This window comes from Hydra vulgaris, chromosome 13, assembly GCF_038396675.1.
Source record: "Hydra vulgaris chromosome 13, alternate assembly HydraT2T_AEP".
In the NCBI taxonomy this organism is placed as follows: domain Eukaryota; kingdom Metazoa; phylum Cnidaria; class Hydrozoa; order Anthoathecata; family Hydridae; genus Hydra; species Hydra vulgaris.
The window spans coordinates 35,423,139-35,546,927 of NC_088932.1; the positions used below are offsets into that span (position 1 = coordinate 35,423,139).

The 123,789-nt window shown below is 27.3% G+C and overlaps 2 protein-coding genes across 4 annotated transcripts; one reads left to right on the plus strand and one right to left on the minus strand.

Annotated features, from left to right (window-relative positions):
* Positions 1–13,021: 13,021 nt before the first annotated feature.
* Positions 13,022–14,280, minus strand: LOC136089850 (SCAN domain-containing protein 3-like). The gene is made up of 3 exons (XM_065815939.1): positions 13,517–14,280; positions 13,193–13,264; positions 13,022–13,103 (listed from the first exon to the last, which is right to left on the minus strand). The coding sequence occupies exons 1-3, from the start codon at positions 14,278–14,280 to the stop codon at positions 13,022–13,024; spliced, it is 918 nt and encodes a 305-aa protein (XP_065672011.1).
* A 2,127-nt stretch (positions 14,281–16,407) lies between these two features.
* Positions 16,408–104,419, plus strand: LOC100202963 (uncharacterized). 3 transcript variants are annotated; one of them, XM_065814886.1, is made up of 27 exons: positions 16,408–16,489; positions 49,000–49,040; positions 53,677–53,729; positions 54,057–54,173; positions 57,850–57,913; positions 60,513–60,617; positions 66,248–66,285; positions 67,767–67,815; positions 68,586–68,608; positions 73,851–73,968; positions 78,343–78,438; positions 78,539–78,620; positions 81,243–81,393; positions 81,480–81,524; positions 81,726–81,812; positions 82,310–82,360; positions 82,929–82,990; positions 83,170–83,247; positions 88,967–89,038; positions 89,389–89,449; positions 93,049–93,118; positions 93,813–93,917; positions 94,348–94,422; positions 103,266–103,342; positions 103,417–103,452; positions 103,533–103,583; positions 103,851–104,419. In XM_065814886.1, the coding sequence occupies exons 1-27, from the start codon at positions 16,467–16,469 to the stop codon at positions 104,064–104,066; spliced, it is 2,046 nt and encodes a 681-aa protein (XP_065670958.1). In that variant the 5' UTR covers positions 16,408–16,466; the 3' UTR covers positions 104,067–104,419. The 3 variants fall into 3 exon arrangements, with proteins under 3 accessions (XP_065670958.1, XP_065670957.1, XP_065670959.1); XM_065814885.1 differs by lacking the exon at positions 16,408–16,489 and adding an exon at positions 18,905–19,041; XM_065814887.1 differs by lacking the exon at positions 16,408–16,489 and adding an exon at positions 46,133–46,187.
* The last annotated feature ends 19,370 nt before the right edge of the window (positions 104,420–123,789 follow it).

Below are 123,789 nucleotides of genomic sequence, written 5' to 3' on the forward strand. Positions count from 1 at the left end.
TTATTGTTATAATCTGAAGGGGCTCTACGAAAAGATAAGGTTGGTATTTTGCCATCTAAATCTTCTTTGAGCCCCTGTCTGTTTATTATTTATGTATTTGTAATTATATTTGATTTTTTGTAAAAGGGAATTGTAGTTTATATAAACAGCTAAATAAAAAAATAAACAAAAATAAAGTACTTTTTGCAATGATGGATAATAGTTTTTGCAAGGCTGTATTCTCAGACCACTACTATTTTTTATTTTATTACACCTTCCACTTATCATAAAGACCTGAATTTTATTTTCATAACATGATCCACCGAAAATTTTTAATATACTTTCATAAACTGCTACATCACTTGGATCCTAAAAAATAATTCATTATTTTTTTTCTCATTTTGCTGAGATTTTATTAAAGTTTTTTGTTGACACAGTATTCGCATGTTTAACTTATTTGGATAGGCCACTACTATATGCAATTTTCAGTTTTTTTCTTATATGTCCCGTTGCACAGTCGGAAATCACATAGCCAAAAATCAAAAGAAGTGACTTACTTCAAACATTAAGTCAGATAGTGGGTTTTGTTACTAATACCTTCACTAAAAGTTTCCCGATTTATAAAATTATAATATGTCAGGCTCAATGGTAGTGGCTTCTTGAAGTTAGATTTTTAAAGAATTTTTGATAAAAAATTCTCAAGAGGCTGGGTTTCAGTAATTATTATTTTTAGTATATCAAGTCACTCTGACGTCAACGAAAATAATCGTTTCGGCAGTCATGTTAAATGAAGTGATAACATTGCGAAAAATAAAAGGAAATCCTTATAGAATTTTTGATAATTAAGAATGTTATAAGAAATTTATTATGAAGACATGCCAAAAATGTAATGTAATTTTTATATCAGTAAAGAAATATGTACTAATATTTACGTCATGCATTACGACGGCATCGATTTATTTTTTTGGAATTAATAATTTATTTGAAATAGGCTGTGATTCAGTTAGGTTGCGAGAAAGTAATAAGGTTAGCTGTGTGAGAAAAAAAGATGTGGTTTTTGGTCAATTAGTGGGACCTTTAAAAACATCCATTAAAGTTACTGAAACAAAGACCAAAGTTGAACTACAAGTGCTTATATATCACGCTTCCAAGAAGCTTGTGAAACTACAGGAAAAGGATTGTCGTTTATGTCTAAAAAATTGTGCAATCATTTTATAGATTACTTGTTTTAATAATTTTGAAAACCATGGTAGTATGGAGGTTGGTTGATAGTATGGAGATTGATTGATTGTATGGAGATTGATTGGTAGTATGGAGATTGATTGGTAGTATGGAGATTGATTGATAGTATGGAGATTGATTGATAGTATTGAGATTGATTGATAGGATGGAGATTGATTGGTAGTATGGAGGTTGCTTTGTTGTTTGAAACATAGATTACATTACCCGATATTAAGATTCATATTATACTTGCAATTTCAAGTTTATTAGGAAAAAGTAATTGTTCTAAATAAAGACTAAATATATGCAAAAGCGTGGTTTTTAAATAAAGTATTAATTTTTTTATCATGTTATTGCTTCCCAGCCGGCACAGAACGTCCGCTGAACATCTAAAGGATGTCCTACAGACATGTGACGTTCACAAGACGTCGTGTAAACGTCCCACGAACGTCTGTGCCCGTTGGGTCACATTATTAACTAACTTATCTTTATTAAATTTTGATAAGTTTACTACATCAAATAGTTCTTTTTCAGTTAGTTTATTATTGTCCATTATAGAAATGTTAGAGCTTAGATATGACTTAAAGTATTGATGACAAATTTAGGTCTGATTTATTAAATGTATGATTTAATGAATCGGAAACTAAATTATTAGTAATTTCACAATTATCTATAATAAGGTTTTTGGGAAAACCGGTACTACCTATGCTTGTTTTTTTTTTTTTTTTTATCTACAACCTTCTTCCTTATGCGCCAAGTTTTTTGTACATTATTTTTGTATTTAAGCAATTTAGGACTTCACAACTGTCTCAAAGTGACATTTTTAGTTTTTGTATTTTATTTCATTTTCATATGTCCTATTTTTTATGACTTTTTTATATAAGCGTTGCTTTTATAATCCCGGTGAGTATTTATTAATCCATGGATTCAGCAGGGTTTTTGTTTAGATAAACTTAATAGTTTTTGGGAATGCTTTATTGTAGTGGCTGTAAAATATACAATGAAAACTATCGTATACTCTTTCAGAATTTTTATTTTTAAAATTGATTTCCAGTTTGTTGAGGATAAAAGACTGATGAAGTCATTAAGGAAGTAACAATAATTATACACCTTTCAATTTTTATTTTCCGATTTTTCTTTTGATCGAACAAGTCTAAATTAATATTGCCTACAAAATAAATACATTATATTCTAAATATACCTTTTTCGTGATACATTTAAAGTATTTGATAAATTATTTTGTATTACCTGAAGAAGGTATATATATTACGTGCAAAACTAAACTTTGATTGTGTTGTTTATTGCCCCATGTTAATAAATCAGAATCTTTTATTATTGAGCATTTTCTAGATACTTGTGATGCACTATTGCACACAAATATTGTGCTGCACAATTCTTTACGTAGTTTGAAATGGATGGGGTTTTAAATAAAAATGCACACTCCTCCCCCTGTTATTGTGAATGAAAACGCACACTCCTGCGCCTTCTTTTAAGAACCTCTAATTTAATGAGTAACTTTACAAACAAAAATTTCAACGATTTTTTAGCATTAAAGTTAGGTAATAAATTATTTTCCATTTTATAATGAAAATTTAAATAAGAGAAATAAAATAAAAAAATTAGTTTTTTTTTTAGGAGCCCAGTCACGAATGATAAGCGTGTCGCACAGTTTTACACGAAATTCACCTCGTTCTTGTTACTTTTTCAGGTGTTCTCGAAGTTCTTTTTTTTATATCTGTAGTTTTAACGCAAAAGTATTTTTTTTATGTAGATATTTTTTCATTCTAAATTTTTTTTTCTTTTTTGCATGTTTATTATTATAAACTCTCTACAGATTAACATCCATGCATCACTTTCAGATAATTTCTTTTAATAAAATAGAGTTCAAAGTTTTGCTTAATTTTAATAGAGAATTTCTGGCAGCCGGTAAAAAATCATTTTCTCATCTTAGGCTTCATCAACATTATTTATTATGGTATGATTGTGGTATCACTTATACTTTGCGTTGTTTTCATCATTTTCAGCGTCAATATCATTCATGCTTGAAAAGCTCACAAACAATCTTTCCACATTGCTGAACCATCTTTGATATTTTCATGCTATAAAAACAAGTTAGTACCATCTGCAAAAATTATGGATGTTATGTTTGAAATTTTTTTTTAAATCATTGATATACATATTTAAAAAAAAGAAGTATTTCGAGTAAGGATCCTCGTTAAACACCATATGTCATATTCATTAATATTTGAGAGACGGAGTTTTCGTTCTAAACATCTGATTTGCGATTAAATAAATAGCTTTTAACCAACTTAATGTTTTATTTTTTATACAATAAAAAGCTAATTTTTTAAATAAGATCTCATGATTGACAAAGTGTCAAAAGTCTTTAAAAAGCCTATAAGCTATTGTATAATTACAGTTTTTAAACAATACAGAGGTGTTGCGTATAATTTGCAAAAAAGGTGTGTGATCAGTTAAAATGTTTTTTTAAACCCGAATTGATTTTTATATAGTAATTTATTATGAATAAGGTTTGTATAAACTCGATGATAGTTCGTAATACCTATAATATTAGAGGACTCCACGGGAAGAAACGGCAGGGTCACATTTTGAAAATTTTGACATTTTACACTTTCCAACTTTATAAACAATATTACTATACTTTTTATTTGAATTCAAATCAAATAAACGATTGAATGTACTTTCAAAGTTTGATTGAACTAAATCCTTTTCTTTTATTATACAAGACTTATCTCCCCGAAAAGGCAAGTTTTTATGAACTCAAATAATATTCGCAACTTACTAATAGACATAAACCAAGTTTACCGTATTTATTTTTTGAATTATCAAGACTCATACATAACGTTTTAAGTCGTTGCTTTTTAAAACTATCGCTGGTGATTTGGTTAATGTAAATAAAATAATAAAAATGGCGACACTCTCTATCGAGCAAGGATGCTCAAGATTCGTATCTTGCTAGCTTAAAAACTTTAAATAACGTTTTAAGAAGAAGACCACGAAACATTAATTCAAAAGGTTACAATAGCAGTTACAAATATAAAATTTTTATTACAAATCTCGAAATACTTACGAGTAAGAGTTCGTTTGTTCATGTTTGCTTTTCTGCATTTATTTCAATTTTTGGCATAAAGAAGGGAAGACTTGAGACCATTAAAAGAAGCCTTTTGACTACAGGTAAAATTTATATTTTCATTGAATATAAAATAATTTTTTTATTGGAAGTTTTCATATATATAAAAGTTATCTTTTTTCTCATTACAGGTCACTCTCCCCAGGATAGTAGAGGTCAACACAAGAATCAGTATAATAATTTTACTCCTGAACTAAAAAATAAAATATGTGATCACATTTCTTCTTTCAGAGGTCGAGAGTCCCACTATTCTCAAAAAAAAACTAGACGACTATATCTTCCTCAAGAATTAAATATTACCAAGATGTACAACCTGTTTAAAATCAAATATGCGAATGATAAATTGTCATATGAATCTTATCGCAACATATTTAACACTAGTTTTAACATTTCATTTGGGTACCCAAGGACTGACACGTGTTTTAAATGTGATGAGTTTAAAATTAAAATTGATGCAATAAAAATTGAACTATCTTTTAATTCAGAATGTACAAAAAAAATCTTAACCTACCAAATCAATCAACCAACGACTTTTACTACAAACGAAAATTAGCATTTTTTTCGTTTAATATTCATGTGCTTTCAAGCAATGAGGTTTATTTGTATTGTAATGATGAAACTATAGCTAAAAAAGGGGCTGACGAGGCAACTTCCATGTTATATGATTTTTTTATAAAACATTTAGACAAAGACATTCGATCTGTAGAGCTATTTTGTGATTCATGCGCTGGGCAAAACAAAAATTATACATTAATTCGTTTTATGGATTTTCTTATTCATGAAAAAAAAAGGTTTGACTTTATTAAAGTTACATTTCCTGAATGTGGCCATTCTTATATGGAATGTGATAAAGACATGGAGTTAATTAATTGCAAAACACCCGCTAGTATGCCATCAGATTGGATTGAAACATTCAAAAATGCTCGTAAAAGACCAACTCCATTTCATGTTATAGAATTAATGCAAGAAATGGTTAAAAGTGTAACTGATTTTATGAGACCAATTTATAAGAATAAATGTCCAATTCCAACTTGTCCACTTCGTGAAATGTGTTTCAGAGGAGACTCCGGTGGCATTATATTTCATCGTGATTCATGGAATGGATTATTGTTAAAAACAAATTTAAAAAATAATAGGAAGTACACTATCAATAGTGAGATCCCTATTTTATATAATGCAAAACTTAGCATCTCTGAGGGGAAGTACAGAGACCTACAAGTATTAAAAAGATTTTCATCCAATACTCAGTTTTATGATTCTTTGTCATACAATGAGGCAGTTGTTGAGACATTCCATGAAAGTATTGATTCTGAAGATGAAGAATAAATAGACTTCTTATTTGATTTAAAGTTTGTTTTCAATTTGTTTTTTCTTATTGTTTCTTGAAAGATTTATAATCTTGTAATATGTTTCTTATTTCAAACTTAATTTACAACAATTTATATAATTAATGATCATAAGATATTGAATATATCTTGTGACTATTAGTCAAGATATGAGAATAAAATTTATAAAAAATTCTCTATTGTTTGTAATTCATTAAATTTTAAAGCCCCTTTATTGTCAGGTAAGAAACTTTGCATTAAATAACTGTTTTTGCTTACAGCTTTTTGTCACCTGTATACTGTGACGGATTAAGACTTTTCGGAACCCAAGGGTATATATATATATATATATATATATATATATATATATATATATATATATATATATATATATATATATATATATATATATATGTATATGTATATTATATATATATATATATATATATATATATATATATATATATATATATATATATATATATATATATATATATTAGAGGCCTTTTTTATGTTCCAGTACCTATAAGTGACTTCAAAAAAAAAGGCCCTCTATAATATATATGGGGGCTCTAAATTTGCGGGGCCCAAGGCTTTAGCCCCCCAGCACCCCTTAATCTAACACTGTCTGTATAGGTAAAGTTATATAGGTATTTTTTTAACCTTAGAATGAATAACAAATTGAACTTTGTCAACACTAAAAAATATTTTTAGTTTGATCCCAAAGACTATTACATTGTCAGTATTAGGTCACAGTGAGGAGGATGTTTGGTAAAAATAGCTTCATTGTATTTATAAGCTAATATAAAATAATTGATGTTTTAGCTTTTTAATATATCTAAAAACAAAAAAAATAATAAAACACATTTTACCGGGGAAAAAACGGCAGAGCCCATAAAAAACCTCGTTTAAAAAAGAAAGTCTGTGAAAAAAATTATTATTTTCAAATTAAAAATAGAACTTAAATTGCATAAAAAATTAGTTACTTTTGCAATAGATCTTAAAAATGTATATCTTTTTCTTTAAAATAAAAAAGTTATATAGGTTTAAAAGTTTAAAAATGATTTATCGCAAAATGAAAAAATGTGACCCTGCCGTTTCTTCCTGTGGAGTCTTCATTTGTATAAACTCGGTTGATAGTTAAAAACACCGGAATGATCACCGACCTTGAATATAGGAGTTATCTTTGCTATTTTTAGATGATCTGAAAAAAATCTTTGATTGATGTATGCACTAAATATTTTATAAAGAATGTCATTCATAACTTTGTAAAAGTCTATTAAAATGTTAATTATATTTCGCTTTAATGGTTTAAAAGCTTCAAGTATATTATAAATCAACTCAGTAAAATGTATGTTTGAGTTGCTTGGAATTTGTACATCTTTATCATATCGTTTATGTATGAAATATTATTAGATAACTTTGTTTAGTAGTTATAATTGGTTTTTTTGTTTGCAGTTTTAGTGGCAAATTGGTTCGATTCAATTGTGATATCATCTGATTGGTTATAATATACTTTTTCCAACTTTCAATGTATGTGGAATGAGATAGCGTTAGTTTTCCCTGTGAGTTCTTCCATCATTAAGTCAATGTATTATTTTTTTTTTAACATTTTTGCCAAGTTTTTTTTAAATAAGATTAAGTAGGTTTGGTTTTACGTTTTTTTTTAATGAAGATTTTAAGGGCTTAACATCTTGGATTTGATGACTTCTTTAGATCTTTAGAAATCCAACCTGATAATAAGCTTTTGGTTTTCATAACTATTTCACTTAAGGAAATAGTTATAAAAAATTTTGCTACATGACATCGTAGAACATTTTGAATAAAGGTGTTGTAGACAATGGTTATATCAAAATTAAAATTTGGGTGGTTCCAATCGGTTAGTGGAAATTGTTCTTTAAAGGAAAATAAATTTTTATTGTTTTTTTTTATTTTTATATATTGTTGTTTCTATTGGATTCTAATCCACGCGAAAAAAATGGTCGTTTATATTATTCCCTTTTTTTAGTGACATATTGAAAAATTCTGTAGTTTAGATATTGTTCATTAATGATAATGAAAGTAGTTCTAGTTTGCCAGTCGATTATTTATTTATTTTTTTAATATGCTTTTTTGTGAGAAATTGCAAAAGTTTTCAGCTCTTCCATTCGGTGGTTTATAGCAACATCTTATTAGCGGGTTTTTTGATTTTCATGATTATCAGTTTAATTGTTGAAATCTCATTATTTATATCAGAAACACTCCTATTAGGTTGAAATTTATGAAAAGATCATTTCTTTATTTTTTTAACAAAAAAGAACTCGTCCTCCACGCTTAATATTGTTCCACTTAAAAATAAAAAAACTGGGTAGTGTGAGGTTTGAATCATATTCAAAATCAGCAAAGTTTCAGTTACGGAAATAATGTTAAAAGACTCAGTTTCGCAAATAATATTTAAGAAGTTTTCATAATTCATTTATAAACTTTTAATATTGATATGGATTGCATTTAAATATTTATTATAGTTGTCACAAACTTTAAAAATAATATTCGTTTTAAATAAAAATGAACACTTTTTATATTATTGCTAAGAAACATCTTGTTAAAAGTTTTTCAGGAGTTTTAATCGTTTTTTCACAATATTTTTTTAATAAATTTTAAGTAAAAATATTTTTGATTTCCTAAGTCTCTATGAAAATATGCTTCTTTTGAGAGCGAAATTGACATACTTTTAAATAATTTTTTTTTTACAATATTTTACAATTTTTAATATTTTCATTTTATTCCAATTGCTTAAGATTTGAACCCAAATATCTTTCCAACTTGACGTGATGGTAAAAAATAAGTTGCATATTTAATACTCTAAAAAAATGTTTGCATTGCACCGGAAAAAAAATTTTGTTGACCTGTGTAATTTAAATCTAGGTCAGGTTTATCATTGTATTCAAATTATTAGTTTGAAAAGTTTAAATAGTTTTTAAAGATAATGATTATTTGATTCCATTATAGCGTTTAATAACTAAATATATATATATATATATATATATATATATATATATATATATATATATATATATATATATATATATATATATATATATATATATATATATATATATATATATATATATATATATATATATATATATATATATATATATATATATATATATATATATATATATATATAGATTTAAATCACATGAATATTTTTGTTGTTTGTTGTAGACAAACTTACCTTTTCATCGTAATATTTTTGTCTCTAAAAATAGTTTTTTTCTTAACACCAACATTCGTTTGCAAAAGGTTTTCTTTATGTAGATATTTTGCTTCCGCAATTTTATCTTGGTATAGTTTTCCAATTTCATATTTTCATCTTTGTAATTTAGATTTTAATAATAAGGGACCTCCATATGTGTTTTATTTTTTCCCAATCTTAACCCTAAACTTGTTCAATGGAGACATCATGCTTTGAACCAAATTTAAATTTAATAAATTCTTGTATTTTTTTTCACTTTCTTTTCAGTATTCATTGTTTCTTTCTTTTATGCCAATAAATCTTTAATTATTTCTCCGGCGAGTTTTTCTTTAACACAGAGATTGCTATTCAATTCTTTGTTACTAGCAATTTCATGGCGGTATATATTTTCTGTTTTTTTTTAATTCTAGCAAATTCTATTAAGATCCTTTCATATTTAATACTTATAAACTTAAACAATTTCTTTAATTCAGTGACTTCGTTTTTTAAATTTTTCTTCTTGCACAAAGCATAATTTTTTTCCTATTTTTTAATTTTGTTGTGAAAAACCTTATTAAATGTGCTCTCAAGCATTTCAAAAAGTTCTATAACACATACATACATACATACATACATACATACATACATACATACATACATACATACATACATACATACATACATTTTGGATTAAATTAACTGAAATTAAAACATATCAGATAAAAGCGAACAAAGCTAATATTATAGCTGTGTTGGAAAAAAAAAAAGGAGAATATAGGATCAAAGAAATAACGCTAAATTAAGAAAAAAAACTTCTAGATGATTTAAAAGTTGCTTTAAAAAAGATTTTTTTGTATTCAATTAAAGTCTATAATAAACTATCCAATTTTTTTATAATTTCAGTTTATATCTCAAGCTACAATCATTCATCTTGTAACTGCTACAATATCTCTAGTATTTATCTTCTCCCGCTGTACTCCAGTAGTTGGAAATATATCTGTCAATCGCGCTGCTTTTGCATACAATTCGCAAAAATCAACACTAAACGTTCCAATGATAAGATTTTTTGCACCAAGACGTCGGATTATAAGAACTTCTGTTGCTCAGCATTCTGTTCTTAAAAACATGATAAAGCTCAGTTAAAGGGTTCAATGTCCGGTTAAATGTTCAAAATAATTTTTAAATTATTAGGAGTTCAATTTTTTTAAACTAAAATTCTCGCTCAAAATACTGATTGTTGTACATTGTAGTGTATTGTAATTTTCTAAACGTATATGCTCAATCAATTTTAGATTTTATTTTAGCAATATCAAAATTTTATTTTACGAATAGCTAGATATTTTAAATTTTTAGAAAAATATTGTAAATATATGTTATATTGTTTATAATAATTATCTTGACCAACTGGGTATGTAATTAATTAAATCTATTATTATTTGTTATAACTAATATTATCTATTTTTTAATTAATCCCAGTGGGCACAGGACCTGAATAAGACGTCTTTTGAACGTTCAAAAGACGTCCAAAACGTTCAATAGACGTTTAAAAGACGTCTTTTTTACGTCCTGTGCCCACCGGGATGAGTTCTAATCTGTTATATATTTATATTGAATTTAATGCTGCTACTGCCGTTATTCATTTGTGCGTGCTTGACATCAAAATCATGACAGCCATTACACTCGAGTTAATAACGAGAAAGCACTTTTTTCATAAAAAAATGTAAACGAAATTGCATGCAAATATCTAACGTATGTAAATTTAAAATTAGTATCAAAACTATTTGCTTAGTATACCTAAGTGGCCGAAGTGGTTAGCTCGCTGCGCTTTTGATGTGCATCGCGAGGGTTTAAAATCTTTTCGCTTGGGCATCCAATTTTTTTTTTTTTTTAATATAGTTTTTTCAAATTTTCTAAAATACAATATAAAGGATTTTTAAATTTTTATAGATACTATATACATACCATATATAAAGATATCAAATACAATGGAAACGAAGATAATTTTTCAAAAAGCTTAAATTTTCTAAAAACATCAAAACATCGGGAGAAATTTGATAGAAAAATTTACCTTCAAATTTTTATTTTCTTCAAAATTATTTGAGGGGCATGGGTCCTATTAAGATGCAAATGGTGTGAAAAATATTTAATAAAAACGTTTTAGAAAGTTAAATTAGTTTTCTTAAGAATTCGGAAAATTTTTAATAATTAAGAAAACTCGTAATAATTAAAAAATTAAAAAATTTAGAAACTTAAACTAAGTCTTGATAAAGAAACTTTTAAAAAAAAAACGTTTTTATTTTATAGTTTACAGTTTTACAACAAGAAGCCACTGAACATTAATCGTTAACTCAAAACAAAGATTTTAAAGATTATTATTTTCTACCGCTTACTAAAAATTATTGAAATAAAACGCCAATATAAAGAATAAATATAAAAAAGGTCGGTGTGGAATAGTCTTACCATGATCCGTATTATACGGGTCGTGGTAAGTCCATTATTCTACATATTTTGAAATCTATTTCCACATGTTGGTTTAACTTTTTATACCGATTGTACTAAATCAACACATCTCAAGCAGGTATTCTAAATATTATTTAGACTGGTACTAATATCCGTACAAAAAATACTTTTATATATATGTGTATATATATATATATATATATATATATATATATATATATATATATATATATATATATATATATATATATATATATATATATATATATATATATATATATATATATATATGTAATACTTATGGTACTAAATAAGTGCCTCTGATAAACTTATCCACAAATCTAAAAGAAACAATCAATAAACAATAAGAGTTAAAGGTGAAACTTTTGACTAAAGCTAAAACATATGAGAAAAGTCGATTAATAAATATAAGCGTCATCTTGAACTTCAAACATGATTGACAGTTACTTTAACAAAAAACAATACGATGAAGCCAAAACTGATCACTTAAAAGCTTCACATATTTTTAACTGCGATGAAGATTTGAGCGATGAATAAAAAATAATATTAAAAAAAGGCTACGAAACGTAAAGTATACTATGCAGACGATACAAATATATCAGCGCTGGCCAGAATTTTAGACTCGACAGCCGCATATAAATAATGACGTGTACCGAAGAACCCCAATAAATATATTGCAATGCAACTTCATCTTTAAAAAAATAATCGCCGAATGTATATTTAGATTTTTTATACATCTATATTTTGATTTTTTAAATGGATATTGAAATTTTATAATTAATCTTAGTATGTACACAATTTATATTTAATATTTAGTTTTTTTTACAATAAAGAAAGTAAAAGCTACTCTTTAAATGTAAACTTGGCTACATAAAATCTGATTCTTTTTTATTCACACTAGAAAACCATTTGTAGAAAAAATTGAGAAAGCATCTTTAAATCATAAACCTTTTTTGTGAATTAACGCAATTACAACAACCATAAATATCCTTATAAAAATAATTGTAATCAAGGTATAAAAATCTAAAGATAAAGGTTTCTTTGAAAAAAAAATTATTTTAACGTATTTTAATTAAACTTGCTTTTATTCGAATTGAACTTGCTTATAACCACTTAATAACATAAGTTACTAAAATCTGCAAAATATCAAATAAATAAACGACTACAAAATAAATATAAAATTCAAAGAGACTTCAATTAAGTTCAAATTATTTTTATTTTTACAATTGAAAAATATCTTTTCATCATTTAGCAAAAAATTAGACATAACGAGGAGAATTCTTTTTATAACATCAATTATTTTTTGTAAAGGACCATTAGAAAATTTTTCTTGTATAATAACTTGCATAATTTACTATAAATTTATTAGGCACTAAGATTTTCAACACCACTGGTAAGTTTTTAAAAATCTGGTTTGGAGCTTGTAGTTGATATTCTAAGCAACTGTAACAAATGTTCACTAGTTAGATTGGCATGATACTTTGACTTAACAAATTTCATAGTTGAAAATAAAGATTCACGTGTATATGTTGAACCAAAATATGAAATAAGTTTTATACTAATCCTTTTTAGTAGAGGATGCTTAACTTCAGGAACCATTTTCCAAAAATCTAATAAAGCTAGTGTTTTATGCAGCATTTGAAGATTTTAATCTTTTTGGAGATCTAGCAATTCTATTTCCAATTGAGATAATTCTTCAAGTATATTTTCTGGTATTGGACAACCATCACTAATAATATCAATTAAAAAAAGGTTTACCAAAATTCAAATAAATTCTATAGTTTTTCCCGGTATGATTCAATCTTATGATCATCATACTGAATTGTAGGATTAGGATTATGAATTATCTCCTTTATTTGAGGAAAATGATTAAAAGTTTTCAAGATCTTTCTGAAATAGAGCAATTTTTTTTGAAAACTAAATATAGTCTGAACAAGATCAGATATATTTTTTTCTTTTCCCTGAAGCGACAAATTCAGATTTTGTAAATGTTGCATTACATCAGTTAAAAACAAAAAATCTTGCAAAAAATTCACATCGTCAAAGATTTCATGTCTTCTACTTTTCAAACAAAAAACATTTAATTGGTTCTAATAGTTCTACAAACCTATAAAGAATATCACTACTTGAAAGCCACCTTACAGCACAGTAAAAAACAAGTCACTTGGTTTGTCAGCAAGATCCAATTCACTAATGAAATTTTTAAACTGTCTGTGATTTTTTGCATTAGATCGAATATAATTTACAATCTCCAGCACTGATTTAAAAACAATTGGAAAATTAAAATGTTTTGCTGCTAAATATTCTCGATGAATCACACAATGAACTGGGATAAACTCTGGATACATAGGATCACTATTTAGTAAACCCATAAGCCCGATGTGTTTTCCAACCATTGCTGTTGCACCATCTGTAGCAACACTAACAAGCTTGTTCTTAGGAGCATTGGCTTTCACCAGAACAGTGTCAAGAGCTTCCTTTAAATCAATTCCACGAGTTGTGTCTTTTAGCTCCACTAAATCTAGCAACTCTTCTTTCACAAGTACATCTGATGTTACATATCTAACAAATACTGACTTTTGAGGTTTATCTTGAATACCTGTTGATTCATCCAATGCTAAACTGAATGTTTCACAATTTTTTAAGCCATTTAACAAATGCTGTTTAACTTCGACACTAATTTCAGATATTCTTCTTTCAGTTGTATGTCGAGAAACAGAAATATTTGAAATTAACCTTTGGATTTTGCTATTATTAGAATCTAAAACTGAGATCATATCAAAAAGATTTTGTTTTACAAACTCTCCATCGGTGTAAGGATGTTTACTTTTTGCAATGTTCCAAGCTATAAAAGAACTTGCTTCTGTTGTAATATTTGATTCTTTGCTGGAAGATGAAATATTCATTTGTTGATTTTTAAATATTGTTTTAAGCAACTCGATTTTATTTTTTCTATGACATGAATTTATTGGGTATTCTTTAGAAAAATACATATGTTTTGTTTCATAGTGACGTTTAACATTACATATCTTATTATGAGCAAGTTCAGTATTGCAAATTAAACGCATAGGTTTATTTTCTTTTTTAATAAATGTGTATTTTTCTGTCCAATCACCATGAAATGATCTGTTCTCATCCTCAATTTTTCTTTTCTTACTTTCATTGTGAAGTGCTTTATCGTCACCTTTTGCTATATCCATTTTTTAAACAATATGTCTTCCGGTTATATATAATTCAAGTTTTTATATTATCAGTAAATCAATAAAGCTTTTTTTGCAAAGAGCCGCAATGACGTTTAAGAGCCGCACGCGGTTCGCGAGCCGCTATTTGGCCATCCTTGAATTATATCAAATAAGCAGCAACAAGTATTTCAATCTAAAAATCAAGGCACATATTGATTCAATGGTTTGATGTGAAAACAACTTAATTCAATTGTGATTTTGCAATCAGATATGTACTTCAAAACGATATCAACTAGACACAAAGTTTTTATGCTCTAAAAAGTGTAAACTTTAGTGGTAATATTGAGTAATAGATAGATCTATTTTTTATTGTCATTAGTTTTCCTTTCATAAATTTTTTATTAGTTTTTATTTATAAATTGTTTTTCTTCTTTTTTTTCTTTTTTTTTTTCTCAGTATTTAAAACGGTGCTTTAATCGAAAAATATATAACAAAATAGCGGTGTAAAGTTAATTTTAAGAAATTAATATTACCTAAAACATCTCTTTTTTATATATATTATTATAGAAACGAAATTTTTCATTTATAATCCCATGAAAAAATGTTTATAATCAAAAATAATTTAAACTTTCTGAATGCTGACCGAAATTATGTTAACTTAATTACCCAAACTTGTTACAAGTATGTAAGTACTTATATAAAATAAGTAAGTACCTATATAAAAATGCTACTGTTAGGAGAAGTTTTGCTTTTGGTTACGATATTAGATGTTAATTTTGTAATATATCATATGTTAATTAGCACAACTTATTTACCGTAAGGGTTTAATTACATAAAATTAGTCTCTTTTGGAATTCTTTGTATAGATGGAGAATATCGATCGTAAAAGCTAATTTTGTTAAAACGTAAAGTTTTTATTTATTTTTAAATACAATTAATGATATTATTGGTAATAATATGTAAAAAAAAAATTTATCTGCGTGTATCTTTATAGTTTGAAATGGTTATGTAAAAAATTTATTATTTGTAGTTTGAAATGGTTATGTAAAAAATTTATTATTTGTAGTTTGAATAATTGTTGTGTTTAAAAATTTTTTGTGAAAATATTTTTCACTGCATAGTGAAAAATATTTTCAAAATGTCCGCATTAAGACCACAGAGGTATTAAAGTAATATCACAATCTTTTTTGAATTTTTTTTTTTTTTTTAACATCTTATAGGTATTATATATAGTGCCACATACTGCACATAGTGCACCTTATTTTGCTGACATCGATATACATAGTAAATACATTTTTATATAACAAAGTACTTGATTAACTTGGATTCTCAAACTATCGCAATTAAACAATTTATTTTAAGTCCATTGAGTCAGTTAGTTTAGTTCTAAAAGTATCTAAGTCAAAAAAGAAGATTTTTTAGTAAATACGTTTTCATCAGACATCGTATTTTAAGAAATGGAACAAAAGTTTCATTAAAATATATTTTTTAATAGTTTTTTTTAAAGTGACTTTGTTAATTTAAAGTAATTTACACTCTTCATTACTTTGCAGTAATTTTTATTATATTTAAAATGTTTCAAACTTATGAAGCATAACTAATTTCTAACGATTTTTATAACAAAAGAGTTTTGAATCTCTTTTTTAGGTACACTATTTTTTTAAGTCATTAGGTTAATTTTTAATTGAAACAATCTCTATGGTAAAAGTTTTACTAAAACAATTTCATTGGTTAAGAAGCTCTTTTGTAACACTCAATCACTTTGAGTATATAAAGATACTCAATCATATTGAGTATAAAAGGCCTATTATAATACTTTTATTCACGGACTGTTTTTTAAAATTCCGACACAATTTCCGACACAATATTTGCAGTTGGAATTGATTATGTTGAATTGAAAAAAATACTAAATGTCCGATAACAAAAGAAAAAGGTAAGTATTACACAATTTAATTTTTTTGTTTGGTGGTTGCTTAAATTTATATCATAACAACAATAATGAAAATATCTGGTTGCAGTTTATAGAAAATCAGATTAAACTATTCTGGTAAACAAAACATGTATCCAATACTAATTACATTCAATTTAATTAGGCAGTGCAAAAAAATATATATAATTTACGTGCCTTTTTAATATGAGATTTATCTGAAGGTAAAACTTACTTCTTGAATTACTTTTTTTATCATCCGCTGACGATAATCAAGTTGCAAAAATCTTTTTAAATCAAATTACTTTTATTATTGACGTACTTTATTCATCTTAAGTTTTTAACACGTTTATAATGAAGTCTAATAGAGGTAATAAAAACTTCATTAATTTTGAGCCATTGCATTGGACTAGGTTGTATTTGATATTTCATAAATGTAAAACATCTATAATTAAAAGAACATTAAAGATATGATAAAGAAAAAAATATGGCGACTTAAAAATTAGGGGAAATATATAGAGAACTACGTTATTAAATATAGCTATGTGGAGGTTCGAAGGAAACGAAATTCTGTGAAATTCTCGATTAGTTTATCCAAGAGAATTTGTTTGAAGGTTAAACTTTTTTTAATAAATTTAATTATTACAGAATTGGTAAAGATAGCGTTATTTAAAGAACCATTTTTTGTATTTAAAATTTCAAGCCTTAAAAGTTCAGTAAGAAACTTAAACGTATATTCAAACGAAAATTAATTAAATTTAACCAAAATATGCTTTTACAGTTTTCCGTAAATATAAACTTTACAAAACAATGAGGCTGTAAGCACCCCCCTTCCCTTATTTTGAAAAACCTTTTTGAAAGTTTTGTTGGTAAACAGTAATATTGCAAATTTAATTCAAAATATATTACTGTTAGTAAAATAGGATAGCGGTTCTAATTAAAAGATCGCTACACCTCTTCTCCAATTTTTCACTTTCGCTACGGGCATGGAAAAATAGTTACACGCGAATAAAGTACTGCATTACCCAACAGGCCAGCGTCGTCCGGGGAACGTCTGTCAGACTTCTCACGGACGTCCCCCGGACGAAGCTTTCCCACTGGGTAGTAGTTGCTAGTAGTCAGGTAAAAATGTATCTTAACTGAAAGCACTCCGTAACCTTTAAATATTTTTATTATTTTCATTATAAATTACTTATTAAACTTAAAACTATTTCAGAAACATTTCATTGATAAAAGTTTTTAAAAAAGAGTCCTAATAATAGTAATAATTGTAAATTATTTAGAATTAAATAAAATTAAATAAAACAAAAATGTTTTAATTTTTTCCCAACAAAATGTTGTTTATAGCCAAGTTTTGTGGCTCATTATTATAAGATATTTATTTTTAGTTGCTAAAAAAAGCTGTTGCTTCATCTACTTAAGCAAATAAATAAAGGAAAATAAATATATTTATGTAAAAATTTAATTTAAGTTAAAAATGTTACTACTTTTTACCATTTAACAAGTAATACTTTGGTTTGAAATTGTTGTTGTTGTTGTTTATTAAAATATAAAGAAGCAATCTTTTGTAAAATATAAAGTACATAAATATACATAAATGTTTTTAAAAAATAAAAGAATACGAGCACCTGTAAAAGGCCGTAGGGTCTTGTCGTCAAGAATCGCTAAAACATTTACGCTTTGAAACCTTATATAATAAAACATTTACAAAATAAATAAATAAATTCACAATGAGAAATAAAAAATAAAAAAATTCAAGCTGTCGAGCTAGTAGATAACAAATAATTTAAAATTAAAAGCATAAGCAAAATTTAAAATAAAAGAAATAAAAAAAATTCGATTGTGAATAAAAAAATCTTTATAGAGTTTTATATTTACCAAAAGTGTTATCAGTTACCAAATGTTAAATAAACAAGTTTTTTTATTTAAAAAACTTGTAATTTAACAATTTGTTAATTGTTACTTAAACAATTAACAATTTACAAAGTTGGGGGCAAGTTGGGGGCCCTGATAGTCAATTTTTTTTACAGAAAAAAAACTTAAAAAAAAGCTTGTGGGTTTGCATCCCCGGCGTCACCATGCAAGAAAGATAAAAAAATTTCAAAATTATTTTGTACAAGGCAAAACTCCCCAAACTAAAATAAGTTCTTAAAAATTAGTTTTATAAGCTGATTGACGTACGTCGTAATCATTTCGCAAATTGAATTTAGTTTTTTCTAATTTGGTATACAAGTTATGAAAAAGTACAGGTGATAGATTGTTTTTGGTTCAGCTTCGTTAAAGCAGAAGACGTAAGAGCAAAAACGTTACTGGTTTCTATCAGCATTAAATAACTATTATATATGTATAAAGAATAAAGAAAAAATTTGCATGTAAGCTTTTCACTTTAACGACCCGCTACCATTGTTTTTTTTATTAAACCATAAAGCAAATAACATTACAAATATTAGACTCATGTATATTATAAAGTTTCATATTAATTATAAAAAGCTTGGTAATGGGAAATCGATCCTTGAAATAAATAAACCGTGCAATATGTTTCTGTTGATGATAAAAAGGTTCAAGTTTATTTTTATTTGTACTACGCAACGCAATGATTGCATAGTTTATGTGATAATGAATGAGTGAATGAGTTTAAAGTGTACTTATTTCGAAAATTTCTTGTTTTATATAAGATTCCTTTGCGTTTTGATATTTTACTAATCAAATTTTTTATGGGAAATTTCCACGTCTTATTTTCATCAATATAAATATTAAGAAAGTTGGTAACTGTTACTATATGAATCTCGTAACATAAATCATTACATAACTTATATCAGACTTTGGAATCATAAAAAATAAGATTTAAGGTCGGCAAAAAATTGCAGGCATTAAACTAATTTTGCTGGACATCAAGTAGGCATAAAACATTTTTCCGACTCTAATTCTAAGGCTTGTACAATGATATATTATATAAATTATGTCTAACTTCGATCTGAAAAGTGAAGCTGCATTTACCCTTTTTACAAATGGCGGCTTAAATTTATAAACAAATATTATTTAACTTTTCTTTTCTTAAATGAAGTAAGTATATTTTAAATACAAATACTATTTATGTAAAAGTGTTAAGTGGAAATTAGAATACTTTAAAAACAAAATTTACAAATGGCGGACTATATTCATAAACAAAAAAAAAGTGACTTCATTTCTCGTTAGTTTATATAATATATCATTATGCTTGTGTTATGCTTGTACAATAAAGTTTACCGTAATATATTTGTATTATTTTTATTTTGTTATATTTACTTTTATCTTGTTACATTATATATATATATATAATATATATATATATATATATATATATATATATATATATATATATATATATATATATATATATATATATATATATATATATATATATATATATAGTAGAAAATCACTTAATTAAAATTTTTTCTATTTAATACCGTGTTTCATCAACATAGATTCATCAGAAATGATGAATCTTTGTTGATGAAACAAAGATTCATTTCTGATGAATCTTTGTTGATGAAACACGGTGTTAAATGGAAAAAATTTTTGTTAAGTGATTTTCTACTAATATATATATATATCTTTTCAAAAAAAGTAATGTAATGTCTTTATTAATGGTAATGTCCTGAGAACATATTTTAAAAATTAACATTAGGGGTCGCCCACAAATTACGTCGAGCAATTTTTGACCATTTTAGACCCCTGCCTACGTCCCTCGTCATAACATCTTTAGTAACAAGTTCCGTATGAGTCGTCACAAAACCACTAACCCCACCCTCCTCCTCCCTAAAGCGTGACGTAATTTATGAATGACTCCTTGGGATCGTCCATAAAGTACGTACGCTAGGAGAGGAAGAGGGGTCTGCAAATAGCGTATTTGAGATGGGGGGGGGGGCATGAGGTCAATTATAAAAGTATGGAGACACTAAATTAAAATAAATATCATAAAATGTTGGTTTGGTAGGTTAAAACCGTAGGTTCTTTTATGGAGATGGAGGGTACTTAAAAAAGCGTATGGCAAAATGCGGGGAAGGAGGGAGGGGGTGAGCGAAAAAAAAAGCGTAGGGTAGACCGGGGCGATTTCGCCACTTTTAATATTTCAAGAAAAAAATATTGTTCTGGCATAATACCTTATTAAGATGATATAAAATATTTTTTATTTTAAAATTATAACCTTATAACTGTTGATTGAACATAGTTGCCACCTAGTTTGATTGTTTGTTCTAAATTTTAAATGAGATTTGCTGTTTAATGTTATTAATTGACATTATCGTGTCACTCTTTCTCCAAGTGGTATTATTATTAATTTTGTGAAATTGATTGAAACTACATTTGAAAATAACAATTTGAAAAAATTTATTAAAACTATTTAACTATTTAAAATAACATTTGAAAAATTTATTAAAACTATTTAACTGGCGTTCGTGGAATATATTTTAAATAGGTTTTTGTCTAAGTAGATATTGTGGGGTAATTTTGCCACAGAATGATAGAATAGTCCCACACTTAAAAAAAATATATAATGCAAGATATTTTTGCTTTCTAAGCAATATTTTATTATTAATGTTTATTATTATATAAAACAACAATAAACAATTTTATAAAATCATTGGGAATTGAAAAAGATTATTAACCAATCGGTAATAATTATCTTGTTGCATTTTTACCCTAAGTGCCGAAATCCAAAACTCGCTGTATATTACCTATGTTTTAGATGGTACGCAAGTATCTCTTAAAGAAAAAGAAACCCTATAGTGATACCAAAATCCAACTGCCTATTCAAGCTGTTAAAGACGGCGGTAAAATATTAACGGCAGGTGATACTTTTGTAGTCCGAGATTAACGCTGAAATATAGGATAAATGGACGTCGACAAACAAGATCTGTGGGAGGAAAAACAGGGTAAACAAAGCAACGGGAACAAGCACTAGTAAACAGTCTTTTTTACATGGCAGATCGTGGATTCCCATTGACAAAAAAGCCTTTGAGGTATAATGCTTATTTATATGCTAAAAAACTACATCGTCGTCGATTACTTTATAAAGATTTGCCCACTACATAGCATAAATCTCACTTAGATGACTTATATAAAAAATAAAAAATCTCTGGATGTGTTTTCCAATCCAAGTAACTCAAAGAAGAAGCAAGTGGTTCAATAAAGAATAGGAATCTTTTGCCCAATCATATAAAAGCATATGGCTCAAAGAAGAGGAAATCCCATAGTTTAAACTCATTAATAAATCAAAAGCTACCGAGTACATCAAAAGCTTATAACAGAAACAGCAAAAAACAACTCACTGCTGTTTGTGCGGTTTTGCATGGGTGGATTCATCAGAAGACTGGCTCCAATGCGTTTCTTGTTTTATATGGGCATGTGAAGTATGCTTTTGCATCGACATGCGCATAGAATGTGCTTTATTCGATAAAATATAATAAAGCTTTAACTCTTTGGCGAAATCACCCCATAAAAGGCGAAATCGGCACATATAAGTGTGCAATACAAATAGGTGTTCATGAGTAAAAATAAATTACTTTTTTTGAATTTTTAAACGCAGTCAATTTAAATATAGTTTATTCAATATTATTTAGTTAATGGTATACGGAAAAAGAGTATCAGGTTGAACAGACAACATTAAAGCAGAAAAAGTGACAAAATCGCCCCGGTCTACCCTACATACTTTTTGGGCGACCCCTTATATATATTAACAATATAACAATATAAACATAAAACATTAAGTTGAAATTTAGCTCAATGTTAAATAGCGCAGATTAAAATTGATTATAATGTATATATATATATAAATATATATATATAAATATATATATATATATTTATATATGTATATATATATATATATATATATATATATATATATATATATATATATATATATATACATATATATATATATATATATATATATATATATATATATATATATATATATATATATATATATATATATATATATATATATATACATACACGTTTTTTAGATATAAAAATAACTCACACAAATAATTCCCATTATAAATAAAGTTTTATAGTTCACCATAAAGAAGCACTAGCAAACACACAAATAAAATCCTAATATCAAATCTGAAATTATTACTGTAGTTTTCAAAGGTTTCATATCACGACCCACCAAAATCTGCTCCGAAAAATACATTAACAGCGAGATTTAGTTTATAACAGATATGTTTGTTGTAAACGGTCATAAAAGATTAAATCTAGAAACAATTCCCGCAAATCACCTAGCAAGTAAAAACGATCCTCACAATAAAGTTGCAAAAAACTAAAAATAATGTTGCAATTATAAAATTACCTTGGCTTCACACTAAAAAAAACAGGTAGAAATATCTACCTTAGGGCAGGATATGCAATATACCGGTAGTAAGCCATATACTTCTACCTTTTAAGATAGAAAACTATATTAAAAACAATAATTTATCATACCATTTTCTACCTTAAAGATATAACTTTCTACCTTAAAAGGTAGAAAATTATACCTTAGTAAAAGTATATAACATATTCAACCCTTTTTTTTAGTGTGTACACTTTTTTAGTGTGTACACACTTGGACAAAAACAATATCTATAAATGAAAACTATTATGAAAGAAAAATAAGGGAATTGCTAGAAATTAATTATAAGCAAACATTTCAAGAGGTTAAACAATCCCTTGTAACTATTGAACAGGGATAAGGGAGTAAAAATTGCTTCAAATAGTTGGAGACCACTATTTAGAAAAATCATAAAAAAGCAAAAAAGTTGTTAAAGACGTCATTTTTATAATGACTCGATTGTTTTTATTATTTTATCTTGTAATGATCTTTAAATTAGCATTTTATGTCTGATGATGGTCTGTACAAGTCAGGCTGATATATCACTTAGTACGCTGCTGTTTTTATGTTTAATAACTTAATATATAGTATATATTAAAATACACTAAAAACTATCAACGTTTTTTACTTTAAATTGAAAACGTGTGACTATAAACTTATAATTAAGTATAATATAAGAAGAAACATAGGGGAGATTAGGCTAAAAAGAGCACCTGGTAATATGAGCATACCAAAAGATTTATAAGTTGTGAGTAAAGAGGTTCAGGTTGCTTTTATATTTTAAATTAACTTTATGTGGTGATAATAGAAAGCAGTATAACCAGAGTAAATTTATTCGCAGTGGTTCGCGGCTCTCAACTAATTAAAACGCTAGTCAAATTTTTGTGTTGTTGTAATGTTATTACTCAAGAAAAAATCTTTTGTGTAAAATTTTGTTTGATATTGATGTTTATTTGATGCTTTGATATTGATGTTTATTTTTTGATAAAAAGAAATATATAAGTTAGAAATCCATTTTTGCTTAAAAAAAATGAATAAAAACTTTAATTTTTCACTTCACCATTTTCATGTAATATAAACATGCTCAAATTACCCAGTGTTTTTGATAATTTCAATAAAAAAAGGTATTCTAGGTATTTTGAACATGCTCATGCTAAAAAAAAATCATTAAGTCAAATCAAAAAAATTCATTTAGTCATTTAAAAAGTCATTAATCAATTGCTTTTTGAATAAAAGCAAAATATACTAAAAACTATTATTTGTTTTTTAAAAACTATTATTATTATTTTTGTTAAAAACTATATTTTAACAATACTAAATATCTTGCTGTAACTTAAAACCCAAAATTTTGTATAATTATTGTTTAAAATTTTTAAGTAAAACTGAAAAAACAACGAACTAATTTTTTTTTTTTTTTTTGCATAAAACAAATTTGTATAGTTTAAATTAAAAGTAGCCTGACATTTTATCTTTTAATTATAAATTTCTTTAATGACGAATCGTTATGTTCCACAAATTAGTTCTAATAGTCAGGTTTGTAATTCTTTACTTAATTAATTTTATTTTTATAAAATAATTTAAAGTGCTCATACTATCATGTGGTCTGGGTGACATAAGCACTTTCGCTAATTTTTTAAAACCTTTGTGGTTTTAAGAAAAGATTTTTGGGGCCCAAATATCTTAGCGGATCATTATTCCTGAAAATATTCTAATTTTTGCTGAAGGTGCTAATAATACCCTAATCTACCCTAATACTTAAGAGGATTAAGTCGCTGGATAGATTTGGTACAGCTAAAGATTTTAATAAATGCACTTTGGTTGTTGGTTAAGAAAACCAAATTCTTGATTTTACAAGACCTTTGATTATAGACTGTAATCGTTAAACTTTTATTAGACTTGTTTATGAGCTGTGGAATATGACGGAGTTTATAACTGTTGTTAGTAATTGTGGGAGAGTTGCAAATTTCATTAAAGTTCTGGCTTAATTCATCTTTAATTCCTTTTCCATATTTTTTTTAGTAATAGTAAAAATGCGAGTGTTTGGATTGTACTCAATTGTTCTTACTGTTTCAAAACTTTTGAGGATTAGTTTTTTAAACGCAATTAGAACTTTTGATTCTATTTAAGAAAAACTTTTTTTTTCAAAAGGTAATTTTCCTCAACCAGGATGCAGGCTAAGGCGTTTTCTAAGGGTATTTTTGCCTCTATGCTCAAACTGCCGTACTTTTTGCATAATATTATCATCAGGGGCGCCGCCAGCATTTTTTGGACTTTTAGATATGTTTATACCTATGTCAAATAAGGATGCTTTGCAAAAAATTGCGATAATTGGAGCTTGGGAACAAAATTTTGTCCCCCCTGCCCCAAACGTGAGAGCAACAAGTTGATGAAATATTTTTTGTACTATTTTTAACTAGGCTTATATTTATCGATAAATTTCAAGTTGTTTTTTTTTTTATTATTATTATTCTATTTTATTTTGCCGTTTGACAAATTTGACAGTTTCCATAAATTTACAATTAAGTTAATGGCCGGAGCAAGAAGAAGGCATAATTTGCCTTATCGCCAAGCACCGTGTTACAATTTATAATTTTTACAAAGTTGCTTCAAGAATATATAACATAAAAGAAAAATTAAATGAATGTTTACAAAAGATATATAATAAATAAAGTAAAATATCGTTTAATACATAATATCATAAATAGATTGAGTAAAAGTAAAAGTTAATATATAAAACTTTATATATATTTAAAGTAAAATATATAAAAGATAAAGTAAAATATCATAACTAGATTAGGTAAAAGTAAAAGTGAATATATAATAACTTTATATATATAAATACGCACAAAAAATAAAATAAAAAGCGAGAAAATATGATTTTTGATAATGATTATTGTCAAAAAATTTTAACCTTTTTTTTTTTTTTTTTTTTCTTTCGAGTAATTACGAAAATACGAATAATTAACTTGTTTTTCAGTTTTTAAGTTATATATCTGATCTATTTTTAAAAGAAAGACTTATAATAATATAAGTCAAAATCTGCGTTTAAAAAAAACTGTTTTGAATCAGTTTTAAACTGATGAAGAGATTTTTTTTTTCCGGAAACAATGTTTGGAAATCTTTTCCACAAAAGTGGTCCGCGATTCTGAATTGAATAAGAAACTTGTTTAGAATAAGATTTTGGTATAACAAAGTTGTTAGGGGAAAATCTTGTAGCATATTTATGGTGTATTACTTTAAAATAAGTTTCAAATATTTTGGGGGACAGTCCATATTTTGTTTTATACATGAACAGTAGAACAAGATGGATATTAAGTTTGAAAATATTCAGGGCTCTACCAGATCCAAATATGATTCTAACAGCATGTTTTTGCTTGCTATAAAGTTTTTTTAGCTTAGTGTAATTAGTACTTGCCCACATGATGTTGCCGTAAGTTAAGTAACTATGTATAAAGGAAAAATAAAAACTTTTTAGAGACTTAAAATTTAAAAGTGGCTAAACTCTATAGATCATGCCAATGCTTTTTGAAATTTTTTTTTTCTATAGAATTTATATGCACTTCCAAGATAGCTTTTCATCAAAGTTCACACCTAAAAAATTTACAGATATTTGCCTTTTGATGTTAGTTTTACTCATCAAAAGATTGGGAAGAATAAATGGTATTTCCTTTGTTTTGCTTGGTTTGTGGAAAAGAGAAAATTTAGTTTTTTGAACATTCAAAGACAATTTGTTGCATATAAACCATTCATTTACTTTTTTTAATTCTTCATTTACTACTGTAAAAAGTGTTTCAATATTTTTGTGAGAATAAAAAAGATTTGAGTCATCTGCGAATAAAATAAAATTTAATAGGTTTGATGTTGAAGACAAATCATTTATGTATAGTAAAAAAAGTAAGGGTCCAAGTATAGAACCCTGTGGGACTCCGCAATTTACAGTTTTTTTGGTCGTTTCTAAATTTTCAAATTTTACATATTGTTTTCTGTTTGAAAGGTAACTTTCAAACCAGAGTAAGTTTGTCTCCTTTATTCCGTAATATTCCAGTTTTTTTATTAGAATGGAGTGATTCACCGTATCAAAAGCTTTCGACAGATTAATGAAAACTCCTTACGTATAATAGTCTTCTTTAAAAGCATTAGATAAGTGATTAACTAACTCTACTATTGCATGATCTGTTGAGTGTTGCTTTTTGAAACCAAATTGCTTACTGTACAACATGTTGTTTTCAGTTAAATGATTATACAGCCTATTGTACACTATACGTTCAAGCAATTTCGAGAAACAAGATAAAACAGATATAGGCCTGTAATTAGAGGGTTCTGACTCATCTCCAGACTTAAATAATGGAGGTACTCTAGCAATTTTTAATTTATCCGGAACTTTACCTGATTTAAGTGACTGATTGAATATATGAAACAAAGATGGTTCAATTATATCATAGACTAATTTTAATATATTAACGCTAACTTTATCCGATCCTGCACTTTAGTTACTTTTTAAACTTAGTAATGCAGTCCGCAACTCGCGTATATCTAGCTTTGACTCATTCATTTTTTTTATTAGAATTTGTTAGATAAGAATCAAATGTTGAAGAAGTTAAAGGAATACTTTGTGCTAAATTAGAACTAATATTTATGAAGAAACTGTTTAGTTCTTCAGCTATGAGTGCTTTATCGTATATTGTTTCACCGTCAATTAAAAGTTTTTTTGGCAGAACATTATTTTTATATTTGTTTTGTCCAATTATTTCTTTAATAGCATTCCAAGTTTGTTTAGTATTTCCATTTGCATTTTCTAGTAATTTCGAATAATATACTTTTTTAGAGTATTTTTTGATTTTTTCAAATATATTTTTATAGTTTTTATATTTTGCTTCGTTTGAATATGTTTTTTTTTTTTTAAGAAATTTTTCATAAAGTTTTTGTTTTTTCCTTGACGATTTTAGTAAGCCTTTTGTCATCCAAGGCGATAGAAGTGATTTTGAATTCACATAAAACTTTTTTACAGGAAACGCTTTATCGTATTGTTTACAAAATTGCGCTAGAAAAAGTTCATAAGCATTGTTAGCATCACGTGTTTGGAGAATAAGCTTCCAATCAACGAAATTAATTAGAAGGTTGCGAAATTGTTGTATGGAGTTTTCATTGATCTGTCGCTTGTAAATAATGTGTTTTGTGGAAATATTATCATGGGTTATGTTTTTTGTTATAAGAAATGTGGGAAAATGGTCTGTCAACTCAGTCATTATACCGGTACTAAAGCAGCTATTAGAAAAATTATTAGTAATTATGTTATCTAGTAGGGTAGAGGATCTTTTTGTGATTCTTGTTGACTTAGTTATTGTTGGAATGAGGTTATTTTATAGAAGAGTATTTACAAAATTTTTAACACTATTATTTGACGCATGATTCAAAAGATTAATATTCAGGTCACCGACTAAGTAAACATGCTTTTGTTTTTTATTAACTTTTGTTACAAATGTACGTAAAGATACTTTAAAATTTTTTAGATTACCCGCTGGTTGTCTCTAAATAACATTAACAATTACGTTTTTAGAATTTTAGTTAATTATTTCAATGCACAATGACTCGCAATCTTTTTCATTTACACTGGGGTCATTACGTGGTATAAATTTAATTGAGTTATGAATAAGAATGCATACACCTCCACCGGTACAGAAGTTTCGTGGTTGATGAATTGACGCGTAATTTGCCAATTCAAATTGAAAATTATGCTCGTCATACTTACACCAGGTCTCAGTAAGACGGATTATTTTAAAATCGTGATTTAATTCATGCATTAGAAATTTAAAATCATCAAAATTTTTGTTTAGGCTTCGAATATTAATGTTTAAGATTGAAAAAGTGTTTTTATTTTGTTGAAGATAGAAATTAGGTTCAGAAATTGAATAGTATTTGCTTTCTAACGATTTTAGGTTAAAATAATTAGTGACATCATTATCACAAAGTGTGACATTTTCATCACAAAGTTTAATTAATAAATTATCATCCATTTTAAAATATAAAATTAAGATTAGGGAAAAATTAATTAAAAAAATAAAAAATAAATGAATACTTATATAGATTCAGTGGAAACAGAATCTCATTTCTTCGCAGTCCAATCACGAATGACTAGTTTGTTGTATGATATAACCGCAAATTTGCCGGGTTCCCTTTCTTTCTTCATTCGTTCTCTTAAATCCTTCCTTATTTCTGTAGTCTCCGCACTAAAATCTTCATTTATATAGATGTTTTTTCCTTTGAGTTTAAACGATTTTTTAAGTATTTCAGTTTTGTCTTTATAATTTAATAACTTTAGGACTATCGGTCTGTGTTTATTAACATCTCTCGGCCCAGATCGATGAGCTCTTTCAATTTTTATATTTTTAATGTCAAGGCATTCCTCAAATAGTTTATGCACCTTACATTCAGATTCTACCCATGATTCATTTTCGCTTTCTTTTATCCCGTCTATTCTCAAGTTGTTCCTACGTGAACGATCTTCCATCACCCTTAGTTTGTTCCTGATTTTTAATATTTCACTTTTATCTTTAAGTTCCATGTTAATTTTTTTCGTTTTCTGTTTTACTGTTGATGAAATTATTTCATCTTGCGCAGAAATAAATTTCTTAATCTCATTGAATTCGGTTTCTAAAAATGCAACCTTTGTGCGTGTTGCGTTCAAATCATACGCAATGTCGTTGGTTTTTGTTATATTTTTGATTGTATCTTTTTCAAGTTTATCAAGTCACTCCGTTAAAATTTTCATGTTTGCAGAAGTAATAATAGCAAAGTTTTTTTCTTGATCTTTTAAAAGTTGCTCTGTTTTTTCCAAAATAATTTTACTTTGCTTTTCTAGCATACCAGCTACCATTTTCTCAATATTTTCGATTGATAATAATTTATCCATTATCTTATTTTATTATTTAAAGTGTTTTTATAAAGGGTTTTTTTTTTTTTTTTTTACTTCAAAACAACCACGCTGCAGAAACACGTCCGTTCACTTCGGTGTTCAATACGCAAAAAAAAAGTTTCATAGAATTATCTCTCAGCGTTAAAAAGTTATGACAATATAAAATTTGCAACCCCCTCAAGCTAAAATGTTTTACTATGAAATTTAAAATTTATCGATGAATATAAGTCTAGTTGAAAATAGTACCAAAAATATTTCATCAACTTGTTGCTCTCACGTTTGGGACGGGGGGGGGACAAAATTTTTGGGCTTTTTTGTTCCAAAGCTCCAACCATCGCAATTTTTCGCAAAGCATCCTTATTTGACATAAGTATAAACATGTAAGTGTTTGGAGTTTGCTCCATGTCTCGAAGTTAGCTATCTCAAAGACCAAAAAATGCTGGTGGCGCCCCTGATTATCATTTAAATTTTTTGGGAGTTTGGGACTTAATGATAAGACTAAATTTGTCTTCCTCTAGCCCCGGTCATGTAATTATTTTTTATAAGTTACGACTGTAATTTTTTTTTTATCGGTAAATGTGTAAATACATAAAACAAAACTTAAATGAATATTAGCGCAATAATAGTTACAATTGTCTTTTTGTCAAAAATCTATTAAGAATGCAAAAAAAATTTTTAATAATTTCGTCACTCAATTTCGTACCTAATAGATATGGATTAGTAAAGCATTTATAATATTGCACCTATATTAGAGGTTTGTTATCAAATTGGTGTTTTTCGAATTCATCAGCTAGAGGGACTTCGAGAGCGCCAATGGCACCCGGGTCAAAAATGGAGAACGGCGCCCAGGAAATTATAAAAATTAAAGTTTTGTGAACGCAGCAACTATCTATTTTTAATACAGCACGTTGTACTTCTGCCTTACTATTAATTATCTGGATTGAGAAACAGTTCTTTAATCAAAACTGACATATGAACTAAAATATTAGTTTTAAAAAAGATAAACAAAAAGTCAATCAACAAAATCTTCTAGAAAGGTAATTAAAACGCTAAAAATGAATTTTTCAAGCTTTTCTTACCGCCCAAATATCAATGACATCGCCGTAGCTCACCTTTTTAACCAAATCTTCCTCAATCGAAATAATCAAAAGATCAGTTACGTGATCCTGACCTATGGTCGAACGGAGAGAGTTTTTTACAATTTTTTAGTAAACTAAAGTAAAAGTTTTTTACTTTAGTTTACTAAAGGGTTGTTCAACCTCAGCAACTGACACAGAAATAGTGTTGAAAATCTAAAGCAAGATGCAGATGTACGGAAAAAGCTTCTTCTCGAAGATTTGATTGAGTATCTGTGGGTTTCCTTGCTTAAAAACTGTTGTGCGGGCATTTTTAAAGCGTCAAACTTCCTTAATAAGATCATCTTTGTTCACATCTCTCAATTAAAATTGTGCAAGTTTGCAAGCTTTATTTTTAACGGAAAGATCATCATTATCCAACCATATGAATGAAAACATTTTGTCAACCATCCTACTTGCCTCAAACCTTGAATCAATCTGCTTGATTAGACTAACTAACATTATCTAAACCAACATTAAAAATTTTTGCTTCCATTTCTTTTGTTCGGCTGTCGTAAAAATAGGCTGTGTTTGATGGTTCAAGCGCTTTGGCTTGCGTTTTTTCTTAGCAGTGTGTTCAGTTTTGAATTCTAGCGGTCCAGCTACAGCTAAAGCCTCTTGAAAAATTTGTTACCAAAAACCCTTAATCTGTTTAAGATCTTCCAGCAGTTGTGTAATCAAACGTAGCTCATCATCGATGGTAATGGCTTCAGATTGTAGAAGACGACTAACGTCGTTAACAGCAGTAAAGGTTTTGTACCAAATCATAATTAGCAGTACAAATTCAAAAATGATGACCATTTTTTTAAGACTCTTGCTTGGCTGAGCTGTTCACTGGTGAGATTCAGATTTTCCATTGCATGTTTAAGAGCTGCCAGTATTTCTCTCGGTCTTTTGGCAAGTGGTTTGACTGCGTTATGAGAGCTCCATCTCGTTATAAAAATTCTATGCAGTGAAACTCCTGTTGCTTCAGTGAGGATTCAACATTTCCGAAAAATAGTTTGATCTCAATGGCCGATTCAATTGCGTGCACACCAGCCAAGTTTAGAATGTGAGTGCAGCAGGGAACGTATAGAGCTTCTGAATAATTTTTCCTTATTAAGGCTTGAACTCCCTTGCAATCACCTGACATATTGGATTCATTATCGTATCCCTGACCGCGATAGTTTTGAATATCCAAACTTAGCCTTGCAATTATATAAGTGATAAGCTTGGTTATATCGAGCTTTTTCTTCTTCTCGAAAGCTTTAACACACAAAAATTGTTCTTTGATTTGCCAGCGATTAGATCTTCTTTCATAGAGAAGAAAACAAATGATAAAGGTTATCTGCTCAGTGTGAGAAGTATTGGGGGTACCATCGACTATGATGGTGAAGTAGATACCATTGTGGATTTCTTTGACAGCTGCATTTCGGATGATATCACCACATTCTCTGATGAACTCATTTTAAGACGACAGAGAGAGGTAATGGGCACTAATTCTTGTTGATTGCGTCTTACATCTTCCAAGTGGGATGCAATGACGGGGTTGTTGCGACCAATAAGCTCCATACTGGCAAGAAATTTCCTTTCCCATTCACTTGTGTTGTTTTACCTGCAAACATAGTTGTATATAGTAATTATAATTAAATTATTACAATAAATATATAAATAATTAAAACTGATATTGAGAGAGCCTTATGATAGTTACCTAGAAAAGCTAAATTCCTAGAAGCCAAGAAAAAAGTCACATCCAAAATTCCATAAAGAATTGTCCTGTCTCAAAATGATTTGGTTTTGAAGCTCAAAATATATACCAGTTGAGCTGGTAAGAAGAATGTATGTCTCTTTCTAATCAATATAGATTTTTTGGTGCCATGGGCTGGATTGATGCTGCTTCACACGATCTATGAGTTTCCTCAATTGATCCTTAGCTCCTCCATTTCAGCGAAGAAGCGGGAATTCTCCGTTTTTGTATACTGCTTTCGTGCCCGAGAGAGAGCAAGAAAAAAAGTAAAGAGCCTTGAGCTCCAAAATAAAAGTCTCTTTCTATATTTTCCTCACTAGGCAAATCCTGATAAAACACATTTAAAGGAAAGATTCTCATCTTAGAATCGCGGAGATATTGCTTATTGCTTCAAAGAATGTGAAGGAGGTCCCTTTAAAATGATTACATCCTGATCTTTTTGACACAAAAATACTGGTCACAAAGAGGGGTCAGCATTAGTTGTTACCAATTCAGGTTGAGCAACACATCCTCCTCTGTTGGATATAGTTTTTTCTGACTCTGATGAGTCACTTTGAAATTCTTTTAACTCATCTTCAGGTGAATTGTTTGAAACCCCCACATATCTGCAGTTCTTCGAATCACACATTTTGAGTGCAGCAGGTAATCTTGAAAGTGAAGGAGAGCTCATTGGTTCCTCTCGGCACTCATAGACTGGATGGGAGTCGTGGTCATTATAAAAGGGATCCTTAAAAAAAAAAAAGTAATAAGAACAAAGAATATAATACCAGAGGTTGCTAGAAGAAAAAAATGATTCAAAAAAACAGTTAACTTGCTGAAGAGCTTAATGGAGTTTTTGAAAAAAAGCATTCTCTTTGGTGTGTGTTATGATTTTAAATCCCATATCCTCTAAAGTCTGTCTACTTTTTGCTTCTTTTGCTGCTTTTTTAGTTGCTTTAGCATGGTTTTGAGCGCCGGAAGATTTCTTTCATGTCATTTTTAAGAAACACCTAAAAATTTTGTAATTTATAGTTAGTTTATAAACAAAGGTTTCAATATCATTTTTCCGCATTTATACAGATTAGAAGTTTTACTTGAAAAACAAAAAATATTTTTATTTCCAGCGAATTTGTTCTATTCAATAAATAAAATACGTCCGTAATGGACCGTTACATCAATATTTCCAAGAGACACTCCGTTGTAAACAAAATATTAGCTTGTTTTTTATTTTTTCCCTAACTTAGCAACCGCAAAAATAACAGTTTAAAGGAAAAATTATATATTTTTTTAATTTTTTTAAGTGTTCAAAAAGTCCTTACGGTCTTATCACAGAATACCTCATTCCTAATCTCGTAAAAGTTGCCCAGAGATGGCTTTAAACCGCCAATCTCATGCTTCAAAGGCAAGCGCACTACCATTATCTAATATATATATATACATATATAATTAATAAAAAACACTTATCTAACTTTTATCTTCGACTTGAAGTTTCACCATTGCTGGATCATCAGGAAGTTAGATAAGTGTTTTTTACTAATTAATTATTGCTCTGTTCTTTAAGAACATTGAGCACTCTATTTGTAAAATACACTAACATAATTTACATATATACATATATATATATATATATATATATATATATATATATATATATATATATATATATATATATATATATATATATATAAATTTATTTAAAACTTATTTAACCTTTAATTATTAACTATAAAACAAAATAAAACTCATTATTAATCAATCAACTTGTTTAACCAAATACTTATTTAATTAACATCAACAATTATCGTAACCGTAAACTAGAAACCTCACTTCAGCAAACGCATCGAATTGAAATTTCAACATTTCCGCCAAAAATTTGAGCAAAAATATAATTTTATTCTATTGGGGTTACAGTAGGCATTCCGTCTACTCTAAACCTGATGTAAAAGGAATATCGTGATTTATCATGATTTATCGATTAAGTAGCAATATCTGCTTTATTATTCCTAACACTGCATAATATGGAAGATCGTGATTTATCGATTCTTTGAAGTAATTAAGACGTGGAAATTTTGAACAGTTTTGTTGTTGTCGTTGTTATTGTTGTTGTTGCAAAGATGAAGATATTTTGTTTACCTATACCAAAAATTTGACAGCATTTTCAGTTACTTTTAGTTACTTTAGTTCTAGGCAGCAAATAGCACAATTGCAGTTGTCTTGTTCTTGTTTGATTCATGCCAACTTTTTAACTTAATCACAACCATTTATCCAGAAAGTCTCCACAACTTTACTGATAGCTTTAACTTTCTGTTTCATATACAAGTTTGTCTTGCAGCTTATGCATATTGCTGACGAATGAGACTTTAGGTTCAGACTGAATTCATATCCGTCTTTTATTTTCTGAGATCTTGCTTTTAGCAGACTCATTTTGTACCTAAACATTTTATTATTTTCTGTATTAAATTTTATAAACCAATACTCTAACGAATTGTTTAATTTAAACAAATTATCAGACGATTGACATTTTATTGAGACTAATTTGTCTAAATTTTGTCCTGTTTATGGCATTAGTTTGCTATCATGTGTTTGCTATTAGACCATTTGCAATTAATATCTATAAAAAATAAATTCAATTTGAGACACAACCACGTGATTTGCAAACGCCTTCTGCATCCCTCTGGTTGAGGAAAATTATATTTTGAAAGGAAAAAAATATTTATCTTGAATCCCATTATAAATTCTAATTTGGTTTTAAATTTCATCAAAATATATTTTGGCACTCAAAGGATATGGTCACATTTTAGTCAAAAGGTCAAAGTTAAGGACTCCCTAATTTTTTAAAGGTTTTTAAAATATTTAGAAAAACGAAAAAAGATGTTTTTAATTCGTTTTTAACGGTTCTATTTAAGTCAACCTGCTGGAAAAAGTGGTATAAAAAAATCTGAGGTAAAAATAATTTCAACTGAAAACCTCTAAAAAACCAGCGTTAGTTGTTCTGAACTTTCGAAAATATATTTCGAATATTTTTATATTTTTATTCGAATATTTTTATTTTTTTGAACAAATATATATTTTTAAGAAAATGACTACAAGTCGCCGACGTTTATGCATTTAATTGTGTAAATGATAATCAAATTAAGTTAAGAAAAATATTTTTTTAAGGAATCAAAGGTTGCACAAAATAAGGTAAGTTCAATTAAAAATACTCGCAATATGAAAGTTTAATTACAAGAATTTTTTCATCTTCTAGTATTACGTGAAGAGACAGTAATAAATTTTTACAAATTATAAAAGCATTTTCCCCAAAAGATATTCCGTATTCTTTTTTTCAATTAAATTTTCCGTATTCTTCTTTTTAATTAAAAAATAATTAACGCGTTGGAGCTGCTACATCATATATGCATTGCAATTATGATTAAATTATAATAAAACTAATGCATTGCAATTATAATAAAATAATAGTTTCAAAAGAACTAACCAAAATAATAGTGCAGTATGGGTTTAGATTTAAACTTTTATAATTGTATGTGCAAAAATTGAAACTTTTAAAAGTTTTTTAAATTTATTACGCTTTTAAAAAAGTCGATGTTTCACTTCAGATTGGTTTGAACCTTCAGATCAATCAAGTTTTTTTAGTAACCACGATATTGACGGTTTATTGTTAATATTTTGAGGTACCATTTCAGTTTCTAAAGTTTAACGAGAATTTCAAAACGGATTAACAATTGTGTTGTAGTTCCAGATTTTGGATTTTAAGACAATACGAATTTCATTATTTTTTTTAACGATACTTAATAAGATCGGTTATATTTATTTGTCCAGTTAGGATGTAGACAGATGTGACAACATATTTCTTTCCTTCATGTAACACAAACGAAAGATCATCTTTACCGAATATAAAAGATCTCGAATAATACGTCGTTCTGCAATTAGGTTAATTAGGTTTCTGCTTTTAGTAAATTGTTTTTAAAGATTTTCTTCGACTTTGATGTGTTTTGTGGGTATCAATGCGGGTATCAATGATACCCGCTACGGTTAAGTGTAGTTTTGTTTTATTTTGCATACGGTTTTAAGATAAAAAACGAAGGTTTTTTTTTTTTTTTTTTTTTTTTTTTTTTTTTTTTTTATCTTTACAATATTGTGATTCTATCTATATAACTGATACAAATTTACAATTTTTATAAAATATATGATGGTAGGAGAAAAAATAAAATCTCACAACTTTATAGAATACAAAGAATATAACTGCAGGGTATCATTATTATTAAAAGAACGCGGGAAACTTGCAGAAGACCAGATGGTCTTGTCATCAAGAAACCGCTTGTACTAGTAATATTTTTTGTATTTTTGTTTTTACATGTTTCTAGTTTCACAAAATATAATGGTAGTTCATTTTATATTGGATTCACATATAATAAAATGTAAGATAAAAAATAATTGATAAATGCTAGATTTTGCACACATAAATATATGATTAGGCATAAATAAAATTATTTTTGATTTATATATTTTTTATATTAATATTTGTTATTGAAGTTTTTTGGGATTTTCGCTTCAACGTTAATTTTGGCTCTAGTTTCAGTATTAGTTTAGTGTAAGTTCATATAATTGTTTATATTTAAAACGAATTTTTTTAGTATAATTTTCAAACAATTTTGGTTATCTAATTTTGTAATTATGGCATTTCTGGATATCAGTTTATTATAGAGATAGGGACCGCGATATGAAATTGTGAAACGCGATAGTTTTGTTTTTCTAAACGGTATATTAAAGTTTCCTACTTCTCGAGTGTCATATCTATTTCTATTGCTTTTAAAGAAATCATTTGAGAAATGTGATGGGACAAGCCCGAGTTTATATTTCAGCATAAACAATAAGTTTTGATAAATGTTTATTCTATAGACGATTAGTGCATTAAGGAGTTTTAACAAAGGTTCAGCATGAGTGAATTTGTCTTTTTTATAGACAATTCTAACGGCATGTTTTTGACGTCGATAAAGTGATTTCAAATTGGATTTATTGGTACTTTTTTTTTTTTTTTTTTTTTTTTTTTTTCGTAAGTTTTTGTTTACATTTGACGTAATATATATAAATTACATATTTTTTTCAAATACAAACAAGGCTTCTAAAAGAAGATCAAATGATCTTATCGTCAGGAGCCTTTTACAAAACAGAGTACATAAAGTATTATAAAAACGCCTTTTTACAATAAGAGAACGTAAAAAAATTAACATAAAAATATTAAAATAGTACTTAGATAAATAGAAACAAATTGTCAACAAGTATAAAACAAAGATTGAACATACATTTCAAAATTATTATATATCATAAGACAAATTAAAGATATTCTAAGATATTTTCAATAGAGAGAATGAGATCTTTTAATTTAATTTTAAAAACAGAATAGGTTAGGGGTAAGCCGAAGTTAGGCAAAATAATTTTGTTCCAGAGATGAGCTGCACGATAAGTGATACAGAATTGATTGAACTTTGTTCGACAGAGTGGTTTATTTAAATAGTTATTATTCCTCATGTTAAACTTGCTTAGAGGTTTCAAAATAAAAAGGTCTTTAAAAATTAAAGGAGATAAATCATACTTCCACATATAAACAAAAGATAAATTTTTATATACGTTTAGTTTATAAACATTGAGGATTTTCATTTGATTGAAAAATATTGAGGAATTTGAGAACCGATCCGCAAAATTAATTACACGGATCGCATGTTTCTGACGGCGATGGAGACATTGTAACTTACTTTGATCAGTACTACCCCAGGCAATAATTCCATAACTTATATAACTATGAATAAAAGAATAATAAAGTTTAGTTAAATTATTTTTATCTAAATGAGTACGCGCCTTATATAGAATTCCAATACTTTTTGAAACTTTCGAGCAGACATAGTTAATATGATGTTTCCATGTGATGTTCTCGTCAATGAAAACCCCCAGGTATTTAGTTACAGAATCTCTTTTTATTTCATTATGGTCAATAAAAATTTTTGGTAAATTTTGGGGTAGAGAACGTTTTTTGGAGAGCGGGTGGAAAAAAATCCATTTTGTTTTGTTTACATTTAATGTTAATTTGTTACTTTTAAACCATTTAGATATGTTTTGAAGTTCTTTGTTCATAACGGAGAATAGTAGGTAGATGTCACTGTTAGATAGAAATAAGTTTATGTCATCAGCAAACATAATACTTAGAAGATTTGATGCTTTATGCAAGTCGTTGATATATATTAAGAACAAAAGAGGGCCTAAGATGGAACCTTGCGGAACACCACAGGAAACATTTAAAAACTGTGTATGATTAAGATCATTACAAGAAACAAATTGTTTTCTGTTGGATAAATAACTTTGAAACCATTTACTAACTCTTTCATTTATTCCGTAATAATTAAGTTTATAAAGTAAAATATCATGATCCACAGTATCAAATGCTTTTGAAAGATCGATAAAAATTCCTAATGTAAATTGAGATTTTTCAAAAGAATTGGAAATCTCACGTACCAACTGAATAATTGCATGCTCGGTTGAGTTATTCTTCTTAAAGCCAAACTGATTGTTGTATAATAAATTATTTAAACTAAAATAATTAAATACTCTATTGAACATGATTCTTTCTAGTATTTTTGAAAATATAGATAAGATAGAAATAGGCCGGTAATTACTAATGTCAGATTTGTCACCACCTTTAAATAGTGGAATAACTTTAGCAATTTTCAATTGATCAGGAAAGACTCCTTGTTCGATTGATGATTTAAAGACTTTAAAAAGAATATATTTTAATTGTTCATAGCAATCTATAATTATGTTACCATTGATTTCGTCCGGTCCAACTGCTTTATTTTTTTTTAGTGTTTTGAAGGCTTTTTCGAACTCATCAAATAGTAACTCTTTAGATAACTCATCCGAGTGAATGCAATTATCCATCGGTACTAGAAAATCTTTAAATGATGTTTCAGTGTTAGGAATTAATTTAGATAATTTAGGGCCAATTTCAACAAAGAATTTGTTAAATTCGTGAGCTATTGTTTGAGAATTAATTATATTATTGTTATCTACTTTGATCATGTGTGGCAGGGAACCTGAGCACGGTTTTGATTTACCGATAATTTCTTTTATTATTTCCCAGGAGCGTTTACAAGTATTTTTGGCTTTATTGAGAATTTTAGAATAGTAATGTTTTTTTAAGTTTTTTCGAACTTTTTCAAAAAGATTTTTGTAGTCTTTGTATATTTTCTCATTGGCGAATGATTTGTTTTTTAGTACTTGCCCATGCTATATTACCATATGTATAATAGGTCTGTATAAATGAGAAATAAAGACGTTTTAGATTTTCTTGGGATAACATTGGTCTAGCTTTGTATAGCACGCCAATGTTTTTGGTTATTTTTGTATTTAAATAGTCAATGTGTGCTCTCCATGAAATATTTTCGTCAATTAGTAAACCTAGAAATTTTGTTATTGAGGTTCTTTCAATATTTTTGTTTTCTATTTTTAGCAATGGTAATATATTAGGTATTTTTTTTCTTTTTTGGTTGGGATGGAATAAAATGTAATTGGTTTTTTCTGTGTTTAAAGATAATTTATTAGATTTTAGCCAGATATTAAGTTTTTCAAGTTCGATATTCGTTGTTTCAAAGAGTTCTTCAATAGACTGAGATGAATAAAATAAATTAGTATCATCTGCAAACATTATTACATCAAGTTTGTTTAAGACTTTTGGAAGATCGTTAATGTATATTAATTGTATATTAATGTACTAATAATGTAATAATTGTATATTAATGTACTAATAATGTAATAATAATGTATATTAAAATTTTTGAATTCGAAACAATTTAAGTTTTTATGTTTAGGTATTTAAAGTAGCCGCAAGCTAGTGACACAGTTTAAAAATATATGTATTTTATTTTTTATAACTTTTGTGCTTGATTCCCTCTTTTGCGTTTGATTCCCATTTGATTCCCAAATTGAACCGTCCAAAAAAACAAATAATATAATAATTCTAATATAAAAACAAACTACATTAATATATTAAAACTATAACAATACTATAGTATAAAAATATAATATTTATTCTCCGATGTGATTAGCAAATTTTAGTTTTATGAGTTTGTAGCTGTTAAACATTGGGTCTATCACCTGTTGTAATATCTATTATATTATAATAGATGGAAGACACGTCTATTCTTAGAAAATTTTTACAGGTTAATTGTACTTAACTAATACAATAACAAATAACATAAAACGCAGAACTATTTTGCAATTCTTTTTTAAAAAAAATGCATCATAAAGATATATATCAATTTTACAAAAGAAAAGTATTTTTCTTCTGTATCCGATATTATTTGTGTTCTAAACAGTTAAAAATAAATAAAATGTAAACCCTAACGCCAAAGATGTCCAGCTGAAACTGAGGATAAAAAAATAACATAAAATCTCTTTAAATAAACACACAGAACAATAAATAAACAAGGTATTAAAAAAATTCTTTCTGAATAAACGTACAGAACAATATGAATATTGTTATTTAATATTAATGACTAGTACATAATTATGTTGCATAACTTAAATTTTACGTACGCATAGTTTTTTAAAACTAGTCAGCAAATTGCAAAAAACTAAGCCTTTTTGTTTTATTTTGCGAATATATATTTTGGCTAACACACGCATTTGTTTCATTTATTTACGCTGCTCATCATATACATAAACAACTTGAGCATTTGATACTAAATATACACAAACAACGCCTGAACGTGACATCAATTTAAGTGTTACTTACTAACCACTGACATTTTTATTATGTCCTCTATTTTTTTTTAATTTAGTTAAAATTACCGCCTGTACGTCAGAAGATTTAGGAGTCAAATTTAGTTGCGGGAAAATATTCAGGCCTTCATTGCTGATAAACATTACAACATTCAGATTGAATGGTTATTATGACGTCACTATGGATTACGTTTTAGTTTTTTCAAAACTCGGTTCTTGCACATAAAAACTAAAAAATTAAAAAAAACAACCGTAACCACTGAGTCAATGGTAACTGAGTCAAACTAGCTAATTAAATTAGCATCAAGGTTTTATAATAAGCAAATATTTTACTCAATATATAAAAGGGGAGACTGGAGGTTAGTTGGAATGTTTTTTTTTATTGATTTACAAACATTTTTTGAATTTTTTTTTTATTGCCTAAATACTACTTATTGAACAATAGTTTTCAAACTTTATTGACTAATAGTGATAAAGTTAAGTGAAAACGAAAAATTTCTAGAATTTTTATATCTTTGATTAGAGTGATTTGATTACTACAAGTAAATGTTCCAACAAACCCCGCTTTCGGAGCTAGCTGGAATAGATAATGGAGTTAATTGAAACATAATATGAAATTATAAAATGTTTTATGTTTAATAATAATAAATGCACTTTTACATAACACAAGTACACAAGGTAAAAGTATAATAAAATTTTAATTATATTTCATTAAACTTTTGGACATAAATATATTTATGCCCTAAAGAATTTCAAAAAATTACATTTTAGTCATCAGTACAAAAATTACAGTTAAATTCGGCTGTATGTGAATTCATACTTAAACTTGCCTCGTGAGCCCAAAGAGAAAGCACAGAGTATATGTTCCACTTTCTTCTATATTTTGACTTGTCAAACAGTTCTCAGCATATGCATACACGGAGGCTGTTCTCAGGTTCTGGAATTGGTTCAATTGCTCAGTATAGTATGGTATTGCTTTTATATAAAGGCAAATCTTCGTAATAAAAGTTTTCAAGTCGCCAAAGAAGGACTTTCTTAACTGTCAGCAGCTAAAGTAGGAACTCCATGACCATAGACACTGCTGATAGGCTGTACCATAGACACTGTTGATGCTAGGTTATCTGAAACTTTAGAAGGCATATCGTCAACATTTGAAAAAGGTTTCCAATCAAATGGACAGTTTGTGCTTGAAAACCTGTACATTTGTTTTTTGCTGTGATTGCCAGAGGTAATAATAGAGAGCGCACACTGCCTGGAATGTCATAAATTATTAATGTTTTTTCTTTATTTGCATTCATCCATATGCTGCATGCGGTGTTGAAGAACTTTTTGATAGAAAAATATAAATATTTTTTAAATGTTTGCAGCTTGTGTGTTAGCAGTAATTGCGTAAAGTCCAACCACTCCGTTGGTCTTTGCGAAATTTGGTGCTAAACTAGGCATCAAACGTAACATTGGGTGCTAAAAAGGGCATCAAACGTAAGTTATACATAAACTCGTAGTTCCGATGCATCCTGTCAGACCATCGCCACATAATTGTCGCAAAAATTTACTTGAGGAAAAACAACGATTTTTCTTTCTTGGATAATGTGACTCCTCCAGTTTGCTTCACTTCCTTTTTAGTTTTACAACCTTTTGCAAACACATTCCAAAAGTCAGTTGCGGTAAAGCGTTGTTTTGTTAGTGCAGAACTTAGGTAGACAAAAATTTAATTTACATACTTTATACGTATATGTAAACAAAATTTTGCATTTCTGCAGGATGAAGCTATAGCATACGCGTGAAGTTTCAAAAATACAACTCTAGGTTACCACAACAACTTAAATATTTCTACTACGAATGAAGAGAATGCGCTTCTCTTCTTTGGTAATGGAAATACTTAAGTTGTCGTTGTAAAACACGGTTAAACTGGTTTGGTTGCTTGGCTTTGCTTTGACTTGGATGCAGTGTCTTTTAAGGGTCACATTCTGGTTTAAATGCTCGACATTTTTTGCATTTTAACTACTTTCTAGACACGTTTAAAAAAAGATCATTTTGCTTGATATAGTGCTTTTTACATGTGCCTATCGTTTTTAATAACGCATCCTAAAAATAGTTTATTAATGCCTTTAACTCTTTCACTATCGCAGTTTTTTAACTCTTTCACTATCGCAGTTTTTTAACTCTTTCACTATCGCAGTTTTACAAAATTTCTCTTAGCTCTGACAGTAAATAATTTTTAAGAAAATTTAGCATAATATACAATTAAATAAAAAATAAATAAAAAATAATTAAAACTTAAATAACAAACCTATTTGAAAACAGAATAAACTATAAAGTAAAAAACCTAAATTTTAAATTTAAAACCTTTTTTTTTAATATTTAATATTTATTTTAAAATTTAATTTTTTTTAGTTTTTCACATAGTTTAATTAAAAAATTGGTTGGAGTTCAAAAAAATAGAACTTTTTATAAACATCTTCAAGGAGAATTCTCCTTGGAGATATTTATGTGACAAGCACAACCTCGCTTTGAAGTCTCCGTTCGAACGTAGACTTCAAAGCGAGGTTGTGCTAGTCACATTTAGAACAAGCGCTGAGTTTAGTTATTATTATAGATGTAGTATTTTCTTCATTTCTTTATCTTATTTAATAGAATTCTACTTTAAAGATTCACCCTCCACTTTCATTTAATTCCAAGAATAGCCCCAGTAAGTCATCATCTTTACACGATTACTCGACATCATCTTTGCAATCTTTTCCAAATTACATTAAGTATATGATCATTTATTTTAGTATTATTAATGTTATTATTAATATTATTTTTATTGTATACTGATATGTAATGTAATGATAGGAAAATAAACATCTTGTTGTTATTAAATTACATCAAAAGTTCCTCGCTACGATTTCATGCTATTTTGTTTGTTTGTATTTTCTTTTTCATTTTTCAGGTGTAGAACTAATATTTGTAAGAATTCTAATTCCTTCTTCAAAATTAGGACTATTTGGAGAACATTTATAAGCAACACATTTTAACACAGCTGATGTTATTATCTGATACTGCTCTCATTTGGGTTGTTTAATATCTTAGTTTAACGTTAACGTTATTATTTTAATTATAATTAACTGATTTAATGATAACTAATTTTATTTTATTTGTATTCTTATTATTTCTATTATTAATATTAAGATTGGTATTATTACAATTATTGTTATTATGGTTTTTATTACTATTGCAAATGAATATCAAAAAAAGTAAATAAAAAGGTCTGTTATTTGATTTTCGATTTTAATTACCGTTTTTTGTTTTTTTTTAATGTTTTGATTTTTAACAAGTACAGCCTGGTTTCATGGAGTGTTAAATGAAAAGCTCTATTGTATTTAGTATTTAAATAAATATTAAAAAGCCGCTACCAATGGCTTGTGATCAAAGTTAATAAATAACAAATGCCACTGTCAATGGATTGCGATAGCAATTGAGTTAAATGGCTGAAAACACTTGCAAAGTAATAAGATACTTGATTTAAATTCTAATTTAGCTTGTTGGTATAAATATTTAGTAAATAACCAAAAATATCAGCGAGAATAGGAAGAATACAAGCCTTAAACTGCGTGTTATTGCATCGGTTTCTGATCAGGAATAACAATTAAATAATGAAACCTAAAATCCGCTCAATTTTGACATTTTACGGGAAATGACATAAAATTCATTATGCATTAATATGTCATTAATAGTTTATACTACGAGTGATGACGCTGGTAATGCTGGCGCATCACCTACAAACAATAATAGGTTACATAAAATTATTTCTCTTGATTGATTTACTTTTTTAATTTAGAATAAACTAATTTTTACCACACAATATCACTTTTTTGTACTTCCTTTTTCTTTTTTCCCCAGTTACTAAGAGCGCAACTCTAGTGTTTACTTGTTACTATTGATTCACGGCTTCTTTTTTTTTTTTTTTGTACGTGTGTATGCATTCCATAGTTGTTTGATATAATGCAAATGAAAATAGCAACCACTAATACGTAACTATAATACAAATACCATTTTACCAATCTGTATAACTTAACCCTATTATTCTTTTCCACAAGTTCAATAATCCCTTTAAACATGTTAAGTGCTTTAATACTAAGTGCTTAGTACTTTTATAATAAGAACTTAGTATTTAGTACTTTTGTACTTATTTCTTAGTACTTTTATAATTAACAATTTAAACTTTGAGAGCCCACTTAAGTATCAAGTATATCAACGTATTATTTAAACGTTTTTTAACATTAATTATTCTAAATTCTAATAAATTTGTTTCTGCTTTAACTCTAAAGCTGCTAAAAACCTTTTTTTAGATTTTAAGTTACTAAAATAAATTAGTTATACATTTTTGCCATCGGATTTTCAAACAACATTCAATATTATATATTATAATATTAAAAAAATTAAATCAACTACTTTGAAAAGTTTAACTATACATGCAAATCGCTTTTTTGTTAAGAAGAATGAGATACCAATAGTTTTTCATGGCCTTTGCCCTTTCTGCTTTAACTTTTTTCAATTAAAGTTATCTATTTAAAACTAATTTTTGTTTGAAAATATATTAAAATTATTTTTTATATGGTAAAAATAAGCTATTTTTATAAACGTTTATTTAAATGTTAAAAGTAAACGGAAAATTGTAACCTCATATTCTGCATTTGGACACCTAACAATAAAACTTCAAAATAATCAAACCATATCAAGTATACAATGCAGATTCGATTGGTTAAATATATAAAATTTAAGGTTACATTCTTCACGCTGATTTCAAACTTCAATCAAACAACAATATTCTGTAAGCGGGCTAAAGGCATTTGCAAGTGGTGCGTTTTGTATTAAGGTGGTTCCTACATAATCAAAAAAAGTTTCTTTTTATTCATGAACCATTAATTTTTTCAAAAGTAGGTACAGAATGTGTAAAAAAATATATATTTTCGAACTCCTAAAATATATTGATGATCACATATAGGCCTATAAGAGTCAAAATAACCCCAAAAATAGAGTTTACTAGAAACACAATTACTCATGAGTAAAAGCTTATTTTACTTTCAAACTTGGTATACTTGTGCGTGCTACCTGTATCTAGTGCGTGCGTTTTTTTTATTAAAAGATCTTGTTTCTACTAAAAGTTATGCTTCAAAACAACTGTATTTTTGAAAAATCTGCTACTTGGCCTCCAATCTTAGTTGCATAACCACGACTTACAAATAATAAATTTATTTGAAAAAAACTCAGGCACTAGCAGTACACTGGATGATTAAGCCCTGAAAATTTCAAGTAGTTATCACTATTAATTTAAAAGTTATGATGTTTTTCGTGAGACAATTTTCTTGAAAAACTATATGGGAGAAAATCACAAAACAAGAAAAAAAATTTGTTTTTAAAACTAAAATCCTCCTTTTGAATAAGTTTCTCCTCCCTCTTTATGTAAGCCTTTATCTAATAAACCCTTCTTAATGGCTTTTAGTTTTTTTCTTTTTGCTTTAGTCTTATCTGATATTTTAATAAGTAAATTTTGGATGCTGCGTCGGTTCATTTTTTCAGATATATTATTAAAACAGACACCGGTCTGTATTCCAAGTTTTTTATACACTTTAACAAGTCTAAATTGACCTTCGTTAAATTGAAGAATAGCACTGTATACACCTATCTGTAGAGTTTATCTTTCTACAAAGATTTGCTTGGGACATTTCATCCAGATAATATTATTCAGGGGCTTGTTAGCATTTTGAGTTTCCCCGTGGATGCACTTGCAAAGAAGGTCATTATTTGAAAGGTCTTAGAAAATCTTTGACAAGATAGGAAACATCCACTTTGGTAAATTAATCCTCTCTTTGTGTTTTTTTAGTTTTTTATTCTTGTAACTACACCACGATTCTTCTCCTGGTGGACAAAACATGTGGCGCTTATCTAAGTTAGAAAAGTTGGTACAATGATGAAGGATAGCACCTATCCACTTTTTCATTGTATAAATTTTTTCATCGTCAGTGCAATTTAAATTTAGACTTCTTCGAATGGCAATACCATAATAATTTGTTATTGAATTGATGGAATTGTTTGTTAATTTTCCTTTTCCACCAAATGGTGTAGAGGTATTTTTATATTCTTGTACTAGTGTCCTAAGTCGAGAACCTATTCGTTTGTTTACATGTCCAATACATTCAAGTTTAACAGGTGTAATACCAAACTGTGCTTCGTAGGGTTTGGAGTTAACAACTTCTTTGTAAGAAGCTGTGTCTCCATCTCTAAGATACTCATTATAAACTAGTTTATTTCGACTTACAGATTGCTGAAATATATCAATAGCACCTGAGGATTCCATTGCTCCTGATGACTTTCGATGGTTAATTTTACAATTATGTGCAACTTTCCAATTTGTGTATTCTGTTGTCCCTTTTTTTCCACCCCATATTATACACTGTCTACAATGTTTTGATAAAACAATAACATCCAAACACTTTCCTTTGCTTAATGCTGTCACTACACCGTTCAACGAGGAGTGTCCTCTTTTTTGCCAAGTTCCATCAATCGATACACGACAAGTATGTATACTTCCATTTTCCACCAATTCCAGAATGTTCAGCTGGTTTAATGGTAAAAATTTTTTTAGTGATATTTTCAATATTTACATTTTTTTTATTGCCATTGATACCACATTTATTATTTACAATATTTACAGGTTTTTTACAACCACGACCACCAACACCCTTTCTTGATGACTTTCTTTTGTTATTTCGAAGGTTTCCCATATTTTATCTTTATTATTTTACTACAATCTAAGTAAAATGATAAATAATTTCAACAAGCACATTAGAAAACAGTAAAAAGTAAAAAAATTATTATAAAAAAGCCTGCCTGCTGTTTGCACTTTGCAACAGTATAACTTATGATTATAAGTTAATCATTAAATATTTAACAACTTGGACGTACAAGGCAACATTAGAATAGCAAAAGAGATGTACTAGTTTGAGTTTTAAGGTACATTTAAGATAATAACTAAAAAATAAATTGGTTGCTATGGCCGTTGCTAGGCACTAAAATTATACCTACCTGTATAAAATAGTAAATATTGTAAAAAGCATAAACAAACTTAAAAAAAAAAATATACCACGAGAAAGAACGTTAAATTTTACATTTGAATATCTAATTTGCCAAAAAATCAATTTTTGAAAAAATTTTGACTTTTGATTATGTAGGAACCACCTTAATATCAATTAATAATATGATATTACGTCATGAAAGAAAAATTTTGACAAAGCTATAAGTAATGTATTTCTTAAATATTATACTTTGTATTTATTTTGGATTTTAAAACCTGTCTCTTCAAATTCTCTTTACTTACCCCTCCCTTTCTCTGTCACTGTGCATTTAGGTAGCATTGGTACAGCTGCTACCGTTTTCATACAACACTATTTGTTGCATTTTACTGCGACTTTTTTGTCACTATTATAACAGCTGATGAAAATTTACTTTAGTGTTATTTTATTTTCCATTGTTGCAAATATTTACACAGTCTTTGTTGATAAATTTAAAAACTTATTGAATGGGCATTTTAAGAATTGATTTTTATATTTAAAACATTGAACTACCTTATAATCCAAGAGAGAGCACTAAAACAATATTAGTTTTTTTTAGAATGATGCTTGCATTGAAAATTTGGTTGGCGTTTTTAGGCGGTAAGTTCATTTTTTTAGTTTTTCTTTAATTAGTATATATTGATCTTCTTATTCAAAATACTTGTAAACTTTTTTAAAAAGGTTGTTTATCTAATTTAATTTTCTCGCCGAATTTTGAGTTTAAAAGTCCAACGTATTTCATTCTATAGTTTAAAAAAAATAATGATAATAAACGTTTTCTTCAAATAGTTAACTGGACCCGGAACGGGCTAAATAGGACTTTAAAACTTGTGTTTTTGTGTGTATATTGAATGTTTAATATACGGGTATATTTAAATATATTACATCATTTCCGGTGTAATTCTCGCAGCAATCTAATAAAATGGACTCTTAACAATTCAAAGTTTTGAAATATCCAACAAAAAGATCCCTAAAACTAGTTTTTGGTGAAAAATTAATTGTAAAAAATTGTTTTCAATTTCTTATTTAATCACTGTAAAGTATAAATATAAACTCATTTAAAAGGACAAACCCTGATCCGTAAAATAGAGTTATATAACTTAAAATACTTTTTCAAAAACAAAATTTCGAAAAAAATCAGGTCTTTCCCACTTATGGTTGTAACTTTTATAACTTAGAAGTTTTTTTTAGTAAAAAATTTTACAAGTATGGTCAGACATGTTGCAAGCTTTAAAAATTTCATTCAATTAATTCAAGTTTTACTTCTATTTATTAGAGTTTTAACGCAGCCGTGATGCAGTGGTTAGAGTTCTGGCTCAGAACCAAGGGATCCGAGGTTCGACGCCGGCTCCAGCCCAATAAGCAACATTGGTAAGAAATAAGGCGTAAACTTCCTTGTTAAATGCTCTTTCACGGTGCTTTGAGATAAGAGCGTAAGGGCTTTTGGGAGCACCTTATTAACCACAAAAAAATAATAATATATTAATTTTTACATTAAAAGTTTGGTGTTTAAAACTCAATTATCGAGAGATAAAATTTTTATTCTAATCGTCTTCAAATCGTTTAAATAATGTTTAAAAAAGTTAAAATACATTGAAATTGCGTTAAATCGAAAGAGAAAGTTTAATTAACTTGAGCCATTTTTAATATTCATTGTTTGTTGTTAATTTATATATATATATATATATATATATATATATATATATATATATATATATATATATATATATATATATATATATATATATATATATATATATATATATATATATATATATATAAATTAACAACAAACAATGAATATTAAAAATGGCTTTGTCTTTTTAAAAAGTTTTTTTTTTTAATTTTTATTTTTGTTTATATTATTATTTTTGTTATTACCATTTTATTTATAAATTCCGAAATAAGACAGACACCAAATTATAAAGTATTATAATTTTTGTTCTCTGTTCCAGGAATTTTTTTTTTTTTGCGAGTATTTGGTCGAACCAATTATTAAAAATACCGAACAATTATAAACAAAAAAAAAGTTCTAGGCCGTAATTTCAAATAAACGTACTTAAGCATGGCAATAAAATAAAATTGTCACTACGCAAATAGAAACTGCGAATAAAATATTTATCTGCTTACAAAACTTTAAGAAAGTAAATAAAAATAACAACTAATAACAAATTTTAAAAAAGATCAAAACAGCAAAACGTTTTACTGTTACAGTAAACAAATATGTATTTTATCACGCATATTTTTTTTAACATGTCATTATTTTTATAGCAAAAAAGACAAACTTATAAAGACATTCATTAAAAATTTTAAAATAACTTTTGAGCTACCAAATTAACATTTAGTTTTATTACTTATATTATTGTTAATAACATTATTTCATAATCAGTGACGGTCCAGGAATTTTTGGTGGTGGTTGTAGTGGTGGTGGGGTGGGGTGGGGTGGGGGTGGGGGTGGGAGGGGGTTGTTGAAATATTTTTGTATTATGTACCCTTTGCCTTTCGGATCTTTCGTACTTTTGCAGTGACGGATCCAGGGGACATACCCCCATCCCCCTTGGATCCGTCACTGTTCATAATTCATGATACTATTTCATTTTTTAATAACAGTATATAATATCGTGATTAATATTATTCAATAATAGTAGTAATTACATTATTAGTGTTATTAATTAGATATTACTATTACTCAATAAACATTTAGTAACTATAATTTAGGTTTTCAAAATGCGGATATACACCACACAGTTTATTTCCCACTTTTTATAAGTTGCTACCTACTTCACACAAGATTATTAATTACACCGCGTAGATTGTTATTTATTCTTCTTAACACAGATTACTACAATCCACAGATAATCAACTATAGGTGATTATCATAATTAAATAGCGTTAAATTGTACATTAGTAATACTTTAATTTAACGCTATTTAATGTTTTAATTGACAGTTACAAAAAGTTCAATTTACAAGTAAAATGTTTACGAGTTTTCTTTACAAGCCGATTCTTATTATATACCGATACTTCTTTACTTGAATTAAAAAAAAGGAAAAATAATGCTTCTGTGAAAGTGTTTTTACGTAATACTTTCATTTTAATTTTAAATAGTATAATTCTATTTTAATACTAAATAAGTATAAATTAAAAAAATATGAGTGTAAAAAGCTGGACTTGAAAACTTCATTGGACGAGGTAATAATTTTAACTAAAAAGACCAATTTTGAAAGAAACCTTCATTATTTAGCAAAATAATATTTGCACAATAATGCAGACTGTCACCAATGTTACCGACTGCTAAGTAGTATAACTATATATATATATATATATATATATATATATATATATATATATATATATATATATATATATATATATATATATATATATATATATTCTTTAATCTCGACATTCTTTCAATTAATTTTTTAATTGTTTCTTTCTGAATATTATTCCATTCCTGGTCTATAATGTTCCATAAATGAGATTATGATGTTGGACATACAGTTCTAATTTTTCTATCCAATTCATTCCATAGTAACTCAATGGGATTGAGGTCTGGGTTTTGAGGAGGCCAGGTCATTACACGTAATACATTTTCAGCTTTTTTGGTTCTAAATAATTTCTACATAGTTATGCAGTATGTTTAGGGTCATTATCATGCATCAGAATAAAATCTCCAATTAATCAAAGTCCCGAAGGGATCGCACTTGTTTTCAGGATATCTCTATAATGTTCTTTTCTCTTTATACCATCGATTTTACGCAAACCTCCCACTCCATCTAAAGAGAAACAACCCCAAACTATCACAGAGCCTCCATGTTTTACTGTCAGAACCAGACATCGAGTTAGCATTTTTTCTTTGGCGGATCTTCTAACGTAAACTCTTTGCTTATTTTCGAAAACTTAAAAAATGACCTTTAATATGTTTCTGGGTTCTCCGTTTATTAATTTAAAATGATAAGACTTTTACTTGCGTGTACAATTTATGTTTTTTTAATGTATTTACATTAAAATAACTTAATTTAGAATTTTTTTACACAAATTTTATTTAACTTGATTTATTTTTATATAAACAAATTTTACTAATATAAGTTAATAATTTTATAACGTAAAATCAATATCCAACAATATCCAAAACAATCGCACGGATAATTTCAATACAATAACCTCATAAAATACATTCTGAATTTCTTGACCTGAATCACTATTTTTTATTGCTTATAACGAGGCTGAGCTAATTCTTCATGGTAATCCCTTACTTTGAATATATGGATATATGCATAAATATTTGACAACTCTATGTCGCAGGAAAATAAAAAATTGGCCCGAACTAAAATATGATTTTTGAGAAATTAAAAAGGAAAGGCAGTGTCCTTTATTTTTTAAGTAATTAAATTATTTTTTGAAAAGGGCAAGTTAACATGCTTGGGATATGCTTTGAGGAGCTTCTCGTTAATATGAATGCTTAATTAACAAATTTGAGTTTAAAACCGGAATTTACTATTTGCAATTCGCGGTTTCTATTTAGTTTTCCAATAAGTTTCCATTTCCATTAATTTACTAAATTACTGTTTTCCCAGGAATTCTAACGTACCCACGTGCTCTGGACAAATCGAAACAACAAAATATTGAATGCACGAGAAAATTGTAAGATTTTAGATATTTAAAACCTAAAAAAATGAAGACAAATTTTCAGATTAAACAGCTTCAGAATAATCATTTGTAATTTTATAATAATTAATATTTATAATAATATTAAAGCATATATTTATAGTAATATAACAGTTGTCTTTTTATTTTGAATATATTTAAAATCTTTTTAATATATTCAAAATGTTCATTTCGAATATATTTAAAATCAACAGACTGCTAAAAGACATGTTAGCTAAAAAGAGCTATATCTTATATATCTTATCTTAACAATAATAATGTCTTGTATGCCATCATAACAATGGCATGCATGACAATGTATATGCTATTGTAACAATTGCATACTCATTGTCAATATGTATGTTTTTTCATTCAACCACTTAGCACACGTACAAAAATAAACAAATAAATATAAACAATATAATATAATTTTTATCTACTTATAAAGTAATTAGTTATAAAAGTCATGCTGTTTTAATAATTATTCTAAGCTTTTAATATTTTAAAGATATATTAGTATAACCAATTTTTTTGCATTCAGTGTGTTTATAATTGCATATTTTTGTTACATTATTTTACTTTTTAGTTTTTTATGAATTTTGCTCTTGTGAAAGGATTTGCAAAAATGGGCAACCTTTGGTAGTTTTTAAATTGTGTTTACTTTTTTTTAAGTATTGCTTTCATAAAATATAATTTTTTGAAATAAATTCCATAATCAAATTTTTTAAAATCATAACTCTCTCAATCCTTCATTTTTCATTATTCATGGCTTTCATTCTTTGCCTTTTATTCAATTTCACTTTTTTAAATTTTTATTTTATTTTTATTTTCATTTTCTTAGTTCTAGAAACTTCATGCTTTATTTATTCATCACTCTATAAACTTTTAATTCTTTGAGTTTTTGCTTTTCTTTTTTTTTATTCTTCCTACTTTTTAACATTGTTTAACTTTAAAACTTATTTTTAGGAAGTCCCCTATCCCCTAACGGTAAAAAATACAACCCAGTTGTTAATAGACTTGCGCAAACTTATGTCAGACAATGGTATTCATGGTTATATTGTGCCAAGCTCTGATGATCACCAGGTTTTATTATTATTATTATTATTGTTTTATTTTTTTTTACTTTTTTAATTTGATTTATGAACTTTTGAATACAAATATTTGTATGTAATATTGTTAGTATTTATGAATTATTGTTAGTATTTATGAAATATTAAATTTTTTTAGTACTATATGTAAAATATATAAGAATTAAAGAGAAGAGATGTAGTACTAAACCTCTGTACTAGCGATTCCATATTTTAAGCAAGCAGTTGTTTAATATGTTTTAAATAACTTTTGCTTAATCATATTTTTTTTTGTGATTGTATATTTAATTTTAAATTGAGTAGCATAGCAATAAAAAATATATTGTACCTTTAATTGCAAAGAACTAAGTAAACAGAAATTTCATAACAAAAATATTTTGTATTTTGCTAGTTGAAGTTAAATTAAGTTGTGCTAAATTAAAGCACACAATCAAAATTAAAGACAATTAAAACATTTTTGAATATTTTAAACCTAATTGAGATATAAGTTTTACTTTAAATTTAAATTTTAAGTTGATTTTTTTTAACAATTTGTTGCATTTGTATGATGCTTATATTTTTTACTTTTAATTGAGTTTTTTGACTTTGATAAACATTGTTTCAGCAAATATTCACACAAAAAAAAAAAAAAAAACTTCAAGACTGATTTACTAGAACATTCTATACATAATTTTTTAAATTATTTTTATAGCTGTAGCTTTTCCAAATCTAGTAGATTGTAGATTGTGTAGTTGCTTTATTTAATCTTTATAATCTGAATAATGTCAAATTTCTATTGAGTATTTTTACATTAAGATTTAAATTTTATTTTTATAAAAAACTTTTATTTGAATAGAGAGATATTATTTATTTGTTGGATGGATTTTCTTTACACAGAAAAATTAGCTCTGTTTCTTGATTTTATTCAATTTGATTTTTAAATATAGCTTTAAATTGTTATTTAACTTGTAACAATCTTTAGTTCTCAACAATACATTAAGTACTAATCAGTTCTGAAGTTCCTAACAATTGTTAGAGTTTATAATAATCATAAATTAAGATTGTATAGAAAATTATAAGTTGAGTAATTTTTTCATTTAACTATTTGCTAACGAATTATTATTGTTAAATAATATCATGTAAAAGTAGGTCAAAAAAAAAGTTTCAAAGTCAACAAAAGTTTTTTTGAAATTTAAAAAAAAAGGTATCTATCAATGAAACATTGAAAAAATGTAAATTTCCTAAATTCAAACGGTTTAAAGATATGGCGTTTTGAAATTCACCCTGAAATGCTCTATTTTTTGCCTAAACATATAATTATGGATTTTGTAGTAGGGCTTGGCAACTGGTGGAAACTGCAACCAATTAGCTGGTTATTTGTTCAACAAAAAACCCTAAAACTGGTCATTAATTATACATTACTAAATAGATAAATAGTTCAAAGATTTCTTGTTTCGACAAACTGACAAGTAATACGGAAAGCTCGTTTATGAAAATATATATAGTTCTAAAAATATTATATGATATTGTATTGTAAAATGATATTGCATTTGATTTTATTTATTTCAATATTTTTCTACCAATTATTATTAGAATACATACTGACAAAATCTTTCAGAAGTATTGAAATTATTTTTGTTTGTTGTTTCATTTTTTGTTATTATTGTTTAATTAATTTAATTTAAGATTGTTAAATAATAATCTCAAATTAAAATAATTAAACAACTAAAACAAAATAGTTGTTAACAAATATGTTTTTTTAATTTTGACTTTTCAATATTGTAAATCGTTGTATATTTTTTGAAATTAATGTTACTGTATATTGATAAAAATTAATGTTTTATAGTTAATAAAAAATAATAATTTTACCTTAAAATGAATTTTTTTTTTTAGTTTACATCAGTCTATTTCTAGAATATCAAATTCTGTAGATTATTTTGGATTTATACATCAATAATATTATTTAAATTAATATTTGATTTTATAATAGAAAAACTGGTGTAAAACTGGGTAACCAGTATTACAATTTAAAAAAACCTAAGCCCGGTTTTTTGAAATTTTCTGGTTTTTGCCAAGCCCTATTCTGTACTGATTCCATTTCATGTATAATTTAACTTCTAGTGGAAGAATCTGGGTAAAAATCAGTACCTGACCATTTTTGAGAGTTTTGAATTCAAAGATGAAAATAAAATCAGTTGAAAGGTTTAGATTAGTTTTTTTGGTTTTAAAATGATCAAGACAAAATTTTTGTTTTGTTACTTTGCACTTTGACCTACTCCCGATTTTCATGGATTTAAAGTTTTCTACAAATGAATAAAGAAATTTTGGGCATAATGCAAAATATGGTTTTGGGCTTTAAAAGTATACTAAAAATATGATATTTTGAAATTTTCACAAAAAAATCCCTATTTGAAATGTTCATTCTCACGGGCTCACGTTCTCCATTATTGATTTTATAGCTGTACTTTTTATGAAAAGTTTAGGTTTTAATGTGGGAAAATACTTGAAAACTGATACTTGACGTCTTTTATAAGCTGCTGAATTCAAAGATAAATAGAAAAATAACTAAGATGAAAATTTTTGATAAGAATTTTTGATTTTAAAATGATTAAAGCATTTGCTCTGTTGAAAATAAGTTAGAAAGTAAATGTCATCAGACAAGAATGGATCTTTTTTGGCTATGAAAAGTGTTATAAAGTACAATAATGAGTTTCTTTGCAGCCAACTTTTCCTAATTGTTGCAGTTTATTTTTAGCTTCTGAAAGTTAAAAATTTAGGTGTCCTTTAAAGTTCATTTATGTAAAACCTCTAACAAATCTTCACTTAGAAAGAGAAAGATAAAGGAAGTTGCAATTGTTCTAGTTGTCATCCAATCTTTTGTACTAAACAACATTGAAGTTTTAAAGGAGATTTTAAATAATGTTTATAATTTAGACTTTCATACTAAATGCATGAAAGAAAAACTTTAAAAGCAGCATATTCGAAGTTTGACATCCAACCTAAAACCTATCAGCAAAGCTATTGCTACCAAACCTAAAACCTATCGTTCTCAACATTTCTAAAGCTTTTGATAAAGTTTGGCATGTTGGTCTACTCCATAAGCTCTACTCTTATGGTGGATCAGGTAAAAACTTTAAGATTATTGAATTCTTCCTTACTAATCATAGTATAAAAGTTGTCCTCGATGGACAGCACTCTTCCTCATACCCTGTAACTTCTGGGGTTTCTCAAGGTTCTATCCTTGGCCCTATACTTTACAATGTAACTTTACTATACTAAAAATGACTGTCAAGTTTTCTTAATAGGCTTATCTTCCCTACATACTTGGATTTAGAAACCAATATGGTTAATTACCAAGTTTTATTCTTTCGATAGAACTTAATTTAATTATTTATTTAAAACCACTACAAAATCTATATTGTTAAATTACACCATTTTAGGCTAAATTTTACATCATCATTTTTGAACCGTTTGGAGTCAAGTTCCTAAATTTGGTAATTTTTGGGGGTTTGATGATAGATACCACTGGATAAAATTTAAAGAAAGTTTGAAGGGTGGGTGGTATAATTGTTTACTTTTTACATGGAATTAGATTATTTGGAATTTAATTATTCTAAAAAGTTGCATAATTTTGCTTTTTTATTTACTTTTTTAAAGGAAATTCTTTATAAATATTTGAATTGATTTTTAAGACGGAATATGTCGCACCCTGGTTTGAAAGACGAGAATTTATTTCAGGATTTTCTGGATCTGCTGGTGTGCATTTTTTGATTTTATTTGTATTTATATTTATTGTATTTGTATTTATTCAACTTGTATCATATTAAACTTTTGTTTTATCTAATTAATTGCAGTTGTAATCTTAATTGATTTATAAAAAAGCTCTCAAAATCCATGTCAACATTTAACAGTGCTAAAGAAAAAACTACCTGCCTTTACATTGGCATGACATACAAGTGCTAAACTCTATATTTCTGTGTCAGTCTAAGACAATTTAAACTTTATATTTTTATGCCAACATAAAATTCTATAATATCAAGTTTCCAAAAAAGATCTGATTTAAATGAAAACAATTAATTGGGCAATTAATTGTTTTGTGCAACAAGGCGTTGCTAAAAAAGTAAATGTCTTGTTCATACTATTATATACATTATTACATACTATAAATATATAATATCATTAAAATAAACATTGAATCATAAAAATAAAATTTTGAAATCAAAATTCAAGTTTATTATACTTCTTTGTTATATAATTGTTTTATTACTTATGCTATTGTACAGATGTATTATTTTTGTTTATCTGATAGTTCAAAGCATTAACCTGTTGCTGATTGAACTTTTAAGTATAAAATTTTGTATAATTTTGTGTGATAGAATCCAGAAAATATCTACCAAGTAAAAATGTTTGAGTAAATAGATTGCTTCATTATATTTACCAGGATATCTTGATTTTCTTATCAGCATATCAGGATATCTAGATATTTCCTAAATGTTGCTCAAAAATTATTTTGCATCGTTATTTCATGCTAAATTAATTCCTAGTATTTCTAATTTAAAATTTTTGCAACATAATATAGTTGCATCATTTCAAATGATTAAAAACTGTATTCCATTGATATTTTGTCGACACCAATCATACAATTTCTCAGGTGAGTTGATTTATTATTGATTGTAAACTTATCCTTATTACAAATTACTTACCAGAACCTCTAATGCCATCACAAGCACTTTTTCCGAGTGATGTAGCAAAAAATACTATTCTTCAGATATCTTATGATTTCGGTATTTGTGACATGTTAAATATGTTTTTTTTTATTTTTTAATGTTGTTTCTCCTCCTCAAGGTCGAGAAGGCCATTACAGTTGAGAAGACTACTTTACTTGTGGCTACAACTCTCTCTCTCTCAACTCTATAAGTTCGAAACATAAACCTTGAAGATCAAGGCTGCTGTGCGGAGAAACAAGTTGAGCGCAGTATCAAGAAGATGGTGGACGTCAAACTTAGAATTTCTTGCTTATGAAGCAAGCGCTCTACCACTACACCACTACCACATTTTTTTAATATTATTTTTGTATTGTGAATCTGCACCATCACTGAAATAAATGCAATCGTAAGTAAGGTATAAATTCGTTGCAGATTATCTTAGATGGCCCAAAAGTGTTTGCATTTTTTCACATTATTTTCCATAAAGTAAATAACAAAGGTTACAATGTTGCTTGACTGTTATTCCAATGTTAACTTTGCACTAAATCTTGAATTAAAAATCTTGAATTAAAAATTTTCAGATAAGTCCAGTATTATTAAAGTATGATTATATGGTAATTTGATTTTTTTATTTGTTTGTTTTGACAGTATGGATTTTATTTATTTTTCTTGACTTCTTTTCTTGACTATGTTTATCACTTTAAAACCTTTTTTTATTTATTATTAAATGCAATTATTTTTGACATTCTGTATAAAACAGATAACCAGTAGTTAGTGTTGCAACAGCTAACTACAAATGACCAATTTTAAAAAGTAATGAAGAGATAAAACATTAATAGGCTGATTTTTCATTTATAAATACTTTTAAACTTGATTTTGTATTTGTTAACAAAACTTCCATATTGTGAAATCTATCCACGTTTTATTTATCTTTTTATGGTGATTATAACAGTTATTTTGAATATGGTTTAATTTATATCTAAAATGTAAAACATTTCATTTGAACTCAATTCAACATCGAGTAAAATAATTCAGCATTGACTTGAATAATTCAAATTTGACTTGAATAATTCAAATTTGACTTGAATAATTCAAATTTGACTTGAATAATTCAAATTTGTCTTGAATAATTCAACATTGACTTAAATAATTTTTCAATAATTGAATAAATATTCCACTCTCATGTGAATTAAATCGTGAATAAACATTCTGATTGCTCTATAAAATATATTTCATTGAGTTGGGCTGTAACATTTGGAAAAAGTTTTTTTAAAAGTTTTCCTTTATTGTTAACATTTCAAATAAACCTTGACAATAAACAATTTGATAGAAAATATGATACATAGGAGGACTACTAAAAAATTTTTTGTTGATAATACTTATTAAGATAAATTAGGCTCCTTGATTAAGTATTATTTTAAGGAGGGTTTTCTATCAGTTTTATTTTATCCAAATTTTTTTAAATTCATGGAATAAAATTTAAGTTTTATTCCATGAATTTAATATGTCCGTGTAATATGCAAGGGTAATGTTCACCTAAAATAAGTCAAAATTTGGCAGTCATGCAGTCCAATGTTTTATAATTAAAATGTAATAATGATAAATAATTTAATAACTAACATTTAACTTAAATGTGTTTAATAATTTAGGAACAGCAGTCATTACATTAGACAAAAGTTCAATATGGGTTGATGGCAGATATTTTACGCAAGTGGAAATGCAAGTTGATTGCAACTGGGAAATTATGAAAACAGGTGAAAATTTGAGTTTCTATAATAATTGTTATATTAATACTTTATATATATATTAATATATATAAATATATTAATATATATAACATATATATTAATTTGATATTTTTTTTGAAAAAGTTAAAATAAATGTTTTTTATTTTTTAAATTATAGATCAGTTTACTTTTGAATTCAAAATTGCTATTGTTTCTGTTTTAAAACATTGTTTGTAGGTTCATAGAAATTTTTCCAAAATCAAAAATGTAACATTTAATTTAGTGAGCTTTATAAATTATAAAATTTCATAAATTTTTATGTATATTAATGCAATTTTATAATTATGTATCTATAGCTGGTATATTTATGTAGCTGGTCTCAGAGTAATTTTTTTTAATACTCAAATACTTTACTATTTTTTACTTTTATTTATAAATACTTTTTTTATTTATAAATACTTTATTATTATTTTTTTTTAAATCTGGAGAATTGAACTTAAAAAACTAGTCTTTATTCGACTTCATATTTACCCCTGCCTAAATATAGGGGAAAAGGGGTGGTTGCATTTTTTTTTAAAATCTTTTCAGTTTCTTTTAATTACTACTCTTCCAATAAAAAAATTCAAACACCCATCCTCCCTAACAATTAACTTCCGCCTCAAAAAAACAAAAAACTATGTATTCCAGTAGTAAACATTAGGATAGGTTCTTTTTACAGTTGCTTATATACAGACATAAGATTTGATTGCTGTGCAAATTTGTATTTTTATAATTGTTTTAGTTGCGTTATGTTTCTTAATAATTATGTTATTGAATAATGGCCGATAACTAAACTAAATAAAGTAAGCTAAGTACACAGTTCAATCTTAAGACAATCATTACCTATCTTAAGACAATCATTACCTATCTTAAGACAATCATTACCTATCTTAAGACAATCAATATATTCTGATTCGAAAATGGAAAGTAATTAAAAAGAATTAAAATAAAATATAAAAATTGCTCCATTTTTAAAGAAATGAAAAAGAATAATTTTTAAATTTTATTAAATTTGAAGAATATTTTTGTTGTTGTTGTTGTTGTTGTTGTTGTTTTGTTATGTGTGTATCTTTGCATGTGGGTAAGTATGTGTATATATCTTTATATTTATGTTTGTGTATGCATGTAGCAATATTAAATTTCTCATTTTTTAAATGCTTTTTTATTTTTCTTCATTTTATCTTTAATTTGTAACATGTTTTTGTTATATTTTTTGTTATAGTATTATTTCTTTTAATTTTAAATAATTATCGTAACCACTATTATTATTATTTTTAACTTTACTATTATTATTCTTATTTTCAATTTAAATAACTGTTTTATGTCCTTTTTAGTTGTTACGTTTTATCAGTCAACTGTTTGTAACTAACTTAAATGTATGTTTAGCTATTGTGTTTATAAAAACAAGTGACTTATTATTTTTATTATTATTGTTATTATAATTACTGTTATAATTGTTATTGTTAGTTTTTATTATTATTGCGGTTCTTATGGTTATTACTATAAATATTATTTTTATTATTATAATTACTATTCTTATAATTATTACTAATTATATATATATAAAGATCTATATTTTTGGTGTTTACTTAAGATTAGTAGAGTTACTATTTGTAAATATCCATGAAAATATTTTTCAGAATATATATATGATATGATAACATATATATCTAAAACATAAATCATTCACAAATGAAATAAATTACAAAAATTATAACAGTTTATTTGAAAAAAAAAAGAAACACTTTAAAAGAATTTATTATGCTAAGATGCTAAAAAAAACACAAGGAAACACTCAAAAAACTTGGAATGTGATTAACCAGATAATTGGTAAAAAAAGATGTTCTAACAATAATTTGCCACAAAAACTCATAATTGATGGGGAAATGATCAGTAATAAAGAAACCATCGTTGAAAAGCTCAACGACTATTTCCTTGAAGTTGGCCCAAATTTAGCAAGTAAAATCCCAAAAAACACCACAAATTTCAAATCCTATATAAAACCAACCAATATATCTATGAAAGAAGTTAGTTAAAATATAACTGAGGTGCGTAACGCGTACAATAGTCTGAAAAATAATAAATCTGCTGGCATTGATCAAATTAGTGTGAGCGTAGTTAAAGCAATCTTCGATATCATAGAACCATCTTTGTTTCATATTTTTAACCTTTCAATACAATCCGGTATTGTACCGGAGAAATTAAAAATTGCTAAAATATTACCTATTTTTAAAACTGGCAATAACACAATTATGTCAAATTATAGACCTATTTCTGTCTTACCATGCTTTTCAAAATTGTTAGAAGGTATTATGTATGATAGTCTTCATAAATATTTAACCAAAAACAAAATACTGTATAATAAACAATTTGGATTCAAAAAAAAATATTCAACGGATCATGCAGTAATCGATTTAATAAATTATATATCCGATGGGTTCAATAATGATTGTTATACACTAGGAGTTTTTATTGATCTGTCAAAAGCATTTGACACAGTTGACCATGACATACTTATAGAAAAACTAGAACTCTATGGAGTATTAAACAATAACCTACTCTGGTTTAAAAATTACCTATCAAACAGGAAACAATACATAGTGTATAAAGAAAATGAAACAGGAAACAAAGTTATAACTTGTGGTGTTCCCCAGGGATCCATCCTAGGACCACTATTATTCTTGTTGTACATTAATGATTTATATTTAGCTTTAAAGACTTTAAATCTTATTTTGTTTGCTGACGACTCTAATCTTTTTTACTCAAATGAAAATATAAAAGATCTTTTTAAAATATTTAATGAAGAACTAATAAAAGTTAATGATTGGATTATTTGTAATAAACTTTCATTAAATGTACTGAAAACTAAATTTTTGTTGTTTCATAAACCTAGTAAGAGTGATCACCTCCCTCTAAAATTACCCAATCTCTTTATGAATAATTCAGTTATTAAAAGAGAATCAAATGTAAACTTCCTGGGAATAATATTAGATGAAAATATGTCATGGAAACCTCATATTAAATCTATTGAAAATAAAATTTCCAAAAATATTTCTGTTCTATATAGAGTTAAACCATTTCTTAATATCAAGTCTTTAAAAATTATATATTTTTCATTTATCCATAGTTATCTATCCTATTGCAATATTGCATGGGGAAGTAGCAACTATGGAAAGCTTAAAAAAATTTATAGTAAACAAAAAATTGCATGCAAAATTATTTTTGGCGTTAAGAGAACTGCTCATGGAGAGCCTTTCTTAATGGAACTTAATGCACTCAATGTTTATAAACTTAATATATATCAAGTTATGCTGTTCATGTTTAAATCTAAACATGGTTTGTCGCCTAATATATTTCACTCTTACTTTACTAAAATTTCTCATAAGTACCCCACAAATTTTTCAAATGATAATTTTGTAGTTCCAAGATTCTATTTCAAACTCAGTTCATTCCAAATTCAATATCGTGGAGCATTTCTATGGAATGAATTTTTTCAAAAACTTAATAAAAATAACATTCTTCAAAACATATCTTTTGAACAATTCAAAATAGTATGCAAACGTTTCTTATTAGGAAAAAATTTCGATCTAAAATATTTATTTTAAAATTTGATTATAAAATAATAAAAAAATATATAAACTGAATAGGTTTTCATCTACTTTTTTTGTTTTTTTTTTGTGTGAAAAAGTCATAACTTATTTTTTTTTTGATCTTATGACTTTTATTTTTCATTTAAATATGTTGTTATTGAAAACTTATGCTATTTTAATATCTTATTATAAGTTTTATAATATCTTTGTAGAAATATATATATATATATATATATATATATATATATATATATATATATATATATATATATATATATATATATATATATATATATATATATATATATATATATACTTTTATGTTTTAAGTTTTTAAATTGTAATATAAACTGACGGCTTCAATGTTAACGGGGCTCGGTGATAAGACAGTATGTCTTCTTCTTGCTCCGGCCATTTATTATATATGTAAACAATTTTTCTCATTGTAAATAGTGTTATACGGCAAAATAAAATTTAAAAAAAAAAAAAAAAAAAAAAAATGATATGATTAAAGTTCTTAAAAGTTGAGGATATATAGAATTAGTAAATTAATATAATAATATAATTACAATAATAATAGTAATAGTAATAACAATAATAATAATAATAATGTTAATAATAGTTAAAATAAAAATGCATAAAATAAGCAATCAAGCTAGTATAATTACTTTGGGTATAACTTATGTTGCATTATTTTTTAATTATACATACATTCTTATAAGCTCTCAATATTTAATATTAAAAAGAAATTAAAAAATATATTCTTTTTAAGTAAATCTTAAAACTTATTTAACAGAGCTGGCATGATTTATACCTAAGTTCCATCCTACTTTTTGCACAATGAGAACACCCCATTCTATAAATATTTACCGTTGTCTGTTCCCCCTAACTATTTATCCTCTACAATTTGACAAGAGAGAGAACAGATGTGGCTAATAAGATAAACTCTAACTTCAAATTAGGCATTGAATAAAGCAGGGAGAAAGGGTTGATGCAGTTAAAAAAAAAAACAAGTGCCAGAATCAACTAAAAAATTAAGGCAGCTATCCAACAGAATTGTAAGATGCCACCAACTTAAATTTTTAAAGAAGAGAAACTACAAGCTTAAATTCTAGTGCAGGAAACGACTAAAGAAGTTTATACCTTTAGGAATGTCTTTATAAGTTTTACTTATAAAGACATTCCTAAAGGGTATCTCACTACACTGTGAATTCTTCATACATTTACTCAATTGAAAATCTATGGGAACTTGTCGAACCCAAAATCAGTGCTGACATAATAACAAGTAGACAGAAGCTCACAAAACAACTTGAATTACAATGTAAGGATCCAGATGTTAAGTCCTCACAGTGCATAAATGTTACATTATATCGAAGCTCTTTTGAAGTCAAAAGGAATGATCACTAAGTACTTCATAATATGCTTTGTATATTTAGATATATATATTATGTAGCAACAAAATTGATTTGTGAAAAAAGACATTAAATATTGAGTTTGAACCTAATAGTACGAGTGTTTAATAATAAACATTGTCTTACTATCGAAAAATGCTTGTTGTATTGTGAAAAAAAACTTAAAAGAGAATTTTAAAAGAAACGGAAGTAGAAAAACAAGTAATAACACAGAAAAAAGAAAAAATCAAAATTTATTTCGATGTTTTCTTTTTTCTGTGTTATTACTTGTGTTATTACTGTGTTTATTTAGGTGAGGCAATATTTGAGTAAATGAGGTAGCATTGTATAAGGAAATTGTTTTAAAACTTTTGTGATTTGTATATATTTAAAACTAAATTGAAAAAAATGACTCAGTCATTAGAATTATTATAAATAATTGATAAATAAGTATAAGATAAAATAATACAAAAAAGTTCATAAATAAAAAGTTGATAAAGTTAAAAAGTTATTAGAATGTTATATTATTGTTATATTGTATTAAATATTATACTTTATATTAAAAAGTATAGTTGTACAATATAAAAGGTTTTTATTTAGGTATAATAACAAGGTACATTAACCATTATGTTTTTAGGTTTTTCTAATTTGACTATGAGTGATTGGATTAAAAAGGTATTTACTTGTTTTCTTTTTTTTTTTTATCTTTTTTTTTAATGTTCGTGCCACCTACTCTAACCCCTATGTCTTAGCACAGAGAAGTAAATATTTATATTATTGTTAATATTGGTTAATATTTATTATCTAACTTTGCAACAAAGTTTTACAGAATTTACAGAGTTTTACTTTTAGAGTTACACCATACATTCATCTAATTAACATTATCTCTCTTCTATATGCAGGCTGGTCATAATTAACTTTCATTGAGCATGTTTCATGCTTCATAACACTGTAGGTGCATGTGGTGCATACCTTTGCTTTAATTTTTGATGATAGAGTTTTTGCTGTTAGAAGAGGAGATGAGTCTCTGAACTTGTGCATGTATATTGTACCCTTGCTCTTGATACCTCTTTTGATCCACCAGCTGATCCATTTGTAAGATATCAAAACTTACCAAAACATTACTTTTCCACCATTATTTATTTCAATTTTTATTTTGATCTTTCTGTATTCAAGAAAAGTAAATTTTCTGCACTCAAAATCAGTAATATTAGAAGCACCTTGTATGCCATTACATTTTTTGTGTACCAATAGCTTGCAAAATGCTCTTTTTTACAAACTATATTCAATGTGTATGTTTGTGCGTGACTACTTTCAAATATTTTTTAGTTGCTCATACTTGACTTTACAATTCGTAATTTTTGTCTTGTTTTTGTTACACACATATAATATATTATATTGTTTATATACATACATGTATAATATATATATATATATATATAAAATACATATGTTATATATGCATTAAATATATATTATATATGCATATTATATATATTAATATATATTTATATATAATATATATATGCATATTTATATATATACATATATATATACATATATACACATATATATATATATATATATAAATTATATATATACATATGTGTGTATATATATATATATATATATATATATATATATATATATATATATATATATATATATGTATATATATGTATATATGTGTATGTACATATATAAATATATATATATATATATATTTATATATATTTATATATATACATATATATATATATATATATATATATATATATATATATATATATATATATATATATTTATATATATATATATATATATTATGTTAATGCACCTCCCCAAGTCTGAGAAGGCCACTACAAGCAAGGAGGCTACTTAGTTGTGGTTATAACCCTCTCTCAACTCTACAACATTGAAATACTAACCTTAACAAACAAGGCCACTGCGCGAAGAAACAAGTTAATTGAATGCGGTACTACCAGGGATGTGGTGGGGCTCAAATTCGGAACCTCTCGCTTATGAAGCAAGCGCTCTACCACTACACCACTACCGTATTAATATATATTATATATATATATATATATATATTATTTATTTTATGTTATTGTAATGTTATTTATTATATACAATTAAATTGTTTGAAAAACTGTTAGGAACTTGCTGGGAAATATATTAGTGCTGATTCGAAAATCATTTCAATTAGTAAGACTTCTTTTCTTTTTTTAACTAAACATTAATTATAACATTTTTATGATATTATTATTAATAAACAATGTTTAATAATAAACAATGTTTATTATTAAACATTGTTTATTTTTTTAATTATAATTTTGGTTTTATATGTGATTTTACAAGAAATGCTTTTATTTAAATAAAAAGATTAAATAGTAAAACAGTAGTTAACAATAGTACTTCATTTATGCTTAGTAATAATAAAATTTGGACATATAAATTCACTAAATAGTCACTCACAAGCAGTTAATTCCTGAGGGAAAAATGAAATGGAATAAAATGATAAAGATAAGAGTAAATTAGTTTTTGAACAAAGCAAATTTAGTTAGTTGTCTTGATAAAAATAAAGACTTAATAATAAAGCAACAACTATATTACTTTAATGATAACAGATAGACAAATACTGCAGTAAATATGACTTCACTACAAAGCATTCAGTAAATAGGACTTCACTACAAATCATTCAGTAAATATAGAACTTCTCTACAAATCATACAAAATCATTTTAAAGCATTTTTTTTAAGCAATTTTTATTACAATTTATTTGAGATATTTCTGTTTCATTATTGAACATAACTAATTTATTGAATAAATAATTTGATGGCTTTTTATGTAATTTTATGTTAAATTTTTGTCATTTAAAAATAAATTTTTATGTTTAAGAAAAGCTTAAGTATGAAAACAAAATTTAACAATAAATTTATGTTTATTTATTTAAAATAATTTCACTATTTTTTTAGAACAATATGAGTCTTATATAAAGGTAAATTTTTTTACTTTTTTTAAATTCTTATTTATAATCAGTAGTATGCATTATGTCAATTTGTAGAATCTTTCAAACCATAAAGTTTTTTTTTGCATTTTTTTCATTGATTTTTTTTTGGCATTGAGAACTAACTCAGTAACTCTATATAAATATTAAATACGAAAGCATAAGACTAGCGGTATTTTATGGAGGCTTTTTTTTATGGATGAAATATTTTTGATCAAGACCTTATTTTATTGGGTGGCCTACAAAAAAAAAGACAGAACCCAAATAAATATTCAACAAAATAAAGTATTTTTTTAATCTTATGAATAATTGTATAAACAAATATATATTTGTTTATAAATTTATTTATAAGATTTAATATACAAGTTTAAATTTGATTTTTTTTTTTTTTGTATGAAACTGCCTTCCTATCACAACTATAGTTGCAGCCCTAATAAACATATGGTTGTTCATGGCAACATTCAAACGTTTATTGAAAATTGACCTTTAGTACAGTGTTTGGTTGTTGGTGAAATATTTTTGCTATGGTTGATTACATAATATTAGGGAACGTTACTCTTCCAATAATTTATAGTCAAGTATGCTTCAATACAATCAAATAAGTTGATATTTGGTTTTAATAAAGCTAAGCGTTCCTGAACCACAAAATACGAGTCTTGATAAGTCTACACCAACCATTTCTATATTTATTAACTTAAATATTTTTTACATAAAAGTATTTTAAACATAGATGACAGTTGTGTAACATTTCTTCCAGTGTTTTTAAAAACCTAAGGCTATGATAAAGTATAACTTTTTCATAAGGATTATTTTATTTAAAAAGCAAAAGTTATGTTAAATATGTTAGCTCTCTCTGTTTGGTATATCTTATAGGACCTTTTCTGTAACAAACTTTTTCAATTAAGCTGTTTTTAATACCGGCTTTAGCAAAATTTTAAATTATTGTAGCTGTTGTGTGATGAAAATTGGCACTAAAAAAGTATGTAATGGAAACCATCAGAATCATAATCGCCAAGGTAATAAAAGTATAAATAGTTTTAATCCATGCATAAAAATACAATGGGTATATATAAATAGCAAAAATGACTAATATACAAAATATCTATGTAAAATAATAATTTTAAATAAAAAAAGTACTGTTTTACGTAAGAAACAAAACATGCTTTTCTTTAGATAAAATAAAAACATTGATAAACTTTTGAAACAAAAATTACAATAATTCACAAAAAGCTGTCAGAACTCATACAATACGGTTAATGGTAATATGTTCCACACCCAAATATATCTCAACTTGTTCTTAATTTGGCCTCTTTACTTGAATAATTTACAGTAAACAGCAGAAAATTAATAGATTTAAAATTTTTGGTTTTCTGTAAACAATTTACAATACTAATTTCAATATTTTTTACATAACAAAAGTAGCTTTAACATAAATGACATTTGCGTAGCATTTCTCCCAGTGTTTTTAGAAACTTAAGGTTATATATTGAAATTTTTGATAAATTAATTTTTTTAAACCCTTTCTTGCAGAAAGGGACACAAAAAATGGGACACAGGTCCTAGTTATGTCAAATAAGTTAGCACTATCTGTTTGAAATTTTTTATAGAAACTTTTCTATAAAGTGCTTTTAAAAAAATCTGTTATTAATCTGTTTTTTTATCGATTTTGGTAATTAAATAATTATTATTATAGCTGTTGTTTGTGCTGAAAATCGATACTTATAGCAAATAGAAATCATCTGGATCGTAATCACCAAAGGTGATAAATATATAAATAGTTTCAATACATATAAGAAAATATAATGGAAATATTAAAAAAAAAAAAAATAGCCCATATATCCAAACAAAATAATAATTCCAAAGTTATAAACATTTATGTGAGAAACAAAAAACATTTTTCTTGAGATGAAATAAATATGACTAAATATAAGAAATAATACGTATCAAATAAGAAACTTTAGCAATGCAAATCCTTAGAGCCAATAAAAAAACAAAAATCTTACAAGTTTAGTCATGAAAGTTAAAAAAATTAAGTAAAGAAATAAAATTTCAGTAATTAAATGACCCAATAATCATTTTTAGCAATAGACACTGACAGAAAAAGCAAGGTTGTCTATTAACACAAAGCATTACAACAATAACATCCAAAATAGCATAACATATAGCATAATATATTACAGTAAACTCTCAAACCTCCAAAGGACCAAGAAATTAGCTTGCTAGAGAATGTTAGAGTTCCATAAATAAAGGCTTAAAACTGGAATTTCAAAATTAGTTTAAGTTTATCAAGGGTTATCAAGTTATCAAGGGTTATCAGAGTTTATTGTACATATTTTAACTACTAACAGCACACACATAGCAAACACCTATATAAATATTTACAAAATATAAATCCATATAACCTAATTTGACATATTGATATAATAAAAACACACATTACCTCATCATATGACAGACAACAATACTTAAAACTATAAAAAATATAACATTTAAAAAACAACATTATTTGTAATATTTGTTCAATGACATACCTTGAAATGCATGTTTATCAAACTTAAATAAACAAACTATCAAATGACTTCTGGAACATGCTACATTGAATTTGGTTGTGTGAAAACCAAGGCTTTTTAAAATTAACATCAACTTTATTAAATTTTATAACAATTTGTATACTAACTTTTATTAAAAAAACAACAATAAAACAGTTATTTTAAGTTAAACATATATAAAAAAAACAAAAATAAAGAACATCTGATCTACAAGTGTAATGTAGCTCAAAGAAACAATTGTTTAAAAAAGACTACAAAAACTGCAAGCTTATAAACAAAATTTCATTGAGAAAATTTTTTTTTTAAACCTCATACAAAATTTACAAAAACATTTAAAACAGTCTATTTCTATAAATCTATGGTATGGTATGGCCATATAAATCAATGGTATAGTGTGGCCACCCCCTGTGGCCCCTTATTCAATTTTCTAAATATTAAAATAAAAAGTAATGTTTAAAATTCTGAAGTTTTTTTTTTATAGCCTATAGAAACTACAAATCACATATTTATTTTAGCAGATGTTCAGGATCTGCTAAAATAAATCACATATTTATTTTAGCAGATCCTGTTACTGTTAGGGCAGCACTTGATTATATTGTTGCAACAACTGCACTGCCTATGAGAAGTATTTATTAAAATGTGTTATCTAATTAAAAATTACACATTTTATGACTACATTAACTACAAACAGATTTTATAATGTGTTTCATCATAACAGTACACCACTTTGCTGGCAAGGACAACATCTCATCAAAGTCAATTCACATTTTAACAAAGTACACCACTGGGCTAGCAAGGATAATACTTTTTTCTGTAAACTAAGCCAAGTCAAAATACTTTGAAACCACAGAAACAACATAACAACCAATTAAAAATATAAACACATGAAATTATAACACATAACACACATAGAAACACTTTATGTATAGCAGATAGACACACAACCTTCGGAATTAGGAAAAATGAGGTCCTAAATCTTTTAGAGGTCGCCAAAAAAAAAGTGATGCAAAGGTCTTACCATAAAACATTGAATTGGTTGGCAATTTTTTGCTGACCTTATTTTGAGTTTGGCAGTTAGGTTGGCATTGCTGAATGCCGATCATAATTCCCAGGGCTGGACACATGATCATATGAACAAATGATCAAATAAACAAATGTATACAATAAAACAAACAATGTTCACATCAAAGTAACGATCAAATGACCTGGTTTTTACATTATAAAAGCAAACAAATTTTCTTTGATTTCTCTAAAATAAGGTGTTAAACGATCTTGTTCTTGAACATGTAACATAGAGTTGACCGTGTAAGATGCAAGGGTTTTGGAGGTAAACACCAACTTTATCAAGAGTTTGACCTTTGAAAAGAGCATCTTCTTCAAAATTCATCATCGTCTTCTAATTTTTTAAAACAAAAATTATTGATAAGTACATAATAAATACAATTGACAAAGGACTTGAGTTGTGTTATTATTATTATATTCATTGTGTTATTTATTATTGTGTTATTATTGTGTTATTTATTGTGTTATTATTGTGTTATTTATTATTGTGTTATTATTATTATTATATTTGTTGTATATTCACTCAACTTAGTTTCTCCGCGCAGCGGCCTTGCTCGGAAAGGTTTGTGTTTCGGAGTTAAAGGGTTGAGAGAGGGTTGTACCACAAATAACAACTAAAAATAAAAATAAAAATAAAAACACAAAAAATTGAGTAGCCTCCTCGACTGTAGTGGCCCCCCTCGGGCCTTGGGGAGGTGAATAATCTAAAAAAAAAAAAAAAAAAATATTACTATTATAAATAAATAACTGACTTTAAAAGATACTATACTAGTTTAAAATTAACATTTATCCATTACTAAAGAAGTTAAAAATTAAATAGTTTCTTTACTGATTATTCTTATTACTGATTAAGCAGATATTACCAGATTATAAAGATTTAAGAATACCTTGTGTGGTCAAAAATATAAAGACAAATATTAAAAGGCCAAGCATATTAAAAACTCAGTGTTAAACAGGCCCGAATGGGTAACAGCAATGTTTAGTTCAGCAATAATATACAGTGATGCCTATGCAGATAAAACTTTGAGTTGAAAAAACTTATGAAAAAACTGAAAAATCTAGTGATGTTATAACAAATTTGTGATGTCATATAAAAACTAAAAGATCAACATTTTACGATTTTAATTTTTTAAATCAATAATGAATTCCTGAAGAAAGTATTTTCATTATTGATTTTCTTTTTAGGGACACTAAATCAGGATGATCAATCTCAAAAGATAATTTTAATTTATTTACTTTAAAAAAAAACAATGTCAATATGCAACTATTGATTCTTTACATTTATATTATCTTATCGTTATTTTTTCTCTATCTAAAATTGAAGCTAAAAAGAGCTGGAGGGATGTTTACAAAATGCGTAAGTTTATGAAAAAAGGAACAAAACTCAAACAACAAAGATGAAAACATTTTTTTTTAACATGTTAGAGAACTTTAATGAGAAACAAAAGATGTTTATAAAACAACTTTTTCCAATGAAATAGATTTTTCTGATTTTATAAGGTTACAATAGTTATTTTTTTAAAAAAACAGAAACCATTTATACTGACGCAGTTTTTTAAAATACTAAAAAAACTTCAATGACTAGAAATATAATTGTGCTATATTTTATATTTTTTATTTAGTCATTTGATAACTTGGTGAAATGGAAGAATCTTGATAAAAACCTAGTTGATGAAGTTTGGAAAAATCGACCCTCTCCAACAAATGAATCAATCTTCATTCATAACATCACCTATGCTGGTAAAAATTTATTATATTATTTCATAATCTTTTTTGGTAAAAAAATTTTTTTTACAAAAATATAAAGTTAACTAAATTAACTAATTTCTTTTTTCTATTGAATTTTCTTTATATATATATATATATATATTTTTTTTTATAAAAATAAGTAAAATATAATAAATATCTAAATTCAAAAGTTTTCAAAAAAGAATAAACAATTTATATATATAAGTATATGGCATTAAAAAAAAAAATATATATATATATATAACGTTAGGTAGTTAGTTATCCGCAATGCAACCTTATCATTTTGCATAGAGCGCCTTTCCGCGGCACTGTGGGGATTTTTTTGGAACATGCTCAACTGGTTCTTAAAGGCGTTTAGGCTTTCAACGTATACAATTTCATCTAATACGGGATTCCAGCTGTTGACAACTCAATTTGTGAAAAAGTTACTTCTATTATTATTGGGTTAATAATAATATTATTTCTTTGACTAGTTTATTTCTATGACCATGGCAAGGTGCAGAATAGATTGAAGTGTGGTGCCAATTAACAGTTTTTTTTTACCAGATTTGATTTTAAAAAGCTGTATTAAGTTTCCATGATGACGCCTTTCTTTGAGCATAGTCAGTTCAAAAATGCTTAGTCTGTTTTAAGGTAGATGCTTTATACTATGAGCTATTTTAGTGGCGCGTCTCTGGACTCTCTAAGATATTTATATCTTTAATTGTATGTGGGTTCCAATTTGAGGCAGAGAACTTGAGATGAGAATGCACATACAATATGAATAATTTTAACTATAATGCTACATTGTGCGAAACAAATGTTCTTTTAAGCATGCTAAACATCTTGTTGGCCTTAGAGACAGCAGCGCATACCTGGGCATTTTGTATGAGGTTGTAGCTAACTATGGTTCCTATATCGCGTTCAAATTAGGTAGATTCCAAATATAGTAGAGTCAATTTATCAACTTCAACCATTGTATAGGTACACTTTTTATTCAGGCGACCAATCTGAAGAACTTTGCATTTATAGATGTTTAGCCTCATATGTCATATTCTTGTCCACTCAGTTATAGCATCAATGTCATTTTGGAGTACATTACAATCATTCTGTTTTTCACCCAGTCGAATTGGGGCTAGCAGTTTTTTGTCATCTGCAGATATTTTACAGATTGACTTAATTCTATTCAGCAGGTCATTTATAAAGATCACAAAGAGTGTAGGTCCCAATATTGACCTTTGCTGCTAAAAACCGGCACCCAGGCCAATACTGTTTTCCCCATGATTACTCTTTGTTTACTGTCGCTTAGAAAGGATTTCACCCATTTCAGAATTTGACCATTGATCCCGTACCCTTCTAGTTTCAGGATTAGACTCATATGATGGCAAAGTCAAGGAAAAGCAAGTCAACAGACGATTTATTAGCTGATGCTTTTGTAACATAGTCCATAGTTTCAAGGTAGTTTGTAGAGCAAAACTTACGAAGAACAAAACCATGGTGTTCTTGCATAATCAAATTGCTGTCAACTAGGTGGGCTAGGATGGCTTGCCTAACTATATTTTCCAGTAGTTTGCATGTAACAGAGGTGAGACTGATAGGTTGATGATTAACCAGGTCAGTGGTCAAGCGTTTTTTGAATGTAGGAGTAATGTTTGCTATTTCATTCAGTATGAACCTCACCTTGATCAAGTTATTGCTGAAACAGTATGGCTAAAGGTTTTGCTCATTCAGATTGACAGCTGTGTAAAACTATTGTATGGATATTATCAGATCCTTGCGTTTTATTTGGATTCATTTCTCTAATAAGTTGCTCATCTTGATTAGTATTAATGCTAATATTACTGATTTTATTGTTAGTTTTGCTAAAAGGTTTGCTGAGCACCCGACTAGATGCTGAATTGAAGATTTTCAACTGTTTGTTGAGAATGTTTGCTTGTTATTGTTTGTCGGTTGTTATTAGACCAGACCTAATACCAACTTTAACTTTTGTTTTTGCTATTGATATGCGTGAACAGAAGTTTTTTTTATCATAAGCTAGGTTGAGTTCAAATTTATTTCCTGCTTTTTTGCTAGTTTTCTTCAAACTATTTTTTTACTTTGTTGTACCGCGTTTTTAAGTTGTTGGACTTCCATTTATATGCCATGTATGTATTAGCAATAAATGTGAAAACATTTTCAAGTCCTGACATATTTCATAGTTACATACTACATTTTCAAAAGATTTAATTTGTAAATAAAACTCTGGTATATAAAAATTAAAATTGAAGTCATTACAGAAAATTATTACTGGACAAATAAATTTGTTATAAATCATTAAAAGTTATGTTAAAAATTATGATAATAAAAATTATGATAATAAATAGCCAAAAAAAGCAACAACAACAATAAATTAAACAAATTTATAATTTAACGAGATTTTTATTTATTTAAAAAGGGATTTTTTCATTTTATATGAAGCACTTTTTATTTTATAATTTGTTTTTGGTAGGCGCAGCATCAAATATTTTACATATTTTACAATTAACAGATAAATTTAAATGCTTATAAACGCTAGATTGTAAAGTTATCCTTGTTGTCTTATTTTATATACCAGATGTATGATGTTCCGAGGGGTGCAGATGTTATATAAATGATAATCCAAACCAGATTATGTTTTGGTTTGAATAATCATGTTTGATTCTTAAGATATACAGTAAAAACGAATTTCTATGATTTGTTTTTGACATAAAGCAAGCAATTATTAGTAACTATTACATTATCAACTATCAGTATGATCATGGTGTGCAAAAAAAAGTTTGCATTTCACCAATTTGCGATTTGCACCCTACCTAGTACCCTAATATCTGGGTGTAATATAAGTCAAAATACCAAAGTTTGTTATTTATGATTGATTATAAATTATGAATACATTATGAATGATCTAGATATTTTGTCTCAATTGTTACAATGTGCTTTATTATGTTAAATATCTATTATTTTAAATTTTTTTCAAAATTTTGGTCTTTCTCAGGCATTCTTTTTCTTTATTTAGCTGACAACATTTTTATTAAATTTGAAGTTTGATCTGGCATTGCGACTTTTTACCTGATAGATAATTGCATTTACTTTTTTTTCTTAAGATATAATTATTGCAAATTTTATTTGCACATTCCTCACTAGAAGATATAACAAAAACTAAATTACTGCTGATTTTTATTTATATTTTTTTATTAGAGCTTTGTTAACAGTGACTCAATAGTCATAACTATCTTTAATTAAATATCATAACTTAATATCTTAAATAAGTCTAAAAATATTTAGAAATATTTGTAATTATGTAGAATAACATTAGAAATATTTGTAATTAACTATGTAGAAATTATGGCAATTTATTTATATATTAGTTTTTATTTTTATTAAAAAATTATATGAAAGTTTACTCCTTTGTTAATATAGAAAGACTTGTATAATAGCAAAAACAACTGTAATAAAAATAATAACGAAAAAATAAAATAAAATGTGTTTAATAAATATACTTTTATAAGTTTTAAATTTCAGTTTAAAACTCACACTTTTGGTGCTCTATTATACTTTAAAAAAAAAGTCAATTAAGTGATTATTGTATTACAAAGTTTACAATTGTAAATTTACATGTTCTACATTTAAAACACTAAATATTGTAACATTAAAGCTTATGTTTTAAACAATTATGTTATGAACACCAGAGAACACCAGATGAACACTTTGTGTTTCTATTATGTTTAAAGCTTTTTGGATAATTGAAATTTTAGTTTGCTTAAAAGGAAAGTATGTAAAAGTGCAAATTTGATGAAGTTTATCCGTTTTTGCATCTGGAGTTAAAACTTCATCTGATGCAATTTGAAGTATCATTTTATAGTTTTTACATAATGCAGTAGTCCTTGGGTCAAGTTAAATAAAAGTTGTCGAATCTTATTTAAAACAACATTATTAAACAGTATTGTTAAACATTTTGTGATTTGCACTGTTTAATATTAAGTCATTTATGTTTAATAATAAATAAGTCATTGATTTACTAAATAAATAATGATTTTTTACGAGAGAGTTTTTACGAGAAAGGAAAAATAAATAATTGAAGCAATTGTGCTTTTTTTGTTTTAACTTTGTGTTGATACTTTATCAAAAATTACCGAAATTGAAATATAAAACCTCTTATTTTTCTAATCACAAACCATAAGGTGGTTAAGTTATTTATTAAAGTGATTTAATTTATATTGGTGCCAAACTTATTTTGATTTATTTTGATGAAACTTAATTTGTTGTGTCAATTAATTTTAATTACTTTTTAATATCTTGGCTTTTTATATATAATTTTCTTAGGTATGTTAATAAACATAGTTATAATAACATCAATATTTAAAATTAAAGGAAAATCGTATCAGAATAAATTAACAGATCTACGCCAGGAATTGGATGCCAATAAAGTAAAAGCTATTGTTATTACAGCTCTAGATGATGTAGCTTGTAAGAAAATTTTTGTTTTTGTTTTTGTCTTTGTTTCTCTGATTTCCTTTCTTTTTCTTTTTAATATGTTTTAAATGCTTCATTTTAAAAAAAATTTCAGGGTTGTTCAATCTTCGAGGGAAAGATATACCTTATAATCCTATGTTCTATTCATATGCAGTTGTCACTCAAAGAAATGCAACGTAAGTTTATTTAGTAAAAGTTATTTATAAGTCATAATGAAATAAATTAGATATAAGTTTATAAAATTATAATAAAACCAAATTATTTAAAAAATTGATGATATTTGATGTTCCCTTTTTACAAAGTCAATTAACCAGCTAGACTATGGCTACTTTGCTGAAATTAAAATGAGGTGTGAGCTTCCTGGTTAAATGCTTCTCCACAATGCTCTGTGATAAGACCATTAGGTCTTATTGAAGCACCTTAATAACTAAAAAAATGTTTGGCATATGAAAATTGGCATATGGTACTAAAAGGAGCTTGTAAACCTGGAATAGTAACCTAACTGATATCACAATGTATAAAAAAATACTTAGTTCTGATTTACAAATTGGTTTGAAGTTCTCCTCAACTCTTTCATAATGTCAAAATATTGTTAAGTATTGAAACACATCTTTACAAGGTAGATAGACTTATCAGCCTTAACCTAACTATATCTATCTAATAATATAGAGAATATCTATCTATCTAATAATATGGAGAATATAATATCATAATTAATAATATAAGGAATCTAACTAACTAGTAAGGTTTGTTTTACAAAAATTATTTAAAGCATATGGCTTGTTAGTACATAATGTTGAATAGTCAATTGACCAGTTATGAAATTGACCAGTCAGAAAATTGACTAATTAATTAATAAAGTCTATGTCTACTCAACTGAAATTAAAAAATGCAAATTTTATTCATATATTTTTTTTTAATTCTAGTTTTTCCTAATTTTAACTTACTTAATTTTTAAAAATGATCATGTTTATATTAGTTCAATAAACTTTGAGAATCAAAAAAAGTTGAAAATATTTTACTGCTATAATTCATACATGTTCTCAAATAAGCTAGACAGGTATATTTTTGCAGGTTATTTTTTTCAGGATATAACAGGGTTTTTTCTTTGTTATTTGTTGGTAAACAAACGATTGCCTACATTTAATGACCTAAGCCTAAATAATATTACGATAACTTTAAGTAATAATATGAAGAATCTAACTAAATCTAGTAGAAAATAATAGTATAATATAGTAATATCTATCTAATATAGAGGTAATAGTAATATAGAGATAATAGTAATATAGAGATAATAGTATTATGGAGAATATCTAATAGTTATTGAACATAATGTTATAATTGATAAAATCTAACTAACTATGCTAAGTTTTTTTTCAATGAAAAATTTCAAAACTTTTTTCAACAGAAATTAACATATTGATAGAAAACCAAGTGCAATGTCACTCATGATATGCAATGTCACTAGTAATATTATATTTTGATTTTAACACAGAGTTAGCTTGCACAGAACAATAATTAGAAATTTAATTTTTGTAATTTTGTATACTAAAAATAAATGGCTATTCTTCCTGTCACTAAATGAATTTTATGACAAATAGGAATGTGCTTTTGTTATGCATTTTTTCAATATCTAAATGGCTAACAATACTTTAACTAGACTTTGATCTTTATTGTACATATCTAGTAACAACTCGATTCTAAAACAAGCGCACAATTTTTTGACTTAGTCATTAAATATTCAATCGATGAATTTTTTGTTTAGGTTAAATTTGGAGATAACAAGGTTTTGTTAACTAAATTGTTTATTTCAGAAATCCGTCTATTGCGCTTTTTTAATTTTTCGGAAAACTAAAAAAAACTTCCAAAATTTTATAAGAGTTTCTGGGATAGACAAATTTTTTGACAAAATATTACCCATTGAATGACCTAATAATTCACATGTTTCTGCATAAGATAATGCAACTAAACTAAACCATTCATAATTTATAATCATTTTTGAAAAAATTTCAGTTTCTGAAATAAATGATTCAATTAAATTTTTTATATTAAAATTTTAATTGCTTAAATGGAAACAATAAAAAATTGAAATTTTTTAATGTAGCTGCTCTGATAAAATTATTGACAAATTTGTTGAGAATTGATTTCAATTTTTAATTTAGCATTAACAGTCATTTTGTAACAGCAAAACTTTTTTTAAACTTAAAAAAGCTTTTTAAATTTACATCATAGGCTTTTTGTCACTTGGGCTGCAATGTTGTGATTTTTCTAATAATTGCTAGAAACACTTAGAAACAATCACGAGGTCAGAAACATGAAATGCACAATATGATACTTAGTTCCAGGATTATAGGTGCAGAATTTTTTTCTTTGAAACTGACAATGTTAGTAAAGGTTTAGATGTCTTGGGGATTAAGTGTCTAGTAAAATAGTGAAAAATACATTTTCTTTGCACAATTTCTTTTTATAAATGCATATCTCAATGAGGCTTTGCAAGGCATACAAAAACATTGCAATATTTATTTGGATTTAACAATAAAATATCGTGAACCATTTTCTATTCACATTCTTGATAAAAGCTCAACTATCTTAATCAATGACAAATGCTACCCTGATATGTACATAGACAAGTTAACCATTAACCTTGTCATGCTTTTAGATATTTCACAACAAACTTTTATGGTTAGACACATAAATACAGCTGTTTACAACACTATTATATATTTACATGTTAATATATTTAATATGTATTAATAGCTATTTGTACAAGGGTTTTTACTTTTTTGAAAAAACTTTAGGTTGTTTGTGGCTAATCAAAAAATGACCAGCAATATAAAACGTAATTTGTGCACAAATGCATCTCACTGTGTAACAACTGCTGATTATGATTATGCAGAAATATGTAAATATATAAACAAACTGGCAAGGGAAAACAATGAGAGCATATGGGTAAGTATGTGTGTTTTGTGGCCAAGTTCTAGCTTTTTACTTTTGATGTATTAATTTGTCTTAAGCTTTTATTTATAAAAATTTAGATCACTCCAGATACATCTGTGTTTATTGCTTCTAACATTCCTGGAGTAAGTTAACTATAAATTACTTTATTAATTTACTTTGTTAAATTATTAGTTTAACTATTGCATATGGACATTAATTAATACTGATAATTAAATTTATTTGTAAAAAACAATTAATATTAATAATAGTAATATGTATATCATTATTATTATTAGTTGTTTTTTTTTAAATACATTTAATTATCAATATTAAATAATGTCCAGGAACTTCAATTTGTTAAAGATTCACCTATTCAATTGCCTAAAGCAAAGAAAAATGCAGTTGAACTTGAAGGAATGAGGTCTGCTAATGTAAGTTCAATTGTTAAATATTCTCATTTCTTTTTTAAACATTCTTTACTTGATTTTTATTTTTTTTATTTTGGAATAATTAATTTCCCTCAGAAGAAACAAAAGTATATTTTTTAGATATAAAAGATCTAACAGTTAATTAAATTAATTAAAAGTTGTTTGATTATAAAGTTTGTCAAAAATTTTATCATAAAGTTGTCAGTGCTGTGGCACCCCAAAATTAGTTATTAATGCACATTTTATCTTTAAGTTTGTATTAATTATTTTGTGTAGTTTGAAGGGAAATGCTATTTAATTTGAGTTAAAAAGTGTACAAAATCCTTTATACACATATATATTTATACCTAGATAAATACATACAAACAAACAAACAAACAAACATACATACATACATACATACATACATACATACATACATACATACATACATACATACATACATACATACATACATACATACATACATACATACATACATTCATATGTGCTGTTTTTAGATAAAAGATGGCATTGCTATTATGGAGTACTTTGTTTGGCTGGAGAAACAGGTAATTCAATATTAAAGTTATATGTATTTTGTATTCATAATAAGGTTGCGAGTGAAATGCTCTGGAAATTGACTTAATTAAATTTTTAATTAAAACTAAAATGGTTGTATGAGCTTAAAAAAAAAGAAAACAAGACCTTACTACAGTGACTACAAATGTGCTTCTTTAAAGTATATTTTTTATTTAATAAAAGATTTTTCTAAAATAAAATAATGATTTTAAAGACATTCTGTTATTTTGTTCATAGTTGTATTAATGTGTCAATATCTTTCACTAATATCTTTTTAAAAATCACTGTATTAATTCAGATTCCTGAACTAGGAAAATGTGTTTTTAAAATTCCAGAATTTAATATATGGCACTAGATTCCTTGTTCTTAACTTTTAATAACCAACAGTTTTTACTTTCAAATTGTAGTTACCCAGCATGCAGTGTGGTGTAAAGTTGAATATTACTAACTTATTGTTCATTTTAACAATAAATTTTTTTAACTTTATTAATACATTCTAATTATATTGTTATGTTTTATATTGTTATTTATATCTCATTTAATAATTACTTTTTGTAGGTTTCAAAAGGGGAAGTTGTTACAGAAATGTCTGGTGCTGATCGACTTCGTTATTTTAAAAGGTGTTTTCATTTTTATTTTTATATATTTGTTCTTGTTTATTAAACTTTTATTTAGAAATCTTGTGTGTGTATTAGTTATTATGTGTGTATTATTATTAGTAAGTTATGACCTGTTTTTATGTGTTGCTAATTTGTATATTTGTGTAAATTATAAAATATGTAAATATTTGCATTGTTAGCAAACAAGATAAATACTATGATTTGAGCTTTGCCACTACTTCAGCTTACGGACCGCATGGAGCCATTATTCATTACAAGTAAATAGTTTATGTTTTATTTTAAATTTGTTAACAATGATTATTTTCAAGTTTTTTAATATACATACAAATCTCTCTCTCTCCTTCTCTATACATTCTATATCAACTTACTGTAAAATCATCCTCTTTAGTTATACCCTGGTTAGGATGGACCATTCGCTAACTCATACTGTTTTTTAAGGTCCCTGTGGCAAAAATTTTTGCTTCACTAAGATTTTTATTTTGAATTGCATACAAGTTCATATATTAACAAAACTTTCAATACTTCAATAAAAACTCCAAACTTTGAATTCTCAAAAATAAAATACCTTTGCGTCAAATATAATTAAACACAACTAAACATTTTCACTGATGTTTTCAATTTGGTCAAACTTTGAATAAATTCTATTTATTAATGACTATTATATTAAAAATTCAAAAACATTAATTAAAATTCAAAACTTAGAATGTTCCAAAATTACCTTTGCATCAAATGTAATTTAACAAATTAAACATTTTCACTGATATCTTCAATTTGGTTAATTTTTGATTAAATTTTATTTACTCAAAATGTCGAAGGTTGCTAAAAGAAAGCTAATAAGTAGAACTATTACAGAAAAATACATAATACTAATAGAACTCGATAAAGGAGAATTATCTATACCAAAGCAAATCTTGTCTGGATGATCAAAAGAAAAAAACACAATATATCATAATACTATGTTAAATACATAATATAGTTTCAATAAATCAGATATTTTTAAAAAGTCAGATAAAACGAGAGGTTTGCTTAATTCGGACATTTGCTAAGTTGTACAATTTATATATACCCCTTAAGAGTACGAGTTAAGGGGATTCTACTCTGTGTGTGTGTGTGTGTGTATATATATATATATATGTATATATATATATATGAATATATATATATATGTATATATATATATATATGTATATATATATATATATATATGTATATATATATGTATATATATATGTATATATATATATATATATATATATATATATATATATATATATATATATATATATATATATATATATATCGTCCCCTCAGTATTATCTTGTTCTATCTACAAATTTTTTTTTTTTGCAAAAACCAATTTTTATTGTTTAAAAAAGTATAATGTATTATTTCCACTTATCAATAAATTATTACCTTCTCTGCTTCGTCAAGATTTATTCAATTTGACTTTGTTCTAATTACAATTTTACGTATTTTGTTAGTTTTATCTTATTCTATTTCACTTTTTTAAAACATTTTAGTATTATAATGTTCTAATGCCCAAATCTGCAAATCAATGTTGTAGCGCAAGTCACGTGACTTTTTATTTTGATATTTTCAAAATGTCGTCAAGTAAGTTTATTGGTTTAGTTACAAAAGAAACAGTTGACTTTGAATTACTTAATACCGACTCGTAAGTAGTTTCTATTACTATGGTAATTTTAAAATTTGAAAATAAAAAGGAAAATTTTATTTTTCCGATAATTGGATTCCATTTTATGTTCTTTTAACGATAAAATAGTCAACTATTATATCGTGCATTATCAACTATTATATAAATATCGAGCATTAAAGGGTTAAAATAACTTAAGACTAGCTCTCATACACAGTACTAGTAGTTAACTAACTATAAATCTATATGTATAACTATATATATATAACTATATGTATAACTATATATATTGTGCCTTTAAATAACTATATATATATTGTGCAAAGTCTTTAAGTAAGACTAAATTCTTTATATTATTTATTTCCTAACTTTAAAAAAATAACTTGTATTACCCTGCTAATTACGATGCTTATGAATTCCAATTGTCATTAGTTTTTGATTTTTTTTTAATATTATGTTGTTTTTAAATGTAGCTAAAGTTTATACTTTTTATTTCTACAGTGTCGATTCAAGTTTCCACAATAAGCTACTACATACGGATTTAGAAATAGTTGTGCCAATAGAGCAACTCTCGACAAAAAAAAAAGTTGGACGTAAAAGAACCAGAAATCCAGATAGCTGGAAATACAATGTCAATAAAAAAAGGTGTCAAGCTGGCCAGGAGTAGAAAAGCAGGAATAAAGTGATAAGAAGAAAGAGAGAGATCAATAATGAGAAGGACTGTACTAACTGTAAATTTAAATGCCACATTTATTTTCCGCAAGAGCAACGGGAGTTATTATTTAACAAATTTTGGGGACTCAATGATGGCCTCAAAGCACACTTTTATAGTGAAAATACAACACGTATTGTGAAAAAAACTAAACGAACACTTGCAATTTCATCGAGGCGGCGATACTCATTTGCCTACTTTTTTCACCTGGCAGGGATTCCCATCAGAGTTTGCAAACCTTTCTTTTTAAACACTCTTGACATAAGCCAACAAAGAATTTGATATTTTTATAAACATTTCCAAACAGATACAAACACGCCTACCCCAAGAAAACAAGGTAAACATACAAAAAAGAAAATTCCTGACGCGGTCAGAGATGGCGTTAGGAAACACATATATGGTATTCCGGTAATAGACTCGCACTAATGCCGTGCTAATACAAATAGAAAATACTTTGAGTCTGAATTGTCTATTAGTCGACTGTATGAGCTTTACCAAGATTTTTGTCAGCAAAAACGATTTCAACCGGCTAAAAAGCACTTATACTCTGAAATTTTTTTAACTGAGTTCAATATTTCTTTCTAGCAAAGAAAAAAAGATAGGTGTGATAAGTGTGAAATTTTTAAAATCAAAAGTGCTGAAGGTATTTTAAGTGATTGTGAACGGGCTCAGCATCTAAGTCATATTGAACAAAAAGAAGATGCACGCGAAGAGCGCAAAAAAGACAGACAGTCAGGACATCCTGTTCTCTGTTTTGATTTACAAAATGTTTTAACAGTTCCCAAGGCTGAGATATCCAACTTCTTTTATCTTAGGAAGCTGTCTGTTTATAACATGACAGCACATCTTTCTTTAGATAAAGATGTTTATTGTTGTATCTGGTCTGAAAGCCAATCTGGCAGAGCCGGAAATGATTTGGCATCTGCAATCCTACGAATTTTAGAATCTGTGCTTACCACCCATCCACAACTTAAGAACCTCATTTTATGGTCAGATTCTTGCGTTCCGCAAAATAGAAACAGTATTATGAGCACAGCAATAAAGCATTTTTTAAATGCTCATCCTGATGTTGAATCTATCACTCAAAAGTTTTCTGCAAGCGGACATGGCTGTGTTCAAGAGGTTGATGCGGTTCATAGCAGCATTGACCAAAAATTAAAAAAAACTGAGGTATACAGTCCACTGGGTCTGATCAGAATACTAAAGTCTGTTAGGCGACAGAAACCTTTCAATATCCTGCAGATGAAAGATGTTGATTTTTTAAATATTCAAGCTGGAGCTAAAAGCTATAACTTTACCAAAGTGCCCTTTACTCAAGTAAAGCAATTAAAATACTATTCCAATCATCCTTTTACTATTTCATTTAAAACAAAACATGCAGACGGCTTCACCTCAGTTTTTGCAGGTGTCCAATCATTAAGAAAAAAGAAATCTACATCATATCCCATAACTGCACCAAAACTGTCAATTCAGACCAAAAAAAGCCACTTACTTTCAAAAGAAAAGAATGAAGATATTAAAAAAATGATGCCCTACATGCCTGAGATTGATAGAAATTATATGGCAACTCTTTGTGTTTAGTAATTCATATGCATCTCCCATGTACTTTTCTTAATTATTTTTATGTCTTAATATAGTTTCATGAAAAAAAAAATGTTTTACTTGAACACAACCAAATAATGTCTAAAACAGGGGTGGATCCAGGTCATTGTCCTAGGGGGGAGGGGGTTATATGACCAAAAAAAATGATTTTTTCAGCTAAAACCACTGTTTCATTTGATCATTTTTCCAACTAAGTTCAATAATTCTTTCCGGCAAAGAAAAAAAGATAGGTGTAATTAGTGTAAATTTTTTAAAATCAAAAGTGCTGAAGGTACTTTAAATGATTGTGAACGGGCTCAGCATCTAAGTCATATTGAACAAAAATAAGATGCACGCGAAGAGCGTAAAAAATGCTTATAAATTAGTTTACTAGTAAATATATTAAATGTGTATATAACTAACTTTTTTTTGCCAAAAATTCAAATGTTGCAAAATAATATTTTGTATTTTTATTTTTTTTTAATTTCTATCAATAATATTTTGAAGATTGATAATTCTTAAGATGGGGGGAGGGGGATACTCCCATCTTTGTATCCGTCCTTGGTAAGAAATACATTCAAAACATTCACCAAATAAGACATTTGTGCATGTTTGGACAAACTATAATTAAAAAAACCCAAAGAAATTGACATAGAACATTATACAATTTTTGTATTTTGTAAAGTTTGTCAGTAATTTGTTCTCAAAAAGTCAAAAATCATTTTTTTAAACACTAAATACACAATAATTTTCTAAAAATGGTTTATAAGGGTATTATATATTGACCTTGACAATTTTATAATAACAAAATTTGGTGCAAAGTTTATTTTGAACATTTTTAGGGCTTTTGAAAATTCAAATGCCTTTTTTTCAAAACCATAGTTTAGCGACATAGAACAAGATAATACTGAGGGGACGATATATATATATATATATATATATATATATATATATATATATATATATATATATATATATATATATATATATATATATATATATATATATATATATATATATATATATGTATATATAGTGAGGAGTAGGGCACAATGAAACAGTAATTGAAAAGGCATATTAAGAGTTGTAACAACCACTTTCTTATGGTGAAACAGTTACTACTAGGGCTATGTTCTGGCAAAAAAACTTATATCATTTGACATCATTAGGCCTGTGAGGGGTCAAAATTTGTGTTTTTTTGATGAAAAAGTAATTAATTAGTTTTTAAAGTTCATAAATTTTAAGGTATCTTATTCAACGTGTTTATCGGTAAGTAACATTATTTTGTAACCTAAAGTCTGTGGGCTCTTTACTTCATTAAATAAAATCATTAAAAACAAGTTGATACTAAAAATAAAGTTGTTTTGATTGTTTTCCATTAGCAAGTATAGGGTAACTTGACACTGCACTTGTAGCCCTAAAGCTGTAGAACAGTACTCCATTGTGTCATAAACAATTCTAAAAATCATTTTTAATATTTACAGTAAATTTATTTCTTTTTTATTGAGGCACCATGATACAAATGTGTATCATGGTGCCCAACTCTCCCTTATATGTATTGTTAATGTAATATTGTATTAAAATACGAAATTTTTAATTGTAAAAAAGTGCTCAATAGCTTAGAAATTTAATTTAAATTTTTAAAGTAGAGCTTTAAATAACTATAATGATAATAAACAACAATTTATGGAACTTGAAGTTTCATGCCAAATCATTGTTCATAAAATACAAATTTAAAAATAAAAAAAAGCATTTAAAAATATTACAAATATAATGGAACAAGTTCTGACATCTCTATAGCAATGTTAGATCTAACAAAAGAAAAAATTAGATATAATAATGGTTGCCTAATCACCAGTGTTGTAAGAAGACATGTATATATATTTATACCTACATATACATATATGTATATAATTTATTTTATTCTATTATTACATGTATGTATATATATTTATAGATATATATACATATATGTAATTTAATAGTTTAAATAATAAATTTAATTAAGTATTAAATAATTTTAATATTTTAGGTCAGAAGTTGAAACAAATATTCCAATTAAATCTGACTCTTTGTACCTACTTGACTCGGGAGCTCATTTTTAGTAAGTTTTATATGAATAAAAATATTTAATGAAAATTACTTTACAATAATTATAACATAACCTTAAATAGTACTTATATTTTGTATATATTGTATATAGATTTTTATATTTTTGTATTTATTTGAAGTTAGAGAGTGAATGCAGTAATTAAACTGTAACCACTCTCTAACCATAAACTTAGAGTGGTCAAAACCTAATTTCAGACATTTTTTTTAAGCGGTTTTTGTAGTTTGAAAAACTTTTACGTAACTTTTTTGTTAGCATATAATGATTAGAGTTATTATTCTTTTGTATTTATGTTTTTAATGGTTGATGTGAGTTATGTACTTTGTAAAATATTTAATTGTTAGTGATGGCTCGACAGATATAACAAGAACCATTCATCTGGGAACTCCAACCGAGAAGCATAAAGTGAGTAAATAACTTTTAAACTTGAAAACAAGTTGTGAATAAAAAATAAAAAATACTGCATAAAATAGTGTAATGCGTTTCTACTAACAAAATAACATTTTTAAACCTGAAACATAAGTTTTAATTGTCAGCAAATAATTCTATGTAATTTTACTGTATCTAGTCTAGTCTGCACATAAATGAATGTGCATAGGCAATTACTATAGTTAATATAATTACTATAATTATCAACAATACCCCAAAAAATGTACTGCTTTGTTTTTACAAAAAATGTTCAAAATGTTTTCAAAATTTTTGAAAAAATAAATAAAACTTTTCCATGGACAAGATCTCAAGTTATCTGAAAAGTTGCTCAGTTTTTCAGGTGAAATTGAAAACATTTTTTTATTTAGAGGGCAAGTATATTTTATCAAATTTTAAAAGTTTAATAAGTACAGTTACGGACTTAATTTTAGACTCAAAGTGATAAAATCAAAATTTTCATGATGAAAGTGTGAAAATAGCATAATAAGTATGATGCATGCATAAATAACTTGATGAATAAATTTGTTTCATGGATTTAAATATGATGATATAATATGCAAAAATAGCATCTGACGGATTTGGAATTCCAGTAAAAATGTTAATTATGTATAAATAAGGAAACGATTATTGTTATCAATTATTTATTAAAAAGTTGTGAATTTGTATAGCTGGCTAATTTTTTAACTTGTTTTATTTCAGTCATTTTAAAATATCATAATGGGGAAGAAGAAAACATTAAATGAATCGATTAGATCTTAAGTTATTTTATTATTTGAGGAAAATTATAACACAAGGGACATTCATCCAGGTTGGGAATATCACAATCTTCAGCATCGCGTGTTGTAAGGCAGTTTAGTTCTTCTGGTTCAATCAAACCTAAACATCATCCTGGTAGACCAAGGCTTATTTCAGCGCAGAAAGAACGTTTAATTCGACAAGAAGTAATGAAAACACCAATTATTACATCTTCAGCTATCAAAAGGAGTTTAAATTTGAATGTTTCCACTCATCATATTCGACGTATTTTATGCAACAGACTTTCTATGCGGGCGTCAAGGTCTTTAAAGAAGCCTTTTCTTTCTGATATCCAACGGAAGAAGAGAATATTGTTTTGTAAGAAGTACTATCATTGGACATCAGAAGATTGGGCAAAAGTCATGTTAAGTGACGAGAGTAATTTTCATTTGATGGCAAGCTATAAACAATGGGTTCGACGTCCTAAACATTCATCAGCAACTGACCCAAGGTTTACAGTTCCAACTGTTAAGCACCCTGCTCATGTGATGGTGTGGGGGTGCTTCTCAGCACATGGCCGTGGTTCCATTCGATTTATAAATCAAGGAGAAATTTTAATTTCAACAGCGTACATTAATATTTTGAATGACGGTTTGGAACGATTCATGGCGATTCACAATTGCACCGTGTTCCAGCAGGACTCAGCCCCCTGCCACATCTCAAAGCAAACTAAAAACTGATTTATATAAAAAAGAATTGAATTATTGGACTGGCCTTCAAACCCGTTCGAAAACCTATGGGTTTTAATTAAACGCCGAGCTGCCGAAGAAAAGCCTTCCTCCATCCCGGATTTAATTGAAAAAATTAAAGTTATCTGGTGCTCATTTTTAGCTGAGATCTGGTGGATTCAATGCCGCAGCGCATTAAAGAAGTACTAAAATTGAAAGGACAATGCAAGTATTAGCAGGCTGTAATAAATCATTATTTTTATTATCATTTTTAAATATATGGTTATGGAATTAAGTTTTTTGTTAAAATTGAAGTCTGAGTCTAAAATTAAGTCCGTAATTGTATATTTTATGAAATTTAAAAAATTACTAACTTAAAACTAAACTAAAGGGGTGGATTATTGTGCAACATTAACAAATATAGACAAACTGCAAAATTTAACCAAAAATACATGTGCACTTGTTTAAATGTGCTTTTCTATCAAAGAATTTTAAAACATTATTTTATCTTCAGCGACCTTTGAGTTAACCAAAAACAATGCATCCATGATAATTTACGGGAGATCATAATGTTTAAAAATACTTATTTAGGATTTACCGAGTCTCATTGCATTACACCTAAACAGTGAGTTAATTCTTTGAGGAAAACCAGTAAATATGTTCATTTATTTTTTATTGAACCATTAGTAATATACACTTATACACTTATAAAAGCCTCGAACCCCTTCTTCATCTATTATGCTGGCATAGATGTAAACCTGTGTTACATTGTTTACTGCCTAGGGTGATGAATGCTGGATTTTCCTGACTCTACTCATAGATTTTTGCTTGTGTCTCCTTGATAATGGTTATGCAACTCTTCCTGTTATTTTCTAATAACGTTACAGCTCTAAAACTTAGTTTAATAGTTCTGAGGATTGCTGGTAGTAAGGTTTACCAAACTCTGTAGTAGCTCTATTGGTGACTTTAATGCTCATTACACTGAGTGGCCCGGCTCTAATGCCACTGAAACTGCTGACACTAAAGCCTATAACTTCTGCATTTCTCAATCTCTTACTTATATAGTTAACTTTGTGACTCATTTTCTTGATGACCCTAATCATTTTCCTTCACTCCTTGATTTATGTCATGTCTCTCATCCTAGCTTGTGTTCAGTTTCTCCTTTTTCTCCTTTAGGTGGTTCTGACCATCCAATGGTCTCTTTAAATCTTTAATCTCGTACTTCCTTTTTGGACTCACCACACTACTCACTACTACCCTAAAGCTGACTAGGATTAGTTTTGTGCTATTTTCTTTGTGGCAGTTCTTGGGCTGATATCTTTTCTCTCTCAGCTTATAAATGTGTCTTCTACGTAACCTGGATTCAGCCAGGAATAAAAGCTTTTATTCCTTCTTATTGATTGCAAGTCAAGCTTTATTCTACTCCATGATTTTTACCTTCTTGTGTAGCTGCTATTTCTAATTGTAATCATTGTTTTTATCTTTTTCAAAATAACTCTCTTGAGAACAAACAGAATTACTGCAAGAAATCGGTGTTAAAAGGTACTGTCTGGTTCTAAGCCCCATTATTCTCAGTTCACTAAATCCCATACTTTATCTCAGAAGTTAGGCTTTAGAGACTTTTGGAAAATCTTCAACAGCGTCATTAACAAGGATAGATCTGACATTCCATCTCTCATTCATGGAACTGATCTTATTACCTCTACCAAGGATCTCTCTCTCTCTCTCTCTCTCTCTCTCTCTCTCTCTCTCTATATATATATATATATATATATATATATATATATAATTGTTAAAAAGCACTCATCTAAATATCAGTTACAGTCTGTTTACCTTTCAGCAGCTATATTTGGTTTGTATTATTTTTTAATTCATAAGTTTAATGCTCCCACACTTGTGTGGTTTGGATAGAACTTCATGATCTTATTAATTTCTAATTCAATATCTGTAGTTAATGTTTTCTTAAAAATAGTTTTTGCTGGACTTTCCTGGAATCTTGGCAAACTGTGAAAAAATATCCAGTTATCCTAAGAATGTTAAAAGTTTAGGAATTTTTTATTGGGTGAGAATATCAAATATGTATATATCTTTTTTTTTTTTTTTGAATTGTAGGAGATGTTTACACATGTTTTAAAAGGCGCAATTGGATTAGCATCTGCTGTTTTCCCAAAAACTACATATGGTAAAAAAAAAACATTTTTTTAAAAACAATACTAAAGGTTATATATATCTGTGTTGATATAAATTGATTATTATATAAAATGTATAAATCTAAAACTTATTTATCTATAAATTATAAAAATAAAAATTATATATATTATATCTATATATTCTAAAAATTTTATATTTCTTCTACACTTTTTAATGTTAACAATTATTTTACTGTTATATATTATTTTATGTTATATATGATATATTTATTATGTTGTATATTATTTTATTTAAAAGACTTATTTTGGAGCTTTAAGATTTACAGAGTCCAGCTAAAATTAAGAAAATATTTATTCTAAACATTATCATTTTTTCGAGATTTCCATCTTCACATTTTATTAAAACTGTTGTTTTTAATATGTTTGTATTGTGTATATATTTTTTAATAATTTTATCATAGGTAGTTTTATTTTTTTATTTTCACAAAGATTTTTTTTTTTTTAATTTACAAAAATCTCTTTTTTTCTTTTAATTTTTTCAAAAATTAAAAGAAAAAAAGGAGGAAACAACTTTACTAATGATCTAGTTCTATCTCTCTGTGCTTTGTTTTTATTAGATCCATCTCTCTTTATTTTTTGTATCAAACTTTTAGATATGGCTAATTTTAGTATTACTTTAATATACAAAGTAGAAATGTATAAATAGTTATATGTTATTTGAATTAGGTACTAACATTGAAGTATATGCTAGAGATAGTCTATGGAAACAAGGATTAGATTATACTCATGGAACAGGACATGGAATTGGTTCTTTCTTAAGTATTCATGAAGGTAAAATACATATTTAAAATAAATGTGTGTGTGTGTGTGTGTGTGTGTATATATATATATATATATATATATATATATATATATATATATATATATATATATATATATATATATATATATATATATATATATATATATATATATATTTATATAATACTATTACTGTTCAGCGTGGATTAAAATTAGTTTTAAAATGTTTCTAGATGTATTAGTGAAGTAACAATTCAATTCAATAAATCTTTATTTATAACAATTCAATTCTTTATTAGTTTTTAAAAAAAAATTAATTTGAACTTTATTGAAGATAAAATATTTTATAGATAAAATAAAATTTTTATAGATAAAATAAAATATTTTGACATTTTTAAAAAAGAGAGTTACAAAAAGTTACAGTATTAAGTTTAATTTACACTTGATTGTTTAAATTTAGGTCCTTCATCAATATCTGGTGGAAAAACTAGAGATGGTGAAGTACCTTTCTCAGAAGGAATGGTGTTTTCAGATGGTAAAATTTTAATTTTTAATAACCATGCCAACCACCAAAATGGAAGTCATTTTTGTTTAGTTTGTACACTACATTATGAAAACTTTGAAAAAATATAGGTAAAGTAAAAAAAACAATTTTTCAAAAAAAAGTAGCTTTTTTTTGTTATAATTGGGAAAAAGTAGGGTTCGGAACTTATGTGCATATCGGCGAATATATGCGCATACCATTCAAAAGTTATGTGCATAATTATGCGCATATTATGCTTATGATGTGCATATATGTTTAACAGATGAATGGTATGTAAAATTGATTAAATATTGTCAAATATAGAAGATGTTTTTTAAATCAAACGTAGGCAACTTTAAATTAAAGCAAATAATTTTTCATTTGATTTTCTGTAATTAATTTTATTAGTAAATATTTCAAAATATTTTCATGACTTTTAAACAAATTTCTAAACACAAAACTAAACAATTTAATTTATTTTTGTATTATACATTTGCTCATTTATAATATCTTCACACTCAAACTCGCTGAGGACTGTTCCTTCCTTTAAAATGTAGTCATTTTTGTTGTTTGTATCCATCAAAACACTATTGGTATATATAAAAACTAATTTTTTTGCGCGTTCGTTTTTCAAGCGATTTCTCAATCGTGAATAAATAATTTGAAAAGTCAACTATAAGTTGAAAAGTTTTCTCTGCTGTTGCTGACAAACAAATCATTTAACAATAAATTTTTCAACTTCAGAGACTGCTGGATATTTCTGACAACAAACAATGTTCCAATAATTTTTTGCGCTCATTTTGAAACTTGTCTCTTCTTTTTTCTATCGGTGTTGTCATTTCTCCAACAAATTTAATCATTTCACCAACAAATTTAATCATTTCACTTTGTTGGATTTGTTTTAGAGGCTAATTATGAAATCACCAAAATAATAGTACACCAAAGATAATGGGGCATCATTATTTTCAAGTTTTTCAATGATGTTAGATGGATATTCGATATCTTTCTCTAGTTTTGCCTAACTATCCCAGAAAGTATTTGATTTAATTAGTGTTAAAACAGTGGCGGAATTTGTTTTTGGAGCAATTTCTTTTAGTGATGCATTTTCTTCTTCCGCAAGTTCCAATCAAAACATACTTTGCCATACAAAGGTCATTCATTGAATTAAATTGACTGAGCCATTGAGTCGGAACAGCCATTGTGAGTGAGCAAGGAATATTAGCTGCGATTCTCTTTTCTTTGAACTTTGTTTTAACAATGTGATGATTTTTCACAAACTTGATGATTTTCTCAGCTTTTTTGATGGTCTTTGAACTTTCAGGAGTACTCAAAATGTCCTTAACAAAAAGATTCATGCCGTGTGCTACACAGCCATACGTCGAGATGTGTGGAAATTTTTCTTCAATTAATTTCCAAGCAGCTTTTATTACTGGAGTGTTATCAGTGATAATGCTTTTTAACTTTTGTGGGCAGAGAGTTTCAATTACTTCAATGATGACACCAGCAACAGCTGCAGCGTTTTCATTTATGCCCGATGTGTTAATTGTATAGAAGTATAGAATAACAGTTTTGTATTTGGTACCTTGATACAAAATTTCACTAATCATCGCCCTAAAATTTTTTATCCAACCATCACTGACGAACGTTAAATTTTCATATGATTCGAGAATTTCTTCCAATTTAGCAGAGCATTCTGCACACTTTTTATCAAGAAGCAAACCTGACAGCGTTTTCGTTCACGGTATTGATGATGCATACTATGGATTAAGTGCTTTGATCAAATCCTTAAAAGCTTCAGATTCAACAAGACGAAGAGATATTCCAGTTTGGAAAAAGTAACTTGCTTATTTCATATCAATTTCTTTTTTTGATTCTTCAGGATTTACCACATTGTCGACTACTTCGTATGTTTCAAGCTGAGATTATGATATTGTTGTTGAGGTTGATTGATGATTCGGCTTTTCGTTTTGCAAACAATTGTTTCTTATCTTCACTAGCGTTTGGACATGATGTTCGTTTATGGGGTGCGACGCGATCTTTTGCCCATTGAACTGTCTTTTAGCAGGCAATGTAAGTTCCAGTTCTCTTTATTGTATTAGGATTTTGCAAATATCTATTTATTTTAAATTTTTCCATAGTCTTTCTGTTTGAGAAAAAACGTCAAAAATTAACCTAAAAAATTTTCGGTTTTTTATTGTTTTACTTACTTATCTTTTTAATTGAAGCTTTTTTATGATAAATGACTTAAAGTTATTAATTATAAAAGTGCGTTAATTAAGGAGATTTAGTAGTGGAATTAAAAGTTCTTAACTTTTAATTCCACTTTTAAAACTGATAATTTTTTTGTTCCAAAAGCACATGAATTAAAAATTTCATGAAAACTAGAATTAAAATTTGTTTTTTGTCTGTCTAATCAAAAGAATTTAAAGGTTTTAATGATTTAAAAATGAAAAAAAGTTATGCGCGTAATTATGCGAATGTATGTGCACAATTTAACGGCGAATATCTGCGCATATAAATTTTTCTGAACCCTAGGAAAAAGTAAAAATGCATGGAATGGTGGAAAAATGGTATTGGTATGGCCAGCAATTCACACAATTAATTAAATCAACTATAATTAATTTTTTCATTGTTTCAATTTACGATTTTAAGCACCCTGTCTTCAAATTTTATTCTGTTTGTCTTGATTGCTTTAAAATTTAATTTTAGCAAAATTCCATAAATCACACGAAGTGTAATTGTTGCTATTTGGTTCAAGAAATTTTTATTAAAAGAAATTCTTTTGTTCAAGCAGAAGCCCTGAGAGACAAAATATTGCTTGCTGCTCTAACCTGTAATTGTACTTATGGCAAGCAATATTTAGTTGTGAAAAAAGAGTAGAATTTTTGTGATGTCATCATTTTTGACATCAGAAGTTTATATTCAAGAGTGTCTTCAAAAGCGACTTTGGCATTTAACTAGTAATAAATAAAAAATAAAAATTTATATTCTAATATTTGTATACTTTATATACTAAGATTTTATGTGTTAAAAAATAACCTAAACTTGCTAAAAAGTTCAGAGCGGGAGGTTGAATAAGCACGAATTTCATAAGTGTGAACTGGTATGAAGCAAAGCAGTTGCAAAAACTGACACAAGTGCGAATCGGCGTAAGTGCAAAGCAGTTACAAAAACTGGCATAAGTGCAAATTGGCACAAGTGCGCCGAATAAAATTTGCAAAAATTGGCATAAGTACCATGCTTGGTCAGTAAGCGGGAGCGATCACTCTCGATTACTGACGACGGGAATAATATTTAGTTGCAAAATACTGGCCAGATTTTTTAGTCGTTTTGAGAACTTTTAAGTTTATGTATGTTTCCATGTTTGTCCACAAAACAATAATGAAGTTAATTCTTTTGCGTGAATTTAAAAACTTTTTGTGGGATTTTTTTTTTCATGGAAACATACATACAAAGCCGTAAATCTTTTAAATTATTATTATTTGTTTACAAAAATAAATATTTTAAATTATCGATGTTTTGAAAGTTTATTATATATTATAGATTTTATTAGTATATCCTTATTTTTTATTTAAAAAGTATGTTTTTCTATGTAAATGTAATTTCGTGTATCTTTTCTTGTTTGTGTATGTATTCTAATGTAAATTTCAAGTATCTGTTTTTTATTCTATTGTTATACTTAAACCTAAAGTTACTTTTTTCTGTTTTAAATGCTAATTAAAATTAAAAAGCCCACTCACTAAACATCATCAGCGGTATTGTGAAGCAGTTCCACTTCTTCTTCATAAAGTATTTTCAACCTTTTTAGTTGGTTTCTATCTAGTTAATTTAATTTCTACAGTAACTCAATGATTTAATTATTTCATTTGTTCATCTTACTAAGAAGAATTGTTTCAAATATGTTAAAATTTTCAAACTACGCGAAGCATAAAATAGTTATTGAAAAAATTAACTTTTTTATTTGTAAAATAATTTAGCTTAAATAAAACTAAAACTAGTGTTAGTTTTATTAGAATCTTGTTGGGCTTTTCGGGACCCGGGGCTATTTTTATTTTGGAGGCCTTTTTTATGTGCTACAAAATTAAAATGACTAAAAAAAAATGTCTTCTTGATTATTTCAGGGCTTCTAACATTGCGGGGCCCAGGGCTATAGCTCCCTCTAACCCTTTAATCCACCACTGGAAATAAGACACGAGTATATAAATAAAAATTATATTATACTCTTTGATAAATAAAAGAACACTTGTTTCCTTAATATGCAATCGTAAGATGTTACTTTATATAAAAAATGTTGTTTAATTTTATAAAAAAATTATAAAAGAGCAATATTTCGAAAATATTTGTTCTAAACGTAATTTATTTTGCTTTAAGTTTTTTCGCGTTAAAAGTTATTTTCTTTTCCTTGTTTTTTTTTTGTTTTTTTTTTGTAATTGTCTCTCATTGGTTCAGTTAATCTTTTTTGTGCTTTTTTGAAATGCTCTCAAAACGACTAAAAAATCTGGCCAGTTTTTCGCAAATAAATATTATTTTCCTAGTCAATAATTGAGAGTGATCGCTCCAGCCTCTCGACAAAGCCTAAAGTGCACCAAATAAAATTGCAAATATTAACATAAGTGCAAATTAGCATTTCGCACGTATGCCAGTTCTTTTGGCACACTTATGCCAGTTCGCATTTATGCCAATTCCCACTTATGCCAGTTTTTTGCAACTGCTTCGCACTTACGCCGATTCGCACTTATGCCAATGTTTGCAAATTCTTTTGGCGCACATATGCCAGTTCGCACTTGTGACAGTTTTTACAACTGCTTTGCACTTATGCAAGTTTGCTCTTATTCAAGTTAGCACTTACGCCATTTGCACTTATGAAATTTGTGCATATTCAGTCGTCCTGACACAAGTGTGAACCAGCGTAACCGTTCAGAGGTTTAAAAGTTTATTAATACTATTTCGGCAATTGCCGAGATTAACTATATAGGAATCAATGTTTTTTAGAAAGGCGGATTTGCTGTAAAACTTCTTAACAAATTCGCCCTTTTAAAAAACACTGAATCATGATAACTTGTAAATAACTTGGGTTCAGAATAATAGAAATAAAGCTGTTGAAATAAAATTAAATTAAAGAAAATAAAAATAATAATATTTGAGCAGCCGTGGCGCAGTGGTAGCGCACTTGCCTCAGAAACAAAGGATCCATGGCTCAAACCCCACCTCTGGGCAAGTTTAGCAACATTGGTTAGGAAGGAGGCATGAAATTCCAATTAAATGCTCATCTGCGGTGCTCTGTGATAAGACCGTAAGGGCTTCTTGAGGCACCTAAATAAAATTAAGAAAATATATATTGAAAGAGGAAGTTTTTATTTTTTTTATCTTAATTGTTTACACTTTAATTTATTGTCATTTTTTATTATTTTTAGTTTGCTAGTTTTATTTACATTCGTCTTATCTCATTTTATTTTTAATTGATCAGTAACTATATTTATTTTCATTGTGATTTATTATTTTTAATGTGATTTTATCACTTTTATTATTGTTTATTTATTTTTGTTTATTACTGTTTAAGATGGTTTTGAACCAAAAGTTAGATAACTTGAGCTTTCTTTGTAGATGTCTAATTCCGTTTATCTTAAAGCATCACAAATATGGGCAATTCCATTTTTAACTTACGTTATACGCGCAACAACTTTATCAAATATTTGCCTATTTAAACTTTAAATTTAACATTTAGCTATTTTTTATGAAAGCTGTTAGTCTAAAGAATAAAATAGGCTAAAAAGTTTTGAGTCTGGCCAAAGGAGGGCGAACTTATTACTGAAAATGCCACTTAACTTACATTACACGGAAAACAAGGTAAGAAAATTGCTTCAATTTTTAGGTCAGATTTCTGCAGACCAGCTAAGGAAAATAAACTGGTTTTTTTGATACTATATATTTAACTTACGTTACCGAGCGATTATTATCGTGGAATTTTTATATCTAATATTAAGAGTTAGAGTTACGTAACAAAAGAATTGCAAAAGTATCATTAAAAGTAACTAACAAAGGAAATTTTAAAAAACTGGTGGCACTCTTCCTGAGTGATTTTTCATAGCTTTTATGAAAGCTATCAAACCGAAAACAGTTTTTCCGCAAAACCAAGACCAACTTTAAAAAATATTATTATTGTATTACAACTTATTTAAGTCGTTTAAATAAGAAAATCTTTGGTTTGTCGAAGTTTTTACTTACACTTCTTACGTTTATGCGTATTGCCTTATTTTCATTAGGTTGACTATTTAAAGGATTGCAAAGTTTTAAATTTAACTCTTTTAAAATATTTTTGATGTAAAAGCTGCTATCACAATTTAGGATGGAGAAGGGTTCAAGTATATGTGATCGTTTGTGATTGGAGGGAAGAGGTTATGAATTGACAAATATCGGGTGACATACTTATAGGTGACCCCACTTAATTGCATTTACAAACGATTTGTTTTATTAAAACAAAAATAAGAAAGGTTCTAACAGATTTTTTTTATATTAGCAAACAAATCTTTTTTTTTTTAATGTCTAAATAAAAATATAAATATAATTCTTATTTTTATTTATTTATGTATATTTATATGTCAACCAAAATAAAAATACACAAACAAGTAAAAAAACGATATAAATAATTTTAATTAAAAATAAAAATTTTTTTTTACTAAATTCTCCTAATATAAAAAGTTTCAGTTAGAACTTCTCAGGGTTAGTGTTAGGTTAGGGTTATTCTTTTACCTTGCTTTCCAGCCATCTTTAAAGCCCTGATGGCTTTAAAGATGGCTGGAAAGCAAGGTAAAAGAAAGAAACAACTTACTTGTGACACTGCACAATCAATTTACCACACGTGCAACGGTGTTGTTGAATTATGTTGATCATTATTGAATAGCTCACATCAATATGTCATTCTTAGTGAGTTTTCTACTGATCCATTGGAAAAAGAGTTTAGTAAATTGCGACAAGGTTCCAGAGGTACATTTGCTTAAAAACATTAGAAATAATTGGCTTACTGAAAAAACTGGTCAACCTATTTTCTATGATAAAGGAGTACATAAAGTTGCACAATGGGATCATCTTAAAAAGCTTTATGAACTTGAATCCAAAAATTTAGTTAAATTATCTAATTTAAACAAGGTTTCAATATTTCCAAAGCCAATTGAGAGGCAGTCAGTTTCTACCTGTTTAAGGATATTTTGTGACAAAACTTACCATGCTTTGATTAACCATCCAGGACTGCAGCATATAAAAGAAAGACAAGACACAGCAGATTTTATTAACATTGTTGTATCGTGGTGGAAAGTTCTCAATGTTAAGGGTAATCAAAGATTAAGAAAATACCATCATTAGTCAACCAGGGTTTATTTGGAACTGTTCTTTCAAAGATTTTAAAAAATGCCTGATTAATTCTATTTCCATCACGTATTATGGCTTTGACTTGACCCGATGATTCCTTTATTGGTTGGATAGTAATGCTAATTTGTTCGAAAAGAAATTGCGAGTTTAATTTACTTATAGGTATTATTTTGGCAATGAACGATGGTCCACCGAATAAGCAGTTAATCATTAAACCCAATACAGTTTTTACAAGAGAAGTTGAATCGTCCATTGCTTTTCCAAACAATGTAACACCATGATATAATAACATTTTTTTAACATAAACCTCGTCATGCAATAACAAGCAAAGTTTATGTTTTTCTTCAATAGATTGGAAAATATTTGTCAAAAAAAGCTTTTCGTTTAATTTAGAAACTTTTGAAGTTATTCTTGTCAAAGTTCTTACAGAAGGTAATTGATAATCTGTTTGCAATTGATTATACAAACTTCTGGACGTAGCAAAATACTGAAAAGATCTAATAATAATTTCTTTAGAATAAATCTTACTACCAATACACTGTGAACCCATAGAAGCTAAATGTTCTTGAATTACAATTTTTTTTCTTCCAAGAATCAAATTCTTTAAATAACGTACGACTTCTAATATTGACCATGCATTAATTTTGGAAACTCTGTTTTTAGAAATTGCAGAAATTTTAATTTTGACTCCATAGTGATGAGTTTCAAAATGCAAATCGTCACTAATCTTGATTAAAAAACATGGAACCCCATTTGAACAAGCTTGTGATTGCAAATGAATAGTGTTATTAATCATAAAACATACCGATGGAATACCTAAATCTCTTTCATTACTTAAAATAATTTTTTTTATTTCAGCAAAAGTTACTCTATCTTTTTCTAAAAAGGTTGATAGTTCATCTTGAGCGAAATTTCGAGAACACGAAGAAGCACAATTTGTTGAACGTAATGGAGGAGATTGAGTGGGAATTTGACAAGAAGATATGCCTGGCCAAACAGATGGTGGAAATTTAGGACGATATTTTCCTCTAACTTGTTGTTTTTCAAAATTTATCGGCCAATGCAACTCACAAACTACAGTGTCATTAGTTACATTTAGATTTGCATTTGGAATTACTTTAATCCACATTTGTTTTTCTTCTTCATTTTTAGGAAATCGATATACTGAGATCTTCAAATTATCCGATTTCTTTTTAGTAGATAAATAAATTGTAGTACGGCCTTAAATACAACACTTTTTACCCATATTTCAATATAACGAAAATGGCGATTATAGTTAAGTACAGTTTAAAATAAGCCCTTAGTCAAATACGCTGTTTGCGCGATGGCAAGGCCTTCAGTATAGATCGCCGTGTATAAAACCAAATGGTGTTTACGTAATAAAAGTCAGCAATAAAAGCGTATGATTGATCTTATGAATTTAAAATCTCTTGAATTTGAAAAACACTGTTTCTAATATTATTTATATAATCTGTTTATTTTTTTAATAGAACCTGGTTACTATCAACCTGGTGAATTTGGAATTCGTCTTGAAACAGCTATAGTTGTTAAAGAAAAGAAACTTAAGGTTTATTTTTTATTTTATTTTTTTTATTTATTTTTTTTAATATAAAGTTGACATCATTTCTTGCTAATTTTTAGTATGGAAGTTTTCTTGGCTTTGACGTTCTCACATGGGTAAATAATTTTAAATTCTTTGATCGAAATGTTTGAAAGTTAAATGTTTTTATTCTCTTTAATATTGCAAACTTTTTTAGATTCCGTTTGATCGCAAGTTAATTAACACTGAAATGCTTAATAAAAACGAGGTTTTGCTTTTATTTTCGTTCTTAAATTACACACCGCGATTTTTTTTTTGAAATTCGTTTAATTTTGTGTATATACTCGTAAAGGCTGTTTTATTTTATTGTGCCTGATCTATTGATATTTTCAAGTGGTAAGTATAGTGTGTTATTTTGAAATGTGTTGTTAAAAAAGTAATATTTTATCTTTAAATAATAGTTACAATTTTTACTCAATTTTTTTTTAAATTCAACCCTTAATACATACCAGAAACTTTCTCTGTCTAATTTTAGTTAGCTTGGTTGAACGTTTATTACAGTGATATAAGACGTATCATGGGTCCTCGTCTAAAAGAACAAAATAAAAATGAAGTCTATGATTATATGATAAAACAAACTGAACCATTTATAAGCTCCACCAGTTCAGCCAGTTCTGATGGATTTTCATCTTTACTTTTTCAGTTGCTAATTATTCTTATTATGTTTACAATTTATGATAAATATATGTAAATATATATATAGCTTGAGTTCCAATTAACTTTACAATATAAACTAATGAGCAACTAGTCGCAAAAGTTGTATTTTGACATATTAGTGGTGTAGACCTTCTAGTAACTTGCAAAATAATTTTTTTTATCAGAAAAATAGAAAAAGACAGATAATTATTTTTATTTTGATTTAACCATAGAATAGTTATAATCTAAAATGAAAAAGTGTATTTGTAAATAATTTTTGGTGTTCACACTATTTTATTTTTTGGTCTTTATTTATGACTTGAATTTTTGTATTTAATTTTGTATTTTTAAATCGACTAACAATACTATTTTTCCATAAATATATTGAAACATGTTAAAATTTCTAAATTGTGTTGTTGTCATTGTAACAAAATCAATTGATAATGGTACGTTGACACTATGCGGGGCTACAGACAGAGCCAATTGGTGGCCGTCATTATATAAAATTTATTTTTATAAAAGATATTACGAATAACGACGCCAATTTAAGAATTTTCAGCTAAGTTATAAAACATACGTAACAGAAAACTCTTGTTTTATGTTAAAAAAACACCTCTCGTCATAGACGTGTCAGATAGTTAAATCTACAAAAAACTTGTTCTGCAAAAAGAACATCTACTAAAAAGTAGAATAAATTTTCAGATGTCCTACTAAGGCCTAAATTGTTTTCAATCGATTATGAAATTTTTTATTTTCGACAAATTAACGATTTTTCATTTTCGACCGATTTTATATATTTTTATTTTCAAACGATGAAATAAATTAATTTTCAACCGATTATAGGCGATATTCATTTCAACCTACTAGCATGTGTTTTTTAACGTTTTTTCTTTGCGCTTATAAAGGTTTTTTTTATAAAAAGACATTAACAACAAATCAATAATAGACAAGTCTGATGTCATACTGAAATAGCTTGCTGTCGTAGACTTCAGTACATCGACTGTCTTATAGCCTGCTGTTGGTAAAAGAGTGTTGCTACATCCACTAAGGATTTGGCTGGAGCAACGATCTTTTCTTTTAATATTCCTCGTTTTTTTTTTCTTCTTTTTCTGAAAAAGCTGTATGCTATAAAAGTATTGCTGATCTATATGCTATAATAGTTATATATAATATATGTATAAATATATATATATATATATATATATATATATATATATATATATATATATATATATATATATATATATATATATATATATATATATATATATATATATATATATATATATATATACAGTATCGGAAAAAAACGAGTGCAACCAAATAATGCTAATTTAGTTTCTTTATATAAAAGTGCTGCATTTTTTTCAATTTAGAGAAATAACTATGTAACTGTTTAGAGACAAAGTTCTTCAAGCTTTATTCATCACAAAGTTCATTATTTGTACACGAAAATTAATAAACTAATCAAAAGTATTAAAAAAAGTTGGTTTCCTTCTGGACAAAACAAGTGCAACTCGACAAAATGCTGACCAAGCTGTATTTCGCTATCAATATTTTGTGGCGAATTCTTTGTTGCCAATCACAGCCTTGCATCTTCGAGGCATAGATTCGATCAGGGGATCAATGAAACTTTGTGGAATCGCGGCCCAGGCCTTTTTGGATTTGTTCAAACAGTTGATTCTTATTACGAACACCTTCACGATTAATTCTGCGGTTGACGATCTCCCACAGGTTCTCGATAGGGTTGAGATCCGGAGATTGAGGCGGCCAATCCATCACCGATAGGTGGTTGTCTTGAAACCACTGCTTGACTACTTTTGCAGTGTGTTTCGGATCGTTGTCTTGCTGAAAAACCCATTTTATTGGCATATTCCATTCTGCATGAGGTAACATAACATCTTTCAGGATATTTTTATACATGAAACGGTCCATTATTCCATCGTTTCTATGTATTGGACCTAGACCGTTAGCAAAAAAACACCCCCAGACCATTACATTGCCTCCACCATGCTTCACGGTCTTATGGCAGTAACGTAAATCGAGGCGTTTTCCGGCCGGTCGACGTACACGGCAAATGCCATCGCTCCCAATGATGTTCAACTTCGATTCATCACTGAACAGGACAGTTCGCCATTTCTACACATTCCAGTCAATATGAGATGTAGCAAACAGGAGTCTTTTCTTCTTGTTTTTTAGTGAAATCAGCGGTTTCTTTGCAGGACGTCGAGAAAACAATCCGGCTTCAACAGCACGTCGTCTGATTGTTCGGTCCGATACAGGCAGCTCTAAGTGCTTTTGTATCTCGACTGATGATATCCAGGAATCCTTCTTGACAGATCAGACGATCATAGAATCCTCTCTAGAAGTGGTGGAACGCGGTCTTCCACCTTTGTTATCTGCTGCCAACTTCCCCGTTGAACGATATTTGGAACATAGTCTTGATACGGTCCATTTTTTCACGCAATATTTATCACAAATACTTTTGTGTGACATTACATTTAGGTAATCGCCAATAATTTTCTTTCTTAGTTCCAATCCAAGACTGTCGGGAGCCATTTTTGCACTTGAAGTCATAAAAATAATAAAAATAAATAATCACGCTTCTCAAGGCTTACCGTGTTACATTTACCTTGTGATGATACAATAATGCTCTGTGGAACACAACGTCTTGGTTGGATGTGGACTGTATTGATGTAATGAAACACTTGTTGTATTTCACTTCTTGTATTGATGTTCTTCGATAAAACACTTTGATAAAACTCACTTTGATAAACTGTCTTGATAATACTGACTGATTGATTTCCATATACTGACTGAATTACATGTCGATTTACATGTCTTTTATATAGTAAAATGAACCTGTGTGAACCTGTTCTGGAAGATTCTAGATGCTTCTTTTCGATGCTTCTGGAAGCTTCTGGATGCGTCTGGATGCTTCTGAATGTTTCTGGATATTTCTGGATGCTACTGGATGCTTCCAGATGCTTCTTCTGGAAACTTCTGGAAGCTTCTGCATGCTTCTGGAAACTTCTGGAAACTTCTGGATACTTCTGGATACTTCCTTTAATTATTAAAAATTTTCCGTGACGTTGACACGGACCAGACTTAAGAAAATGAAACAAACCAAAAAAGTTGCACTTGTTTTGTCCGCTGCAAAATGGCACTTGTCAACGAAATTCTGCTTGTGTGCTGTCACCTGTCAGCTGATTGCTCATGTCATGGCATGCTATGACTCCAGACTCCTGAACTGTTTGCTGTGGTAGTATAGTTCGTTTCGTTTTTAAGACATGTAAAATTAGGAACACTTTTTAGCATTGTTCGATGTTGGCTGCAAATGTTTTGTCCAATACTGTATATATATATATATATATATATATATATATATATATATATATATATATATATATATATATATATATATATATATATATATATATATATATATATATATATATATATATATATATATATATATATATATATATATATATATATATATATATATGTATATATATAGGTAATCCTGCAGTTAAGCGGCCTAAAATAATTTTATTTTTTCGCTTGTTGCGCTTTCGTGTGAAGACTTGCTCAAAGTAGTGACTTTTTAATATAAACAAAAGGAATATTTATTGGCTTCAGTACATACATCGACTATCTTATAGCCTGCTGCTACAAGGGAGTGCTGCTACATCGACTATCTTATAGCCTGTTGCTGCAAGGAAGTGCTGCTACATCGATTAAGGGTTTGGCATGGGGCAGCATCTATTTTTATTTTTATTATTTCACTTAATATTTCTAATGTTTAAAAAGCATCCTCTGACAAGAGCGCAACAAGCGAAAAAATTAAATTATTTTAGGCCGCTTAACTGCAGGATTACCTATATATATATATATATATATATTATATATATATATATATATATATATATATATATATATATATATATATATATATATATATATATATATATATATATATATATATATATATATATATATATATATATATATATATATATATATATATATATATATATATATATATAATATATATATATATATATATATATATATATATATATATATATATATATATATATATATATATATTCTGAATGTAATTTAAAATATTTGTTTTTATTTTTTATTGTTTTTTTAATCGGTATTTTATTTGTATGACGGTTTTCATAAAAACGGTATTTACTAATTTCAAATATTTGATTTTATTTTTTTATTGTTTAGTTAAACGGTGTTTTATAATTGAGGTTATTTTATTTGTATGAAGGTTATCTTAAACGGTATTTACTTTTTATTTTATATTTTTTTGAAATAATTGGTTTATAGTTTTTGTATTGTTAAACGGTTCTCGGTGACAGGATCTTATGATCCTCTTCGAGTTTTCGTGTTCTTTATATATTATGTACCAACGACACTTTTACCAGAAAATATTGTTAAATGAACAAAAAAAAAAAATATATATATATATATATATATATATATATATATATATATATATATATATATATATATATATATATATATATATATATATATATATAGATATATAACTTTATTATGTTATATGTATGAATTTAGGGAAATCATATAGGCTAATCAAATTTAGCTTGGATTTAAATCAACCAAAAAATATACAAAGTACATACTGGCAGTGCCGTGACTAGTGGGTCGGAGCCCCCTCCCCTTCTCCTTTCCGAAAAGTTCAAATTTTCATATAAATACAATGTTCTTGTTGATGTAATTTAAGTAAGATTGACATCATTAAAATATTTAACACATCGACAAACAAAAGCGCTTAGTAATAAAGTGCACATACAATACACAGAAATATTCACAAATTAAAAGCACAACAAAAGTTGTTTGAACTTAGTGAACAAAAATTGTTCAATTATTTAATAAAAAATAAAGTGCACATACAATGCACAGAAATATTGTTTCATTGGAACTATGTTTATCGCAAAATCCTTTGGCTACTGATAATAACTTTTTACTTTAGCATTTTGGTGTTAAACAACAGTTCTAGTTTTGTTGTTAAGGCGTAAGACAACAACTCCTAAAAATTTCAAATTTAAAATGCTTTATTTAATAAAAATAAAGTGCACATATAATACACAGAAATATTCACAAATTAAAAACACGACAAAAGTTGTTCAATAAGATAAACGCAGCAAAAGTTACGTAATGCTCACTAAGCTAGTTATCTTAAAAGGGTATATTGCGCAATTGGGATTTTATAATTTAAATTAAATTTGGAAGCCTATCTTTTACAATTTTTGCAGAATTTTTCTCCAAGTATAATTGTAATGTCGGCTCTACACTATTTATGTCAAAGAGATGTACAAGAAATAGAGAGCAACATGCTCTTTATCTCTTTGTACATATATCTCACGTATGACTGATTTGTTTCATTGGAATTATGTTTATCCCGAAATCCTTTGGCTACTGATAATAACTTTTTACTTTAGCATTTGGTGTTAAGCAACAGTTCTAGTTTTGTTGTTGAGGCGTAAGACAACAACTCTTAAAAATTTCAATTTTAAAATGCTTTATTTAATATAAAAAATGAAGATGGTTACATCAAATAAAAAAGAATAAATTTTGAAAAAAATGAGTTTTTACTCAAAAATCAAGTTTTTACTCAGTAAAAGTTTTTACTCAAAAATCAAGATTTTTTTAGTATTACTTTCCGCTAGTTCGCCATTCCACCCGCACTAACATCCCACCACGAAAACTACACTAATTACGTAAGCAACATGATCTAAAAGAAGCTTTAGGAATGATTCAGATATAATATGGCATCAATGTAGTACTAAATGCTTTCTTATCACTAGTTATTGAAATCTTTTATTGGTTGTTTGTTTTGTTTTTTTGCCGTACTTGAACACCTCTGCCAACATTTAGGTAACATTTTGTTTTTAAAGTCTTTGTAACATTTGTTACAGCTAGATAAATATGCTTTTATTTGCCTTACACTGCTTTCAATTTGTTGATATTTGATTTCTATGTTTATTTGTTATATTAGTGACTAGGAAAAAAAAACAATGCGCAGAAGCGTTTGATACAAAGAAAATAAGACTAGAGAGACTTAAATCTGCAAGATTATTAAATACTGCATCTAATGATGCATTTTTTATTTTAAATCTATAGTTTGAAAATAAAAAAATCTGAGTTGTGGACCATTTATAGTTTAAAACTCAGTTGTTGACCATATATAGTCCACAACTCAGTCGTATCGTCACAAGAATTTTAAAACAGCTCTGAAGAAGCTGACAAAAAAAAAATTCTGTATGCTTTGTGCTTCTGTTCTTTATAATATGGCTTAAAGATGAATGAATTAAGGTGGTAGCCCTATAAAAAAATGGTGAAAAAAATATTTTTTTGAAAAAAACTTTTATTATTAAAACAGCATCATGTATACCACTACTTTCATTCCCAAAAAAATTTAATCACCTACCATACCTTTTATGTCAGTTTTGATAACTTTTTAGACTATCTATATTTGGAAATTTACATAGCAACGCCCTTAGTTACGGTTCAAAATGATTATGGTCTAATATAATCTCTTCATGTAGATCTTTTAACTCTTTTTTTTTTCCAAGTAAAACATCCACTTTGCTCTACTCAAATATAGTTCTAAAAAGTGTATTGTAAAACTACAAACAAAATCTGGAAGCTACATCGAAATTCATTACATAGTAGTCATACTTTTATAGCTTCATATATATGTTTACTATTTTATTTGGTGCATCCTTTATGTATTTATTAGTATATGCATGTGTGTCTTTATACATATAGATAATATTTTTTAGATTTTAAATAATAATAGAATGCCAAATAAACAAAATTCCATAGTTAAAAAAAAGAGAAAGTGGAATGGTGCAATTGCAAATAAAAAAAATATTGGGGATTCATCCGTTCTCGGTACTTGTTCAAGTCAAAGGAAATTAAATATGAATAATGAAATGTCTGCATCTATAGTAAAAAATCCTCTTGATAATGACTATTTTATGTTGGTACATTTTGCAATGCTTCAAAATATATTTTGTGAATTAATGTGTCCGAATTGTGGTAGTAACATCATATTACATGACGAAAACTTAAAACGGCGAGGGTATTCACACTTTATTAGTGTTAAATGTTCCAATTGTGACTGGATTAAAGCCTAAAATACATCTCCTGAAACAAAACCAAAGGAAATTAAAAAGATTCAGGGTCGCAGAGTCTTTGACATAAATGTACGAGCTGTCGTTGCATTTCGTGAAATTGGATGTGGTTTTAGTGCTATGGAAACCTTTTCTTCGGTAATGAACTTAAAATGTTTAACTAAAGGTCCATTCATCCAACTTAATAAAGTTGTTAAAGATTGTTACAAAAAAGTAGCTGAGTTTACTGTAAAAACTGCTGCTGGAGAAGTTGTCCATATTGACACTGTTAGTGATATACCATGAACTCGTATTTCTGTTGATGGGACGTGGCAGAAACGCGGCCACTCTTCACCTACATGGAGTAGTAACAGCCATTTCAAGTGATTCTTGTCTAGATGTGGAAATAAAGTCAAGGCATTGCTTTGGCTGCAAAATGTGGGAAAACAAACATGGTACCTCTGATTACCAAATTTGGAAACTTAACCACATATGCAAAATTAATCATTCAAAATCCTCAGGTGCAATGGAATCAGCTGGTGCTGTTGATATTTTTTCCCGATCATTACTAAATTATGGCCTGATTTATAAAGAATATTTGCGAGATGAAGACACCAATTCGTTTAATGATGTTCTAAAATCTAATCCATATAAAGATCATAATGTAACCCCAATCAAGCTCGAGTGTATTGGTCATGTACAGAAGCGCCTTGGGACTCGTTTGCGCAATCTTGTGAAATCATATAAAAACACTAAAATACCTTTATCTGGTAAGGGAAAACTTACCAACAAGTGCATTGACTCTATGCAAAATTAATATGGTCATTCGTAATAATATTGGAAATTTGTATGCTATGAAGAAGGCAATATTATCGATCCTTTTTTATTTCACTGACCTACCAGATCCTTTCGATTGTCATAAATTTTGCCCACGAGATGCTTGAAGTTAGTGCAAGTATTGGTCAAAAGAAAATAAGTCATATAGGTCACTAAATTCAATTCCTATGTGGGTAAAAAATCTTATCTTTCCAACTTTTAAGGCTTTAATGGAAGATGAGCTATTGGAAAAGTGTATGCATGGCAAAACACAAAATGCAAACGAGGCTTTGAATGCAATCATATGGTCTCGTGTACCAAAATCTATATTTGTTGGAAGAGAAACCATAAAAATGGGTACCTATTCAGCTGTCATACATTTTAATAATGGCAGGAACGGAATCATTGGCATATTAAAATATTTCGGATTGACAGGAATCGTTTTGCACCAAATTGCAAAGAAACTGGATATATCACGTGAAAATTGCATGACCAAAAAAGCAACTGACAATGTAAAAAAGCGAAGAAAATCCATCAGAACAAAGCAGAAGGGTGACTGTGACATTTTAAAAGAAAAAGAACCCATAGACTTTTGTGCAACAGGAAATTATTAGCATTTAAAAAAAATATTTGTTGAGATTTTTACTTTTCAAACTTTCTTTTGTATTTTTCTCAGCTTCGCATTTTGAATGTTTCTTGAAAACTTAAAAGATGATAATTTATTATTGGATAGAGTATTTGCTTTCAAATTTTCAGGATATGTTCACAACATATATGCACTCCATTTAACCGTCAGAATTTTTATGAATCACTCTAAATATTGATTTATAGACCTAAACATTTCAAATCATACCACAAAACTATTAAAAATCGATAGGTTCATCCAAAAAAGTTAATAACTTTTGTAATATTCTGATTTAAGAAAAATCTGACCGTTAAATGGAGTATCTAGGTGTACTGCAGAATGTTTTAAAATTTATTTGAAAACAGATAAAGACAAACTGACTTTGAGCATTTTGAAATGTGATCAATTTTCCTGATTTTATGACACTTTTTCCCCCATTATGGATCAATCAAATGTATTTTTTTTTTTTTTTGAATCAACCTAATTCTCTCCAAGAAACTCTATAAACACTTAAATATGGTAGATTTCTTTTTATTTGTCAAAATCACCTTTTTTATAGGGCTACCACCTTAATATGACTTAAAGATGAATGAATTAATATGACTTAAAGATGAATGAATTAATATGACTTAAAGATGAATGAATTAATATGACTTAAAGATGAATGAATTGTACTTCAGAACTTTAGTTTAGAACCTTTGATAATAAGAAGAAAAATTAGTTATTGAAAAATTTTCTTGTTTTCAGAAAGAAGTTGATCAAGCTCTTTTAAAAGACCCAAAAAAAAGTTTAATACAACCTTTTTTTTTTTTTTTTTTGCCGTTAAATAATACATACAGTTTCGAAGCACATAAATAAAAATAAATATTGGCAGGGCAAGAAGAAGACTAATTTAGCCTTATCACCGAGCCCTATTCTCACGTATTTACAAAAACCGTAATATTTAAATATCTATAGTTAACAAGCTATTTATAAAAAAAATAAATAAAAGTAAAAAAGTAAAATAGATAACAATTCCTTATCATTTAAAGAAAAACTTAAAGAATAAAACTTTAAGGAAAGAGTAAGATCATTTTTTCAGAATAAGAAAAAATAAATAAGATATTATCATTTATTTAAGAATTAAAAATTTAAAAATAAAAAGTAAATAAATTAATATACACCATAGAAATAACAAAAATAAATTAGTCAACTTCATAGAAATAACGTAAATAAATTAGCAAACGTCATAGAGGTAATACCATAATGAAAAAAAAAAAAAAAAAAAATGTTGATACACTCAGTGACATTTTGTATTAATTATTTTATGTATTTGAGTTTTAATTAAAAAAAACATTTAAAATCGGATATATTAAAATCCATAAGTAAGAATGCTTGTTTTGATTCATTTTTAAACTGCTTTATACTAGTTTTATGTGTATTTACAATTTTGGGAAACATTTTCCACAAGTAGGGTCCACGATAAAGAACTGAATATGAAGTTAGTTTTGAATTATATTTTGGGACAACAAAGTTGTTACTTGAAAATTTTGTTGGATATTTATGAACTATTTTGTCAAAATAGGATTGAAATATTTTAGGAGATAATCCTAAATTTGTTTTATACATGAACATTAAAACTTGGTGTAAGTTGATTTTATATATATTTAATGCTCCAAGTATACGCAGAAGAGGCTCACAAGGTAGTGTTCAAAAATTATTCTGCACGCGTGTTTTTGTTTACAGTACAATTTTTTTAATTTTGTATGGTTTGTACTTGCCCATGCAATATTGCAGTAAGTTAAATAACAATGAATAAAAGAGAAATATAAACTTTTCAAAGAACTACTGCTTAAAAATGGTTTAGCTCTATATATCATTGCTAAATTTTTTGATATTTTATTTTCAATACTTTTTATATGTAAACTCCAACGTAAATGTTCGTCTAAGATTACGCCTAGAAAATTTACTGAGTTTTCTCTTTTAATGTTAGTGTTATTGATTATTAGATTAGGCAATTTGATGGGAATATTTTTTGATTTATTAATTTTGTGGAACAAAATAAATTTGGTTTTATCCACATTTAGAGAAAGTTTATTACTTTTGAACCACTCATTAACTTTCAATAATTGTTCGTTTGTTGTTTCAAAAAGATTGGAGTCATCTGCAAAAAGAATACAATTTAATGGGTCTGTTGCTAAATTTAAATCATTAATATACACTAGGAACAACATTGGTCCTAAAATAGAGCCCTAGGGAACCCCACAAGTTACGGCAGTCGGAAATGTTTGTTTTTGTTCATAAACTATAAATTGTTTTCTATCGGCCAAATAACTTTTGAACCAAAGTAAATTGTTATTTTTTACACCATAGTGTTCAAGTTTTTTTATTAGTATATTATGATTAACGGTATCGAAAGCTTTTGACAGATCAATGAAAACTCCTAAGGTAAAGTAGTTACTACTGAATGCACTTGATATTTGATTTACTAGTTCAATCACTGCATGCTCCGTTGAATTTTTTTTTTTGAAACCAATTGTTTTGAATACAGCATGTCGTTTTCTGATAAGTGATTAAAAAGTCTATTGTACATTATTCTCTCAAGTAATTTTGAAAAACAAGGTAAAATAGATATTGGCCTATAATTAGAAATATTTGAGTCATCTCCGGACTTAAATATCGGCGTGATTCGTGCAATTTTTTGCAATTTTCGTGCAATTTTTTGCAATTTGCAATTTTCGTTCAACCTTGAATACATTCAATTTTTTTCTTTTCTTTTTAGGTTTGAAAATAAGCATCTATATATTTTTGGCAATCTGATAAAAACTTTGCCTCAAAATCAACATGTTTTAGCAGCAGTAATCCTTAGTTGTCAAAAACACGCTGTCGCAGACTTTTGTATGGTTTTGCTCTGTAACTAGCTTCTCAGGATCCAAATAAAAAAAAGCATTCAAATACTCTTAAACAATTGGTGTAAAAAAGACGAAAAAAAGATAAAGAGCATGTTGCTAGTTGTTAAAACTCTATACAGGTGAGTAGAAACTAAGGCTTTAGCACATAAGAAATAGGATTTTAACTTGTACCAGTTAACCAGTAAATTGTAAAGTTATTTCGCACTGACAAACTATCGAGTAGCTGAATAGTTTTGAAATGGTAATAGAATTCTTATCCTTAGAAAATTTTTCTTAAACTCCTCTCGTCAAATAAATCTTTTTGAAAAAAAATGAAGGAATTTCACTGAGTAGAAGCCAACACTTAATGTAATTTTTCAAAGGAATGTTAAACAACAAGATTTAAAAAGTGCAAATATAACTAGGAGAGATTTCCCGAACAAGAGACCAATCAAGCTTTTTTGAAGCTCTTCTTTGACCAACATTCATTTGAAGCTCTTCTTGAACCAACAGAGATCAACTTTTTTAGAAGTGTCATCATCAAAAGACATAAATATACCATTTAAAAAATGTCTATTAATTAAAATTTACATGTTAAACGTTAAAATAGTACCAAACTTAAGTTTGGCTGAAATTAAAAAAGTATAACTGAATTTGTTTTTGTAAAAAAATTCATTAAATATTTTTTTGTTCTTGGTTTTAAAACATAACTTCAATTTCTTTTTTAAAATCATGCAACATTTCTTTAATCATTTTTTCTATTTCAAAATTTTAACACCATACTTGATATTGATAATATCTTTTTATTTGGCAGATTTGTAGATTTTTTAGTTGCTGTTTTTTTTTTAGCATTGAGTGGAGTAAAATGGGGTCAAATGGAATAGTTAAGGATTTTAATTATTTACTTTTTACGGAAAATTTCTTTATGAAACATTATTTGATCAAAAAAATTTATTCTATTTTATACTGACAATCGGGCAGAATGAAATACGCAAATATATGTGAAATTAAAACAATATTTTATTAAAAAAACAAAAAGCAATCACAAATAACAATTAAAAAAACAATCGATAGAGGAGTCAATTGGTGACGAAGTTATGTTTTTGTGCTATTTGAGGTAAAAGCGTGAAACTTGGCCTTCATGTTGATTATATTGAAATAATCATTTTAAGACTCAGACCAACTTACCAAAATAGCTCCACCTGTCTCCATGGTGACCGGATCATGTTCGTAGCGGAAAAAACAAAGTTCTCAAAAAACGTTCATTTATGCATCAATCGAAAGCTCATTAAAAACGCAGCAAAAAATGTAAAAATGCATTATGTTAAAAATAAATCGGTAACAAGAGGAAAAGCTTTGAAAACGTATTAGTCAGGGATAAAAGCATACACTGCGTGACATAATGATACCCCAAAAATATTTATGAAACTCTACTATACATTTATATTTAAAAGCTAGTTTTCATAGTAAATGAGAGATTACAAGTCTAAACAACATTTAAAAAAATTTATTCTAAACCTAACTCATATTTTATTAAAAATACGCTGTTTTTTTAGTACAACAAAATTATAAGACACTTTTGGAAAAAATTCATATAAGTTGTCATTTATATAAAAAGACGTTTCAATTTTAAACAATCAATAGTGGGTAATTTTACCATTTTTTTGAATCACTTTAATCATTCTAGAAGGTAAAGAATCATACAACTTTTTTATGTACGAAATGTCAATTGCATCCCATGCACATGCGATTGATGATTTCAAGTCAGCTAAAACTATATTGAACTATATTGTTTACCACTTTTAAACACTATATGTAATATCTGTGGCCAAACACTCTCAATAATGTTCAGGTCTGGGATCTAGCTAGCCACCTCAATGTTTCAGTTTTACTGCTGTTGAATATCCGGCCCATCAAGACAAAATCGTTTTTTGTAAGAAAATACTACTTGCTGCCACTCTTCTTTCCATGCTACGTGGTCCTTTGCAAAAGTTATTCCATTGTTTGTGTGATTTGTTGTCAAAGGTGGTTTTTGTTGAAGTTTTTTGCGCGAAAGGTGAAAAGCATTATGAACAACTAGCTGAACTGTAGGTAAATTAGCAATCACTCCTGCTTCTGCAGCAATTTGACGAGCAGTTAATAAAGAATTTGAAGCTTGTCTTAACAACCTTTGCCTATCACAGTCACTTAATGTTGATGGGCGTCCGGGACTTTTTATTATTCCATACATATGAGGACTATTAATGTAGTTTTTAATTGAAGTTCGGCTGTGTCCAATGGCCCTAGCCATGTAACTAACGGAGTGACCCATTTTCGATAAGTTAGAGAGCACTTTTTTCTCATCTGGACACAACGGTGCAGCACAACCCATTATTAATTAATTTGTTATTTTATACTTAATAAAAAAAAAACCTAAATTTTTGACAGTTTATAAAAGTATACAGTTAAATAATCATCTGTGGTGTTTACATCAAACAAATATTCTTAATTGTCCACAACTACGGTTTGCAAAAAAAACGTTTTTTGTAAAATTGTCTTAGAATTTTGTCGCACTGAAAAAACGGTTGTTTTTTTTATAAAATTCGAGTTACGTTAAAAATAGATTTGTTAAAATGTTGTTTAGTGTTGTAAACCCTTTGCTTTCATTTACAATAAAAATTAGTTTTTAAATTTAAATGTATAGTAGAGTTTTATAAATCTTTTTGGGGTATCTTATCATTATGTCGCGCAGTGTAATATTTTTGTACCAAACCGTATTTTTCAATTACTATTAAATGTTCTTATGACACAAATAGTTTAACCTTAATAAAAACTAAAACAAAAAAAATTCAAAATAATACTAAAATATTTAATTTTAATATTTAATAAATAGTTAAAAACACAATGTTAGAGATCAAAAATTATCACCTAAAATTTTAAATAAACTTTAAAACCCGTTATATTTAAAACATTTGGTAAATTATGATATTAACGCTCACAATCACCATCACATTTGCAAAGTGCGGTCCATAAAAGCAATGCTTTTACACATTTACAAAGACCTCTACAACCTTTCTCAATTTTGCAGCTGATTGTATCACAAGTTCACTGCACATTGAAGCTTCCGGAATTGTCGCCTAAACAGTTTCATAAATATTGTCTTCCATAATCCAACTCCACTCACATGGATTAGGCAGTGATGGATTTTTACACAATGGTTGTTCCCAGCAATACGAAACCTGGTAAATAGCTCTAGAGATATGCAGTTGCAAAGCATCTTGCGTAGGGGGTATGACGTCTGGTAAACGTCCTTTTTTTGAAAATAAGTATTTTCTGCATTCATTTACACTACTGTAAGAACTTGAAGGGTCTGATGGTATCGTCCTTTGAGGAACAATTGGAAGTTGATTTCAAGATATTAGTGAGATTTTCAAATTTTCCCCAAGTTTTCTAAGAAAGTTTTTTCCTTTTTCCATCAAATGATGAAACTTTATTGCAACCTGTTATTGCGTGAAATAGAGGTAAACTTTTCTATTTTGGACCAAGACATTTTACAAGATCGTACAGTGAAATGAAGCGTTAGGTTTCGCCAGTACCAAACCTTATCCATAATTTTCCTAAATGTAGCATATAAACAAGTCCTAAACGTAAAATTAGAAAACTATGATCATGTGATTTTTAATAAAAATTGCTTTCATGACATGAAATATTTTCTGACTTAAAGATAATCTAAAGTATAAATAATAAGTTTTACCACCAGTTTGACAACAATATCAGTATCTACAGTTCTGATCATGACTTTTTTGAGCCCACTATTTATGGCAGCATCATAAGTGTGAAGAAATGTACGAGTGTCTACTTCTTTATGTTTGCAAAGCTCAAGATTTTTTGATACTTTGGCTTGATATCACTAAGCCATCGTTGGTTACAACATTCAATTTATCTGTTTGAAGACAAAATACTTGGACTGAATGGAACTTAAATAACTCGTTTTTGTTCTGATCGACGCCAAGAAATGACTACCAATTAATTGGAATCTTTGATTCGGACAAAACACGACAACGAATACCTTGTTCTCATTTGACTCTTGTTGATTCTTTAAGGGTTTTCTCTTTGTAAAGGTCCCAAATAACATCAACTCTTCCATACAATTGTAACTGATCCAAAAATTAATTTCTGGAATAACTTGATTGAATAATCTTCAAATGTTTCACAATTCTTGGGTGATAAAATATTTACAACAACAGCACAAGCAAAAAAATTCGTTAAGGTTGCCATCTCGGATCTGGCAGGAAATACACAATTGCGAAAACAATTGGCAGTTCTTTTAAGCACAGATATTTGCGATTGATCTTTTAACGGGCGACAACTAAAAAACGAGACTGGATTTAAAGACACATATCTCTTTGAAGAAGTAAGATAAAACAAAAAGGAAAAATGTTCGAGAAAGTATTTTTATTCTAGTTTTTAAATATATAATCAGTTGTTCTCAATTAAAACATTTCTTCTGACTTTATCAACTAGGCCTGGTATAGACTGAGCTAGGCTCCGTTTGAGCTCAATATCAAAGGCAATACTTGATTCTAGAACGTAATTTTTTAAGATTTTTTGCATGCCAATTATTCTTGTAGACAAGGCCTTTCAAAATACTTCAAAAATTTTCGATAAGACGACATTCTGGCAAGTTTGCAGGGTTATCCGTTTTCTCAACATAATGCACGTTTTCCTTGTTTAGGTACATAATTACTGTTTTCGCCTAGTGAGATGATGCTAAATCTGGCCAGAATACATATGCACCATCTGAATGATACTTATTGATGAATGGAATAAGTCTCTTCTTAATACATTTGTTTAAATAGATTTTTTGATTTACAGCCAGTCCACTTCGTACAAAATAAAGTTGAGAAATTCCATTTTCAGAAAAAGCAATCCATAAAAGTAATTTCTTTTGAAACTTTTGTTTTGTTTGGTATTTAACTGTAGATGGAGTAGATTTTACATTACTAGTATAAAATATATCATTTCCATTGATACTGGAGTGATTTAACGTGAAATAAGACACATCGTCAATGATTGGTTTTGCGATTTTTGATTTTCTGACACAATCGACTGCACTTAGTTCTAGCTGCTGCTTTTTGCTAGTCAGAGCGTTTTGGAATCGTCATTTTTTTTCTTGATTTAATATTTGTTTTTTTTTTTAATGTTTTACTAATGTGTAGCTGAGTTCATGGTTGTTTAACTTATAAAAAGAAAAAATTATTACCAAAACAACAAGAGAGTTTCTAAAATGGGGATTTTATTGTTATTGTATTAAAAAAACAACCTCCTTCACCTTTGACGCATTTATTACTTTGATCATGTGAATGGTCTAACCCAATTAAAGAAAACTTTTTTGTTTTGTTTTGTCTACAAACATGTCAGTTTGAAATAGTCTTGTATTTCTGGATTTGATTCTTCAAATTAAATCATATCTGCTAGAATTATAGGTCTATAGAATTATAAGCTAAATGTACGGATAACCAGCGCGAGTAATGCATATGGTTCAGTTCAAAAAACCAAGACAGTAGTTGTCGAATGCGCTGTCTATACAAATCAAAAGTTTTAATCCTTATTGATTGCACAAAAGCTAATATAACCAGCTCAAATCTGAGTGTTGTTGACCAAAATCTAGTGATGTTCATAGTTAATATAAGCAGCAGTTGTGATAACGTTAGGATTCAAGCAGGTGGGCAAATCAATTTATTTTCTGCGAAGTAGTTCAAAACTCTATTACCAATTTGTGTTGATAATTCCATTACCCGGTTATAAGATATAAATATTCCAAGTTTATAAAGTTTATCAGCAAGTATATTTTTTGCAAGTATTCGTGTGAACCATTATCCCTTCATAAATAATAATGGGACTTTCTCGAGATTTTTATCTTTTTTTCAATCTTGGCTTTTTGTTGATTTTGACAAACACGTTTCATACTAGTGTGAATTATCAATTGACTGATTGTTAAAGTTGTCTGTTCTAAACCTTGACTACATTCATTACTTTTATTCCCGTTTAAAACCGTGTCAACAAATAATTTTAAAGACGCAGGAACAAATGCTGTTTGGCAATCTTGTGAAAAATAACCGTTGAAGTTTTAACTTTGATTTGTGAGAGTATCTCACCGCAAGATTTTAGCTGTTTCAGATGATATGAAAGATTCGTCTTCATTATCCTTTCATAAAAATTCGTCAAAACATTTCCGGCATTTTCGTCAAATGTTAAGTAAGAAAACTTTTTTCACTATACTTCATTAGATTTTCTACATGCCTCAACAATCTTTGCTTTAATTTTGTTGTATGGGTCCTTTGAGAAATGTTTCCACCAAGTTCAGTAACCCTTTTTTGGCATATTTCAGCGAGGTCAACTAATTTAAAGACACTGTTATCTTTACATTTTGCTTCTTCTTCCATATACTATTTCTATTACTGTTTGTATTATATACTTCTATTAGTGTTTGTATTATATACTTCTTGTATTATATACTGTTTCTTTTATTGTTATCATTTCTTAGCTTCTTGTATCATTTACTGTTTCTATAGTATTATATACTATTTCTATTAAGCAAGAACCTTGCAATCAATTTGTTTTTCAGAATTATCGTATGATATTTTATCGGACTCTTTTCTATTAGATCTTCTTTACAAGTTTTTTTTAATAACTGTCATGCCGAATTCGGAATGTACACAAAAGAATTTTGTAACAAGTTTAAACGAAAAAAAATCATGCTAACCAACAACCAGTCCTATGGGATTGATAGAACATTTATATTAAAAACAAAAATCTCCTTTCGTATTCCAATCGTGTAATTAAGGAATTATTCAATTTTTTTAAATAATTTTAGGGAAAAAGTACTATAGTCTTATCAAAATGTTTGTTTTATAAGAAAATATAAAAAATAAATTTATTTTATATTTTAAATAAATAAAAATTTAAAAAATTTTTGTACATTGTCATATAAAAAAAAAAATAACTGTAATTTATTTTTGCACGCAATACTTTATATCTATTTTACCCCCTGGATACATAGCCTTTTAAAGCCCTCTAACTTGTTATCAGTTATTTTTTTCCATATAGCGTTTTTATATATGTTGCTTCATTTTTATTGATTTTTATTCATTTCTTCATTTTTATTGATATTTCGATTGATGTATAAATTATTAGGTTTTAAAAAAAATTGTGTTGCTATAGAAATGTTTTAATTTCCATGGAGACCATCTATGGTCTTTTTAAAAGTTGGTCTCAGTCTTAAAACGAATCTTTTAGCCTTTGTCAATTGGTGCAAACTTTGTGCTATTAGGGTAAAAGCATGTCCACTAAGTTTCATCCTTTTACCCTAAATAGCACAAAGTTTGCACCAATTTACTGCACTACAATAATAACAATTAAAAAATCAATAAAATAAAATAAAATTTTTTATTCTTGTGATGATGTTGGGTCGTTTAGAGGGACTAGAGGGTGAATTTAGTTTTCAGTAGTGTTGTACTTTTTGGTGCAATAAAACTCACAATCTGTATTCTGTGCCAGTATTCTGAAACCCAGTGACTATTTGGGTACGTGTAAAACTTCACCAGAGCTGAAAAATCTGACGAGTGAGCTGGTAAGCAAATTAACAAGATATTGTTTTCAATGCAAATAAGTAGGTTAGATTAGGGTAATATGAATACCTTAGTAATATAGGCATACTAAAAGATTTCATAGATGTAAGCAGTGAAGTTGCTTTGTATTTTTTAAAACGATTTTATGTGGTGATAACAGGAATCAGTACAATTAGCGTAAATTCATATGCAGTAATTAATGACTATCATTTAATTAAAACTCTATTACATTTTTTGCGTTGTTAAAATAATATTATCACGCATGAATAAATCTGTGTCGCGAAATTTTGGTTCTAAGATAAAAAAAAATAATTTTTTTATCAAGAAATATATGCTAGCTATAAATCCAATCCATTTTTGTTTGAAAAACAATGCATAAAAACATTTAGTTTTGACTTTATTAAAAGACGCTATTTTTATGTAATTTGAGCGTGCTCAAATTACCTACAGGTAGACGGGCCCCAAAAACTCATGGACCCCAAAAGCCACACGCTCACATTAGTACCTGTAACTCATAGATAAAGCCTTATTAAGCAGCAAAATAGATTTTTTTATTTGACAAGATAACCAAATTAGCATAAATTTTTGAAAATTATACTAAAAACAATAAAAAATTTTTTTTTTCAATTTTATAACATTTTGACATTATAGTCCATAAATACTTGAAATTTTCATTTAAGTTTGCAAAGTAGTG

Excerpts from the sequence above, each read along its gene's own strand:
- LOC136089850 (XM_065815939.1), bottom strand. The coding sequence starts at position 14,280 with ATGAATATTTCATCTTCCAGCAAAGAATCAAATATTACAACAGAAGCA. Across the intron at positions 13,265-13,516 it reads GACTTGTTTTTTACTGTGCT|AAAGATCTTGAAAACTTTTA; the intron begins GTAAGGTGGCTT and ends GCTCTATTTCAG. Across the intron at positions 13,104-13,192 it reads AATCCTAATCCTACAATTCA|TGATGGTTGTCCAATACCAG; the intron begins GTATGATGATCA and ends TGATATTATTAG.
- LOC100202963 (XM_065814885.1), top strand. The coding sequence starts at position 18,938 with ATGTATATTATAAAGTTTCATATTAATTATAAAAAGCTTGGTAATGGG. Across the intron at positions 68,609-73,850 it reads AATATGAGTCTTATATAAAG|TCATTTGATAACTTGGTGAA; the intron begins GTAAATTTTTTT and ends TTTTTTATTTAG. Across the intron at positions 81,813-82,309 it reads AAGGAATGAGGTCTGCTAAT|ATAAAAGATGGCATTGCTAT; the intron begins GTAAGTTCAATT and ends TGCTGTTTTTAG.